Raw genomic sequence first — 144,179 nt, 5'->3', positions numbered from 1 at the left:
GAAAAGAAAAACGTGTTGTTTACTGCCAGGAGAAAGAATAATGGAATTTCTTGTCCTCTCTGATCTTTTTTAGTTCCTCTGTCATACTCTTACATTGTTTCTCCCTCTCTCTCTCTCTCTCTCTCTCTCTCTCTCTCTCTCTCCTCCTGCCTCTCTTTCCTGCCCTTTTATTGCCCGTGTGCATACCGTGTTGAGGATGTTTATTAACCATCAAGTCAAATTCATACATATTTGCTGCTACATAACAGCTCATCAGAGAATGTGAAAATGTGGGATGAGGCAGACGGACAGAATGGGGTCTTTCACAGGAACATTTTGAATTCTTCTGGTTGCTGCATACATTGAGAGGAAATACATTTGCAAGTTGTTTCCATCACGGTTCATAGCGGGTTACAGATGGACACAGAACTGAATCATAGAGCAGCGACGTTAAGGCCAGATGGCATGTATGGCATGCACCTGTATGTATTCGCAAAAGCAGAGTGTGTAGGAACACAATTACTTTATTCTATCAAATCGACTCTTCCTGCTCAAAAGCTTTAACTGATTGAGTGTCATATAAAATGTACAACTAGTAGACAGTGCTATATTGTAGTTGGGGAGACTTTTAATATCCGAATCTAACTTGATTCTCCCTCTGAATGCAAACGTTAATAATCAACATTTCATAACTGTTGGTTTCAAAGTTTATCTATTATTTATCTACTCACCCATATACAATAGATAGAGCACAGACACTTCCAAGTATTTACACTGACATCTCAAACAGATCAAACATTTTGAATGTAGTCGATCATTCTGCCAATAAAGTAACATTGCAGCATCAGTAAGTGAAGGAAAAAAATGAAAGTTCTTCTGTGCATCTCGTTGCCACGTTACACAGGAGAAGTGGAAAAGCCTTGGTGTAATTAGTTCTTTAGAATAGAGTGATAATGAATAGGACTGTCATGTAGGCTGCTCATTTGAGTCCAATAATGGCTCATATAATTAGAAACATTTCTCCTAATTTCTGCACTGTAATTAATCTTTTGGTTGAACAGACTGTGCACAAGGGCTTTAAAACCTCACGGGCTGGAACTAAGATCTTACTTCTTCTCAGACACATAAAATAAGGCCTGTGGAAATGTGTTTACAGTAAGAGGCGTAATGAATTACACAGCAATCCGCTTATTGAGAGGAAATCTTTTCAAATATACCCCCGCAGCCGAATTTCACATTTACCTCTCATGCTCGCATTTACCGACACAAGATTATAGGATTGAATACAATTGTAGCATCCACCAATATGTACTGTAAGTGTACAGAGACTGATGGAAAAATGAAATGCTCTTTACTAAAATTCCGCCATGCGGTCATACTATATATTTACTAGGGTTGTCAAGCAATTAAAAAAATGTCTCCAAAAAATTCAGGCTCTGTGATTATTTAATCTAAATTAATCGCATACTGATGACACTTTTATGCCTCTCAATAATATGAACAGCTGTATAGCCTTCAGTTTCTCTCTCTCTCTCTCTGTCTCTCTCTCTCTCTCACACGTAACTTTTGTCTCCTCCCCTTGAACAGAGAAAACGCCAGCTTTATTGTGGGGCTTAGCCAAAAATATTGACACACACACACCAAAGAGGGAAAAAAGGCAGGCATGGCTATATTGCTAATTAGCCACCCACTCAATCAATAATGCACAGACACAGCAGAGAATAACACAATATGTCTTCCTAACTTCATGCTTATTTGCCCCTGCTTCTTTCTTTACTCTTTAATCCTGTGCAGGCCGTGTCCACAAGCAACAGGTGCAGCTGCGCTATTATCTCACCCCTTCTGCACCGGGTCAAAGGGCATTAAAAGTGCGATTAATCCGCGTTAATGTTTTTAACGCATTATTTTTTCTGTGATTAATCAAACGAAATTGACGCTTTAGTTTGACAGCCCTAATAATTAATACATCTCAATGCTTTGTGGATCTATTATGGCTTAGGAAGTTAAGTTAAGTTAAGTTATCTTTATTTGTCAGTTGTACACGAGGCACATTGAAATTTGTCTTTTCGCATATCCCCTCTCAAGTTACCACACTTCGGAGGGGGTCAGAGCGCAGGGTCAGCCGCAGTACAGCGCCCCTGGAGCAGTTTTGGGGTTAAATGTCTTGCTCAAGGACACAATGGTAGAGATGGTGGGCACCGTAGACACAATACCAGCCTCTGCTAGTTTTACGACTCACACCCTCCTGTCCGGTGCCGGGGATCGAACCAGCGACCTCATGGTTACTGGTCGGCCACCTTACCTCTAGGCCATCCTACCACCCCAAGGAAGGCATCCATGAAACATCCAAATTAAATATCAGATGGTTTAAATAAAGTGAATTGGTTGCAGATTCATTTAGATTTTTTTCAGATGACAGATTGAGATGGGATTAAGACACAGCCTTTGCAGTTATTACAAATCATAGAAAGTCTGCAGTCCAATGTGACTAGTTTTGGTTTAGCTTCTTGTGAAAATTCTTGAGAAATTTCTAAATCTTTTGCCACAATAATGCAACAAAAACAACAAATTAAGGATACTGTCCAGAAGAGTCAGGAAAGTGGAGAAGAAGACCAACAGTCATTAGGGTTTCATGGGATACTGTTTCGCAACAGCAGACATATTGCTGCAGAAGGCCAAAGGTGCTGGCTGAAGGGTAAACAAGAGGTGGGGGGTGAAAGAAGAAAACTGAAAACTGAAAGATGGATTACACAGAATGGAAGATTAATATAACTAGCTGGATAATCTTAATTTTGGACTGCAAATACATATGGCTGCAGAGCAATTTAATGAAGAGTGGCTGAGTAATGCCTTAGATGCTCTGGAGTGAAGAAAAGCATCTGGAGTGTAATCAGGGGGATACGAAGCAACTCAGGCTGAGGTAATTGTGTGTAGGTTGAATAATTAAGTACGGGTCCTCTGTTTACAGAGGACCCGTAATTATTACTCTCCACCATACTTATTCTTACTTCTTCTGACTTCTTCCTCACATTTTCTAGCTGCTTCTCCTCCCACACCGTTTCACGCAGACATGCAAAAATTTCACACAACGTGCGCCCAGGGCTGCTTTTACCTGCCACTAGGCCCTGGGGCTGAGAGGTTTTGTAGGCCCCCCCGGGCGGCGGTCTTACAATACAGATGCGTTAAAGCCATGTTAGTCTACACCACAATATCTCTATTGATGAAATACAAAATCACATTAAGGTAACATGTACTTAAACCCCCTCCTGGTCTAGTGACTTTTAACAACCAAACACACATGGTTGGTTACTGTGTTTTTCCAAGTTATTGAAGAGACAGCGGTGGGGACCCAGGACCTTCTAGGGGGGTCCGGGGGCATGCCCCCCCGGAAGAAAAATTTGAACCTTTTAAAGTAAAATGCATCAATCTGGTGCACTTTGAGAAGAAAACTAAGGCTAAATCAACTGTGTCCTATGTGAGCTATTTTCTGAAATCATTTGGAGACACAGAAATACCAAAAAGCAGAAACAAAAATATACAGGTTTAAAAAATCCAGTCAGTCAGCATTCCAATTTTTTTTTTATAATCCCTTATCCCAAAGCTACTTCTCTCTTTGAATTCTTCGTTTTGTTTTTAATGGCTCATCTCAATATAGGCCCTTGATCTGCGTTGCCCCGAACAATGTTATTTAAACAAAAATAACAAAAAATTACTGGTGAATGATAGGCCCCTTGATCTTCGTAGGCCAAAAATAATGGGATTTTTTTCCTTTTTCTTTACTGGTTCATGATGGGCCCCTGATCTCTCTACGCCCCCCTAAGATCAGGGGCCTATCATGAGCCAGTCAATAATTTATTTAAATTACAATGTGCGGGGCCTTCTTAGATCAGGGGCCTATATTGAGACAGTTGTTTTTTTTAGAGGCCCCTGATCCTTGTAGGCCCTGGGGCTGCAGCCCAGGTAAGCCCGTGCATTAAGGCGGCCCTGCGTGCGCCCCAACCCCGCGGGGTGTGCTATTATACAGTTTTTTGAATTTCCGCTAGGGGGCGTTGTTATGAAGTCCCGACTGAAAGAACTTTGAGAGGCCACGCCCCGCACACCTTAACTCCAATTGACTTGAAATTTCTCACACAGGTGTATGTTAGGGTGCTCTACAAAAAAGCCTCTGGGACCATAAAAATTCTTCTGGGAATATTTCCCGCTAATTAGCATAAACTGAAAAACAGCGTGTTATCCACAACTTTCTGAAATTTGACTGTATCAACACCAAATTTCTCGTGAAGCCCCGGGGGACTACAATAAACATACCCGTAAAAGATTAGTAGGACAACTTGAAAAACATGGCCGCCATTGACCAAATAGTTTACGCAGGGGCGGGGCTTAATAACACGTTGGCCATAACTCCTTAACCATAGGTCCTATCATCATCAAACTTGCTGGGTATGTGCAGAAGTCATGTGGTAGCATGTCCCTCGAAGCTTATCGCGATTAACCCATAGGGGGCGCCACAGGGGTGGGGCCTATCCACAAATTGGCCATAACTCCTTAACCATAGGTCCTATCATCATCAAACTTGCTGGGTATGTGCAGAAGTCATGTGGTAGCATGTCCCTCGAAGCTTATCGCGATTAACCCATAGGGGGCGCCACAGGGGCGGGGCCTATCCACAAATTGGTCATAACTCCTTAACCATAGGTCCTATCATCATCAAACTTGCTGGGTATGTGCAGAAGTCATGTGGTAGCATGTCCCTTCACCACATTAGGCTCCTCCCCTTTACCAAAGTAGGCTCCTCCCCTTTACCACATTAAGCTCCTCCCCTTTACCAAATTAGGCCCCTCCCCTGTACCACATTAAGCTCCTCCCCTTTACCAAATTAGGCCCCTCCCCTTTACCAAAGTAGGCCCCTCCTCTTTACCAAATTAGGCTCCTCCCCTTTACCAAATTAGGCCCATCCCCTTTACCACATTAAGCTCCTCCCCTTTACCAAATTAGGCTCCTCCCCTGTACCACATTAGGCTCCTCCCCTTTACCAAATTAGGCTCCTCCCCTTTACCACATTAAGCTCCTCCCCTGTACCACATTAAGCTCCTCCCCTTTACCAAATTAGGCCCATCCCCTTTACCACATTAAGCTCCTCCCCTTTACCAAATTAGGTCCCTCCCCTCTACCAAATTAGGCCCCTCCCCTGTACCACATTAAGCTCCTCCCCTTTACCAAATTAGGTCCCTCCCCTTTACCACATTAAGCTCCTCCCCTTTACCAAATTAGGCCCCTCCCCTTTACCAAATTAGGCTCCTCCCCTTTACCAAATTAGGCCCCCCTCTTTACCAAATTAGGCTCCTCCCCTGTACCACATTAGGCTCCTCCCCTTTACCACATTAAGCTCCTCCCCTTTACCAAATTAGGTCCCTCCCCTCTACCAAATTAGGCCCCTCCCCTTTACCAAATTAGGCTCCTCCCCTGTACCACATTAAGCTCCTCCCCTTTACCAAATTAGGCCCCTCCCCTCTACCAAATTAGGCCCCTCCCCTTTACCAAATTAGGCTCCTCCCCTTTACCACATTAGGCACCTTCCCTTTACCAAATTAGGCTCCTCCCATTTACCAAATTAGGCTCCTCCCCTTTACCAAATTAGGCTCCCCCCTTTACCAAATTAGGGTCCCCCCCTTTACCACATTACGCTCCTCCCCTTTACCAAACTCCTTAACCATAGGTCCTATCATCATCAAACTTGCTGGGTATGTGCAGAAGTCATGTGGTAGCATGTCCCTCAAAGCTTATCGAGATTAACCCATAGGGGGCGCCGCTTGAGAGGCCACGCCCCGCACACCGTAAGTCCGATCGACTTGAAATTTCTCCCACAGGTGTATTTTAGGGTGCTCTACAAAAAATCTTGGATCATTAAAGTCAACCTGGAAATATTTTCGCTAATAAGCATGAACTGAAAAACAGGGTTTTATCCACAACTTTGTCAAGTTTTACTTTATCAACACCAAATGTCTCACGAAGCCCCGGGGGACTATGACGCACGTCTCCGGAAAATATTAGTAGGATAGCTTGGAAAACATGGCCGCCATTGACTAAAACGTTTATGCAGTGGCAGGGTTTAATAAGAAATTGGCCATAACTAATTGATCATAGGTCCTATCATCATGAAACTTGCAGGAAATGAGCAGAAGACATGTGGTAGCATGGCCCTCTAAGCTTGTCGAGATTAACCCATAGGGGCCCCCACAAATGCGAAAACCATCATTCAAAAATGCAATGTTTGACAGGCCACGCCCCTCGCCCCCCCTTCTTTCTTCCCTAACTTACATGACCTGAAATACAGTGAAGTCACATTCACTCTGTGGATTTCCAACCTATCATCACCAAATTGTATACACAGCATCAGGGGACGGCCACAACTCGGGACTGGAGTTCGGAAAGAAGCGGCGGTTCGTAGAAGCGTTCTGGCCCGGCCGACGGGCGGGGCGCCGCCGAAGCGGGGATTGGCGGCCTGCGCAGGGCTGCCCGTACTTTCAAAATCTCCGCGGGATTTTCTAGTTATTATTATGCACTGCAAAGGCTGAGACACAAATTGTATTGTATCACACAAGATGAAAGGTTTGCATTCATGCCAGAATGTCCTCCACGTAGACTTTTCTTTAATTTCTTTACAACTGTGCAACTTAAAAAAAAAAGGTGGGTCGTTACATCTCAGATGGCTCTAAACCCTCACTGTAAATCATGTGGGGTAGGTGTCTATGTTGGCTTGCCCTTTGGCAAAGCCAAACCACATGCTGAAGAAGCAGATTATGAACATACTACAAACGGTTGACAAACAAAAAGAACAAAAACCTCATGTACTACTCAACTTCTCTGTTTATGTCACATTGCTTTAACTTTCATCTTTGGCCACTGGCCAGAACATGGTGCTTTGCTAGAAGCTCACTGCAACATAAAACCTCAACATCAGTGAGAAACAATACCAGAAAAAGAAAAGATAAAAATAATATGCAAATAATATGCATGATTTCAAATTAAGATGCACAACGTCTATATGCCAATGCACTTATATACCCCCGTACTTACGTAGCCGCACTGCGCTGTTGTCAAGGGTTCTGAAATGCATTGTTAATAGGGAAAAAAATTATATGGGACTGGTGGCTTATCTAATGTTTGAAGCTTGAACAATGTGTCAGACTTGAGAGATTTGTGTCCACAGCATGACACACCATCACATACACAGCTGCTAGTTCATGTTCACACACGCACACACACGCACACGTCTTTACTGGATCATCACCTAGCGCAGGTATAAATGGAAAGGGAGGGATAAGAGACACTTTGGGTAAAATAAATGGTTGAACTGACTTTTGAATACATACAGTTTAGAGAGCAGCTCCCAAACACATGCCGCGCTCGCTCTGTGTCAGTACATTCCCTGCTTTCCTTTATATGCTGCTGCTGAAAGAAGCCAATCCCCCATATGACAATTAGAGATGCATCTTTCTCCAGAGCTGCAGAGCTGCTATCTCTAGAGGAGGAGAGGCATCCATCACTCTGAGACCATAATCGAGAGCAGCATGAGGGAAAATGATCTGTGGTAAAAGACAATGACATGTGACTTTGTAGTTTTATAAGCAGGTTTGTAGAGCAAAGTTTACCTCTGTTTGACTAGCTACAGTATGTTTGCTTTCTTTTAAAAAGTACTTCAAAATTAATTGAAAAAGAATTGCAGATTAGGATATTAAATGTTGAAGTAAATTATGAATGAACATATTCACTAAAGTCTCTGGGCGCACTCACACTAGGCAAGTTTGCCTGTTCCGTGCTGCAGGAAGATTCAGCACGATTCCCCCCTTCCCACTCCCCCCGCTGGCCCGAAGTCACACTGCTCGTGGCCTGGGCACGATTGCACCTTGCCTACGTCACCGTGCGCGTTTAGGATTTGGAGCGTAGTCTATTTGTAGATCACGGCATAGCTGGACAAGAGTTCTTCTGCTTCGTTCCTCTCACTGCATTTAAATCCATGCATTATATTACAGAGAAATAGGTCTCGTTAAAGAAAAAGAGCACCAAGCCCAACCCAGAGGACCCTGCATACATTTTTTTATTTTAAATTAATATTTTTATGGAAAATCCATGTGTCTTTCTTCTATAGCTTCTAATTCATCAGACCCAGTGTCTCCAAATTATTTGTTCACACACAATTCCTCATATTTAGCCTCTTAATTTTCCTCTCAAAGTGCACCAGATTCATAGCTTGGAAATCCAGACCCTGACATCTTGAACGATAGAGGGTCTGGCCACGATCAATAGTAATTTCCAACTCAAGGGGCGGCTCCTACTCGTCCATTTCAAATGCCACTGCACGCAGTTGGATAGCACTACAACCAATCAGAGCGATGCACAAGGTGACGTAAGCCCCGTTCGTTTAGCGAACAGCTGTTAAACTGTTAAATTAAACGTTTGCCGTGGTCGGTCGGCAAAACAGAACATTCCACTTACTTGCTAATGAAATATTTGAGTGCCATCTTCCAAATCGTAAAGGGTCGAGGCCAAAGCAGTCTCAAACTCGCACAACATATCCGCAGCCATCTTTGATGTTTACTATCACGGCTTCGACGTCGCATGCACGTCACTGTCGTCATCCGGTTACGTCCTCCCCAGAGTACCATACAAACGGCTCTGGCGCGCCCATATTAGACAGAACCAATTGAAACGTGAGCCCAGATTTCTGGTCTCTTTGAAAAAGTTTCTACGGAGAGTTTCCAGACCAACAGGCGCAGCAAATTTAATTTGCCAGCGCCTAGTGGCAGGTCTGGGAATGCCAGGCTACCAGATTCATGCATTTCACTTTAAAAAGGTGAAAGAAAATCTCCCAGGGGGGCATACCCCCGGAACCCCCGAGGAGGGTCTGGATCTCCACTGGCAACTATTTTCCTCCAGCAGGACATTGGAGGCACTACCAAAAAAAACACTTGGTGTGTGAATGACATTTAACCAGTCAATAATTTGGGCAAGTATGTCTGCCTATCCTTCTCACTCCGCTGCACACTTAGTCACTACTATCCATGCTTAAATGAAGCAGGATTAAAACACTGGATTAAGATGTTAAAATTTATTAAAAAAATGTGTTTAAAAATGCACAAAAATGTTTAGAATGTTTCAAAAATATGTTTGAATTTGTAATATAATTAAAAGATCTTTAAAGAAACACACAGGGATTTAGAAAAAAAAAAATTGTTGTTCCGCTGAAATTTGTTCTCTGAGGGGGGGCTCACTCTCTCACACTTTGAAAACCCCTGGGCTATACGACTGTTTGTGAATATTTTCACCCGGCCAAATTTCAATCATATATTCCACTTCCACATTAGAGCAACGAGAATCCTTAAGCTATTTTTTTTTTTAAATGTAGCCTTGACGTAATAGACAGTCTCATATTTGTGCAGCACGCTGTTTATTATTAATATAACGGCCCGTCATCAGACCATACGTACCGGATGGTTTTATACACATCGATCGCTCTATCAAGTAATCCAAGTCAGGACTTTTTGTATGGGCAAGTTCTAAGTGTCTTTATAAAGTGTATTGTTAAACCTTAGTGTAGGCTACTGTTTCCTTATCACCGGGCCGCAGAGTCCCGCTGTGTGTTGTTTTGGGTTCGTCTCAACCGCCATGCTTAAAAGGCAGTAGGCTATTGTGGCAGCTGACGGGAGGAAAAAGAAAAAAATCATCTGACGAACGTGAGTAAACACGAAAACCTTTTTGCTTTGCTTTCTGCGCTCACCTATTTAGCTCTCTCCCTCTTGTATTAGCCCTCTTTTATGTAGCTACAAGTCCAAGTGGTGGGCAATTCTGGTGCCGACTAGTAAGGCAGCGGACGTTAACGGACTATGTATCCTTAATAAATTCACGTCAGGAACGCCGCCTGTGCGCTTGCTTGTGCGCGTGTCATCTCATTAGCATCTGTACTTTGGCCACGGCACACCTCTCCCAAGTGTGCTGTGGCCAAGGGGCTGTTACGTGCTGGAATACGGATGGCGTGGTCACACTAGCCAAACGTTCTAGACTTTAGTATGCACATGAGCTCGGGCAAGGGGTCGCGGCCCTAGTGTGAGTGGCCTCTTACTGCAGGGGTACTGAGGCCACGCCCCCTACATGCACTGTGCATTCCTCCATCACATTAGGGGCAATTTACTCAATTTATTGAATGGGTGGGATCAGAAAGATGTGTTATATTTAACACAACATTCATATTTGTGTTGTTCAGTGAAATTATTGATTGTTCATAAAATAATCAAAACCTGATAAAGTTATACTTACAAATAAATCTGTTAAAATGTAATGTTTTTTTTTATTGTATTATTTTGCATGGATGTCTGCCTATGACCAAACATAGTGTTTATATTTTTAGATTTATGTTTGGACATGAAAAAGAATCATTTACATTACGGCCATTTAGTTAATTTCTATAATTCCCTATTTTGAATATTCCCAAAATTCCCGAGCGAATGTTCCCGTGGAAAGTTTCCGGAAATTTACCGGAAACTTTCCACCCCTTTGGAACCCTAGTTAGGAGCAGGTAAATTGGCTTGGAATCAATAGGCCACATGCTTGTTTTTCCTTGTCATGCATCTGTGCTTCTTCGATCAGAGCAATCAGTTTTTTTCTGTCTTAGTAAGCAACAGAGGGAAACGGAATGGAGCAGGTGTGTGTCAGTGTGTGTGTGTGTGGCAGAAGTACCCCATGCAATTTGGTCATTCGGAATAATTGGCTGCCCTAAGCTCTCATTAAAACCATCTCAATTTGAGGCCTTTGATCAGCCTATGGACCAAGCGTCAATAGTCCGGCGGACACATAGAAGGCAGAGTGCAGATCATTTCAGAAGAAACATCATTTGCGCTTTGTGGTCCCGAGCTGCATCATCATTGATTCAACTTTTGGCTTCTTGGTCCTCTTTCAGTCGAAGGAAATACTTTTCAGAAAGGAGGAAAATGTTGATCACCCCTATTTTGTATAATTTTAAAGTTTGTTTAAACAAAGAAGTTCAGAAGTAAGTCTACGTAGAGGCACATTCTGAAGTCCATTACTGTAAAATAAACCACTTTGGCAGCCTTCTGTTAGTGAGATTGTCCCGCATGCATTTTGTCAAACCCTCAGACTGACTTGACTGTTTACAGAACATGAGGCTGCTATATGTCTTCATTATACCCATCTACTGAAAGCAAACACACCAGGCTTTACATTTTAACTAATAATGACTACTTTTGCTTGATATTTGCACAAATGAACATACATGCTGCAGAGTAAATGAGTCACCATATTATGTATGAATGACAATTTTAATCCGTTCTTATATATAAACCGTAATAAGCTTTTGAAAACATTTCCTTAATTGTCAGTTGCAAGTGAGACACACTGTAACATGCTGATTCATGCACTGTTAGCGGAACTGATGCACAAACACAACCAGTCTGCTCAATCTGTTGGCTCTCGGCGGTTCTGTCTGCCTAGTCTCCACGTGAAAGTACCTCAGTGACGGACAGCGGCTCATTGAAGTAGCCTGCACTTTGTCTCTGACAGCATGCCATAAAAACCATTAAGCAATCCATTGGCTCAAAAATAAGTTGTCAACTGCAATAGCAGACTGTCATAGTGATGCCCTCAGGAAGAGAGTAGAAAACAAACCTGATATTTGCCATGGCCTCCCCTATCTTCAACTCTATCAACTTGAATAATACAAACTCAGTGACATACAGATACAATTAGCAAGTATTACAAACCACTACAGTACAATACATACAGTACATTGGAATAGAGTTGTTAATTATGAATTGTCTACAATAAACAGAAAAGCCTTATCAAAACACCTATAACTTTTTCATCAAGAGTTCAAATTTGATAGTTTGACACCCCTTATTTAACAATGGAGTGGAAGTTAATTTCTAAATGCGATATGGTGTCGCAAATCCACTTCATACTGTAGTAACATGGCTCTTCCTCGTGAGTGCAAAATAATACATTTGCAGCCTTCGATGTAGCTTCACTATTCATCAACATCATCATGAGAGAGATACACCTTTCCTAATTCATTTAATATGCTTGAAAATTAGCCTAATTTACTTGGCACAAAATGCACTCAAACAACCAATATCATCTGTTACTGTATCTTGTCATATCTCTCACTTAGCTGAGGCGCTCAGAGTAGGTAGGAGGATGTTGAGACGATATCAATAGACAAGGACTGCTCAGAAGCTTAATGGAAGGGTAACATTCACTGCGTTTCCTTCTCAATCAAACCCACACACTCTGATTGACCCATCTTTTTCACTACCTTGCATTTTTCTTTTAGTTCATTATTTTCCACCCAACATGTCTTATGGTCACAATCTGAACAAAATCTGCAAATAATCCAAACAAATTTCCTCTTGGATGGCAAAGAACAGTCCAACGAGCTTTATGAATAAGCATTATTTGTTATACAGTATATGATCACACAAAGGACATGGATGCACATGTAGTGAGTGAACAGCACATGTGGGTAGGTACATGCAAACAATGCTATAATTTCCTTGGCCAGAACCTATTTATGGCCCTCATACCTTGTGTAATTTCCCACTTCCAGTCCTTTCTCAAACTCGACTGTTGGGCATGTCATCAAACAATTGGCAGTATCCTATTTTGTTAAAAAAAGGCTTATAGCTATATGTTCGTCACATGTTCTCCTCGGGGGATTAATTCTTTGAAGACTGAACTACTAAATGAAAACCTCTTCCAGTTCTGCTCTCTCACTATCCCTCCTTTATTTCTGTTTTTCCCTTAGTGATGCAAACTGTCTAAAGATAAAAAACAAACACTGTAAAATCCCATAAATACTGTAAATCCTCAAACATATAATTATATATTTTATGTTTTAGATATTTTCTTACTCCGGGCTATTACTCATGGTTTGTCTTTATTTTTTCCCAAACTTTTTTTCCACATGAATTTAATTAATCAACATGTAAAACAAAACATTGAATACTTGTTATTCCCTCAACATCCCATTGCTCCCCCAGTTACTTAATATGCAGTCTTGAATGGCAGATGTAATCAAACACCCACACACCAATACTGCAGACAATTCAAAAGTCAATATAGGCCTACTGCAAATGTTTTTTTTATAAAATAATGAAAGCTGAAATATAAGATATTTGTTTTGAGTTGTTTGCATTTATTTTTTAAATAACTAAATTATTTTTATATTTTAACTATGAAGGACATTTACATTGTAAGACCATAACTATGTGATAAAGAACACATTAATATGAGAATTAGCTATTCAAAAGTTGAGCTCAGATGTTCTGCATTCAAACAGTTCACAGTTGTTTAGATAAACCTAAATGCATTTGTTGCTCTTTTAAATTAGAATTGCTGTGTTGCTTAAGCCTTCCTAACCTTAGCCATAACATCACCACAAAGAAATAAATGTATAGTAATTATGATATCAGACAGTATCCCAACATTAGTGTAGACAACAATTTGAGATCCTTTGGAGGGTTTCTGTCTTAGTATTAATCAGTGTTCACTGACATTGCTGACCTCCTAAGAAAGGCAGTATCTTTTTTGTCAAAGGACATAATGCACATTATACACTCACCAGCCACTTTATTAGGTACACCTGTTCAATGGCTTATAAAAACAAAAAGCTAATCAGCCAATCACATGGCAGCAATTTAATGCATTTAGACGTGGTCAAGACAATGTACTGAAGTCAAACCGAACATCAAAATGGGGAGGAAAGGGTTTTTTTGTGACTTTGAACATGGCGTGGTTGATGGTGCACGGCAGGATGGATCCATACTTTCATGTTGTTTACGCCAAATTCTGAACCTGCCATCTGAATGTCACAACTGAAATCGAGACTCATCAGACCAAGCATGATTTTTCAATCTTCTATTGTCCAATTTTGGTGATCCTGTGTGAATTGTAGCGTCAGTTCCCTGTTCTTAGCTGACAGGAGTGGCACCCGGTGGGGTCTTCTGTTGCTGTAGCGTGTTTTGCGTTCAGAAATGGTATTCTGCATACCCTGGTTGTAACGAGTGATTATTTGAGTTACTGCTGCCTTTCTATCATCTCGAACCACTATGCCCATCCTCCACTGACCTCTGACTTCAAAAGGCATTTTACGTCCACACAAATGCTGCATACTGGATATTTTTTCTTTTTCGGACCATTCTCTGTAAACCCTAGAGATGGTTTGGAGTGAAAATCCCAGTAGATAGGCAGTTTCTGAAATACTCATACCAGCCCTCCTGGCACCCTAAACATTGCCATGTCACTTAAAACCCCTTTCTTCCCCATTCTGTTGCTCGTTTTCAACCTCAATAAGTTATCCCGTCCAGGTCAACATGCCTAAATGCATTGAGATGCTGACATGTGATTGGCTGATTAGTTATATGTGTTAACAAGAAAATGAACCGCTGTACCTAATAAAGTGGCCGGTGAGTGTAGTTGTTTAAAGCTGATAAATGCATAGTTAGTGAGATCAGCTGGCATAAAGTCTGGTTGGTATTTTAAGCCGAGGTAATTACGGAATCCGAGAGTGCTATGTCAACACTTCCCTATGTGACAGGGCATTTCTCCTCTGTGATCCTGGGGGAAGGGGAACAGACAAGGCATTAGAGTTTTTGATAAGCTTTGTGCTCAATTTATTGCCCATTAATGAAGCCACACAGGTGTTTCTTCAACATGTTCTTTGAGCTATTGTGTGAAATGGCAAAAATCACTGGCTGAAATTTAACAAAAATTGTGCTGGAAAAAAGGGATATATTTAACTGACCCAACAATAATACCCCTACTGACCCCTGAGACATGGCAACAAACAGAAGGATCAATCTGTTACCATGTTCACCAATAAAGTCATGCACACACTATAAAAAAAAGCTTCCGTACTCATGGCTCCCCTGTTGGGAATACATCCAACAGAAATCAATTGTTCCCCAGCACACTACATACATTAAATGCAAGAGTTTTTTTCAGCCTAGAAAGATAGCTCTTCTACTCCGACACACATCCCACTTATCTGGCACAAAGATTGATGAGGTTCTTCCCACAGCATCTTTCAAATCACACTCATAAAAGGCAGAGGTTAATTAGGTGTGGGTGCACCTCGATGGCTGGACTGCTGCTGCCATCGTTGCAGCCCTATGCGGTACATTACACAAGGGCCCTACCTTCTCCTCATTTTAAAATGGGTTTCAATGTTTACAATTTAGATAAAATGATAAGACAAAAATATCGAGAAAAAAAACATGAGTGCCAAGCTAAGTGTTGTATTTGATTAGTTACTACATTTTATATTTTCTAAAATGTCATGTTTGTATGAATGTTAATATTCACTTTTATGAAGATGTTATAGAAAATATTTTATTCAAAAATAATTGTTTGTTTAGACCTCATTCTGTTCTATAGTGGTCCACTTATCCTCCGACCAACAGTGTGAGCAAACCTGTTTATAAAGGAAGAAAGATTGTAGTGGATCCCACATTAGAATTTAGCTTCGGGCTCGAGGTTTGTAAATGGCTTCTGCTGTCTCCATTTACCAACATAAGTTAACAATAGGTCCTGGGGTAAATGAAAGACAGACAGCTATATTATAATAAACCATTGTATTTGAGGTCCTTCCTTTGCTTTTTTGATGCCCGCCACCATTGTGTTCTTCCCTCATAATTTTTCTCAAGTAATGTCAACAGTCCTTTCTCTTTAAAATCTATCCATTATCAAAACACTCCCACCGCATTGCATGCTTACCCCCTTCACACCCACACACCCTATCCTACGCATTGGTGTGTATGTGTCAATATGTCTTCTTTGTGATTGTATTGTATTGTGTACTCAGCTCTTCCTTCACAAGAATATTTCTAGTCCTGTTGCCATGGTGGCTTGGCCAGTTGATTTGTTGAATATATCATTAATAGATTTTGGTATTTTCCATTAAACATTTTGTCAAATACAGTACTTTCAAAACTATTGTTGATATATCTCTTTAACTTGTATTCATCGTATCATTTGTTAAGGTCAATTAGGGTATATCAAATTTGAAGATGATTTGAGGTAAGCCATGTGGCACCTTAGAATGGAGAACAGTTTTTGTGCAAATCTTGGCACAGCTCATTCTTTTTCGGCCCATGCGAATAACTCGGCAGAGGCAGTCAAGTGTTCTCTTGCAGATAATCGGTCTTTGCAGCTTCAAGCTCTCCCCAATAACCATTATTTTGTGACAAGAGCAATGACTGAACTACTTTCACTTGCTGATAAACCAGTCAATTGCTTTTAAAAATTCAGAGAGACAGCGGCCATTGCCAAGACCCACAATTTATTTATTTTTTTAAATCAGTCTTGAGTTGTGATGTGTTTAAGTGTCAAAAATAGTGCAGTCGGATGAGGTTTTCCCCCTTGTAAGGAACTAGGAGACTTGACAAGAAATCTACTTTGGAATCTCTTCATAAACACATCCTCTGTCTACCTCTGTGACACGTCTGCGTCTCAAACTGCTGCGCCTCTCTGTTGTCGCAATTGTTGGCCACACATGCACTGCTGCTGCAGCACTGTATTTCTACATAACGTTTTCATTTAATAAGTCCCATTAATATTATACATATACAGTACATTGATAATATTGAGCTCTGACTGAAGTGTTTGTGCCTAATTGTATAATCTTTTTTTTCTCCACATTTGCACTTGTGGGAGCCTGAGGCTTTATTTTGAAAGACATACCAGGAAATGGTGAAACCATGTGAATGCTGCTGGTATGATGTCAATATGACTGTCAACAGATTATTCATCTTGTTTTAGCAGAGAGTATCGCGAAAAAAATAGGCGAGCTTCCTGAGGTGAAGGTGTGCGTCTCAGCTGATGCCTGTCCGACACCTGTCCGACCTCTGTCGGCAGTGCGTCAGTGGTGCTAATCTGTTAACACGGTCGCAGGAAAAAAAGGCAGACGCCAACTTGCGGGATGTGTGGCCTTCTTGCATCTTCAACAACAAAAGCTGTACTCCTTCTGGTCTGCCGGCACCTGACTGCTGTGCCGAAACTTCCTGATCTCCTCACCATAATGACTTTCTCCACAGATTCCTCAATGGGCCGCTGTCTTGAAAGACATTAAGAACCTCCTACGAAATTAGGTGACTAATTTAAAATAATCACAATGTAATAACCTGGATCCGTCCTCAAGCTAGAAGGGGTTCCTCTCAAACAGGATCAATTTAAACCCTCCACTAGTTTGACCATTATAAGATTGGGTCTGCATGGTGGATAACTTTCCCTTAGGAGTTCTTAATGCAAACTGATACCTGAATGATTATTGCCAAGACATCAATCTCTATTCAACTGCCTTCCAGGGAGTATAGCTAGGTAATAAGTTAGGGAAATTACCGCTTGTCAGCTGATGGTCATTCACTATGTATGCATGCTGTCAAATACATGTGCGGTCTTTGATTAAAGCTTGTGAAGGGTTTAATGGGCTTTAGCAAAGATAAAGGAGGGGTGAAGAGTGAGATGTAGAGTTTGGTTGTATATGGAGAATGTGAGAAGAAAAAGGTGGGTTTGAGGAGCCGCACTTTCCTGAAATACAGTTGATAGCTGTAGAAAAGACACTAGAAGGAAGGAAGTTTTGCTTTGTGGTTTCTCTTTGAATTATTTTTCGATTCCAGAAAGCTTTTTAAAGTTTTAGTTAATTTACTGCAAGTCTCAATTTTCATTATTTGATGCAGCAAAAAGGTCTATCCAAAAACAAGTATGATTGCTGTATACAAACATTTTCTAAAACCTGTGAGGTTTTAAGAAAAAGATAGCTATAATTGAAAAAGCATTTTTTTTAAATCTGAAATGTTAGCTTAGTTTGAAAAAAGCATGTAACATTACACAATAACTCCGTTCAATTCAAGTGTCACAGTAAGCGGTGGCAGTGAGCCAGCTCGCACAATACCAGGAGCCTGAAAGGGGAGCAGATAAATGGAATCCATCCTTCATTTTATTATTTACACCTGTTTCTTTAGTGAAAAACACCTGGGTCGTATTGGTCATCATCATTCAACTGGAGAATATGATGAGGTCAGTTAACAAATTACCCCAATGGTAGAATACTTTAAAACAGCCAACAAAATAAGAAACAATGGGCTACTAGAGAAGTAATGTTTTGCCCATGGCCAAATAGATCTCACTTCTACCGTAGGCTTGTGCCAGAGGTGATTCCAACATCAGGTTATATATCACATCTGCTTTTTGTAGTGATTAAGTTTTTTTCTGCAAAAACAAGATGTAGGTCTAACTTTTGCTGAATGTAGAATTGAATGATGGAAGGATGGAGAGAGGGAACACAATTACACCACCGCACAATAAGCTTGGAAACCTCATTACGTGAGGTCAGCTCAGCTAGGTAGAAATACACAAAAATGTTTTAGTTCAAACATTTTTGCAGCTTTTTGAGAATGATATAGCTTTTTCCAGCTAATGTTAACTTCCTCAAGGCCATATTAAGCAACAGCATGAGAGAAGAAGAGAGCGTCTGGTTCTCTGCTTTGTGTGATCAGCTTTTCTTTCATTTATAGGTGAAGATTTAGATAGATTTGTTTTACAATCTACATCTTTAAACAACTTCAACCAATATTTCACCTGTCTGTTTTCTGTTTGTATTTTTAAAATTGTATACAGTTGGGATATCACACACACGATGAAGGGAATTGAGTGTGTGAGTACCGTATCTTACATCAGCATTCAGGTGCTACACTTGTATAGAAGCCACATTCACTATGTGATCAACTATGGCATTTAGACATGTGCACCCCTTAAACAGGGCGCAGGAGGAAAATCTACAAACAAATGAGACGGAAAAAATGTTATAAATAAAGAATGAGCAATGGGATCAACGCGGAAGATATGAAACAAACTGAGAAGGTCATGAGCAGCACTCCAGTGGTCCAGCTAATTGCCAAAAAGGAGCAGCGAGACAAAACATCTTCAGTAAGGAGGTCCAATAAACAGCATGTGGGCGTCATACATCTCCAAAATAGCAATTACAAGTCAGAGCAGGAGAACTCTGACCATCCACAAAAACAAATGCTACAAATACAAAAATGCTACAAGTAAACTCTTGCCTTTTTCTTGCATTTTCATTTAAAGAAGAACCAATTAGGGCGCTGTGGACTGAGTCTATCACATTATGTAGGCTAGTCTATAATATCAGTGCCCAGAGGAAAAGGAATCGGACACCATTTAAGATTGTATTTGTTCTGCTAGTTCATGTAATATCAGGATAAATTGTTACAAAGAACAATTCAATCTTCATTTACGTATTCTGTCCATGAAATTCCATTCTCCAGTAGTAATGAATGAACGCGCTGTCAAGTCCGAATAAGAAAATGAAAGACTATGTACTTTCAGTTATTATAGTACCAACTGTGTCCTTATCAAGGAGGCACTAATTCTAAAAAGGTTCTCTTGTGTAAACATAATTCATGATTCCATGATTCCTTCCGTTCCTAAAAAGAATGCCAAATGACAAATACTTTTTTATCCAGCAACTATTTTGTTGATTGAAAGAAATGGCAGGACCCCCCCTGGTATCCTTCAAACCCACGCTGTTGATGGAAAGGAATGAAGTTAAAGGTCACATATTATGCTAAATGCACTTTTTAAATGTGTTCTAACATATCTATGGGTCCAAGGTGTGCCTAGAGACTGACAAAATATTTTAAAAAATAACAATCTCTCCTTTTCTCACTCTCCCCCTTTCTGAAACCCCCACCCCTCCCCCCAATATACTCCAGTCAGAATTCTCCCCTTTTCTGACCTCAAAAACTGGAAAGCCAGAAGCTTCCACTGTGCAGCCCACACCCCTATTTCTTATTGGTCCACGGCCCTGACAGACAGAGGGCGAGGCGTATCTGGCTTTGCTTCCGGACAGGGGGCGGGGGGAGCTCAAAGATTGTATATTTACGAGGGGAGCTGCAGCTCTTTTTAAAAAATAGGCCATTGTGAGATTAGCTGAACATCAGCATAGTACAATAAATTATCTGAAAGTTTTTTTCAGCAAACAATTAAAGAAAAACGTATTAGGGACCACTAAGACCATATGATATGGTGTATATAATAGAACCGAAATGTGTATAATATGGGAGCTTTAACGAAGGGGAAGAAGAGTTATGACAAAAAAGTGGCAGACAATAATCCAGATCCAGGCTCATAAAATGGGTTTGTTTCAAAAATATATAAAAAAAAAAATCAACACAATTCAATTCAAGTACACCAACACGTGTCGACCTTGAGCCTTCTTCAGGGTGCAGTGGATGTGTTATTTTGTTAGTTCCCATAACATGAAACATATGACTTTGGTTATCCCCTCACTTTTCCTGTAGCGCCACCAGCAGTTCTAAATCTTTAAAAAAATATCTCAACATATTTTAGACTGGCACAGTGCCATACAATTTGTTTCCCACTCACATCTTCATGATGAATCTTAGTCACTTTGCTAATTTTACTTAATGCTTAGATACATACAAAACTACTGTAATCACATCCCTATCAGCCTCAGCTGTACTTCAAGCATGGGCTAAATAGGGAATATTATCATTTTAACACACTAAACTGAGGTGGTGAAGACGACACATGTAAGCATGTAAGCACTGTCACTGTGTCACTGCTAACATGTTGGCATGTGAACCTTTGCATTTAGCAGAAAGCAACTCTGCCCAAGTGCAGCCAACAGTTATTTTCCTTTTGTCTTCTTGCTTTGTGTTTGCTGATGCTAACAGATTAGGCACTCCCTTATTGATCGATCTGTAGCAATAAGCCAACAATGCTTCCTGATTTAAGTAAACTGCTTCACAATGCGGATTTTAGGACAAAATGGAATGCAACTCACAAGGACACAGGATAACGCTCTGCAATCTGAGCATGTTCACAGTGTACAGTATGGATCTTTGGCACTGATAGGAATACAGACAGGCAACCAGGGAGACAAAGAGCAACCTGTGGGGCTAGAGGTCTGAGCCAAAGACAGAATGGATAATGCTCTTTCTCCCTCAAGGGCTTTGGTCATTACCATCTTGAGCAGGGCACTTATGATGGAAATCAGTGAGGTTTTTTAATGTTTCAACCAAATGGTTATCTCTCTGGTGGCGTACCATGGGAAAAAAATGGTTGTTTATCTGTTGATCCTTCTGATTCCTTTTTTCCAAATAATTCTGGGATAATTAGCAATATGTTGCTGCTTTGAGTACTGCTGGGATTTCTCTTTTAACCCAATCTCTGAGTTTTGAAGCAATAAACTCCCTACAGAAATCCATCCGTACAACAACTACTCAAACAACACCTATTTTGCAGTGTGATGGCAATGCGAGTGCCGTCTTTGTTTGTCTCAAAACAAACTTGGGCATTTTTAGTATTCCTTTCATCTGTGCGTCCCTCCCAAGGGTGTGAGCATTGACTTTGGCAGATCACGTTGACTGCAAGATAAATTATGGATTTATTTTGGTAAACTACAAATAAGCACTGGGTAAAAACTTGTATTGCCCTCCAACAGAGTTGAATATTGTAATTGGCACTGGAAGGTGTAAGAAAGGGTGAGTCAAGATGAGGCAGGGGTAGAGAGACTGGCCCCAAAAATAAAATTATCCAATTATTCATATTGGAGGCTTCTTAAGATTCACACTGATCAAAATGTGATCCTTGGGATTTCAAGTTTCAAAAATAACAATGGAAGATAGGATGAGAAAGTAAATGTGATCTGGATCTACACAGGAGAGAAAGTGCTTATTCATGCTGGAATGGCCACATATCTCCTTAGCAATCCAGTGTGACTTTGAAACATCTTTGCAGACAGTTGTTTTTCTTCTCAGCCTAACTAAAAGGACATTACAATCCAGGTCACAGCGCCCAACACAAAATGTTTCCAAAGTGTTTCCTAGCTCTGAGTCACAACTAACCTGACTAATCAAAAGATATATGAAAGTGTAGCTCCTTTTGAACCAGAGTCATTAGCAGCAGCAACCTTGGGGGACTCTGTGTCATTGCAAACAGCTACATTTAACCAGAATCCACACAAGTCTGACATTTGTGTGAAGTTTAACACTCACATTTTGGTGCATATCTCTGCAGCGTCTCCCTGATGCCTCCAGCTGGATAGTTTGCTACAATCTCAGCCTCATATTCAACAGGACTCAGATGCTCTGTCACTGGGAGATCTTGCCTCCAAGCCCTCCATCTATGGTGATAGGAACATGATCAGCATGGGAATCAAGAGACGCCAAGCATTTCCTTTACAGATTGAAGGTGCCTTATATGAGACTTTAGGCCTCAAGCAAAATAGGAAAGAAGGTTATCAAAAGTACAATACACAAAACGAAAATTTGATAATGATAAAGATGTTTTGTTTTAAAAAAAAGTACTTGGTTATATACCATGGTATGGGTTCAATTGATTGTGTGTGTGTGTGTGTGTGTGTGTGTGTGAACCTGGTGAAGAGTGTCTAGGCTGTGTTTTAATAATGGGGGGCATATCAATATATTGTGCAACTGGCACGACAGGAGTTATACAAATGACCAAAGCTGAAGGAGGAGAGTCATTTAAAAAATTAAATAAAGTTTAGCAGCAAAGTGTATAGTCAGCAAAGTGTATAGGCAGAACCTCTTACCTGAGAGAGTGCGGCGGGGCCTTTATCTTGCTTCTACTGCGTATAAGAGCGAGCAGCCGGCAGGTCTTCAAGTGGCAGGTAAATGCGCGCACCGAGGAACGCACATTCAAATGACGCCCACGCGAGCCGCGCACATACGCAGTGCGCAATGTGTTTGGAGAAAGTGATGTCGACACACCTGCTATTTTAGTGGTAAGATAATTCCTTGCAGAGTTGCATGTGATGCATACTCTGTTAATTTGTTACATAGTTAAAACAACAGTCAATAATCAATTGAACAATTATATCATTGTAAAGCACTTTGGAATTTGTTTCTTGTAAGATAGACTGTGCTATAAAAATAAAGTTTTCTCGTATTAATAGACTAGTCAAATGCAATACTGTGAGAATGAAACAGCATACCAAATCAGCAGCTGCTGCAGAAAATATGACGCTAATTTGTCTATTCACCTGTCTGTCTGCTTACCAGTCTGCCTGAAGCCACAGGTGAGCAAAGCTCCAGAGATGAGCCTATTCTGAACAAATTCTGATTCTCTGGGCCTAGCTGATAGTGAGCAGTAGCCTAAAACAAAGCACAGACACAAATTAACATCAGGGAGTATTTCACCCTTGGCATAGTTCAAACAAACACATGCATTGCCCTACGAGCACGCCAGTTGACCCAAACTTCCGTGCAAAGGCACCCAAAATGTCCCGTTACCAACAGATGGGTCTGGCTAACATGCTAAATGCTCACGCTGGATCATACAGCTATTGATTGTAATTGAAGTAGTCAAGTACAATTTACTACATGCGATGAGAAACTTACCTTCTCAACTTATTGTGTGTGTGTGTGTGTGTGTGTGTGTGTGTGTGTGTGTGTGTGTGTGTGTGTGTGTGTGTGTGTGTGTGTGTGTGTGTGTGTGTGTGTGTGTGTGTGTGTGTGTGTGTGTGTGTGTGTGTGTGTGTGTCAGATTCAGTCAAATTGCTGTGACCGCAGAGAGTAGCCAAATTTCCAGCATAAATACACGAGCTATTGAGTTGGACCTGGTGCAAAGTGTCAGATACAGAATGTCTAACAATGAGGATAGGCTACATATGGTTCGGTTCGAACAGGTGAGTAGGCTACAATAACAACAATACACTCACCTTGATACCACTAGTTGTCTCTGTGTAAAAACTGTGCAGGCTCTCTTGTAGTTTTGGTGTAGGCCGTATACTGCTGCTGAGCGTAGGCCTGCCTTGGTGGCGCTCTTTCCCGCTGTTTCAGGGGCCGTTTTTTTCAGTTTCTTCTTTTCTATTTTTTTTATGTCGCCTATCGTGACGGTATGAGCATGACTCCTGATCCTGTATATGTCCATGCTCCTGCTGCATCCGCTACAGTTTTTTTCTCACCTTTATTAATGCTGAAAAGGTGGTACCATTCAATAGGCTAGGGGAATTACTGTATAACATCCGTTGTATTTTGCCCACTAGGCCTATTGGCTGTTAAAGAAATGTGTTTCATAGTCAGGAGACCATTCGTAGACTATTTATTTAGACATGTGTTGAAGTAGGCTATTTAAAATAATGATTAACCTACATGTAATTTATTGTTTTAGTGACTCAATTATATTAGGGTTTGAGATATGATGATATACATGGAACATTAGCTTTAGTTGTTGAGTACAATTTAAATTTTACTTTGAAGACTGCACTCTGGCATATTGTATGGTACAAAGACAGAAGAAGTAATTTTACAAATAAAATATGTTATTTGAAAAGATACAGTAAGTTATGCATTTACATAAAGGCATCTAATTTGAGGAAAAAACACCCTTTGTACACAACACACACACACACGCGTCTACACTTTACCTTTACTCTTTTTTGTTCTAATTTTAATCCTGAAGCGGGTTTTTCCCCTCTTGCGTGTCACGTGTGTTACTCCATTGCAAGGACATTTTCCTGCATTATCCTTTCCTGCACCATGGTTTTGGTAAGTATGTCAACATATAGCACATGCTCATTTTCCTTCTTTGTAGGCTCCCACCGTCACACAGAGAAATAAAGTTGACCACTTTTACATTGTTTTTTTTTATTATTTCAAGAGCACCACTTTAAATATCACATTAGGTCAAAGCTTAAATCCATTAACTGCACAGATTATGAGGTGGCACCAATTTCATACCGAAGAGAGGAAAGGAGTTTGGAGTAGAGTAACGAGACAAGGTGAATAGCTAGTACATAGCTGGACGCAGGTTAGTAGTGAACATACCGGTAGTCTAAATAAGGACACTCGTATGCAGTGATTGTCAGCTCTAACTTGTCAAACGTAGATTATCCCTTTGCCAGCATATGATTAGGAATGCAATGCAATGATGGGTTTAAGTGCTACTGTGTAATTACTGACTGAGGACATAAAGGAAAAAACCTCACCTCCTGATGCAGGGAAAAAATGGAGGACTGCAAAGGCAGATAAAAGCCATGATGACAAGAGGAAAGGAAACAGAGAGACATGTGGAAGAGAGAATAGAAAGATGGAGGGATGGAGAACAGGTGACAAAAAAGAGAGGAGGAATGATGGATGGACAGGGTGAGATAGAGAGGGAGTGAGTGAGTGAATCGTCCAATTCAATGTTAGAATGGATTTCTCCATGTTAACAGAATATCTTGTCATGTCTCGTCCGTCCGAGGGCTGAAATCTAACAAATCCATCATCCATCATCACCTGCAGAAATGCAGATCAATACTGCCACAGCTGGTGACTCATGCCTAATTAAAACAGTCTGGCTTTTTGTGGGGGAAATTAAGTATTTCTGAGTGACTGAAAAGTCCATGCTGGGACCTGGGTTGAATAAGTGATGCTAAACAAAATTGCCAAGCTTCTTTTCCAGTGTTCAACATTGTGGAATGGTTCATTATATCCACACAGGAGTAGCCTAGGAACGTTTCTGAGATTATAAAGCCCTCTTGAAATCTTTAAGTCTTAAAATCATTTTTCAAGTGACTCAAATTTCCTTCATGTGAACCTTAGTTGACCAAACCTATATAGGCCTACAGGTATTCCAATACAACAGGATATTGACAATCTACTGCTTCCAGTACGGCTTGCCAGCTGTAAATGCTTCGTGACACCGTGTCAAGGACGCCAATACAGTTTCCAAAGCTGTACACATTGTGATGCTGATATATTATATTATATGTGTCTGAGAGGAGAACACTCCTTCTTCATTCAAGACATTGTTGAATCCATATACTGTAGGGGAAGGTGGGGTGATTTGTGCATTTTGGAAGTTGCAAAACCCCTTGTTTCTAGAAAACCGTGGAAGAAATTGGAAATGTGACCACATATTTAAGAAGAGCCGTCCATTTGACTCATCCTGTAAAGAAGGGAGACACAAGGAATAAGATATAAGCACGTTTAAGCTCAAAAAACTGTGTTTTGCCTTTCAAAGTAAAATTTCCATGATCAAGGTTTTTTGATTATTGTGTCTGAACAATTATAGACACGTTTGAAAACATTTGACACATGTTTTAGTGCTTTGGTATGCTACACTTTGAGTCTATATAGTTAGCACAATGTCAACCCTAAATTGCTGCATCATGCCTATTATCCAAAATTCTGGGGATGGGGTGATTTGTGCGCAAGGGCCTGGGTGAGTTATAAGTAAGTAAGTAAGTAAAATGTATTTATAAAAGCACATTTATGACAGTTTGCACTGTCCAAAGTGCTGTACATAGTGCATTCAGTAGGTAAACAATGAAGGTACAATAACAATAACCAAAATAAAAGACGTAAAGCCCATACATCCACATAAACACAGATAGTAGTGCAGAGGTAAGATAGTTAATGGGGAGGAAACACCAGGGTGTACATATGGGTTTTGAGCCTTGATTTAAAGGCAGAAATGTAGGGGGAATCACATTTGTCAGGTGGCAGTTGGTTCCACAAGCACGGAGCAACTAGTGCAAAGTACATTTCTGAGAGTTGTGCCAGTGGCATGGCTGTATACGCTGGTCACCAAAAGAAAGTGATTGTCTACAGTAGCTCAGAAGAGAGTGACATCTCAATTCCACTTAACGACACCACTGATGAGAGTTCAGATGGCCAGAAAGATGATGATGGTGACTTTGTCATTGTGACACAATGACGCACAAATCACCCCACTACGTGGGGTGATTTGTGCGACAAGACAACTTTTTTTCCGAAAGCTATATTTCTTAAACAGTTTATTCCAGATCCAAAGTTTTTATTGCCAGGGATGCACAACATCCTGAAATATATGTACATATTTGAGTTGGAGACATAACTGTCAAGGCCTCACTTTAAAATCACTTTGAGTAAAAAGTTGCACAAATCACCCCACCTTCCCCTATATTAAAAAAAATAAGAAATCATAAATGTTTACTTTTTGAATAGATTTTTGCAAATTATGAATCGATTAGAAATATCAGAATATACGTCGATTTTCTTTACCAGCCTTTATCATGACCTCACTGACACAATGTCAGCAAACACTGAGCAATAGAAGCTTTATAGGGCTGGTTATTGCAGGACTGTTGTACTGCAGCCCAGTGTGCCTGGGAATGACATTAATATTTGATTATTCCACACCTCATATATTTTAAGTCCAATGCCAGCATTCAGTGCCAATAGAGGAGGTGGTGTGCCCTTCAAATAGCAGGTGTTGTGGATATCAGGGTGATGGGTGAGCTTGTTCGTATTAGACTTTTGTGCTAGAGAGCAGAAATGATATACTATAGTTCTCCATGCATAGATATTGTAGATAGCTAGACTGTTACAGGGTGTTATATCATGGTGTTACGTTGGTGAATTGGATTGCACAACATTCCTTAGGAGTTCCTGACTATTTACTTTTGTTTTGAATAAATATTTTGTAGTGTTTTTTCGTGGGAAAAAAAACATGAAAAAAATAAATTATGAAGTAGAATATTCTCTTGGCTATCATTGACTTATAATACATCCTGTATGCACATTTCATTGAAGCATACATGTCAAATCAACATTATGTTGCGTCAGTGAATGTCATCAGCTCCAAAACAGTTGAGATTTGTTATTCTGTACATGACTCCACTGTGAGCCAATGTGTGAGAGGCAGAGGCATAACTAGCTTTGCAGGATTCTAAAAGCAGCTAATTAGAGCTATAAGATCATTGCCCAGTGGGGATTAAGCCAAGGTTAGGCCCCATCTGGCCCTGTTTCACACAGATAACAACTGTAATAGGCCTTCTGTCTACAATCAAGACCGCTATGACCTATGCTCAAGTCTTTAAGATTAAGTCTTTTTTTCCATAACACACAATGGCAATGCTTTATTTGGTGATGTATAGCTTCCATGTTTAAAGTACTGCCCAGGCTGTTTGATGTGCTCAAAGGAACGAAGCATGAGTTTCCAGAACGAGTTTGTGATTCTGAAAGAAAGGTTGAATGTTTCGGTTTAACATTCTACTTGTTCTTTATCTAAACCCTGTAAATAGTGTTTTATTCTAAACAGTGGTTTCAACCTCAGTTTATCACATTGTTACTGCATGGTAAAACGTGTCATGTTTAACAAAGAGCCTTCACTTTTATGAATTTCAAGGATCTCAAAAAAAAATTATCTTTTATCTGAAAATTACAGCAATGGTCTTTAAATTCCTGCCAGGCCAGGAGAGGTAAAACCAGCCAAACTGGCCATTTGAATGGCAGCTGGAATTATGGAGCACACACAATCACTGAGACAGTGTCCAAGTGACCGTGACAAATACGCAATCTGTAAAACATGAACAGCGGAGGTTTTTATGGTGGGTGCCTGAACAGGGAGGGTGAAAACACATTTGTGTTTTTGCCAGCAGAGACTTGAGAGATCTCACACAGCCAGATGGCTGGTGCTTGGGCTGTCTTGATTCGTCTATCCGGAGCAGCTAAAATAGATAATTACACATCGTGGTGCCAGAAACTGGCTGTTACGCATCAGATGAAGTGGATGAGTGTGACTGCCAACACATTAGTAGAAAACTAAAAGAGATATTTAGCTGAATGTGATAGCAACACTTTGCTAAGTGTTTTCAAGAACACATCATAATACACACATGTTGCCTATTAAAGGGGACATATTATGCAAAAACTCGGGTTTAAATGTGTATTTCCGAGGTCTACTAGAAAAGGTTTTAATGGTCTATTGTACAAAAAGCCCATAATGGCGCTTTTCCACCGCATGGTATCAGCTCGACTCGACTCGACTCGACTCAACTCGCATTTTTGGCTTTTCCACCGCAATTTCATGGTACCTGGTACCACGTAGCGGCTGCTTTTTTGGTATTGCCTCGCTCTAGGTTCCAAGCGAGCTGAGCCGATGCTAAAAGGTGACGTCGGCAGACGGCCGGCCACTGATTGGCCAGAGACTATTGTCTGGCCAATCAGTGGCCAGAGACTACCGGCTTCATTCTGTTGTTTATTCTCCCCAACTCTCCGGGACTTTTGAGTGTATTTACGCCGCGTGCAGCCTTCTCTGGCTCTCTTTCATTTGATTTGCATCACAGATCTGAATTTATTTTCCATATATTCGCTAAGCTCACCCAGTGTTGGTTGTTGGGGAAGTTACTTATCATACGAGAGGAGACATGTAGGGCAGCTAGCAGCTAGGCTAAGTAGCCAGCTGGGACAGACATGATAGCGAGCGATTACATTACAAGCCTCGGACTGAACTGATTACCTCAATAAAATATTCAGGCTGAGACACGGCTTACATTTGAAAACACGTATCCTGAAACAAGCACTAAACAGTCAACTTTATCATGCCCGTGTTTACGTGCATAGGGATGTACGTGACGCATCCCTTTCTTAAACATTTTTCATCCGTGTTTTTGGCGGTTGGTTCAGTTAATAGTGCAACAACTGCTCGCAATTTCTGCTCTGCTACTTTGCTCCGGAGTAGGCTTTCAGCCCCTTACGACGACCCCGCCCACGTTCAGCAGGTACTATTTGCGGTGGAAAACGACCCGTGCTGCTACCAAACCAAGTTGAGTCGAGTCGAGTTGAGTCGAGTCGAGCTACATTTGCGGTGGAAAAGCGCCATTAGTTTTCTACCAATGCCCATTTCTTCATTGCCTTTTCAGGCCTTTTTTGGCCTCTCCCTAAAAAATTTGGTTTTGACATCTACCCCCTTCCTATCTACATGGGCGTGCATGCACCGCCCTGCTCATTTACTCTATACCTACCTATATGGGCATGGCACACGCCCAGCTGTCAGTTTTGTTTACTTTTGGCCAATGTAGCATGGAGATCGATGTTACCATGTTTACCTTCATTTCTACAGCAAATATCAGCACACTTATCACTTCTAAACCAAAAGCTTTACAACTGAACCTGGTCAGGCAGGAGTCTGAGCTGTGAAAATTGCATCAAGATTTCTGGTTTCCCTGACATTATCCTCAGGTAAATACAGTTTAAATATGTCACAGTCAGTAACAGAATATGAGCTAAGTATTTATGAATAAACTCTCAACTTGTAACATACAACGTTTTATGTATGTCTCTACAGGTTAAACTGGGGAATGATCTACAACCCAGTGGAGTGAAAAAGCTTTGGTTGTGAAGTGAAGCCATGCTGTAAATGTACAGTAACGTGGCAGGAAAGGAATGTATCATGTCAAGATCCACTGGAAAGACATTATCTTTTGTAAAAAAAAAATATATAGAAACAATTACAGTCAGAGCTGCAAATTATCTGACACCCTTTCAATATCTAGTAGGTAATGTATCATTTGTATTGTGATCACTCATTTATAATAAAGTTTTACTGTTAAAACATGTATTGTGTTGCTTACTGTCACTGTTTGCTTCGTGTAGTAAAGGATTACTTGAAACTCACATTTTCATAGTCAGGATGTTGGACTAGTTTTCAGACCGATCTACATGCATTGACTTATACGTTTTTTAATTCAACCCTTTATCTCTCTGAAGATTTTTTCTTTGAAACAGTATCATTACATTTTAAAATGACCAAAACCATACTTAAAAATAAAGCAGTTTATTCATAGCCAGTGAAATGGAAATATAAAGTGTACATAATTCAAACAGAAGCAAAGCCATATTGTATGTAACTGTCCAGTTGTTGCTGGTGGGCCCTGAAGAAGACCACCTGTTCCACCCAGTGAACAGTCTCCTCTGATGGAACAGATAGTGTGACGGTCCTTGTGGGTCAACGCTCCGTCAGGTCACCCAGATAGCTGTAAAACATGGCACATTCAATGTTACATCATGTGTAGCCTACATACATGATACATCTGTAGTTATGGCAAAGCTACAAACTAATGAAAATATATTTTTTCTTCCATTATTAAATAAGATGTGCCACTAATAAGTTCAGTATAGCCCTTGCTCAAGAAGAAACGAGTTCTGAGTGATACTGTGTGCTTTTTGAAATATAATGGACAGGAAACAAACAGCAGCAGAGGCAACTTACAGGAGGCTATTCCTGTCTATTATATGACACTGGAGATGTAATAGGCCTACTGCTGCATGTACCACGACTGCTTGCATAACTACACACTGTCAACAACAAACAAATACTCTTCAGTTTCCAACACACCATACAGTTTCACCGTCCGTTTTCACACAGGGGCTGTCACGGACAGACTCACAGATCTAACCGTTAGCATAAAAGCTAACGGGCGCTAACGCTAACTACTTAACCCAGAGACATTCTCTCGTTTCAGTCGGCGTTGGTTATTATAGGAGGGATAAATTAAAGCACATTACACACATTGAACTCATAAACGGACAGATTTGTTTTTAAATAGGACTACTTACATTTCCAGAGGAGAGATGGTGTCTCTCTGTCTTCCAGGCACAATCTCCTCCACACTCCAGTATAACAGCAGATCACACTAGATTGCCAACCTTTGCTGGGCATAGCCAAACAAAAAATTAAGTAAATCCATTCAGCCCCGGTCTGCTTCGAGGCTGGGGTGTGATGGTAGCTTGAGGATGAGCTAACACTGCAGCTTGCTTCTCCTCTGTTGTTGCATGAGCGAGTGGAGGCTCAGCTGTGTGTGGTTACCAACGGGGCGTCTTGATTAGCCAATCAACTACCGAGTTTCTGGTAAGCTTTCCCGTGGGAGTATTTATGATAATGAAAACCGACCGGTTTCGTCACCAGTCTGTGTTTTTTGGAAGAAACCTTCAAATCCCCCTTTTTTCTAATAAAGCATCCCTGAAGAAACTGACACATTTGTTTTTTTGAAGCTTGTGTGTGCTGGTAGAGACCCCAATAACCTAAAAGGGTGCCCAAACACCTGCAATGTTTTGTTTTTCATAATATGTCCCCTTTAAATATTCATGACCATGACTTAATCTGAGTTTATGGCAATTAATAATAATATCAATGTATTCCAAGTATTGCTAAGTATAATTGTGATGTATAAAGGGCATCAAAACAGTTTATAAAATAATAATAAATATATAAAACATTTTGTTATTTAACATGTTATGTAGCCTACTGTGTGCCACATTGAAATAAGCTTAAATAGTTGCCAACATTTGCGGTGACTAATATTTCAAGGTTACAATTGGCAATTTCTCAACATCCAAACAACCAAAGGAATTATCTTGTATTTCTCATTATGCAGATCAGCAGTTGTCACAAACTTCAATAGCAAAGAAACATGTGAAATCCCTCGCCTTAGGCTGAAGAAAAAAGGATTGAGCTGTCAGTCAGCATATTAGGCTACAGCACTGGGGAATAATACTCTAATGGAAAACATGTCTATTAGAGGAAAACACCACTGGCCTCAACTGTTTTTCCTACCTCACAAGCTGGGGCTATTTTTCTTATTAAGAATTGTTCACTTGAGCTTCATCAGGCTGCAGGCCAGATAAGTGTCTCTCATTCTCTCTTCCCTATGTGGTCAAACAATTGAGCCTAATAAATAACTGTCTTTGTTATGACATTTCCAAGCCCCCTAAATGGATCCTATAGAGCCAAAATGAGCTGCAGGTCAGAAGGTGCGTGGGATAGGCTACTTTTTCCAGTGGGTGACAATACAAAGCTCAAACAATGACTTGCTAAAACAGAGTCTCATTAAAACTCAAAGCGTGATTGTCTTTGTTTATTATCAAAACAACAAAAGCACAGGCACACTACAGCTGGACAAGCTGAAAAGAGAACAGAGCAGTCTTCAGCACAACAGGTTAAAGTTTAGTTTCTGTCTCCGTTTCATTTATGACTGTGTGTCGTAGGTGAAGTCACCAGAGAGGGACAAACGGCTTCCAGATAGCCCTCATCCAGACATCTGTCTCGCCAGGTGTGATGCATAATGCCCCTTTTATTTGGTGCCACAGAGGAAATAACACAGCTAATTGATAAGGCCTTACGCGCCCCACACACATCCTACCTCTACTGCGCGTCTACCTCGCGTCTGCGTCTGACTTTTGGTCACAGACTGTGAAATCAACGTAGAGCGAGCACACATCCAACCTCAGACGCACTGCTGAGGCGCGTCGGAGGCACGTCTGCAGCGCCGCTCCCCTTCACCTCAGGAGGCTCGCCTATTTTTTTCTGAGAGCAGCGCGTCTCTCTCGCGTCTCTGTGCTTTAACTGATAGAGAAATACTCTGCTGACAGTCATACCAGCAGCATTCACTCTAGTTACACGTTTACCCGGTGTGTTTATTTCAAAATAAAACATCCCTCAGTCGTATACGCAAATAATCCCTTTATTTTACGATGTAATTGTGCAATCAAAATCCGAGGGATTCAAAACCTAATTTTCAATTAGTTCTGGCATTTCATTTTTGGATAAATGACACATATAGAGATCCAATATAGTGAAGAAATAAAAAAGATCATGATGAGCGCAACAGTTTTCCGTTGCTCTATCTGTGTCTACGGCCTTCTTCTTCCCCGACCACACCCCCCTCTCTCTCTCCCGTATAAATCAGTAAAGTGATTTTTTAAATACTCTGCTGAGAGTCATATTGACTTCATACTGGCAGCTTTCGCTGTAGTTTCACCATTTCCTGGTGTGTCCCCTTCAAAATAAAACTTCCAACCAGCAGCAGCAGCTGCTGAGACGTTGCATGTGTGTCCGAGAAAAGTCCGAGAGAGGCAGCAGTAAGGTAAGGCGACGCGCTCCAGAGGTAGACGCAGGATGTGTGTGGGGCGCGTTAGAGTTCATACGCTTCTTGCCTCACAATGGGCTTTGTTTTTTTGCCTTTCTCACCCATTACAGAAATGAGAAAACACTGCAAACATGCTATACAATAAAGTCTGAATCACTGAATGTAGGGATAATCTATTAATGCATGGCTGACCACAAGTTGTAGAGTTAGAAATTGCATTTTGATTAGAGACAAAGACACAATGAGAAAATTTTAGCATCTGAATTGGAGTTCTGTAATAATGAAAACTCTGAGTGAGCTCAGGTATAAATTACGTAATTGGTAAAGATGATACAAAAATATAATTTTATCGGTGCACTCACCTATCACTGCTTTATATCTGGGTGTCAACACTTTATCTCAATATTTGAGTACAATAGTTTTTATCAAATTACTTAATATAAAAAAAACTGGAACAAAATTCATCTTTGTCATGAATCTATACATTTACTTGACACAACAACTCTAATTCAAAGTACACTCAGCAGCACTTTTGCAGAGCTTTCATCAATTGATTAGTCCTGTTAAGTTATTTATCAAGCAATAATGGCGAAACATTATCGATCCTCTCAAATGTGAAGATTGGCTTTGTATCACTGTTAAAAGGTACTGATGGTCGGACAACACAACTAATCTGAGGACATCTCCTCGGAGTTTGGGAAATTGCGATCATCATTTATTCATGCATTGTTTTTTTTTAGTAGGTCTCAAAAGATGGTTATGCCGTTGTTCTCATTTGAGCTGACAGGAGTCCACAGCTGGCTATCATTAGATGTTATCTCCCTCAAGGTAAAATGTGTCTTGTTCCGGAATGAATTGAGAACCGTGCTGTGGACCTTCTCTCCTTTTCCAAAATGTATTGGTGACATTTCTAATTCATATACTTCGTTTCAGTCCTTCCCTGAGGCATTTCACTTTCTCTCTTTTATTGATATTTATGGTGTGATGCCGTCTGGGCGCAGGGGACTGTGACAGCTCACTCTCCAAAGCAGCACAATTGTTTGCTGCTGTGCGCAAAGCAATAATGTATTTGTCACCCACTGCCAAATGCCATACACTCCACCGTTCATCTTTTTGTGTTCCATTTTCTGTACAACAAAGCAAAAAATGTGTCCTACTTTCCAATGGCAGGAAGGGGTATAAACTGGGATCTGAGCTCAGTCATTGTTGGTGAAACTGCAAGCCATTGACAGAAACAATTGGCTCAGTGTTTTCATTCATGGAGAGCCATGCTGTAACTTTTAGAATGGTCTACAATGATCTTGAAAAGAAAAGCACACACAAGAAACATTAACATGTCAATATAACATGAGCCACAGTGAAACATGGGACAGTGTATTTCCTGCCCAGAAGTGCTTAAGTACACACCTGTTATTTATGTAAAGATTGGCTGATACAGAGCCGAGTGCACAGGCTAGCGTGTAAGGTTTATTCATGGGCCTGATCCGTTCCCAGCACAGCATGCGGCCAGCCATTGGTAACCAGTGACAGGAGTGTTGTTGCAGCAATGTTGGCATCTAGGACAGGGTAGGAAACAAGCCCTCAGAAAATAGAACTAATGTAAAAGTTGGTTTCAAAGTTATTTTGAAGCGAAAATGAAGGCAACACAAAACTAACCATTGCTTCACTACCAGGATGTAGATGTATGCCTGTCTTTGACTTTGTTGTACCTGTGTGCCACTGTGTTACCACATGCCAAAAAATTATTTATTGAGTAAGATACGGAACGAAACAATGCAAATAAAGGAAGGAATGAACCAACATTTTCTCCTTAAGAATGCAGAAATCTAACTTTTTTTTTGTTGGCATTTTCAAGCTTTATTTGAGAGTACAGAGTTGAAATGGGGAGACAGAGAGAGAGGGGGGATGACCTCAGTAAAGGTCCACGGGTCGGACTCGAACCCTCGACCACTGCAACGAAGGCCGTAGCCAATATGGTACACGCTCTATCCACTACGCCACCGGAGAGCCCCTATATCCTTTTAAGCAGCTTTAGGCTAAATATTACTGGGGACAGGAGCCTGCACCGACTTTCACAGCCTTTAAACATAATTCATCGGGTTGGAAGCAGATTCTATCTGAAATAAATCTATGAAACGTTGGATAGATTGAGTCGAAAGCTATTTATAGAGAGCTGTGTAAGAGGGGGCCTATTCTCTGTGTGGCATATTGCATTAGTCTCTAACAATAGTTGAAAGGGGTATATTTGCTGGAGCAGAAAGATTGTAACTTCCTCAATGATGACTTGAGAAAGGAACCGTGACATCATCCCAACCATTTAGATGAAGATCATAGTGCTGGGCCTTGTTAGAATATTTCTCCTTTTAAAAATGAAGCCCGCTGTCAACATTAACGCCTGTCTCGTCTTTTTTTGTCTCTGCGCTCCTAATCGGTGAATACATTAAATGTGAATGGCTGGATTTCGTGCAGATGCATCGATCTTCCAGGACATCGTATGCCTGTAATGACTGAGCCATTTTAATTGGATGGACCAAAAGCGAGAGCTCTGCCACCGTATCCTAATAGGTAGTTATTATATCTGATTTGTCACCCAGGGGATCTTACGTTGTGGTGCTTTGCAAAAATTAAAAGCTCCCTTTTTTCGGCTACTTCCACAGTGTACTCACTAAATGGAATAAATGTGATTGGTGAATCTAGGGGCTGAATCGTGTAAAACTATGGAAGTCCAACCTTATCTATTTTCAAGTCGAAACAAACTTCTGTTTTAATATAAAAAATTACTGAGTCTTGGTCTGGAAATACCGAATAACAGAAAACACTGAAGCAGTTTGGAAGATTATCAAAAGAACAACTCTCAAAGCACTTCCCTTCAAAACTAAATCAAACTTGTATCCATTTTTACTTCCATGTTTTTTCAGTCAGGGTGGCCATGACATTTTATTGGGCATACTATACAGTCAGAATTTTTCAGTGGAAAGTTTTACTGTTCTACTTTTTCTTTGTTGTCTTGGTGCTCATAGGATTTGAGTGGCATCTCCAAGTAAACCTTTCCATTTCCTTTTGAATTTCAGAAAACACAGCAGGGTCACCATTGCAAATTTTCCTTTTTTTTTCTTTTTAAAGTGCTGAAGAATTCCGAATACCGCACATAGTTGAGGGAAGTTTAAGTTTATTTTTATTTTCTTAAAACAAATACTTTTGTATTATCTGCCAACTACCATTAGCCATATAAAATATGCCTAGTACTCTAAGCTTGCATTTAAAATAATTTAAAAAAAAACATCTGCCGTAGGTTTACAGTATACTATACAGTATATTGTGTAGACCCTTCACTTCAACCAGGACATGCACGTAAAGTTTACATTTACGTTATTTTGTACTGGATCTTTAATTTTGGAATTGTGTCAGTACTTGCATGGAGCGGAAACATAGACTTTCTGTTGTTGAAAACGGAGGAAGCTTAAGGAGAGTTTCAGTGATGTGCTGATTATTGTTGTTACACTCTGCTTGTAATGTTGTCAGTAGGAGCCATATTGATGGCCTATTTGTACTGCATAGCTGTACTTGCTAATGACAAATAGCACAATAGGTTTATGGAAGGGTAGCATTAACATTGGACAGTTTTTTTGGGCAGCCTCAGAAAATCAAGTTGAGATCAGTGAGGAAATGAGTTCCAGTCAGATATAACGAGATGGGTCCATGTCTCCTAATATGATAAGCATTGCTATTCAGAGCAGAAATGGTTAGTTATTCATCCCTGAACTGCATGGCAAGAAACACCACTTGTTTACTCATGATATGTATTTCATGTTCCCTCTGGTGCATTCAGAATAAAGAGGGGGGAGAGAAAACAAGGAGGCTGACAGGGAACAGAGAGCAGGTGTTTTAGAAAATGATTAAATATAGAGGAGAACACAGCAGAAATAAATGCCCTTACTGCCCACCCCGATTTTCTTTTAAACCTTGGCCACAAGTCCAATGCATAGATTAATGTTAATTTGATCATGGTAAGGATGAAATCACTTATATCTGCCGTCACATGCAAGGCAAGGCAATTTTATTTCTATAGCACATTTTTGGGAGAAGGGCCTCAGACCCCACTGGGAGATTTGGTTCCCACCGCATTGTGGCCGACAGCCTTTCAATGAAGGCCTGGGACACTGCAAGACTTTCTATTCCATTTGCTTGGTCAATATTGATTTTCAATACAAAATAAATAAGCCCTAAATTGAAAGCAATTCCCATTTATTTGTTCTGAGGAGATGACGGATCCACTGACAACTTGTAGACCTATTGAATGGATTCAGTTATGTTTGAATGGATGGAAATATGGCAGGGCTTTCTATAGCTGCCATTTAGGACACAGAGGTGTGTCCTTTTGTATTTGTTTTTGCAGTATACCTATTTTGATACAAAATACAATTAACATTTTTACATTTCAAATTTGAAGCTACACAGAAAGGGTTTTAAAAGGCATACACCATGTTTAATTCAGAACCATTTGACAAAAGCCAAGACAAATTAAAACAGTGGAAAATGTGCCGTCATGGAACCAAACAAGAAAGCACAACATTATTAACAGATATTGTTTGCATCCAGAAAACCCTGGATACAAAAGGGAACACTCTTTCAGTGGATAGCCGGCTAGCAGACATGTGGTAATACATGAGTGACCCACAAGTGCTACCAACAGCTGTAGCTAAATAACTTGCTGTTAAGGCAACAAGCCAACGTGTTCAGAGGTCGAAAGAACGTTTGGTACTTTTACATGATTCAAGTAGCGGTTTAATTATGTGTGCTATATATTACAGAAGTGCAAAAATATAGCTTTGGATGTTGTATTGTAAAGGTTAAGTATGACAAAATAAAGTAAAATATAGGGACCAATGCAGAATCCAATATCCTATTTCAATGTCATGGGACTCTCCTTCTTCAAATAATTGGATTTAAACTATAATGTAGAACAGCGCTGAGGTAATTTGTAAGGATTTGAGCTGACATTAGTTTTGGATTTTTAAAACGCTGTATTACAGGTTCTGGAACCAACTTGACTAATGAGCTCTACGCATGAGAAAGTAACTCATTTTTCTGCTTGCACCTCTCCGCCCTGAGCTGCTGACCCTGTTCCGATGCTCGGGGAGTTGAGTGTCTCTTAATCTCAACAGCACTCACCTCGCCAACCTAACACAGGCCCCCTGTGCTCTCCACAGAGCCACGCAAGATAATAACTGGACCTCCATGTTGGCATGCTCCAGTGTTCTCTCCACCATTTAAAATCACTAGTGGCCTCCTTGGCAGCGGTTAACAGGTACCCACATAAAGAACCGGCTGTTTCCAAATCTATCCAGTCAGACTCTCTCCTGCCTCCTTTGTTGCTATCACATATTGGCTTTGAGGCTTCACGTTTTGAAATCCTTCGCCAGACTTAAATTTGATTTTTTTCTGTTACTTTGCCCAGAGAGTCTATTTTAGATTGGTTAGGCTTTTGGAGCATTTATATAATGGGGAAGCTGTTCTGTGTGACTGGGCAAGCCCATAAATGGAGCAGGCAGTGGAGATGGTGAATAAGGACATTTCTGATGGTAGTAAGTGTAAATGCTATAAATGCTTGAACTTTGGAAACAAATGTGAACATGGCACTTGGCAATTTCTCCAAAAATGCTGTCACTGTAGAAATGTTCCATACAAGTCAATATCAATATTTATCATGATAAATGACAAATGATCATTTATTTCAAGTTTAAAGGCAAAGTCTTTCTCCAGAAAATTAAAGTTGAGGAACCAGATGGTTAATTGTTGTTTAAACTGATAGCTGATGTTGAGTTAACTCTCTTTTTGGAATTTCATTTCTTACTTTCTACCTTTTCTTAAAGGCGACATTGTTTCAAATGATGAGACAGGTTTGTGGTGTGCCCATCCTAGCTTGCTTAAAAATATCTTCAAACTTCTGACGTTTAGTGACATTTCTTCTTGTCAACCAGCCCTAATGGAACAAAATGTGCAAATAGATATTTATAAACAACGGATGCATATTTGTCCCAGTAGCATGGCCCACCTAGAGTAAAGGTGGCAATGTTGTTGTGTCAGTCTGCAAGTCTGTCAAACACTGGTGTAAAATCAGTTGCCCTACAAACTACTGATGGTGGCATGTGATTTAGTCCTTAAAAATAATCTAATTTCCTTGAGAAAACATGACTGCTTGTGCTGGTGCGGGTGTGTTTATGCGGTCGCAGTATTTTGCCGGTGCTCTCAGCTTGCAGCTGCCATAGTTGCTCATGGGCGCTCACTTTACCGACACTGGCACTGTCATTAAGAAGGAATTTCCGAATTCTCTATATTGGACCATTTAAAGTTGATAAGCTTTCTCTAAATCCTCAAAAATCTAAATTAATGCTGTTTCGGCTTGCTCATATACTTTGATACACTACTAACTCTTTAACTACCAGTAGTGGGGGCAATACATATGAACAGGCGGCCAATCCTCAGCAGTAGTGAACATATTAGTGTGGTGAATGAAAATGAAGTTTTGACTAAAACATAAAGCACATAATAAAGGTACACGTAAACAGTTGCAGTGCTGTGACATTACATAATTAACATGATTTATTAAGCAATACAAGACTATACTTATCAGTGTGATACTTTATTTGTTTTCCAGCCATGCGGTAGCACAATTAATTATAGTGCATCCTCTATTTATCCTACAGTGTTACACAAATAGTCATAGCCTTGTAGCATAGCTAACAGGGTCTGATCACAACATCTAAAACCTCACTCTAAATGTATCATACAATAATGCACACAGTAATTGTTACACACACACACACACACACACACAAACACAAGTTTGCATAGACATTGCTGACTTAAGATATTTAAAGGTGATTTTGCACCAAGTCGATGAAGCATGCTAGATTCTATTCCCTCAGGGCACTTTAATTAACACATTAAATATTACAACATGGTGCAATATTAATAACTCGCATATAGTGCTGCCCCCTCTCCTTTCTTTGTGTTGATGTGTGTGTGTGTGTGTGTGTGTGTGTGTGTGTGTCTGTTTGTGTTCATAAATAAACTGCTTTTGAGGATTTTCTTTTGGTTTGAACTAATGAGATGTTTGGAACTTGGTAAATGCATTCACAGCCAACTGCCAAAAGTGCTGCTGAAATGGCATCTGATTTTAGTTTGTTAATTTTTGTTTGGCACTTGTGAAGTTTGGCGTTCTGTCCGGGGGATGGAATAATAGATGCTTCTGGAAAACATTCAGTGGAATAACAATACGTTTCAGTATCTAAGGCCTTCAAACAGCGCTAAAGCACGACTGAGCTGTCATGCGCTGATTGGCTTTGTTGATCCGGCATTAGCAGAAAAGATACCCAAGCTGTTGACAGCAGAGACAGCCAAGTATGATGCGTCAACATATCTATAATTATTCCGGGTCATCAAAGAAATAAAAATAGACAGAAGTTTAGAGTGCAACTTGAGAAATGAATGTGTACTTTCACTGTACTTAGGTTATACTTTCAGTCCGATCACATTTGAAGAAAACAGCCTTTATTAAGGATTTTTGTGTTTAAAATGCATTGAATTGCATTTTGGTATGAGATGTGCTACACCGATAAACTTTCCTTTTGTATCCTTTATTCAAATTAATTTACCTCCTTTAACATTTTCAGTTTCTGTTTCATCACTGCTGAAATGTACAATCCTCTGACAAGACCACAAGACAAGACCTTCATTTGACAAACTGTCATGCGTTGCTATTATTGGTCTTTTCTATTCTGTTGTGGTTCCTCTTTGTCTTGACTTCTAATGTGTTTTTCTGAGATACACTATGTGTCCTTATAGGATACAAGTGGTGGTGAGGGAGGAGAGGAAACAAGCATATAAAAAAACACAGAAATTAAAAAAATGCTCCATGAAGTTAGCTTGCTCCATGCAAGAGGACTACATTTTGTGGTCTGTAGATAATCACAACAAAAAATATCACTCATGAATATTTACAAAATAAAATGTTCTCTGGTTGTATTTGTTTATCATATGTCTCAAATTAACAACAATGCCCCCAATAGTATTGCAATGTGAAATAGCAGAAATAATGAAACTTACAATAATGAACCTAAATCTTGAAGCAGAATTAAAATACATAGGTACCCTGGGGGATTTTTTTCACATTATAGAGTTTCTTACCAACATGCTGAGGGAGATATTTAATGCATTTCCTTCCTCATAAAACGTTCTGCAAATCAGATGATTTGAATATCCGTTAAACCTCCTTTGTTTTCCATGAATGTGTATGTCTTCACCAGACTGCTCTTGCTCCGGCAGGGGCGCAGAGAGACAAAGCAAGCAAACTTAGTTTATCCTTGGTAGTGAACGGTTACTACTAACTATGTAGCTCTTATATTGTGTCTCAGGTTGCTGTTAGTGAGTGTGACCATTAAGTTGGATAGTTCAGCTACTTTACTGGTTCATGCATATACAGTTAGATACAAATGGTTTGAACAACATTTTCAGCCGATGTACAGTATATGTAGCCTGGCTCCGCCCGCCCGCCTACTTCCGGCCAAATTTAATTTTCCCTTCAGTAGTCAGTCTGGGTGTACAGTGCATTTCCCAGTTTTACCGGAGAATCTACAATCGTCCAATCAGCGAACAGAGCGAGTGGCTGATAACGATGACGTCGAAGTCGCGCTCCAGTTTCAGTTGAATGCTGCGTTCCTTTATACTCGGAAGAAGGAGATTTCCGACTTGGTAGTTCCGAGTTCCGACCTGTGTTCCAGTGCATCTGCTCGTGAAAGTATGGACGCCTAAAACCTTTCTCGTCCAAATAACTAAACGTTAGGCTCTAGCAAGTTACTGTTGCCAGGTACCGGTAGATTCATAGACTACAATATGTAGTGAAGTCGGAAATTTACGAGTTCCCTGTCCAACTGGAACGCACGGCCAGAAGCCAGCTCATGACACACGTGACGACCAAACGTGATGTGATTGGTTGGCTAATCCAGAGTGGCACTGGGCAGATCCAATAGTTTTAAACTTCGACAGACACCCGCCTCCAAGTGAATGAACGTTTGCCAATTACAGCACTTCCAGACCTTCTGTACAAATGAAATGAAGTACGATGGTCTGGTTGGACCAGGCTACAGTATATGGACAGCTAATATCATTTTGACCCATCATTGCAAAGATAAAGTGGGTTATTATGTGTATATTAATCATCAGGATACTCAAAGAAGGACATATTGTGTCATCAGAGAGCAGACATGTGCGCTGTGCAGTTTAATTAAATTTCAGTTTAACATTTACCACTTCAAAAAAGGTCAGGAAAATGTAATTTAAAGTTGTTTCAGAAGTCCACCGATCAAAAGACGGATACACAACTCAGAAGCTCTGTTTTAAAATTGCCACTGTTAGCCCTTCAGTTAAACGTATTGGTACTGCATAATATTAACAAGCTTGCTGCATCTTCTTTGTGACTTTCGTTGGAACAGCAGAACCTCAAGTAATATTTGACTTGGTTTAGTTCACAAAAAAAAAGAGATTACACCTAAATGTCCTTTTACTAATCTCATCAACTGCGACAGTGGCTCCGGGACACAGCTGAAGCTGGATGAGCCTATTGTGTACAAAGGCTTGTACCATTGTCTGCTCCACAATGCCTGGCAGTGTGCATCATTCTGCTGTGTCGCTGAGAAAATAATCCCGGCCACTGGCAACAATGGCGACACACACGGCTGATCTGATTGCAGTGCAGCGGCGCTCGCTTTCATCTGTAATGCTGGAAAACAGATCATGAAGCTAAAGAGCTCTTATCTTAGAGATGTAGGCTGACAGCCAACACAGGATCACTGCACTTCCTCCATTTTGCTTTCCCCTCTCGTAGCTCTCAATCTTTTATTTCCTCTTCTGCACCTCTCGCCCAACGCCTCCCTTACTTCACCACCTGTGTCTACACATGCTCCTTGTAGGGCTGCATGATAGATTGTTGAAAGAAATCGTGATCTTGATTCATGTATCTGCTATCTAATTTATATTTGATGATGATTCTCTCGATCATATTATTTCCCATAGGCATTAAAGTCACACTGAATGTTCTTTGCTTGGGAACAATACCAGCTGCTATATCAATGACACTTAGCTACCCGATGTAATGGAAAACAAGCTATTAATGCATCACTCACACAAACAACTCAATAGATAGCCCAAGAATGTTGATGTTTAGTCTCATGTTTTTAACCAAGAATCTTTTAATACAGTGGCGGGTTGTCCAAACGTACTGCTGGGTGCTAGGTTTTAATAATTTATATTATGTTTTCTAAAGCTGTTACTTTACATTCTAATTCTTTCGGGTACCTTAAGTGTTAGAAAATGTTTTTGTTGAAAAGAGAGAATCGTGATAAATTCTTGAGGAAAATTGTGCTTCCTCATTTTCCTCCCTACTGTCATCTTATTTAAGGCATTGCCTTTCTTTCAACACTCTTTATCACCTCTCCTTTACACTTCCATCCACACCACTGGTCACACGTTTCTTATTTTATCCGTCTCTTCATGGCTTGCTCAGGCCAAATCTTAACAGCCACATGCAGCATGCCCCCCCCCCCCCCCCCCCCCCATCGCCTGATCTTGAGAAGATAGCTGATCCCACTGATGCTATTTAAAGCCTGTCATGCATACTCTCCCTCCTCTTCCCTTCCATGGAGAGCTGGCAGCTACAAAGAGGGACATAAAACATACATTTCTCCCTCACAACCAGACTTTCTAATCCTGATTGTGACTTTGAAAACTGGATATAATTATCTGGATTGTCAGGGGAGCAGCAAGTCTGACAGAAATAGCATATTCCTTTTCCATATGCTGTTGCCAAGAAGATAATTTAATGTCAGAGGACTTGAAGCAGGTAGACAACAAGTTTTATTTATATATATTCTTTTTTCACAGTTGATGTAGATTATTATTATTATTATTATTATTATTATTATTATTATTATTATTATTATTATTATTATTATTATTATTATTATTATTATTATTATTATTATTATTATTATTATTATTATTATTATTATTATTATTATTAACTAAATTCAATGTCAACTAAATTCATTCTCTCTTTATTCTTTCCACTGTCATTAAATGCTTGCATCAAAGTTTGATTGACAGTATGTGTCTGATTTCATGCTTCATTACCTGTTAGTACATAAAGTGTACACATTTATTTTAACACTTTACAATGATGATATAGTGGGCAGCCGATGCTTGTTGTTTGTCAGATTGTACGTCTTGCCTTATTTCTTTAGCTGTTGGTTCCTACCTGATTACCTCTTCTTTACTTATCTCCTGACCTTAATGTTTTGCCTGTCTGCCTTTCATTCATGTCACATTGTTGCCAACATTCATTTTAACGGTCCGTTGGTGGCTAAAGTCCAGTGGTAACCTGTAATAAAATACAATAGGTACTGATATATACAGTAATATACTACTAGACTGTATACTAAGTGATTTTGAACACAGCCCACAACAAGTCATTATAAAGTAAATGTCAATACTAGAGTTTTTGGTCTAGGATTTAACCACAAAGGATGGTATTCACCAATCAGTAGCCAATTATATGGACAACCTATATAGGTGAGAACGGGGAATGTGAGCCATCGGGTAATGTGAGACACCCCCTGTATCTAGGCAATGGAACACATTTTTCCCCTTGGCCATGAAAGAGAGGACCTCATGGTGATGTTGTAAGCATGTTTTCTTTCACAACATGTCTTTTTTGCATATAAAAGTTAATTTTCTTGTCAACTTAATCGATTGTTGTGCCAAAGCAAATTGATTCAAGTTTAAAAACTTCTATCATAAATGTTGATGAACTACCAACATATGAAACCATGTGATGATGATAACTGAAGATTAGCCTGATTTGCTGAGAGGGGTAGTTTTTACTCAAACTGTGGCAGTGGGGTAAAGTGAGACAAATGCTGTGGGGTAAAGTGAGACAGTGTCTGTGCCCTCTTTTAATTAATCCATTATATTTGAGGTAGCAAGGAGACTAGTTTGAATAAGACAAAAGACAATGTGGGCTGGAGGTGGGGGTTGATGGTTGAAGGGGTGTCAGCAAGGGCATGGTTTGGCACGTATGTATCTGGGGGACAGGAGAGTGACCTTTAACACCAATAGACTAGACTCTAAGTAATATGTCTTTATTCAATGAATGATCCCAATAAAACAAATGCAGAAAAATATTAATCAAAGACTGATGGAAAATGACAGCTTGGTCTAGTCCTGTGTTCTGAGTCCCAGGCTGTTCTAGCTGGTTCTGATTGTTCTTTAGCCTGGCTCCGCCCACCTACCTACTTCCGCTCAAATTTCATTTTCCCTTCAGTAGTCAGTCTGGGGCTGCGATGAATTTCTCAGCTCCAGCTCAGGAACATTTCCGGCCGTCCAATCAGCGAACAGAGCGAGTGGCTGAGTGTGAAGTCAGAAATTTCCGAGTTCCCTGTACAACTGGAACGCAAAGTCAGAAGCTGGCTCATGACCAAACGTGATGCGATTGGTTGGCTAATCCAGAGTGGCACTGACACAGATCCAATAGTTTTAAACTTCAACAGACACCTGCCTCCAAGTCAGTGAACGTTTGCCAATTACAGCAGTTCCAGACCTTCTGTACAAATGAAATTAAGTACGATAGCCTGGTTGGACCAGGCTAATTGTTCTTTGCTCTGACCCCCAGACACTAGCAAGCTCTAAGGGTCCTGTGTTCTGACCCCCATACTGTGTTTTAATCTAACTGGTTACATCTGTCATTTGAATGTTAATTATTGAATATGAATTATATGGTGTATTTGATCAGAGTTACTTTCAAGTGTTTAGAACATTTTTTTTTTAATTGACCAAACCCCATGATTCTGTTACTCGTCTGACATTAGTTTTGGAATATTTGGTTTTCAAGTTAGCTGTCAGGATTCTAACTGTTACATTTGTTCTTATGGTAGTTTCAGAGTGGACAAAGTGGATCAGTTTACCCCCTTGATTTCTCTGGTCTGTCTCAGTTTACCCCACAGCTGGGGTAAACTGAGACACAAGACAACTTTTTTTTAAAACAATCATATTTTCACTGCCCTTTGTCATGAATACATTCTGCTAATGCCCTTTTCTAGGAAACATCCTGAATTAATGGGAAATGTGTAAATTTGACTGATAAATCATTTTAGCTCCCTTAGAGGGAAGCAAATACAAAAACCGTTCTCCTAGCCTGGTGCTACCAGACCATCGTACTTAATTTCATTTGTACAGAAGGTCTGGAAGTGCTGTAATTGGCAAACGTTCACTCACTTGAAGGCGGGTGTCTGTTGAAGTTTAAAACTGTTGGATCTGCCCAGTGCCACTCTGGATTAGCCAACCAATCGCATAACGTTTGGTCGTCACGTGGGTCATGAGCCGGCTTCTGGCAGTGCGTTCCAGTTGTACTGGAAACTCGGAAATTTCCGACTTCACTATGGATCTACAGGCAACCTGGCAACGGTAACTTGCTTGAGCCTAATGTTTAGTTATTTGGATGAGAAAGGTTTTAGGCGTCCATACTTTCGCGAGCAGATGCACTGGAACACAGACAGGTCGGAACTCGGGACTACCAAGTCGGAAATCTCCTTCTTCCGAGTATAAAGGAACGCAGCATTCAACTGAAACTGGAGCGCGACTTCGACGTCATCGTTCTCAGCCACTCGTTTTGTTCGCTGATTGGACAGGCAGAAATCTGCCTGAGCAGAATCCCACTAATACGCCCCGTCCCCAGACTGACTACTGAAGGGAAAATTAAATTTGGCCGGAAGTAGGTAGGCGGGCGGAGCCAGGCTACCGTTCTCCCCTACATACACTTTTTGCCACAATATACAATATATCAGTGAAGTAGTTTATTGATAGTTTGCTTTGAGCGTGATCCCATTTTTCTACCTGAGGTGGAGCTGATCAGTCATCCACTCATCTGTAAAGCATTCATCTCAAATTAACAATAAATGTAATATGTGTAATGTATATATTTTTTTAAATCTTTTACCGCCAGAGCAAAAGCTGTTGAGAACTGAGAACAAACACAAGTCTTACGCGCTGTACAGAATGTCTCGTTTATTGGTTGTGGTCATACATTTTCAAAATGACTATATGCTTTGTATCTAAAGACTCTCAGATGAATTGAATTGTCTCTAAAGGCAGACGTAGTAACACCTGTAATACAGCACAACTCTCACCATGGATGTTTGCAAACAACATTCAATTTAAGATCAGAAAGAAAATTGATAGACTATGTTCATAACTAATATATATATATATATATATATATATATATATATATATATATATATATATATATATATATATATATATATATATATATATATATATATATATATATATATTATATATTTATCCAACATAGTATTAATTCATTTTTATTTTTTTTTGATTCATGGTGAGAATCACTCTGTTTTACAGGAATTCAGTTACACTGCAGAGTAGACTTTTCATTTGATCATGTTTAAACACCTGTGGAGGAACAGCAGACACTATCAACACATTTGTGCTTATCCTTTTTTTTGCAATTTTTCTTTTTTCTTTTAAATATCACTTTTTGACATACTCTTTTTCACAAGGAACAGACCAAGTTAAATCTGTTATAAGGTTTTGTATATCAACATGCTCACAATGTTTCTGAACCATTTTTTCTTTTTCGTCTTAGTATCAGAACAACAACAATCAAAACAGACACCCTTTTTTTTACATTTTTGAACAGTATGTGCCAGATCTACCATGGTGGTATCAAAGTAATATGGATTCCTTTTGTGGTTCGCAGTGCACACTCGTTGAAAGGCAGGTGACTTGAGAAAAGAAAACCGCAGACTGTAGTCGGGCACTCCAAAACAACATAAATGAACAAACTCTTCCTTTTCATACGTCACATTTGACTTAAAACAAGGTTGCAAGGTCATTTATCATTTAACAATAAGATTAACATTATCTGTTGTTGTTTACAAGCCAAACAAATCATCAGAACATCCTTGCATGTGCTCTTAAGGTGATATCTGGTCACCTTGATCAATAATCTTTCTCCCTTATGTCGGACACATATTTGTGTCTGTGTTGTGCGTGCATGTAAGATATGTTTCTCTTTTTCAAATACTTTCGCATCTGTATTTTTTTTATACATTGTGCAAAAACAGCTGTAGTCTACTCTACAAGGCCACCGGGTGTCTTAGTAATCATTTTCACTCTTGTGTCTGTTAAACAACAGTTTCTAGTCAAGATTTCTGACAAATCTGTTGTTGTTGAAAATGTTCCCAGTTAGTTTTCTGTGACTGATCAACCTTATTGTTGTTGAAAAGTAATCAAATCGAACAATTTACTTCTTTTAAATTGCAGGCTAGCAAACATAATTCCTAATATCAACTGGCTTTCTTGCTTTAAACTGAATCATGTTTGCACATGTTAATTCTGTTTAGTTTGTTTGGATTTGCCAGATAGAAATTGTACCAACCCGAAAAAAAAAATGTTATGGGTAGAATAACAATCTTGTTTCAGTGTCAGCATGCTGCATAAAATGCTAAAAAATTAACCAGAGGATTTTTTTTTTTAATTCAGCTATTTCTTTCTGTATTTGTAGCTGCAGGGAAAGCAGCATACAACTTTTAATCATTAGATTAGATTCATTTTGTCCTACTAGTCTGTGTGACCCTATTGTATGAAATCCAACCCCCCAAAAATAAATATATATTTTTTTTTAAAGTGAAGATGTATACTTTGGCTTAGACCAGAAATCCGAGCCTTGAAGGATTTAATGTGCAGGCAGTTTTGCTTTGTATCGGCTCTTTTCTCCAACACTCAGGAACTTACATTTCTGACTCTTGGCATTAACTTGAAGGTATTAACATCCACAATAGATAACGAGTTGGTATCTATGCAGAAGAATTGGTCTCATTCAATACTGGGTTGTAAATCCTTTCTTTGTAGTCTGTTTTGCCATGCCTATACTGCAGCTGTCACATCTTAAGGTTTTTTTTTCCTTCAGTCTGGTATTGAGCAGAAAGAAAAGTTGGATTGAGGTGAATTGACTGACTTGATAAATCAACAGCGTAACCAGGATTTGGCTATAACAACTGCTTTTGTTGCCTTGCACATATGTTCAGAATAATTTTCCGGCTGCATTGTCCTATAATTGGGAGGAAAATGGCTTTTGAATCATACAGTATTCTCCCATTGTGGATGTCAACACTCTCATACACTTTGGTAGAGAAAAGTCAGCACTTTCACCTCAGTCAGTGTTTCCTTTTCAAATCCAATGTTCTGGAGTACAGATCCCAAACAACAACAAACAGTATATCTGTCCTAACACCTTTCTGACTAGCACCACACAGTAACAAAGCTGCAGGGGCACAGTTGAACAGTTTCTACATTTTTGAGCTTTGAAAAAACATTTCTTTCTTGCTACTTCTTTTATTTGTTTTTTTCAAGGCCTGAACACATATTTTCTGATCTATTGACTCCAATTTATCATGGCGGAAAATCTTTCTGTGACTTTCTCTGCTATACTGTCAGACAGATGTGCTGACAGTCTGTTTATGACACCGTTGTCATGAAAAGCCAGTAGCCTATCATTTGTTATAGTGGTAAATGTATTAAATGTTATAGGTGTGTGAGTGTGTTATATTTCACCACTCTAAATGATAAAACAAGAATGGCTGTATTACATTAGCGTCAGTCTACTGCATCCCTAAGAACAGTGTGGCAGCCACACCATGGCTTTGTACTGTATGTTATCTATAGAGAGTATAATACATTATTCTGGTTAGGATTGATTTATGGTGTTTATTTACATATGTAGTCTGGATTAACATATTTCAACTTCAACTGAAAAGATAAATGACTTTAAAATGAAAATGTAATATTACAGCAACGTAGAAAAATAAGTCATATTCATTGTATTGACATGAGGAGAATGGTTGGTTTCTAGCACCTATTGCAACCATATCACTGTATACTATGATAACCAAAGCAGACATACGGGCACGGAATAAACCTAGAACCGTCTCAATATCCATGGACCACTTCTTTCACTGGAAATACACTACATGGGCAACATAAGGTAATTTTTATATATTTATTTGAAATGTAAAGGCCTCTAAATAGAAAAATAAATAAGATTAGAACATACAGTATATTTTTATTGTCCATTTAACATACCAGGGGATTATTTATTTTTTACATAAACTGATCTTTGTCTAAATTTATACTATGCATATTATACTCTTCTCTTTTATGTGCTTTCAGTTCAACTTTATAGTTTGTGCTTTTTAAAATCTCTGATTGTGTATAAAGCCCACTCCTCTGCACTTTCATAAACCTAGAATAATAAATAATGAGAGTTTTAATAATTTTCCTCTGTGAAAATGCTTTCCATTTTCTCTTCCTTTTACCACTAACAATGTCATTCTAAACGTCCATCTTTGCTAAATGATTCTTCAATATTTATACATGTCTTACTCTGAACTACAGCTTTCAACACAACTGTCTATCACACTATAAACTCCTTGAAATGTATCCCTAGCTTTTTTATCCCTCAAAGCTAGTTTTAATAATATATTTTTTTAAGCTAGATTTTCTTGTACCGGTAAAAGATTTTAACATCTTGAACCTTTAATTCTCACTGCATGATGCATTTTTTTCCTTTGCTGTTTTGATTGTTGTACCATTCAATCAATATACAATATGTAAAATCCTTTTCATACATGCTCTCTCTTTTTTTTTTTTTACATATATCTCTCCTAAAACAGAGATTGTAATGTCAGTAATATTCCTGTGTAAATAAACAGATAATGATTGTGTTAAATTTAAATAATCTTTTGCATTTTACCATCACAACTCAAAGTGTATATTTTACGTTTACAACATCACTGAATGTCTGTGTGCTTTTGCCATTTGCATCGGTATATTTCATTTGGACGCTGAAAAAAATTCTAAATCATTCTGTCAGTAACATTTCACCCAGCAATACCTCAAATGATAAACAATCAAACGGACATTAAATTGTGTTCTTGAATTGCGCTCTTTTAAAATAGTGGTGTGTCATCCTTGTTTCTGTATCCACATTACAATTCCTCCAATCGACTGCGACAGAGCCAGGACTATGGAATATGAATATTTTTTGACTTGATTCTTGAACAGCTTGTCTTTGTCAGTAACACAGGGGCTCCATTAATAACTGTAAACGAGAACCACATCTATCAGCTCCATCGCCAGACCCTACCATCAATAACTATTGATTACCGTGTCAACAGCCAGAGTGGAACGCATCCGTCTGTGTTGAAGGGGTTGGCCTGTCTTGCAGTCCTTCTGTCTCTATATTCACTGCAGGTGGTGTATTGATTAGAAATGGTTTAAATGACCTCGCGATTGATCCCTTTTGTGCATTAATATGTGGGAATGAGTGTTCTGTTCATTTTGGTTATGTAATTTGCCAAAATGCCTATGAAGAACAATACGTGTGTGTGTATGTACTGTGTCTACTGCCTCTGTATCGGTGGGTAAATCAGGACTTTTTAACCCCTCTGTGTTTCCCACTGTTTGACAATCATAGGAAATTGTTCACTCTTTAAGATATCCTTTTACACAGTAACCTGAGTATTGCTCCACATCCAGCAAACACGGCAAACAAAGAACAAACAAAATCTATTAAATGCAGGTCAGTTACATTCCGTTGGGGCTTGTGTGCATTATCTGTTTTTCCTAGAAGAAAATTAATTGTGGCGCTGATGTAACTGAACCTCGTCCTACCTCAGAAGTTGCCCTTAAAGTTGCCTTAAAGTAAAGTGATACACCTAGCTGTATACGCATCTCTGGCAGCAGATAGCTCTCGGTGGATGTAGCCTATAGTCAGAGAACTGTCGGGACAGCATGAATTATTAATGGTTCCTGATGCAGATTTATCTGTGACCTCCAGGCCACCTGGATGTGAACGACACACACACACACACACACACACACACACACACACACACACACACACACACACACACATACTAAATCAGTGTTTGTCTTTGTGGTTTTTCAGTGTAATGATGACAGATGACAGGGTGTGGAGTCCAGTAATACCCCTCAGTAACCACCAAGTGTAGCCAGGCCTTCTGTTGGTTGATGGCTTCTTTGCCGGGATGTCTTTTGCCCACGTCCATTGTTCCTCAGGGATAAATTAAGCTCAGAAGCATTCAGCAAGGTACATCACATACTTACACTACATACAGTGGTCCTAACTACATACATACACACACATACACACACATACATACATACGTCAATAGGGGAACTACAGTGTCTGTTTTTAATGGATCCTACTAGTTTCTGTGTGCTCTTTCAAACTCCTGGCATCAAGGTGAAGTTTCTCCTTTAAAAATGGATTCCAAATGAGTTGAGTGTTATATCCCCTCTTTTTTGTTGCAAAAGTCAAGATCGAAAAAACATGTAAACTGATCCTTGGCCTTGTGTGTGTTTCTTCCCACCTCGGTCTCCTGTTGACTCAGAGGCGGTGCTTGCGCAGTAGGTCGGCCTGCCACATGTACTTCCTCTCGGGGAACCTCTCGGGGATCTTGATCTTGCGGAAGTCTTGAATGCACTTGTCCAGCTCCTCCTCCACCGTCAGCTTCTCTTTGGCCGGCCTCTTCTTGCCGGTGGTGCTGGTGTCGCGTGAGCTGGCGGTGAGCGTGCGCAGCAGGTCGCTCTTCCGCCGCTGCTCCGACTGCTGCAGCATGGCGACGGGGCCCTTTTTGGACGGCCGGTCCAGGGTTTGGACGTTGGCGTGCGGGTGCGACGACTGGCGGCTGCTGCTGCTGACCGGGCCGCAGATGACCGTGCCCTGGGGAGAGCCGGCTTCCGATTGGCTCTCGGAGCTGGAGGTGGAGAGATCGTTGAAAGAGGTGCCGCTCTCGCCCTCACCCTCGCCTTTGTGGTTCTTGCAGCAGCAGTCGCACGGAGGGGAGGACCAACGTGATGGACCACCTGGAAAAGGAAAAAACAGAGAGGGAGTGCTAACATTAGAGTCTGCATTAGCAATTTTTTTTTTCCCACAAAGGGACTGAAGAGACGATGATACAAAGAGAGCCACACATTAGTCGAGACAGGAGGAGAAATGGCAAAGTAAGAACCACTGAAGACACACAAAGGAGAGAAGTCAGCTAATGTCAGAGAGCTATCACCTTAAACAAAGTGACACAGCGTTAGGGATGGCTGGCTTTCTTCCAGTGTAATCACTGAAGTGAGCTGGCTGCGCGTGTGACAAGCCTGTATTGTTCAAAGAACTACCTCCGGAAGATCCATGCCGTCACGTCAAACCAATTGAATGGTTTAAACCGCAAACTATAAATACAAAGAGTTACAAAGGGGCAATTGAACTTGTACTCAATCAATGCACCGAGAGCCACTGCAGAACAAATGTAAGAATCCCTGGCAGTATTGGTACAGAAAAACAATGTAGAAAACTGGAGTCTGACCATTTCAAGATGAATTTAGATCAAACTGTACAAGCAGTGTTGGACCAATGCTAGATGTTGTTTCGATTGTTTAGTTATTTGCACGTCAAGACCTTTTTTTGTTTCATATCGTTACAGAAGCCTTTGCATCTGCATAGTGTTGAAACAAGAATCCAGTAACCTAGATATCTATACATGTATGGAGTTTTAGATGTCTCGTTATCTGCACATCACAAAATCAGTGATTACTTGATGTACGTTAGCAGTATTTAAAAATAAAAAAAATAATCTATGGAGACCTGTCTTTCCTTGAAACCTCGGGAATATTAAGCATTAAGGCCAGGACACACCAGTCCGACTACCCGAAAATGGAGACTGCCGATTCAGGGAGCTCCAGTCTTCCCGTCGCGGCCGAAAAAGTGCAAAGAACACACCAAACCGACTGCTGACTTTCCGTACGCTCTGCGCTTGCGCAGGACGTAATGTCTCCGTAACAGCAGGCGGCGCTAATCTGTATTGTGGCCCGAAAAAATACGGAAGCCGGAAATGATGGGACGGCTCTCTAGACCATAAATATAGATAGAAATACGTATTTATATTTATGGACCATAAAGAGCACAATTTTTAGCAGAGAGTGTCGAGCATGGTGTCGAGCAGTCAACAAGGGTTGATGCATGTGAGTACTCGCTGAACGAAACAAACACATTAAAACGATGGCTAACTATTGTTAGCTGTTTGTGCTACCCGCCTCACTTCCTGGGCTTCCCTGATTCGCTAGCCCTCCACAAATCAAATTGCTCCAACTGAAAGACTGCCCGCGCCGATTGAACATGTTCAATCGGCTCAAAAGAAGCCCGACGACATCTACGACGACCGATTTCACGGCACACACCAAACAGATTTGTGTCCCCGCCCCCTCCCGACTCTACGACGGCGATTATCGGGCCGGTGTGTCCTGGCCTTTAGGCTACTCTGTAAATGTTTTGAAATTGCTTGGAATAGTCGTACTGCTCAGAGAGAAAGAGTCTATTTTTGACTACCTTTGTCTCAATAATTGTATAAGGACACTCGAGTACAATTGCTTTTAGCCAACCACAGAGCTTACACTGTCCAGTTCCAAATATCTAGGCGAAAGCAGTGATTCGCAATACTGGCTGAAGGGAATCACTTGCCCGGTCTGACCTCTGTGTTGAGTGTACAGTATAGACCGAAAGAAACAAGAGGAACCAGAGAGCAGCACCACACCTCTCACTGCAGGAAGCAGCCATTCATTTTTCATGCTATCCTCCTGAATAATTGAATGGGGTATCTGATGCTGATGGACTCCTTTCTGTTCAGTGAGGGGATGGATCAAAACCCTTAAGGCAAATATACACATGCATCCCCCACCCCCGACCCCCATCCCCTCACCTCTGATTTTAATGCCCCGCCCCTCACCACACACACACACACACACACACACACACACACACACACACACACACACACACACACACACACACACACACACACACACACACACACACACACACACACAACACACACAAAAGCAAAGGCTTCCTCATTATGTTCAATGATGCCATCTTTTCTTTTCATGTGCTGCTGAGCATTTCACTTCAAAGAGAGTACGACACTATTGATAAATCTGCTTAAAAGAAATACTGCTCTTACCTCTCCTACTGTTAGTCTAAACAGCTGGAGGACTAAATATACATCTCGTATGTACAGAACTAAATAAACCCCCATGAACATGAACACACACACACATACGGGGCTGCTTATTGTAAATAAAATAAACATCACCTATACAAGGCAGTGACAGAAATGGAACGCAATACCCTTTGTCACCCATAGCAGCTCTAGGATCCCTATAATCTGATTGCCATTTAAAGCTTTCATATGAACATAATCTAAAGAAACACACACGATTAGAGATTGTATGCAGATTGTATTGTTTGGGGCTTAGTATTAATATCCACATAGCTCTTCATACTGTGAGTCTTAACATTGGAATGCTGCTTTAATTCTTGCAAATGGCTGTTAACCTCTTTACCAGAAAAGGAATCTGATTTATCATTTTGTTACCAGTTGGATTTCCTGTCAAACCATTAGCTTCATGACAAATTGGGTGGCGAAAAATTCAATTTAGAGCGCCACTTACAGGGACTTTAAAATGTGAGCGTTGATAACTGAGATTTGCTAAGTAAGTAATTGAGTGGTGTCTCCACCCTCATCTCTACACAGCGATATTGTGATTGAGTTCCCAAAAGGATATATCAGTGTGTGCAGTGTTGATGCTTCGTAGCACATCAAGGGCATATTGGTGGCAAAACCAATTTCCTCCACTAATTGAAGTGAAAATAATAGAATAAATGTGTTGAAATGCATTTTCTCATCGGTATTTACACATTATAGTTGTGTTTTCTTCAATGTACTGTAGGTGGAAATGTATTCACTGTTTGTGTTTTTTTCATCTTAATTTTCTACCATTTACTCTAATTTCTGTCCATCTGTATTCCTCTCGCATGTCGGAACACTAAAGTTGTGGTAAGGTACTTTGTTTTCTTCTTGTCTGAATCACACCATAATTCCTCTACATTAAAGGAAATTAAAAAAGGAACAGTTTGATCAACTGATCCTAGTCCAGTACCAGGATCCCTAAAGATCAGGATGTGTGCGTGTATAACTTTATAAAAACACCAATTTCTTTTTGCGATTTAATAAACAATGAATTAGTTTCCAGAGTTGGTCCGATCAATAACTAGGGGTCAAAACGTTCTCCTGCGGACCATTTTGCATTACTGTGGATGAATGATGCATTTGGCTGTGTGCTGCGGGGCATCCAAATTTACACTGATGTAGGTGCCACAATTAAAGGTCAAGGTTTCAGGGTCTAAAGGCTATAGCTTCAAGATAAACTGTTTGATTCTAATTATACTGGTGATGAATGAGGCATTCTGTTGCTGAGGTGGCCAAAAGGATGCCTGCATTTGTCACTGTAGGTGGACACTTTTAATTGAAAGTTGGCGTGCTCTCCTGCACCCCGGGGCCATTTCAACTGCAGGAACTGATAAACTTCCCTATGAAATCCACTTGGACAATATGTTATCTACGGACTGTAGCTCTATAAGCCAATGTTTTTTTTTGGTGGTTGCACTATTTATCAGGTAGCATGTATGTACACATCTTACTGTTCTGAGAAAAAAAACAAGCCTTAAAACATAGTTGATGATTAATAAAGGACCAACCAATGATATAAAGGAGGTATTCTACCTCTCTAAATGACAGGTTAGACAGTTTCTCTGACAGGCAGGCAACTCGCCACTCACTCAAAAAGTAACCTGCGTATGTTTATACCAGTCAGGAGATGTCTCAGGGAGGGGGCGTCCCAACTTCCTGTCAATCACGCCCACGTTCATGTCAGCATTTTTGGAGAGATGTACAATAAGTTACAGAAGGCAAGGTGGAAGTGCAGTTGCTGTCTGTCTCTGGATTTTAACTAATGCTATTCTTGGGACTTATGGTACCTTTTAAAGTAATTGAACAACTTGAGGCTTAAATTAGAATAGGTGTCAGATTTTTTATTGTCAAATTATAGTTTAGTTATATTCTTTAATTGAGATATCAGTTTTAAATAGTGCCACTTGCAAAACACACATATTTTCAGTTAATGGTAGGATGTAGTAGTAAATAGTTCATCATCAAATGTCAGGAAAAACCCTTAAGATAATTGGTATTTTTTCATTGGGTCCTCTAAATAATTTATCCACACATTTTCATAATTGCCATCCATTAAATACCAACTTGCCAGAAAACAACACGGGTGACGCTAAACTGTACAAACAAGAGCACTGCAGCTAAACATATCTTATGGTGACATCACACAACCTCACAAACTACTATCTATTCAAACAGGACTGCACATAGCAATGTACTGTATGCTGGAGCAGAGTCCAATGGATCTCCTGCATTGTTTAATACAAAAAAACAGTAGCCTCAAGGTAAAAGTGGGTTTGTGGTTGCGAGGCAAATGGTTCAAACCTTAAGCCTCAGTATAAAAGTGGGCAACCGAGTGTATCAAGAGAGCTTGCCCCTCCAGCCATAAGCAAGGGACTTAATCCCCAAACTGCTCCAGGGACCAGCAGAAAAAGACTGGTTGGATGGAGTTGATCCCAGGTGAGATTGTGTTCAACCTTGTAAAGCAAAGCAGAGTGAAGGGGATTTCTTGCTCAGCAAACCATAGGGTACCTTGGATAAACAAGGATTCCCTTATAACATGTGATAAGTATGGTCTAAAGATATATTTACACCCCTTGACTTTGTTGTTGCAGATAACATTCATTTACCCTTGTGATTCTTATGTGGCCTCATTGCGTTGCCAAATTACAAATCGGGTAGCATGAGAGGAAGAGGAAAAAAACATATTTATAAAAACGTGATTTTTTGTGAATGTTATTTAGTGTGTTCTCAGTTGTCCGTGTGTTCCTACGCATAAATCAACATGTGTGTCAATTATATCTATGTGTATGCCCATGTCATGGCTAACTATTCATGTGAGAAGGTCAGACTTTCCTTCAGGGCAGAGTGCATGCTTGTGTGGATTTGTGTGTGTAAGTGAGCATGGGAATGCATATATGTTCATGCACAGGCTTGTAATAACATATGATGCGTCAAAGGCCTGATGTATGTAGGTCAGTTTGTGTGCCTCGCTGCAGCCTCCTTTCCACCACATACATGGTACATGTTATAGTAAGGCGTGTGTGTGTGTGTGAGAGAGAGGCATGCATCAGCAGATTGTGTGTGTGCAAGCCTGTGGTCATCCCTCAGTGTCTAAATGACATTGGCCTTGGATGTATTTTCTGTATGCCGTTGGGCAGAAAGAGGGAGGCTGATGTCAGGTGGGGTTCCCATTCGTGTCATCAGTGGTGTCAAACTGTCGGCCGTGCCTCTGGCCAGCATCACTCAGTACACACACCCTGGCTTTGTGTGTTTGTGTGTGTGTGTGTGTGTGTGTTGGGGTATACTGTATGAGCAGCAGTTGCTTTGTGATGTCATGTTGTTTCTTTTTCAGGGAGGTGGGCAGTCTGAATTAAGTCTAATGATATGCTTTTAGATGAGCACGCACGCACGCACACACACACACACACGTACAATACACACATTCACACTTATTTGTATCCATTTCTAGAAACCATCAGTAAATTTAGGCTATAAAAGTAACATATCCAATTGTGTAGCGAGTTAGATTTTGTCTCAGAATTATAATATGGATTTATGTATTCTAAAACAAAACCTAGACGCGATATGTCTCAAAAAAGGTGGTGCGGATCCAAAAATCAAGTGAAATGATATTCCAATGTCCAACAACAACCTGTGTGACACGATTCAAATCAAATCAAATCAAATCAAATCAAATCAAATGTATTTATATAGCCCAATATCACAAATAGCAATTTGCCTCAGTGGGCTTTACAATCAAACACAATAAAAACATACACAGTGAAACAATCCATAAAAGATAAAAATGTCCATAGTGAGAATGTAGGTTGATTTCGATAAGATGTCCATAGACTTCTGAAGCTGCCAGACAAAGGGCCACACCGTCCCTCATCCTTCAAGTCACCATCACTCTTCATGATGTAACCTAGCGAATAGACGGTCAACTGTTTATGACGAACGGGACCCGCAGTAGGAGGGAGCAGGATCCAGGGTGTCCAATCAGCACACAGGACCTGCATGCGAAGAGAGGACGGAGGGAGGAGCTATGGCTCGGAAGTTTGGGAGATTCCAATCTTTTGTTCACAGAATATTGCATGGTAAGTCTAATGAGGCTTGAAATTGTATCATTATGTTTCTGGGGAAAAAAGAAAAGATTATGTTCTTCTCTTTGAGGTTCAAAAACGAGGGAAAAGCTACAACTTCTGTAGAATGATTTGGTCTCACAAACCAGTTGGTCTGACACCTGAATGAGTATATAAACACCTGCACAACATTCATTTTGGCGGGTACAGACTTCTCTGTTCTGCTCTTGTTTTCTCATGCTCCTTCTCGACATTTAATACTTTTCTTATTCCTTCTCCATTTTGTTCTTGCACTTTTCACCTTTCTGTCTCCCTCCCCCATGCGTCCCTCCCTTCACCATTGCTGGCCTAATGCCTGTATCGATGGGTTGCCGCATCAGTGGGAGAGTATGGATGATTGCCCTCTGATTGATTTCTGTCATACAGCCTCTCAGCACTGGGAGGCTGTTCACCGGAGATAAATGATGTTGGCACAACAAAAGCAAATAAACCTCTTCTATCTATCACTCCCTCTCCATCAGTTTATTTTTCAGCACCCCCCAAGTCCCGCCTCAACTGCATCTCTTACTGCCTCTATCCCATAGTATTCCCTCTTTCTCACCCAGATTTAGGTTTCCGCTTTCTCTCCATATCGATAAGACATTTATTTAAATGTCTCTAAATATTTCTGTCCTTACATTAACCTTTATCAGACTCTGGACCATAAGTAAAGAAAACAAAGTTTGCCTTTAAAGGTGCATCTCAGCTATTCTGGAGAATGTTTGTTGTCAAAATCACTTTTTGTCAAATGTGCATATATCCTCACGATCTGCTACCTGTCCTGTGTGCGCACTGAGAAAAAAATAAGGTGTTAAAACAAATGGGCATTTTGCTAGCTGGGCCCCCTAGGTTTACATACACTTTGTTAACATAGCAACATAGCTGTGTATAACACTAAGACAAATCAGCACACACACATTATTGACAGGTAGTGGATCGTGAGGAGGTTTTGCTCACATTCAAACATCAAACTAACATTCTCAAGAATCGCTGACTCCACCTTTAACGCGCCTCACTGTGACTAAAGGTGTAATGTATATATGCTTCTGTCCAAATGATAATTGTCTGTACAAATAGGCACCTGCCCAGAGCTATTCTATCAATACATAAAGGGTATGTAAATGATTTCAATACCAAAATGTACATGGTCTTGATATCAAGAATGCTATGTCCATGTTTTATCTCTTCTGGATAAGAATGGATGAGACTAGGTTTACATGAGGTCTGAGTAAAAGGATACTGTATCAACTTCATACCACAAGGACAACATATAAACACAAGGCTTTTTGTGTTTATACTGCATATCAGTCAAACTTTGCATACAGTTGCTACTGTATTTACAATCAGAAACGAGTTGCTTTGATTGGTTACCTTACTAAAATGCAACATTGAATTACAAATGGAATTCAATCCGCATCCACTATTACTGCAATCCCAGGGAACGTCTATAGATCAGATGAGTGTTCAGTCTACTCTAACTAACACAAAGTGAGAGAGAGAAAGAAAGGCTTTGTTCTTCTCTTTGAGGATCAAACTGATGTGTAGAACCGTAGAGAATCAATCTATAAAATAAAAAAAAACTACAATGAGACGCCGGCTGTACCCTGTGTGATGTTTCTGGGCATATGAGTCTATTTTCTATTTTCAGGGCTGATATCACTGCCATAATGGATTTGATTTTTGTTCAATAACTCGGACAAATGCTGTTCAGGTCCACAAAGACAAGTCTTATTTTCATTGTTATCGGAGCAGCTCCCAGCGCGCCTCCCCCACAATCAGATGTCACCATAGAGGTTAAATGTCATGAAGAAAATGTGATAATGTTTTTATCTATATAGTTGTTGTTTTTTCATCAAATGCCCTCCTCCATTTTTAGGCCAAAAGAACAGCAGCTAAAGTTGGCAGTGATTCACTGTCTTCCCAAGTCACTTTGTAAGTGTGAGCCTGCAGGAGCCTGCTTTTCATCTCAGCCGTCTGCTGAATCTGGCGCTGTGGGAAGTAACTCGGTTAGTCAGCTATTGATTAAACTGTCCCTGGACCCTGGGAATGACTTCTGGACTAAGATGTCAGCTGTCAAACGAAAACTCAGCATATTCACCATGCAAGAGGTGTGTGTATCCCTGTAAGCACGTTGCCCCGGTGTGTGCTGTATTTGCAGGCTTGGCATAATTGATGAGAAGAATGAAGCATTTTTCTATTCCTGCCCCCCATCCCCTCTCTCTCTCCCTCTCTCTCTCTCTCTCTCTCTCTCTCTCTCTCTCTATCTTCCATATCTAGCTCTTGATGCGGCATAATTAGTCCCTCGCAAGGCGGCATGTAACGATGTTTGTGACGGCTCAGCTTCTTAAACAGGCCACTTCTTCAATGCAAGCATTTTCTCACCAATGTGTTTAAGGAACTACTCTATGTTTCTGCACTCACGCTTGTTTTGTCTTGTGTGTCCGTGGGGTGGGAAAACCTCTCTCTTCCATCACACACAGGTGTTACATTTAGCCTCGAGATTGACAATACGCGCTGACATGAATTTCCGTTTCTAGCGGTACGTTTTCTTTCTCTCTCCCCCTCTTTCTGTCCCTCATTGTTTCTGTCTATTGACTTCCTGCCTTCTCCCTCTCGCCTGGAGCCGGTTCTGTATATTCTCCTGTCTACTATAATATCAGTAACAGTATATGTCAAAAAGATATGTGTAAAACCCATTGCATGCATAATTCACCATATGTTGCAAAAGCAAACTGGCAGGCCTTTTCCTCTGAGATTGAAATAGGTACCTTGGCTCAACTTCTGAGAACACTTTTGTTCTAATTTCAAGTTGAATGTTCTGAAGAGACCGAAAGATCTAGAGAAGTATAGGGGAAAGTATGGTGGGAAGTTCTAGATGTATTTGAACATAGCGGGAAATGGCCAATTAATGTCTAACACCATGCAGTGCCCTGTGACATGCACTAACACTAATTGTAACAGTGGGGACTTGGTTAGTTTCAAACACTTTGGAGTATAACTTTGCTGATGCATAGCCCAGCCAAACTTTCCTGCCAAGGAACAAACCTTCTGATTACTAATCAAGCCTCCTCTCGAAATGTTCAAAAAGTTCCCATTTAAGCGAAGATTTTCTTTGACAGACGCAGGCCTCTTTTAGCATTCATTAATGCTACTGCAAATTATCAATTTCAAAGCACCATATCCAGACTATCTGGTCTGTGTCTGGCAGCTCACGCTGAACCCCGGGCCCCATCACTGCTCAAACTCTTCCTGTTTATGTTTACCACTTTCTTTTGATAATCCTGCTTATATGAATACATTTTAGAGAAGAAAAATTCTAATTTAAAACTAACATCTGTATATGTTGTATATATGAATGAGTAGCTCCACAAGGTAACACAGCCAGTAAAAAATGTGGCCTACAGATTGTTATTGCATATACTAGCCATATGTATTGATCGCCAGCAGTATAAATCTCATATTAAGCTTGCAGCCCATTTGTTATATTATACCCAGGTCACATTCTATTCAGAGCTATCCATCAATTCACACAGCTGCTATTTCTAGATAACTATTTCACCTTTGACCTATTCATTGATTGACACTCCATGAATCCATCTTCTCTTTCATATGGATTCTTCTATTTTAAAACAATGCATTTTTAGGATATAAGTCGGGACAGCAAACTATTGTACTTTTTGGATAAAAAAAATCCTAAATTCTAAAAGAGGAAATATCAACAACAATAACAACTTAAAAAGAAATAGCAGGAATAAGCAGCAGAAGTGTACCTGCATATGGAGATTTGGTTTGCACTGATTTCAAATGGTCCCATGTGAATGTACCCTATATGGGCTATGGTGGGTGATTAATGAGAGCTTTTGAGCAGTTGATTTATGAACACTGAGAAGAATATAGTGCTCTTTAATCTGAAATCAACCAGGCGGGCAGTCTGAAAAAAAAGTTGGTTCTTAAGTGCCAGCGGAAGAAGGAAATATAGCACACACATACAGTAGGACTCTGGGTTGACAATACATTAATTATCTTAACTGTGCAGTCGGGGGGTTGGTAGACATACTGAACAGGTTAGAGACAGAGAAGAACAAAATAACTTCAATTGTACAGTTTAAAGTGTCAAACAAGCCTTATTTTGGTAGGACATACAATGAAATATAACATTATTTCATAAATATCTGATCCCCTGAAAATGGTTGATGTATATAGGCTACAGTATGTATTTGGGTGTTGGTAGAAGAAAAAAAAGACAGAACAATGAAGTTTAAGCCTATAAACAATGTTAACATTTGCATAATGTGTGAGGACATACAGTATGCACGCCAGGGCCGCTGCTACGCTTTTGGGTGCCCTAAGCAGAAATTGTCAGTGATGATGCCCCCCCCCCCCCCCACCCCCCCCCCCCAAAAAAAAAACACCCAGAAGCTCGCGTCCGCAGGGCGCGAGCAAAATTCTTTTGCCCTTGCAAGATCTCTGCGACTGCTTTTTGGCACATTTGCCAGCATTTACTAACAGAAAGAACAGCTTAACTTGTGAGAAAACTGCCTTTGCAAAGGAATTGAGTGATAGGATCATAGACTGATTATGAGATAATGGGCCCCTGGGCTTACACTCTTAAAGGGCCCCCCACTTGTCCCTATCCAGTCAGGTACACTGAATTTTCTACACGGATACATACAATTAATGGCAAAAACATATTAAGGTAGTCAGTGTTTCCCACAGGATTTTGGGGTATTGTTGGAGGGACCCTGTACCTTGTTGGGGGGTGGGTGGAATTTTTTTTACCTTTTTAAAGTAAAATGCATCAATCTGGTGCACTTTGTGAGGAAATTTTAGAGACTAGAGAGATATCAAATCCTGAGATGCAGAAGGAACATTATTTTTCAGATTTTTCTTAAACAGGTAGCACTCTTTACTCTGCAACTGTAAAAACAGTAGATTGGTCTGCAGACCCATGTTCTATGATGGAGGGGCCCATTTCAACAGATAAAGGGTGGATATGAACAATTTAGAATTCACACATAGAAAGTTTATTTGTGTATGTGTGAGGGGGCCTTCAACCCCCTTAGACAGAGCTACTAATGCTGTTGTTTTTAACTTGCTTTTGTATTTCTCCCCTACTAGTTGAGGGGCCCATGATGATTTCTATCTTGTTACATTTTAATGAGTATTTATATTTAGGCTATTCCTTTTTGGACACTGTTATTGACATCAGTGACTGAGCTCTTTGACTATGCAACATGAAAAGTTACTATCAGTATCTCTGGCTAAGGGCCCCCCTGAGCCCTTGGGCCCCTGGGCCTGTGCCCGGTGTGCCTGTGCAGTAATCCACCCCTGGATAGGTTACACAATTAAGAAAAAACAACGATGGGCCTGTTCATAACTAATTTATATATTTTTTGTAATGTAATGATTATCATGAACTTTAAAAAATAAACTATTTTGGGGGGCCCCCGGACCATCTCTTTTTCCTTTTAATTAAAAAAAAAAAAAAAAAAAAAATATATAATTTTTTTTTTTTGGGGTGCCCCCCCCAGGAACTTGGTGCCCTACGCAGTCTGCGTACTCTGCGTATAGGGAGCGGCGGCCCTGATGCACGCACACGAGTAATGCAGTAACAGTGCACAGTGCATATTGCTCCTGACAAACAGAACTGCTCTGGCGCGGTGTCCGTCGATGAATTATCTCCGATGTCAGCACCAACAAACAGGCTGTAATGGGCAAACAATTGCACGCGCATTATCACTGGCCCGCAGAGTGCTGCTCATCCAGCCACTATCTCCGTCCCTCCGTCGCACACGGTCGCTCATTATCCATTTGTTTCAAACACACCCACGAGGTTGGGAAGGGTTACTTTCAAATTGTAATTGCTTACACAGGTTACTGAATGTTTCCTCGCGACTGTGATCACCCTGGCTCTGTGATGATGGTTTCTGGATGACTCTTGCTTGCAAACTCTGCAAAACTGAGGTTAAATGGCGCTTAATTTCATTTGAATGCCACCATTATCCTGCCAAGCCAGAACCAGCATCCATTTTTCATCTCTTAAAAAGATGAATTTAATAATTTCCTTGGAATCATTATAGCAACATGTGTCTCTTTTTCCTCTTCTTTTCCTTTCCCCATCTGGTCACTTTCACTTTAATCTTTGCTCAGTTTCCATCCTCTTGTTCCATCCATTCTCAATCAAACTGCGCATCCTGTCTTCCTGACCTGTCGTTCGACCCCTCTTGCCCCTTTCTGCCCACATAATATAGTGCCTTTTAAGGACTTCTCTGTGTGTCTCTCTCTTTTCTATATTCAACATTCTGACACTTTTATTTATTGACATTGAGAAAGTCGGTAAAGTTAGCATCAGGGGGCTAAATACACTGTGTTGAAGGGAAATCTTATCTGAGCATTAATAATAATAATACCGTGTTCAGTTTATTAAATCACACTTCAATTCTGTAGTAATGTAACAATGTTTTACTACTCTTCAGAATCTAATAACTCAGTTGCATACTTTTAAAGGTTGAACTTACTTCGGGAAGTAATGGGTAATGATAAAGGACAACGGTTGTTGCTGATGCTTAGCTTCAACCATCAATTGTACTGGTAACATTGTGCTGCCAGTGGCATCTTTGTTGCATCCATACATATCAGGTAAAAGTTTGTTTTTGACAAACTTGCTATTTTTATGTCGCCTTCGGCTGGATACAGCTCAACAGGAGTTTATGAACAGTCAATCACAGCCCCCGATGTGACCACCTGAATTACACAATTCATGGTACTGGCACTGATTTCCCATGAGGAGACTGTAAGACCGACACTTCTAAAGTGCTTGTGCAGCGAAAGTGTTGTCCGTTTCAGGGGATAGAATACCTGTGTGTTTGCATGCCCGAGGTAACTTTGAGGAGTTGTGGAACAATGCAGGCTGATATCTGAAATTTCATACAGTAAATAATCAGTTCAGAAAGAAAACAAAACACTTGCCTCACACCTCTGAATCGAAAAAATTCAAAAGACCAAAGTCCTGAGTTGAAAACAAGATATTACAGATTCCGACAGAATCAATGGCGTATGTCCGGGCCTGGATGGTTGGAGTGATGAAAGCATTGACTAAAAAGTAGATGAATCAAAAGATTAAGCGAGGCTGTTGTTGGCTCTGAAAGGTATACAGACTGAAAGGCCTCTGATCAATACAACCTTATCGCGCTGTTAAATCCTCTGGCGTCCTGGCAGCTTTTTCCCTCTTTTTATCACTGATTCCATCACGCTCTCTTCTTTTCCTCAATCTGTTTTACTCTTTTTAAGCAGGCGACCACATGCTCCGCAATTTTTTCTTTTCTCTTCTTTATTGAGAGTAAGAGCTGATAGAGGAAAACATATGCGATGAGCTCTGAAGAGATTTGGGCTCTGAGGCCAGCAGGGATAATTTTCAATTTAGTAGTTGAGGCAGGGTTTTACCACTTCACCCATCTTACGGAATCATGAATCTCTCTTGTTTAGGCTTTTCCTCTGCGCAGCTGGCTGTTAAGAGTGCACACTTGTGTGAGGGTTTAACATCTCATCTGAACTCTGCTGTGAAAACAAAACACTACGTCAACTTTAGAACTGCCTCCCACTCTTGATATTGCACTCCAAGCAACCCACTCTATGTTAAGTGCCTGAGTCTGGGGCAGCATCTGTAAAATGGCTCATCGCAGTTGTCCCATTTTTACCTGGAGTATTCCCAGCAGGGTGGATTTAAAGAAAAAACGCACTGGAAAGGAAATGTGCAAGAAAAAAATGTGGTCGCTGAACCGAAAGGAAGAGCATATTCCCTCAGGGGGACGTGACATGCTTTAACATGACCTACTGTAAATCTCTATGTGTTGACACTCCCTCTTTCCCAGTCTCTCTAAACCTAGCATATTTTGCAGCCTCTTTCCCCTTTATTTTCTCATTTATTTTGCTGCTCTTTTCTTTCTGCCTCCCTGCCATTCATCCATTGTGTTGCAGGCATTTTGTTAAAACTAGGGACATTATTTTTCTCTCTGTGTGGTCCTTTGATTTGCCATCGATTGTCCTCTAGTGCCTCTCATAAGCACAGCAACGAGAGAGAAACAAAAAAGAAACAGCTTGAACAAACAAAATCGACAGTATGCAAGTGGAACAGTTTGTGTGTGAGTGTGAGCTTGTCTGTCCAGGCAGTTTCTCAGTTGGTGCAAAATGTGAACAAATAGGCGCTCAACATACAGTTTCAAACATCATCAGGCTATACAGGCCAACATCGGATGGTGTTAATATCAGTATGGGCAACGTCAAAGATGGACTGCTGTTTACCAACCATGGCAGAGCAAAAGCTGTTCAGCCTTGAAGACAAGCGCTTTGAAAAGAGAGTTGGGAGATTTTTTGGAGTGTTTTTTGGAGAACCACAACTTCTAGGCAGCTTCCCAGGGGCCTCATTAGGGATTGTGCTTGATGACTGGATGGGGGAATTGGGGCAAAGCTCTAAAGACACAAAGACACATTCTCAAAAACTTATGCACGTGAACACACACACATGCTGCTGACTCTCTCTCTCTCTCATGATTGAGTGCAAATGTTATTGGCAGTAAAGTGTTGTGTCAGGATCGCTTTGTACACCAAGGGCCATACCATGTGAATGGCAGAAACAAGTTTAGATACAAATTTTGAAGAAAAATAGTTGTGGATTGTGAGAAACATGTTTTACTGCAAAATCCAAAGGAGCAAATTGAAACTAAGTGGTTGTTGCAATGTTGTTATTTTGTCAATTTAGTTAATTAATTGCATGTGTTTTTGTGTCTTTGTTTGTGTGTGTGTGTGTGTGTGTGTGTGTGTGTGTGTGTGTGTGTGTGTGTGTGTGTGTGTGTGTGTGTGTTTGTGTTGGGTCATTAGCTACTACAGCTTTGGCTCATTGTGACTTTTAGAGCGTCTCCAGAATTGATCTCACGAAAAGTGGCATTAAGCCTGTAATTTTTACAAGCAGCTGGTGAGCACAATGTGTGTGTGTGTGTGTGTGTGTGTGTGTGTGTGTGTGTGTGTGTGTGTGTGTTTGTGTGTGTGTGTGTGTGTGTGTGTGTGTGTGTGTGTGTGTGTTTATATGTGTACATGTGTGCATATACTGGGCTCAGGCTGTGTTTCGACACCCTACATTTAGCTCTTCTACAGCTCACTGACGGAGCTCCATATGGCGTCTTTCAGTTTCTACCTCCGACGCCGATCACAACTTATGATTTATGCTCTTTTAATAGGCAGGCTCCCATGCATACAAACACAGGACACACAACAATACTGCTTGAAAATGATTTATCAATTGTTCCTCCTAAGGGATATCATTTTCATGGGGAGGTGTTTGCCTTGGTGTCTAAACAAAGGGACAAACAACCACATATCCATGTCTCAGCTGGTGAGGAAATCAGTTAAGAAAGCAAATACCTGCTATACTGTTAAAAAATGCAAATTTCCTGGAATAATTTAGGCCCAACACGCTAGAACATGGGTATTCAAGCCATTTTCCCATAAAAGACAGACACTGATAAATGCATAATTGTATTCTTATCACTTTTACAATATATTAATACTCATTATAGATTTGAAGTGTTGGTTTGTGTCATAGTAAACATTTGTTTCAACATGGTTGATTGGAACATATATCATATTTTTTTCTATTGGATGATGCAACTCATGACGCTGATGCCATGTGGTATTGAAATTAAACCTGCCTGTAAAAAGACACACATAATTATGCAAATGTATGCTGATATATATAGCCAGATATTTCAGGCACACGGTACAGTACACGGATACACACACATTGGCTTTGTCAGTTTCCCTCAGGTAAACCCCTACTGTTCAGTAACACACCGATTGAATCCTGTAACGAGCTCAGATGGCACAGTAGGAAGGTCTTTATTCCTTTCCCCCCCACCTGGAGTTAAAAGCTTTCACAGTATGTCATACTTCCCCTGGCAGCGGCGAAACACTCTTTGTGAGGAATGGCAGTCGTATTCACTGAAGGTGTCTATTTGCACGTGACATTGGCCTAAATGTGGGCCTTTCATTTTAATTTTGCCGGTTCACTGTAGAAGAACACAGGTGCTAACAATAACATTAACGATGATGGAATTAGATTTAGCTGCTAGGGCTTCAGCGTGTTGCGTTTCTGTCCATTTGTTCAGTGCAATTTCATCTAGTGCATAGACAAACCTGGGTGTAAGAAAGTCCAAAATATATATATATAGTCTGTCAGCTTTCAATATGTGTGAGAGCAAAAGTTGAGGCTTGCTAACGTTTCCTGAAAAATCTACAGCGTTAATGTTGATTGCCGGAGGCAGGTGTTGGTGGCTGTGTTTCCATGTGAACCCCATGTGTCCATGGGGTTCCTTGCCTGTGCCAGATGTCATCTCTCAAAAGCAACACTTGTGACACAGCAGGACAACACGAGTAATGGAAATCTCTCCCAATCACCCCCGTGTTCCTCCTTTACTTGCCATGATCCCAGAACCATATGTTGCTCTTTTTGTGTTGGATTGGCACCTGAGGACTCTTACATGGCCTCGTCTCTAAACGCAACTCTCCTTCTACCCCTATACACTCTTCAGTTATCCAGGGCTAGATACACCGCGTCCCTATGCTCATATTGGTAGCTTGTCTCGGCCATTATGACAGGGTGGAATCGACAAGCGGCGTAATGCTAAACAATGTGTCCCGCTGTTTCTCACTCTTTTCTCCAATTCTCTCTGCCTATTCCTCCGACCCTGCCCATTCTCTCTCTCTCTCTCTCTACTTCTCTTTCCGTCTCTCTCTATCTCCATCACCCTGTCTGTTTAAATTCACGGTATCCAAGGCAACAGACGTTCAATCTCAACACGGCAGTGAAATGAGCACTCCTTTAATTTGTCTTTATTACTGCGGCGTTGGTCTATTCTCTGTCTTCGTTCCATATTTCATACACACACACACACTCGGCACGTAATGGCGAGCATTGGTTTGCCAAACGTCTGTCTGCGCTCCATCAGCTTTAGAGGTAATCAATCGGGAGACCTGGTTCTCAATCAATGCCACTAATTTACCCGCAGCAGCCCGCACCGGTCTCAAACGATGCATTATTCACCGCGTGTCACGGCATGACATGCGGTGCGGCCGGCTTGATGAACCGTCCTTTAATGGACTTTGATGACGGATGTAAATGGAGGGAACATTATGCTGGAAAAATAGATAGAATAGACGATTGGATAAAAGAGAGGAAGAGAGAGCAGGCGAGGTCAGATGGCCAATTTAGCAAAATGAGAATGGTTCTATTAATTTTTTAAGCCACCAGAGATGGAGAGAGAGAGACAAGGTTTTTAGAGTCGCTCATCATTTCCACTTTATGCTCATCCTTCTTCTCAGTGTATGACAAGCGAATGAGTGTCATCATCATCAACATTATCATCAGCAGGTAGTTTTTGCAGAGTTCATTGAGGAGGCAAACACGAAAACTTAGAATGGCACCTTGCTGCTTGTAAATTCTCTGTCTTTTCTTTGCAATGCAGCACTTCACATACACCATTTGAATAAAGGCACCTTTCCGTTCCAAAGCCATGTGAATAGACTGTGCCTCTTGAACCGGTGTCACGTCTGAGCTTTTACGAATAGGTGCATCATGCATACAGAGCAAAACAAATAATAATTCCACAGCGGAGAATTATGAAGGGTTGACAATCTAACTTGAAGCCTGCAGTGAGCGGTCGCGCCAGATTATTCTCCTAAGCGGAGCCCCTAAAAGCAGTGACAATCAGTGATTTCTAGCACAGGGCAGAACTTCATAAAGCTTTGTCATGGTCGACCGAATACCAAAGTAAACAACAACAAAAAAAAGTGATGAATGAGAGTGAGGGAGAAATTCATAACGTTTATGAAAATACTGTTATCCTACAGGAGAATGTCAACCAGTTCTACGTCTTTTGAATAGGGTGTGGTCTGCAACAGAGAAAAAAACATTGCATATAATACATTGAACCCTTTCAACTCTTTAAATGAAGAAAAAAACAAACTAAAAAAGTGTTGTTTCAAAGTCAGAAATAGCACAAAAGTAAATAGAGGCTACGCACATTTCCGGTATAGGATACACAATTATGTTTTTTTTTCTGCTCCCCATTTACTCAATATTAGATTCTGTCAATCAACATTCAACCCTGAAACAGCATAAACCAGTCATTACAGATTGTACTCCATATGCTGAGAAAACTGCCAGCCAGAGGTAAATACATTTGCATGCATGGTTTCCTGTTTACCATGGAGGATTGTTGCAGCCAATAATGTAATAACTTCTGATAACGTAATAGCTTCTAATAGCGCTATACTTTTGATTTGTAATGTAATAAGAGACAATTATGTACTGTAGTAACGTGTCAACATCATAATACAATTTCTGAACCAATTTTATTGGCTCATTGTTACATTATTGGCAGGTTTTTAAAAATTGTTTAAAAATATACCTGGGGCTGATTATGTTATAATACTTATATCACTTTAGGTTTTATTCAATGGCTATAAAGTATCCCACTTCCATGACACTTTTACTTAATATGCACCGAGCTAGTAATGTGATAACAAAAATATATTATATTATTGGTACAGAAATGTTACTGCTACATGTCTGCTAAAAGAATCAATAAACAGAGCGATCCCGTTTGAACACAACAAGGACTTTGCAATAAGTACATTTATTCAAGGTCATAGTATTGCCCTTTTATCACCAGAATTACATTTATTTATGATTAATACCCGCACAAAGCTATATAAAGTAGCTCCTCTGTTTGCCTATACAGGCTATTTTTATTATGGATGCTGAAACTCCTGCTCGCATGTTGTCTTTTAATTAGGACATTTCCTGAGTTCAAGCCTTGGTAATCGGTCTATATTCCTGAAAAGCTCGTACTATGCTACAGACCAATTAAATTACGGCGTACAAATGGCCTTGAATGGCCCCTTGGTGCTCGACAGACTCTCTGTCAAAACTTGTCTGGCAGAGCAGAGGATGTTTACACATTAAGCATGGAAACATATGGCATTACACTGATACTGTACTCCTGTATTGGGGGGGGGGGGGGGTTGTAATCACAGCAAGCTGCATCCGCCCAGACTCAATCCGTAGCACTTGTAACCTACAATAGCCCTTACTGCAGTGCACTGGGGATTTTTTTTAAGCAGTAGCACTTCTTTTAATAGCATTGTGTTATGAAAATGCTGACAGAAGGTGATTCTCTGTCATTAAAGCATGTCTTAATTGAGCTCTAATCATCTTATCAAAATGTGACTGGCTAAATGTTGAGTCTGCATGTACTATACAGTAGGGCTGCTCGATTATGGCAAAAATTATAATCACAATTATTTTGATTGATATTATAGTCACGATTATTAAAGACGATTATTCACTGTAGGGATGCCCCAAAATTAAAATTCTGTAAATTCTTTCAACATTGCATAAATTAAACTCTCAAATGTGCTCCTCAAACATAGCCTACAACTAAAAAGCTACCCTAAATAAATAAACAGTGAAACCTTCCAATCTAAGAGTAAAATTAATATTTTACTAGGGATGTGATTGTGAAAAACTCATTTATTTGCACGTTGAGGTTGAGTTGCTGAAAAAAAACTGCACAGCAGCTGCCAACGTAATATTCAGACTTCAGAATTTGCATCAAAGCCCTAATGATCATAAAAACAAGAGGCTTTATTTAAACGATGTCCATGGTGGTTATTGTAATTTGTTCGGCTGTAGACTGAAACTAACGGAGGGAGGCGGATCACTGTATATTTTCTCTAGTCGCGCCGTCAGTTTGGCGACATGGCTCTGTGTATCCAGGCTCAAGAAATACAATCCGATCGCGGAAGCCTTCTACATCAACAAGGTTAACGGGCAGGATATCCCCGGTTAATTTTAGCCGTAAAGCCACAGGGCTTTTCTGTGCGGTGGCTCACACTGGCGAGGGGTCACTGTGAATGACACCGTTACCCACCGTCACGGAGTTTCAACTGGCAACTCGCTATTTCGCTCGCGCAAGGCTTTTGTGTTTCGATTTAACATCAGTCTTTAACTTTAAAACTTTTCAAACACGGCGTGCGACACAATAATCGTTTTATTACGATTATCTTGTTTTCATGATCGAGGGAAGCCAAAATCGTAATCGAAATTGAATTTCAATTAATCGCCCAGCCCTACTATACAGTATATATATATTATAATATTCTATGATGTTCATTCTACTTGTGAGTGTTTTTCTATACTTATATCAGCAATAACATCAGTGGCATAATTCCCAAAATCCCTTAATCTTGACCAGGTATTATGGAAAGGGGATTTGAGAGCCACAATGCAGAATAGGTAAACATGCATCTATACACAGCCAGGCATTCCAGGCTGATAGATTACATGGCTAACAGAGGACAGGCTGGGTGACATTGATGGACAGTCTGATATTACCTCTTGCCTCTACTCTCTCTCTCTCTCGCTCTCTCTCTCTCTCTATTTCTCTCTCTGTATCTCTCTATCTATCTCTCTCTCTCTCTCACACACACACACACACACACACACAAACACACACATCATTTCACTTCTATCTTTGCGAGCACAATCTTTGACACAATGCGTTCCCTGGCTCCTTACCCCAACCTTAACCATCACACCTAATTAACTAACACCAACGCTCACACTAACCCTAACCTAAACCTAATGCATATGTGGGGACCAGACAAAATGTCCTTACTTTCCAAAAATGTCCTCACTCCGATGGTTAAAAGCTTAAATTGGTCCTCACAAAGATCCCTGTACAATAATACAAACACACATACACACACACAAACGCTCACTGTGTCCCTATCAATCCTCCAGCTTCCTCTTTCTTCCTTGTTTTCTCAGTTCTGCCCTGACTTATTTTTCTGGTCTGTTCTCCCACTCTTTTCTATTCCATCCTTTATCATGTCCTCGTGGAGTCTTTATGTTGTCTCTCTTGTGTTTTCTGACTGCACTACACCCCAGTCACCTCTCCCTTTAAATCCCACTGCTGCTCCCCTCCGCTGTGTCCTTGTTTTGCCTCACAAACACACGGATTCCTATAATCATTTCACAGGGGCCAGCAACCACTACTTTGTGTGGAGGACACAGGGGAAAGGCAAACCAAAAATCGAAAAGCTATTCACACAAACACACATTCGCATACACAAAGGGGCATGTTTCTTCTTCAGTGCAGTAGATGATTAAATAGCTTATGACTTTTTAAGTTTGCACAGTCGTCTGAACTAAAACGAATCGAGCCTCACCTCTTCATCCCTGGCATTTTATACATTTTATAGAGCAACTCAAATTTATTTTGTTTTAAGAGGGCAACACACTATGTAAGTACAAGATTAAAAAGCACCTGTACATGTAATTGTTTTGTAACTCCGGATACAGTAGATCACGACACATCACTGGTGGTTCCCATCTGTTACCTGTATTAATTACTGCATTTGGCTTATTCTGTCTGTATGTTAACATTGGGTGAGGTTGCCATCTGCTGCTTTTTTCTTTGTAGTCTTCAGGCTATACCTTTTATTGATGCACTGTTTAATTGGTAACAATGATGACTCGTAAAAACCTCTTTCATTATTACTTAGATTATTTTTCAATAATGTTCACTGAGTTGTACGGACGGACACATTTATAAAAATTCAATTCAAAATGTGTGTAAGAAACTCACAACTGATGTGTGAAGTTTTGTTATCCTGGCCTTGCTTTTCTTCATGTGAGCTATGGGTTACATTAGAGTCCAGGCACACACAGTCTTCTAACAGCTTCGGCCCTGGGTCCAAACCTGAGCTTGAAGGTCTGCAGGCTGAATGGCGCCTTTGTCTGTCTCTGCTGTGAAGCATAGTGTCCACACTGACTTCCTATCTGTTGCCTGCCTGCCGGCCGATTAACCTGCGTGCACTTACTGTCACCACTTGTCTCTCTTTATGCCAGGAAGAGATATTTTGTCTCTTTCTTCCCTTTCTGTTACATTTTCTCTTCCACCCACAATACAAACTCTATCAACAAGAATATATCCTACTCTTATTCTACCGGTAATGGTGTTTTTTCTTCCATTGTGGTCTTTTTGTGTTTGCCTTTTGTTTCCCCTTTTACCTGTGACCTCATTCACTCTGTGACCTGGTTGTGCAGAAAATAAAGAGTATTTCACCCAGCGTGGGTTGGAGAAGTGGAAAATGGCACAGCACTCTCACACGACCTGGCTCCAGCCCGCTGTTTGATTACAACAATCAATTGAGAGAGACAGACAGAGAAAGAGAGAGAGAGAACTGTGTGTGTGTGTGTGTGTGTGTGTGTGTGTGTGTGTGTGTGTGTGTGTGTGTGTGTGTGTGTGTGTGTGTGTGTGTCCATGTATGTGTGTGTGGCCATGTGTACATGTGGGGGATTGTGGGTCAGACAAAGCAGAACAGACAATCACAGAGTACTGTCGAAGCACACTCCACTCCACTCCTGTGCTTAGCTGAAGAACACGTGGGATGAATATGAAAAAGAACAGCGGATTCTCCTGAAGGGTAGATAAGAAAGAGCAACAGGAACACATTATATTCCTCCTGGAATCACAGTTAGTCTCCCTGACTTTCTGCTATGCTCTGCTCTGCCTGGGGTTCCGCTATGTGTGGGTGGTTTGGGTTTGACGCCAACACGCTCCAGCGCTCTCTGACCACATATCATTGGTTCCCAGTGATGCATTACTGCCCCGCTCCGATAGCAGCTCAACTGTTCAAACACAAGTCAGGTAAACCATTCGGGAATTAAAATCAAGTCCAGTATTGGTGGGAAATGTTTGTAAGCTGTTGTAGTCTAATATGTGGGGGTTTTGTTTTAGAAAAAGGGAAGAGCATGAAAAATGAATGACTTATTACGCGCCCCACACACATCCTACCTCTACTGCGCGTCTACCTCGCGTCTGCGTCTGACTTTTGGTCACAGACTGTGAAATCAACGTAGAGCGAGCACACATCCAACCTCAGACGCACTGCTGAGGCGCGTCGGAGGCACGTCTGCAGCGACACTCCCCTTCACCTCAGGAGGCTCGCCTATTTTTTTCTGAGAGCAGCGCGTCTCTCTCGCGTCTCTGTGCTTTAACTGATAGAGAAATACTCTACTGACAGTCATACCAGCAGCATTCACTCTAGTTACACGTTTACCCGGTGTGTTTATTTCAAAATAAAACATCCCTCAGTCGTATACGCGAATAATCCCTTTATTTCACGATTTAATTGTGCAATCAAAATCCGAGGGATTTAAAACCTAATTTTCAATTAGTTCTGGCATTTCATTTTTGGATAAATGACACATATAGAGATCCAATATAGTGAAGAAATAAAAAAGATCATGATGAGCGCAACAGTTTTCCGTTGCTCTATCTGTGTCTACGGCCTTCTTCTTCCCCGACCACACCCCCCTCTCTCTCTCCCGTAAATCAGTAAAGTGATTTTTGAAATACTCTGCTGAGAGTCATTTTGACTTCATACTGGCAGCTTTCGCTGTAGTTTCACCATTTCCTGGTGTGTCCCCTTCAAAATAAAACTTCCAACCAGCGAAAATATGGCAAAAAAAAAGAAAAAAAATGGCAATGGGGCGCACGGATTACTGTCCAGACTCAATATAAATCATATGCATCATAGATGACATGAAAGAACTTCATTTTTAATGGGAATTATCTATGAAAACTCTATGTAGAAAGATAGGGCTTTTAGAAGCAGCGCTGCAGCAGCAGCTGCTGAGACGTTGCATGTGTGTCCGAGAAAAGTCCGAGAGAGGCAGCAGTAAGGTAAGGCGACGCGCTCCAGAGGTAGACGCAGGATGTGTGTGGGGCGCGTTATGTACTCTTCAGAATATGAATTTCACAAGTCATATCGGCCCTCTCACATCTCGGTAACAACCGTTGCCAAGTCCAGTTAACAGGGCTGCATATCAATTAGGATATTACCCAACGCTTCATTCAAAGGCTATCCTTAAGAAATGTACAAGATGGGATTGGTCTGAAATGCACTGATTTGACCAAATGACTTTGGGAAGCGTATAATGATGCAACCGGTTCCAGTTTCAGAGGTGGGATGAGATGAGTTGCACACGTCTGTATGCAATAGTTTGTCTGGAAGCAGCACCAGAATCCAAATGACTGGATAATGATTTGGGGAACAGAGAGATTGATCTGGTCTTCCATCACTGTAATGAGAGACTGTAAGACACCCCCACACACTCTTGATTGGGTTCCCTGAAGAAGACCTGTTAGCAAATGTTGGACAATTTCTCCTACTGACTATAACTAGAGATTTTAAAGGTCCCAGTGGAGGGCTGGCCACTTTAAACGACAAGCCCCCTTACATAATTTCCCTCCTGCACATTCCATCAGAATGGGGCACACACTTGCTGATGAGGCAAGAGATAGGGTTCTCACATCAAACAGATGGATCCACAGGGATACAGACCCAGCCTACAACCACAAATGTTAATCCCAAAGTGACCATACATAAACATAGATGGACTGGCTTGCTGATGATAACTAGGCAATTTTGGCTGGAATAAAACCCCTGCAAAATGATGATAAAGCGATAAAAAAAAGTTAATGGAGGATTTACACATCCTTGGATGAATAGTTTCTACCATCCTCCTTACGTCAAATGTCCTGCCAGCTTGTTTGAGGCCTAAGTTAAGGTGCCATAGAGAGGACTGGGTTTGGTCAGGTTTAAAGGAGTAGTTCTACATTTTGGGAAGTATAGGCTACTAATGGCACTTTTCCACTGTGTGGTATCAGCTCAACTCGACTCGAATCAACTCGCATTTTTGGCGTTTCCACCGCAAAAAAAATGGTACCTGGCACCTGGTAGCGGCTGTTTCTTTGGTATCGCCTCGCTCTTGGCTCCAAGCGAGCTGAGCCGATGCTAAAAGGTGACGTCGGCAGACTGCCGGCCACTGATGCGCCAGAGACTACCGTCTTCATTCTGTTTTATATTCTACCAAACTCTCCGGGACTTTTACTTTTGTATTTTGTCTCGCCGCGTGCAGCCTTCTCTGGCTCTCTTTCATTAGATTTGCATCACAGATCCGAAAAAACGTAATGAAATGTCCATATATTCGCTAAGCTCACCCAGTTGTGTTGGTTGTTGGGGATGTTACTTTAAGCATACTGTACATGACACAAGAGGAGACATGTAGGGCAGCTAGCACATAGCAGTTAGCCAGCTGGGACAGTAATGATAACAAGCCTCGGAATGCACTGATTACCTCAAAAGAAAATTCAGGCTGAGACACGGCTTGCATTTGAAAACTTGTATCCTAAAACAAGCACAAAACTTTATGATGCCCGTGTTAACGTGCATAGGGATGTACGTGATGGATCCCTACAGCTGACTGAGTGGCCGATTCACACATCGGGACACCAGTCCTCCCTTTTAATGGCCTGTCGCAATATTCTTCTACTTCTATTAGCAAACAGATACAAGGGGGGTATTTCTTAAACACTTTGCATCTGTATTTTTGGCGGTTGGTTCAGTTAATAGTCTACAACAACTGCTCGTAATTTCTGCTTTGCTACTTGGCTTCGGAGTCGGCTTTCAGCCCCTTTGTATGTCGACCCCGCCCACGTCCAGGAGGTACTATTTGCAGTGGAAAACGACCCGTGCTCCTACCAAACCAAGTTGAGCTAAGTTTGAGTCGAGCTACATGTGTGGTGGAAAAGCGCCATAACTCGTTTTCTGGCAGAGAGAGTTACATGAGAAGATCGATATGACTCTAATGTCTGTGTTATAAATATGAAGGATTACCTCAGCTAGCCGTGACTGAAAACCGGTGGACACTGCTAGCATGGCTTTGCCCAAAATGTGTCTACTGGGATCTCTTACATGTTACTGTATATCTTGTTTGTTTAAGCCAAAAGCTTGAAGTGTAAAAACCAAGCCCCAACCTCAGCGATTTTTACCGGCATCCAATAAGGAAGTGACCTACAACTGTAGTAACCAGAAAGTGCCACTGGGGGTGGGGCCAAGACGAGCAGTTTTTCTTTGACTCACTTGTTAGATAGGCCATTTTCAAAGTCGTATTAAACCTATTTACAGCCTGGGCCACAAAACCATTGTAGCCTGTATGTTTAGGTCATATCTCCATGACAACACTGAGGGGGGTGAATTTTTTTGGCCCACGCTAGTTTTTATTCTTTTGGAGGTTAAAATGTATTGCCGCGATCTCTTGAGTGACAGCTCTCCGCCCGTTGTCCCTCACTTTGCCTCGGAGGTATACGTCATCTATCTCCCTCCCCCCGACGTGACGTCGATTCCCCTTTTCGGCAAGAGGAGTGAGGCGGAGTAAAAATCTCACAAGATGGCGACGCGCACAAACCAAGATTATTGGATGCCGTGTGAATAACTGAGGTCAGCCCGGATGCTACATCCATATTATTTACTATCTATGGTAAAAACAACATTTTAGGAGTTTTTTTTATGTGCTGGCATGGAGATCAAACCACCAACCCTGCACTCCGGTGGACGACCACCGTACACGCTTCGCCACAGCCGCCCCAGCAATATATTTCATCTCTAAAGAAAAAGAAAGACGGATCATTTTCTTATTCCCTTCATGTGTGGAAAAAAAATACTGACTTTAAGGCTACTCAGATTAGAGGAAAACCGGCACAGAAATAATATGTGCCTTCAATAAATAATTATGTTAATACTCATGCTCATACAGTGCTTTGGACTGAATAAATATTATGTAATTGAGAGAGGACACGCATGAAACAGTACAGCAAACTGCATGTTTGTGTATGCACCCGTATCTGGCATTATGTTGGGCGTATTTGCAATGCAAATTGCTGTAGCTTTCAAAGGCCCCATTTGACATCAACAACTTAAAATTCCATTAGATACTTTGCGTCGTCAAAAGTAACTCACTTATACCAACTGGTGTAGCTTCTATACTGACATCTTTGCTACGAATATCTTGTGTTTCACTTTGAGTTGAGAGCCTCATAAGAGAGACATTGTATTATGTGTAAAATGTTTAAATTGTGTTTTTCTTTTTTACTACTGCACAATGGTTAAGACTGTGTATTCGCAATGTGCATCTTTCATTTAACTGAGTGAAATTTATTTTGCTGAACACAGCAGATTTGTTATCCAGACATATGATTAATGGAAGGTTATTTATATATTTCTCCAGTTGGGATCTGGTATGACTCTATTTATCACAAATCATTTTTCTTTCTGCTTTTCATATTGCTTTCTCAGATCCATCTTCACCACTGATTCATGGTCATGTTTATCACTCTATTTTTTCACAACCTTGCCCTTTTTAGATCAGCATTTGCCCCCCTGTCATCGTCACATTTTATCTGAACAAGCTACAACCATGACGCACTGTATTTCCACAGGCTGAGAATTCCATCGCTGTTTCAAAATGTTAAACAGTTACTCCATTCAAGACCAGGAGCATGGGCTGTGCTCTTCTTTAAACAGGATGGAACATACTGGTCATCTTGTTGTCTTTTCCTATAATGTATTCATTTTGGTTGTTGAATTCAAAAGAACACTTTTCAGACATTGTAAAGACATTCCCCAGCAGTGTGACATTACATACATTCTGAAGGAGTGTCCAAAAAACGATCCGAACAGATACTAAACTTGTTTCATGACAATATGTATTTTCAACTCAATATTTTATGGGTCGTAAAAGAGAAGGTAGTGCAAAAGCCAGAGAAAAGCAATCCAATTCTAATTTTAGATTACATTGTGGATTTACTAGAATGTAATGCATTAGTATAAAGGGCGGTTGGACAAACTGCTTTTCAAGAAGTGAACAAACAACCTTAATAAGCCTCCCTCTTCTCTATATGTGTTTTAACCCTGGTCCCTCCCTATCCTCTTGTCTCCTTTAATGTCCCATTCCCACTCCCCTTCATCACTCTACTACGCCTACGCAGCCCGCACCTATTACTGATTCCCCAATCCTGCAATGGATTATTTATTCAGAAAGAACTCTATAAATCAAAGCAACGCGAGAATGATGTGGTGCTTACTGACACAGAAATATGAACACGTGTGTAAGTGTGTGCAGGAAGAAATGTTGCTCTTTTTGGAACATGGTTACACCCATGCTGTTAGCAACCGTTATGAACTGACGTCCTCCCCCCGAGAAATATACCTTTATGTTATAAAAGCGTTTGAAGGCCGCAGATGAAAATTTCATATCTAGCACCACCTTCATACAACTGGGCAGATGTACAGTTTTATAATACAGTAATGAGTGCAAGGGTGTGTTCGAACGTATGTGACAGCTTAAGATATTTAAACTGCACATTAATAATTACTATAATGAAGCACAAGATGGAAAATGTAGAAGACGAGGGGAAAATGAAGAATGTAAAAATATTAACTATCAACGGTGTTTCTTTTAAACACTTAACCTTCATTTCCTCTGTGTCCTTTCCTTTGTATTAATTATATACCCAGATATGTGATTCTGTTCAAGCAGATGCAGTGAGTGTATGACACTTCATTTGGGTTAAAGGTTTCTGTACGGATATTGTGTGGTGTTCCCATAAAACACTATAAACTTCTTTGAAAATTGCTGTGACAGTTTTAAAAATGGTGTCTCAGGATAGTGCCCTTTTAATCTTCAGAACGAGTACACTAAATATGCCAAAGAGTGAGCCAGGTAACAGTTGATGAAAGTGCAGAATCTTATTAGTGTCAGGCTTTTTTTTTTTCTTTTTTTTTTCATTGCAACGTCTATGTCCCTGTGGCAATAGAGAGGTTTGCAGAATTGAGATGTGACTTGATATATGAGCTCCCTCCCCCCACACACACCTGTCTGCACAGACACAGATGGTTAAACAGAATAAGCGGCATATAAACTTCTAGACTTCTAGAGAAAGTGAGAAATGGGGGGAAATAGATGGCTGTCTTTCAAAGTGAGTTGAAGTCTAAATTAGAGAGATGGAAAAGGGAGTGACTTTGTCAGCCAAATGAGAACATGGCCATGTACATAATTGCAGCCATTACCATCATTACTCACATTCACTTGGCTCACATTGTGCCCACGTTCTTGCCAGCATGCACATTGCCCCTAAAATAGCCCCGTGTTTTAAATTATGCATGGTGATAGAAATAGACAAATTGCAGCAGGACAATCCCCTCCCCTCTCACTGGCATAGTGCTGCTATACAAAGTAAAGGAAAGGAAAAGTGTGTTTTTTTCTAAAGAACAATCAAGGTGGTATATACAAAAAAGTTATTTCATATTTTGAGACATTATAAGACCTTTATTAGAATGCATACGATGTTTTAATGGATGCACATTACAGGACCTACTCGTGATTTATTACAGGTAGAGGAGGTCAAGGCTTCCATCTTGGTTGGATGGGTTTTGGGAAATGGAGTGAAAAATGAATTTGTGAAGTAGAGTGATTCTATTTGTCAAAATGATATGATAAAGGGCTGCTTGATGTAGACCAAGTTGCCAGAACTATTTACATGTTTAATGGTTGTGTTTTTCTTACTGAACAGCTTTGGTGTAATTACCATAGAAGAGTATGCCTCTTCATGTCATTTGCTGTCATTAGTTTTGTAAATAAAGCACATAAAGGAGATGTCTTAAATAGCACATTTAATAAAGCTTAAAAACACAATATTTTGTGAAAGTCATTTTAGTTCCCTTGAATGCACAGATTCAGAAAGCCCCCAGCACAGGGGAAATAAGAACAGTTGAGACTTGGAACAATGTTTGTCTTTGAGCAGGCTGCAACAATGACTCAAACAGGAAACAATTTGCAACACAGTATCATTACTTTTCATTATCAGTTTATGTGGCAAAGTTGTGAGCAAACAGTAGCTCATTCACACATCCAGCAGAGATGGAGGAACATTAGCATTCATTTATAGTTGTGTTTCTGGCCACCCTGCACATTACAGTATTCAATCTCTCTTTAAACTCTGCATTGTTTCAATAGCTAGTATCTGACTGAGTCTTTTCATATGGCGGTTGTACTAATCAATATTGAACCACATTGTCGAGCAGCTAAGTTCCAGTAATATAGAATATGCTGCTACGTAAGCAGGCGTTATGCTTCACACCGTACACTGGATCAGTAGATTCTCATTATAATAGGATTTTGTCCACTTAAGCCTGTCTTTAACTGCTGCAATAACCATTTTTTTATCATAATAATTTGAATAAAATGTATGTCCATAAAATCATTCCAGCTAGAGTTTACCAGAAAATATACAGGAATTTCATGAATGAGGTTGGGCTCCAACATTTACCATGTCTGGAATAATCCTATTAAATAAGCTTAGTAGAGAAGCTGGCATTACTTGACTGAAATCTTAGAACTGTTGTTTACCAGTCAGCGTGTATGTGTATGTTGTCTGCTGTTGTATATGACTCACATTTTCTGAGCTATGCATTAAAAAACAGACATGATAGGCAGCAAGAAGGACCAGCCGTATACTGCTTGCACTAATTCACAAAATAAATGATATCATTAATACTAAAAGAGCATATCCGCACTGCCCCTCAACCCAGTGACTCATTCTAAAAGAGTCTGTACCGTAGGGTTCATTGTTTGTTTCATTATTTTTCATTATCAGCCTGTGCTGTTACGGCAGAGTGCCCTTCAAAGAGCACTCATTAACCCTTGTGTGGTGTTCATATTGTTGTTACACAGCCAGTGCTCGTGGGTCTGGTGGACCCACTGCATTTTAGGAGGTTTTAATTCAACACAATCAAACATTTTATTTTAAAATACTCAACAGATGTTTATTTCATCCTATTTGCAAGAAATATAAACAGCATATATGGTTAATATTTGCCCTTCACCTTTGTTAGATCCCATTTATGAATTAAAGTACCACTCGTTTTTTGTCTGTTTTTGAATAAAATGTAATAAAACAAGAAAAACAATTATAAAAAAGATATTAGGGGAATAAATTCAACAAATTTACAAATGAAGCAGGGTTTTTCACAACTTTTGATTTTAATTTATTTGAACTTAATTGGAAATTTAACCCATTCAGGTCAGTTTACACTACAAAACTAATGGGCTGGTCCTAGGGCTGGCTGCTGAAGGCTGGTCCAGTGTCTTCGTTTTGGAACTAGCTGATGCTCAATCCCATTCTCTTCTTCAAAGTCACTGTCAGACACTGAAATTTCAGAAATGTGATCCTCACTGTGAGCTCATCACTGCTTTATGCAGATGATGTGGTCCTGATGACATCATCGGTCTTTGACCTTCAGCTCTCACTGGATTGGTTCACAGCCAAGTGAAGCAGTTGGGATGAGGATCAGTACCTCTAAATCTGAGGCCATGGTTCTCAGTAGGACACCTATGGATTGTCTACTCCAGATAGGGAATGAGTCCTAACCCCAAGTGAAGGAGTTCAAGTACCTTGGAGTCTTGTTTGCGAGGGAGGGGACAATGGAGCCTCAGTTTGGCCGGAGAATCAGAGCAGTGGGGATGGTATTGCACTTGCTTTATCGCAACGTTGTGACATAAAGAGAGCTGAGTTGGAAGGCAAAGCTCTCGATCTACAGATCGATCTTGGTTCGTACTCTCACCTATGGTCATGAGGCTTGGTCATGATCCAAAGAGCTAGACCGCAGGTACAAGTGGCCAAAATGGGTTTTCTCAGCATGGTGTCTGGCATCTCCCTGAGAGATAGGGTGAGCAGCTCAGTCATCCTGAGAGATTTTGTAGTACAGACGCTACTCCTACGTGTAAAAAGGAGCAAGTTGAGGTGGTTCGGGCATCTGGTAAGGATGCTCCCAGTTCCCGTCACATCCAGCTGGAAGGAGGCCTCGGGGAAGACCCAGGACTAGGTGGAGAGATTATATCTCCACCCTGACCTGGGAACACCTCTGGATCCCCCAGTCTGAGCTAGTTACTGTGGCCCGGGAAGGAGAAGTTTGGGGTCCCCTGCTCAAGCTGCTGGCCCGAGACCCGACCCCTGATAAGCAGTTTATGATGAGTAATGATCATGAGAGAGTGAGTGATCCTCACATTCTGAACCCTCTAACTCTACATCATCTTTAAAAGCTTCTCTCTCTTCCAAAACCTACAATTTCTACACTTGTATTAGCCCTGGGTCCAGTAGACCCGAACATCCTGAATGTAATATAAATGTGTAGGGGGGGTGTACAGCGTGTGTTGACCAAATTTTTTTTCTGATATATGTTCTTCCCAGTAAATGAGCCAAGGCCAATGAGTCTCAGTTTGAAATTATAATTAATAGTATCAGTTTTCTTTTGATAAAAAAGAAAATGGGTCCCACAGACCCGAACACCACACAAGGGTTAAGAGAGCAAATAACGTTAAGTTCACTTCAGCAGCAATAGGCCTGAAAGCCGGATAGATGGAGAGGAAGAAGGAGAGAGGTTTTCATATTCACTCAAAACAGAATGTGTAAGTTACTTAAGGCAGAGGGAGAAGAAGAAGAAAGGGAGAGGATGAGAAAAAAATGAAAAAAAGGAGGTAGAAAAAAGGATCAAATGAGATGGGGAAAAAATACATGAGGGAAAGTGGGGCAGAGCTCCCCACCCCAGACTTTAACACACCATTGAAATTGTTATTTTACAGAGGTGGCTTGGAGGCAGACTGAGCACAGATGTTATGTTTGCATATAAACCGTAGCACTAGTTTAATTTATCCATGTTATTTCTTTCCCCCTTTAGATCTATTCATGTGCTTTGACCAGTAGATAGTTTTGTGATTCGAGCCACAGTTCACTCTACTCTTTGCTGCCGTATTTTCACTGCAGGAGGCGATACACAACAGGGACTCATGCCCTCTTTCTTGTGGTCATGCACACACACACACACACACACACACACACACACACACACACACACACACACACACACACACACACACACACACACACAATGATTATGGTGTGTATTTGTTCTCTTCAAATGGCAATGCAATCCTCAGATACTGACTCCCACACATCCTGCTCAACCACATCAAACTGCCCACTGCACAACAGCCCCAGTAATCTATTGTACCTCTTTCAGGTGATGGTAGTGCAGTTGCATTTCTGCATGCTGTGTAATCTTAGTCCCTCTGCAGAAATTAATTTCCAATAAATCATTGTGAAATCATAGGGCTCCTGTATATCCGAAGGTTGGAAGTTTAAGCCTTCGAAATGTGTTTTTCTGCAATACACATGTGTGACTGGAAGGATGATGGGTACACACCTTGTGAAGAACTTTGAATACATGCACTATGTCAATGTTACCCATTTACCATTTATAAAAGAAGTATTTTAGATTTCTATGAATACAGTCCAGTAGTTCATGGCCTGTTGTATTCATTTAACACCATGCATCCATTTCCTTTACACATTTTTTCCAATTCAGGGCTGCAGAGAGCAAGGTTGGTCAAATAAGAAGTTAGACTCTCAACAATCCATGATAAATTGAACAAAGAGTGACACAAAACTTCCAGTGAGTCCCTGCTGCTTACAAAACAACTTAAAAGTTAACTATGAGTCAACTCTTCGAGAGGTGTAGTGGAGTATGTAATGGTGAATGGTGCAGGTTATGAATATGGCCCGAGATTCCTGCCTACACCAACTCCTTACAAAATAAAAGAATGCAAAGACGGAGACTTCATTCGTGGACTGTATTCTTTACTCGAAGGGATAGAGAAGCACACGCTCTTCTTCTACATGTTTCACACTAGACTCTACAACAAACAAAGGGAGGCGCCACCTAGTGGCGCCACAGGTATAAAACCGACTGTTACAAGTAACGGGGGTAAATATGCAAAATTATGCACACAAAACTACAGATCAGACATGCGGGAATCAAGATTCTAACTGCGGGTGGCCTTTTAAAAATTGATTGAATGTTGGCAAAATGATCTTATCAACATCAGTAGGGGGATTTTTAAACAAAATGACAGCATTCACATTTTTTGGTTTCTAGGATAAATTAGCTTTCAAAACCTTATCATCCGAATAAAAGGCAAACAGGACCTCCATGTCTGTATGTTTGTGTGTGTGTGTGTGTGTGTGTGTGTGTGTGTGTGTGTGTGTGTGTGTGTGTGTGTGTGTGTGTGTGTGTGTGTGTGTGTGTGTGTGTGTCTTAGGCCATTTATCAGGAAGCAGGCAAGCCCCCAGATCAATGATGAACACATTTAGGAAATGCAATAAACTATGCCTTCACTGGGCTCCAATGTGAAAATTGATTCTCATAAGGCAACTATACTGCTGGTTGTAATGATGTTTTCACTGCAGAAAAGAAGTACATGGTGTGTGGTGTGTGTGTGTGTGTGTGTGTGTGTGTGTGTGTGTGTGTGTGTGTGTGTGTGTGTGTGTGCGTGTGTGTGTGTGTGTGTGTGTTTGTGTGTGTTTGTGCATGTGTGTGTGTCCATCGATTGGCTGCATAAGACTGAGTAAACCTGCCAATGTGATCCTGTGTCCCCTGAGCCGTTCTTCTTGCTTACCTCTCCACAGCCCTGTCTAGAAACCAGGCCATGAGCTCGTCTGTAGCCCCACCGCACCCCGTAGTATACGGCCACAGACAACAGCCGTCACTGCTGCTTACAACCTCCTCCTTGACCCCAATACGCTGCCTCTCAAGAAGCTATCAGCAGACCTGGAGAAGCGAGGTTGCGGTGATGGCAAGTGTTCAGATGTCACACCTGCAGGTATGCTATGCCGGGGGGCGACACGATGAGCCATGCTGGGCCTATTTTTCTATCTCTCTCTCTCTCTCCTTATTTCTATCGCTCCCAGATTTTAGCCATTTTTAGATCAGTCTATCTCTCCCAGATTTTAGCCATTTTTATACCAGTCTGTTTTTTTTCTTGATGACTAACCAATGAGAGGGGCTTATTTTAGCAGGCACTTGACCTTCCTAATTTCCCGTTTTCTGGGGGATGCAATTAGTGAGGAGAGGAACGAAGCAACAGCTAAGCATAACAAGAACACCATTCAAACAGCTGCCAACCAGTAATAAGCTAGATATTGTTTATGTTATTGGAACGGTGCTCCTTTGTAATTGGCTGGCCATTCTTAGAATATTACAGGGAAATTGGAAGATTGGCTAAAATACAAAGGGAGCGTAATGCGATTGTTCATAGTAATGTTCTTTGTTTGTTGTGCCAACTGGCACATAAAGCATACATTTAGATGCTGCTGAATGTATGTTTATGTGCACACAAAAAAACAACTCAGCAGTCCTTTATCTGGCTGCTCATAGCAAACACACAGAGAATAATACTCTCCTGAAAACCTTATGGTGTGTATAAGCAGGCATACAAGGGTCAGTTGAAAGGTGTGAATAAATAAACTGTGAGACCTGAGTGTCTTGGCTTGTGTTGTACCTGAGGACTCAGCTGTGGAGGGGCTGACTTCTGTTGAATGCATTAGCATAGAAAAAAATCAAGATTCCACATATTTTGCTGTCAAAACAGCCACATCTAACTTCCACTAACAAACAATTTAGACCACACATCATCGAAAAGCCATCATTGGCCTTAAAAAAAACGTTGTGCATGTCAAAAACATGAACAGCGAGGGACTGGGAATTGAGAAAATGAAGTGGGGAATGTGTGACAGAGGAGGGACACTGGTGGGGCAGTGAGCGTGTCTGACATTTCTCTCGCTGGTATTTAGCTGGTGTGAGGAGGACCTAGAAAGAATGGAATCAAATATGTCTCAGTTTCTCTCCCTCTCTAACATTTGTTTGGGGCATCTTCGCGATGACTTGTCTGGAGCGATTAGAGCTTGCAGGGAGGGGCTGAGGACATTTCATAGTGTGGCAGTGGCTCAGACACAGAGCAAGACAGAGAGGAAGACAAAAGAGACAGCTCAAGTGATGGCAGAAACAATTCTACTAAAGGGCTTGTCATGATGAAGTACACATCTTGTGTCGCTGCAGGGGGGGTGACACCGGCCTGTAAAATGTGCATGCCTGCTATTGTTAGAGAGTACATGTTGCAGGGAAAATACCTGAAAAGTACTGTGCCTGTTTGACCCACTGCAGTTGTCATGGTATGGTGCCTTCATACGTTCTGTAATGTGTCCTTTTGTCTTTGGTAATATTTCGATTACAGAGAGAAATCTAGTAGCTACACACCGTTCACAAGTTCATCTTTGTGTTAGTACAGAACAATATGAACTTTCAATTGATAAATTATTTTATTATTAAATAGTATTGCAGCAACTAGGAATGAGCTTCCATGAACTTGAGCCCTGAGAGCCCTTTTATAGTGTGGGCCAATATCTAAAAACCTTACACTTCTCGTATTGTAAAAAGTATAAGGTGTCAAACTTCAAACCTCCAGTTTGTAACACAGACTCTATTTTATCCATTTGTAGACTCCAGGCGCGAGCCCAGATAACCCTGTTGATATTCTGTCAGACTTAATAAATCTACCTCCAGAGCACCCCAAAAAAACAATTATAGCACAGGCCTCTCAGGCTGAAAGGTCCTAAGCATGACGAGTAAACACATTTTGAAGTGTGAAATCAGTAGAGTTTCCCCCTTAGGAAACCAGACATGTTGTCCACCAGAGAAGCCGATTCCAATTTCAGCCATGGCCCCCCTTTTTCTCCATTGCTGCAGTCATTTCTTCTGTGCTACCCATGCGTTAGTGAATCCACAAATGTGTTCTGCTGTATCTGCATCTACAGTAAACTGATTACACAACAATTTTGTGCCTCGGCGAGACCATTCATCACAGCTGGACAGCAAATACTGAGAGTAATCCAAGGCCGGGGTGGCTTATTCTCTATGACCACAGTCCACAAAAGGTTTCGGGTTACAGTCGAAATCGAATAAATGTATAATTGCCTTGGAAGCCAGAATCATAAAGTCACAATTGGGGCTCTCAAAATGCATCAACTTGACAACAAGCTAACTAAATATAAATCCAATAATGAGCCATTCATGCTGTGATGCACTTTTGCTTGTTTATTATTGCAGTTGATGCAAAGCTGTCTGATTCTATCATCTTAGCCAAGCGCTGACAGTGATCAATGGGGTACGGCTTGAACCTTGCTTCAGCTTATGAACCCTTGCATCTAAATTAACCTCACCCTCTTCTCCTGTGTTATACCCAACTTCTCTCTTTGCCTGTATATGTGTTGTATCAGCAGGGTAAATATGCCGTCGGTGATTGTGAGATTAAAGGTCATCTGAAGTCCTTGCAGAGTCGGAGTGGGGGCGGAGGAGGGGATTAAATGTCATTCACAGTCTGGGCATTGCAAGCCAGCGCGTGGCCGGAGGGGAAGGGCATAAGGTCTGATGAAAACAAATCCATCACTTTGCCGTCCGCGCAATAAGCCAGAGGGCTGAAGGCCTGCAGGGGTGCAGTAGAAGAGCTTTGGGTTGCAGAAGGAGAGGGATGCACAGGGATAAAAGGAAGTGTGTGTGTGTGTGTGTGTGTGTGTGTGTGTGTGTGTGTGTGTGTGTGTGTGTGTGTGTGTGTGTGTGTGGGATGAAGATGGGCTGAGCAACGCTAAACTGGCCAGAGAAGGCAGTATAGGCTGAGGATGTCTAAAGCCAGGGATGAGGAGGGATGGAGATTATCACAGCCAGGGTCATCTTCATCTTCTTCTGACTCTGATCAGAATGTTCTATGATTCACATTCTGGGATAAGCAGACAGAAAAAACGCAGCACCAATTCAAACTCACACATTGTCATCGTGGTAACATTTGCAGGCGAGTTGCCGTTCTGAAAAGATGGAATACTCAATGGCTTAGTGTCCGCAAAAAAATTAAAACTTGTTCTATTACGGCACTCATCACAGTACACAGCAACAGGTTAAAGCGGAAGCTTGTTATCTTGATCACATATAGTATGTTCACATTACAACAGTCATAGTATGTATTTTTGTCAGAGATCTAAGGGTAGGGAACACAATCACTCAAACATTGCTTCAACACATTTTTGCTCAATGCTTTCGACCCAGGTTTTTTTGTTTGGACACACTGTACAGCTCGATTGGGCCACTCAGTGCGTTTCCATGGCACAACTAGATTGGATTAAGACATACTGTAAACCGAACTAGACAGTATACATGGCCTTTCAGGAATCGGATAAATGTCCGATGCATGGCTGTCTCCACTATGCTAGGTGGCGCAGTAGCCCTTTCAACAAGTGGTTATAGAGCCACGTCCGGTTCCCTTCCGTCAACAACCCTACTATCTGTTTACGTCGTCTCCTTCCACTTCCATATGAAATCCCTAGCAGGGATTCTCGAGCAAGCGCAGAACGCAAACTCTGGTATGCGATGTCTGATCCCTGTATACATGCAGAGAGAATGCAGACTATGAACGAGTTATCTAGGTGTTCTTATCCAACTTCGCTTGTCCGTTAATGTGCCGATTTGTGTGCGAAGTAGATCGGATAAAGGTGTTTACGTTACATTAAAAGTCCTGTTGAAGTCGTATTCGTTTATTTACCCGAGTCTGCATGTAAACGCACTGACTGTCTCTGAGTGGTTTAAAACACACTATATAACTCAACCAAAGATTGGAAAAATCACAATTGTTTCTTGAAAACAATGGCTCAAACCAGTGCAAAGTGGTTCTTCCAGGGATTATGTGCAGAATGGGACTGTGTAGTTGTTCTTGATCATGACACTAAAATCTTACAAATTCTTCTTCGGATGTGACTCACGGATGTAGAGACGGGTTACAATGCATTACAAGTTTGATTTAGTGTGTGTAGGTTACTGTAGAACCCTTCGAGCGCTGACCCTGCCAGAGGGCGTCTGGCGAACTTCACAAGAGTCATCATCAAGGTATTACATTATCGTTGTTATCGGCATGTGACTCATTCAATTTACATCCCTTTAACCATCTCTCTTGTGTCTCTCTGCGTTTGCTAGATGAAGCAGACACACTTTAGAAATCATAATAAAATGTGTGTTGGCCAGACATGAAGGATACAAGGGCTGTACGGCTTATGCAATAGGAGCACATGAAGGAATATAATACACACGCAGCATTTAAAGGAGCAGTGTGTAAAATGGAACCTTTGTCACAAGGTAACACCAAAACACACATTATTACACACTGCACCTTTAATGCTGTCAGACAAGCACACAGACCTTGATAATATGTTTACCTCACCTAGTTTGCATTATTGTGGTTTTACACCACTTCATTTTGGAATACAAACAAACAGAAAACAACATCCATGTTCCTCTCCTAGATGTAGGCTATACTTTCACTTTAAAACACACTAAAACCCACCACAAAACTCTTAGTCAATCTAGTGGATAGGGGCTTCATTCTCATATCTGATTCAAAAAGAATGCTGACATCAAGTCCCAAGAAGTCCACCCAGACAGTGTAATTGCAAATCGTTCAAGCTTGAGACACACCTAAAAAGGCGTGCCGGGGCCCTCGGCCTAGAGTACACACCATTCTCTCTGACTCTCTTTCTCTAGTGAAAGAGATAGGCTGTCCTCTGAGACCAGTATAATGGACATCTCACTGCAGCTTCTAATGGGCTAATGGAATGAATGAAAGAAGGAAAGAATGGAGACTAGCATCCACTTTGACTGGTGTGGATGAATAAAAAAATAAAAAAGGGAATACAGTAGTGGTTCTGCTGAGAAAGGGATGAAAGTGAGGGGTTCACAAGATTGGAAGAATTGGAAACCTTGAGAGGAAAACTATTTGGGTTTAGAGGAAGTGACGAGGGCAAGACGTTCAAAACCTTCAACGCTTTGGAGTGAAAAGGAAGTTCAAATGTGCAGCAGTGCATCAGACAGGTTGGTACTAGTAAGAGAGTGAGAGGGACAAGGGAAGTAAGGGAGAGGGATCGAAAGGAAATCAGTAATTATAAAGATAGAAAGAGGGCGGGTGAGGCAAAAGAGAGATGGAGGAAGGAGACTGAGTGTAGGATGTTGGGGCGTTGAGTGAAATTGTGAGACCGCTAAGAGGTTGAGCAGAAAAGGCATTTAGAGTTCTAATCAGATTGCTATTGAATGTGCAGAAATTAGACTCTGCTGGCCCCGAAGCTGTCTGGGCTGTATAGTACCAGACAAACTCAGCATCCAGCAACCAAGTACAGTTGGATCTGTGTCAGCCAGACTATGCGGTGGCTAAGAAGACCCCATTAATCATGTGTGTGTGTGTAATGCTATGTGAGTGCGAGCAAGAATTGGAATTTGGGGGAATGCATGAGGAATCATCAGGTGAATCTATGCTCTGTGTGTGTGTGTGTGAGTGTGTGTGCGTGTGTGTTTGTGTGCTTATCCCTGTGAGCCTCTGTGTTATTTTTTATTCCTCTGCTCAATGTGTGTTGTGAGATAAAAGCGCTGCTGGCGAGATGAGCGGATTATATAAATTAGTTTAGCGTATTTGTAATGCCTGTGTTAAAAAGGAGATAAGATACTAGTTGGGAATTACATTGTTTCTTAAATATGCGGGAAATAGCTATAGCAACATGGAATTGAATGTGTTAATTGCTCAGTGTTATTAATATTTCAAAAGCAAGTCCTGTGCATAATGTTTTTTGTGAAATACTTAGCGGTGCTACGAGGAACTTTTTAATATAGCCTATATATATTATTTTTGAAATGTTTATGCTTTATTGACAGTGCAGAGAGACAGAGGTGAAATGGGGCTGAGAGGGGAGTGACATGCAGATGACGACCGCGGGCGGGAATCGAACCCGGGTCTGCTGCTGGGCCCGGCCTGGGGGGGGGGACGCCCTACCAACTGAGCTAAGGGCGCCCCCACTGACACAGTCTAATTTTTCCTCTGATGACCATAAATAACATGTAACAGCAAACCAGACCATCAGTGCAAAGAATGCTAGTTTTAAATAGTTATTGTTAATGCTTTTGTCATGGGTACGCGCACCCAGGATCACTAGTTGGGGTAGTAAATACACTACCGCTTTTATCCAAAGGGGGTGAAGAATTAACAAAAACGGAAAGTTACTCGGAGCACCTTTAATGAATCATTGTATATTTTGTAGTTATTTTAAATAGGTGGACATCTTGCATTCAAGCTAGCTATAGTCGATTAAAATTGTTTGTACTCTGCCAGTTGCAGGCGATGTAATTATTTTGCTGGCTCTGTGTTTTCCCTGGCTGCACAATTTCCAGTCTAACCCCCCCCCCCCCCCCCCCCCCTCCCCCTCATGTCCTATCTGTCTGAACCCCCAGTCCAGGGTGGGCCGCATGGCAATGGGAATTATTTTCAACACAATTCACTGTCAGGGCAAATTGGTGCAGTGGTGTGAACTTGAGCATCGTGGGTGATGGAGAAGGAGAAAGGATAATGAGGAGACAGACGCAGTGGGGGAAGACAAGGCAGAGGAAGACAGTCAGAGAGGAGAGATGGGGGTAACTGAGAGTTGGAGAAAGGAAACAAAATTGACATGGAGAGAAAAATGGACGAAACATAGGAGTGGCTGTGGAGGGAAGGATAAAGAATATAGGGATAGATGGGAAGCAAAAGCAAAAAAGTTAACCGAAGTGAGAAAAAAAATGACTGATGACGTGTGAGGTTGCAGCTTTGAGCATTGCTTCTTGTTAGCAGGATCAACTTGGTAGTCCTAACCACTGAGGACAGGACGATATGTTTACTATCATCTACTGATGAAGTAATGTTCTTCTATGCTTCTATGCAGCTACATTTGTGTGTGTGTGTGTGTGTGTGTGTGTGTGTGTGTGTGTGTGTGTGTGTGTGTGTGTGTGTGTGTGTGTGTGTGTGTGTGTGTGTGTGTGTGTGTGTGTGTGTGCGTGTATAACAGTAGATGGTGTGGAAAGAAGAGGCGGTGTGCCGTTCCTCAGCATGCGTGCGAATATGTAAATAGAAATACGAAATACATCCTACTGATGAGATCCCAGGCACATTATATCCTTCCCTGTCTTTATTAGTTCTCTCTCTCTCTCTCTCTTTCTCTCTTTCCCCCTCTTTCTTCTCCTATGTGAGAGTAACCTGACTACTTTGATGTGCGTCAGAGTCAGACTCCGAGGGGAAAAAAAAACAACTTCAACTCCTTCCTAAGGCTCCCAAACGGTGGAGGAACCGTTTGAAGAGAGAAGGCAAACTTGCCTAATGGTGTGTGGGTGTGAGTGGAAGGGAAGAGAAGCACAGACCCTGGCAATGAAAGCGAAATAATTTTTGATGTGTAATATAAATGGTGTAAAATTCACAATGTAATTGTATTGCTCATCTGAAACACATTTAAATTTAGGGTTTTGCTTGAGGTTCAGACCGGCAAATATGCAGCAGCAAATGCCCCATAATATATGTTTACTGCGCACAAGTATTAGGCGCCCACACCTCCCATACAGGCATTCTGACACACCAAGACGCGGAAACAAAGGGTTGGGTTTGAATGGTTAGACACTCACACTACGAAAAAGAGAGACGGCGTTTGAATGTTTCAGCACCACGGAGAGAGACTGATTGAATATTTCAGCACCACAGAGAGAGACAGAGTGCGCGAGATCAAGGAGCTGAGCCCACATTCCAGACTACAAAGCCATTTCAAAAGGGGCTTTAGAGAATGTGCCATACTGTATATATTTTCACAGTGGTAAACAATGACGATTTGAAATCAGCCACGTCATCGGTGACATAACACTTCCCATAGGCCTTGAATTAATCCCATTAGATAGTCTCTACAGGTCTGAAAGTAGAATAAAACCTCAACTGATGTCAACAAAAGGGGGCACGTTTCTTAATTGATTTCATGAGAGGCAATTTGCAATAAAAGGAATAGATTTTCGGATAACTTGAACCCCCCCTTTCAATTATTCTTTGTTTTTCCCAAATGATGGGTAAATTGAACAAATAATTGATATCATAAATCATATGACAGATGTCCACAGTGTGTGTGCCATAACTGTGAGTAACGAATAGCATTAAAAAAAAAATTCTTTAAAATTAAATTCAAAAGTTACGCAGTGCACTCTATTTCTTACAGACATAAGCCTTCCATAGAAGCATCTGAAATCTTTGTGTTTATGTAACCTTGCACTCCTGTTCTTATATCCAGTATAATCTCTTAATATTATTCGGACTGTGACATTTAGAAAACGGCTATTATTCTACTTTATAGTCATGGTCTCATTTCAAATGAGACGGCATGGACCGTACAAAGTACAAAGCCAACACAAAAAAAAAAACTGTCACTTTCCAAACAAGATAGTGTTTCCAGGAAATATCATTGACTCAAGAACAGCATTAAAGTATTTGTGCTCCCAGAAGTGTGGTATTATTATCATAGCCATATCCGTTTATAAGGTCTACCAAACAATGGATATGAGTCATCCTACTATGATGACTGAATATAAATCCAAGGAAGATAAGGATAATTGTCTGAACTTGGCCCATTATTAAATATTTTCTTTACAGTGAAGCAGCATGCCAGCATTCCAAAGAACACTGAAGCATGCTCTACATAATCTGCAACCGTGTCAATCAAATTGAAACTGTAAGCCCTTGCAACCCACCTTGGTACCTCACCATGTCAACCCTAACATAAAAAGACCAAGCATCCAGAACATAAGATTCCCAGTGCTTCTTCCACCACTGATAAAAACTGAATGTGTTGGTCAATACAGGCAGATTAGTAGGTCCAACTGTCTAATTTTCCAGTACGTGGTTCATTTGCAAATGTGTTGTTAATTTGTGCCTGTTGACTCAAAAAGCAAATTCTTGAATTTCAAAAGTTCCCTTCGTTAAGAGCGAAAGCAAACATATTCCAAGGCATGCAACATATCAGATTGAGCCCCAAAGCCTCAAACTGGCTTTCAAGTTCAACTCTTTGAACATTCATAATTCTGAGATGTACTGTATAGCTCTGCTGTAGCTGAAACAAACAAAGCTTTACTGTCTGAGTAAAAGTGGAGTTGACTGGTCTTAGACTGCAGACATCATCTTAGAAATATGGGGTTTAACATGTCAATGAGCAGCATAGGTTTTTTATCAATGCACCATTGTTCCATTAATCCCTGGGTGGGTGGTCATCCAAACGCCCAGCCAAGAGGCATTTTTAGTTTGTTTTTTACCTGGCGGTGTAGATGGTTGATTGCACCCATGGTGCCCTTGAGCATAGTGCATAGCCCCCAATTTACACCTGTGAAGATTATCTGGAAGAGGTTGTTGTTGTGGAGAGTTCCCCCAGGTTTGGATATGAATGCATGAAGCATGTTTGAGGATTAAAATTAAGATTTATTCCCTGATTAATTGAAGGTTAGTGATTATTAAGGCACATCAGCTTGGCTCACTCTTCACTGTTCTAGAGAGAGAGAGGATTCACCATCCAGCCACAAAGGCTATCAGTGCCCTCTTGCTTAAAATAAATGTGAACTCTCTCTCTCTCTCTCTCTCTCTCTCTCTCTCGCTCTCTCTCTCTCTCTCTCTCTCTCTCTCTGTCAGTGTGTGTCTCTCTCTCTCCTTCTTCTTGAGTGCAGTCTAATTAATTAATGGCATGCGACTGTAAAATTGCTTCCACTCGAGTTCTCTATTGTGTGTAATGCCAAGTCTCTGAAGCAATTATATTTTCTGTGCTATTGTCAGAGAAAGGACTGAGCATGGTCCTACTTGATATAGCCATTACATTAACTTCTGCCTTTTGTGTATTCTATTTCTTGCTAAGATTCATCTTCACTGCTTTCAGATTGCTTTGCTCAAATAATAGCTTTTTGGCCACGTGGGACATTCAACAAGCAAAACTGCATTGAATTATTATCACCTGATGAAACTGAGGTCCAACATTAATCCTGCTTTTAGCTCTATTTCAGTCTCTTCCAACTCCTGCAGCGCATATTTAGCTTGTTAGCTGCTTAGTGCACTACACCAGCAAGTGGTAAACTTTGTTTCTCGTGCTGTTTGTTGCCGACCAGGTGGCTTACAGTGGATTAATCAGAGGTTTTCTGCTGGAAAAACAGCTGCCTATTGCTTATATGGAAGCAGTAATGAGAGCCGGGAGAGTCAATCAAAACACTAACAGTGCGGGACGTAATACCAAATCATGAGCTTGAACACTTAAAAGCTGCAGTATGTGCAGTGGGAAGTGCAGAGTCAGGCATTCATTTTTTGTGATTTCCACACTTTAGAGTGACAGCCTCAAATGAGGCGTGCAGGACTGCAGGCTGACTCAATTATAGCCAAATAGCCAAATCTGTGATCTTCTTCAATCCAACAATGCATGACAATCTGGAAATGCTTTTCATGGTTTGTTAAAAGCCTCTGGAGGGAATGGAAAAAAATAGAATAAAAGAAGGCATCCCATATCAAAGCCTTAAGTCCATCCTCAGTTAGATATGTATTTATATTCAGCTATAATTAACATCATGCAACATGCCTGTCAAGAGTCGAATGGAGAAGATAATATATGATACAAAACCGTGTATAAATTTCATGCTAAGCCTGACCGAATGAAGCTTTGAGCTTCTGTGAGACAATTTAAAATCACGATGACAGGGTGACAGCGTGGTTAGACTGCCCTTTAAAGATACAATCTCATATTCTGTCTTACTAGCCTTCATCAAGTGTTGCTAGAAAGTAAACTCTCTCTTTTTTATGAGACAACTCTGGAGAGAATGGCCAGGCAATTGCAGGAAATGTCTATGTCTTGGCCATTATAGACGTGTCCATTAGTGGCAGTGGCTAGTGTAATTGCATGCTTTTATGCAAATCAAGTTCAACCATCTTTGTGGTTTGGCGTACAATCACCCAATACAGAGGTGAGGACACATGCAGTCATTACAGCCTGCATTTTGATGACATAGATTGACTGAGGCAAGAGGCTAACAGCTATACAGCACTTTGGATTCACGAGAAATAATTCATGGGACAAGCATTGAATGTAATGGCCAATTTATTCAGTAGCAAAAAGTTGTGTGAGGGAATGTGTAGAGAGGAAAAATATGGAAATATATGAGAGCAGTCAGAGTGCAAAAACTAGCTTTCCATTTTTTTTACCTTAAACATGATCCACCTGTATGTTTTAGGATAAGGTATTGCACTATTTCTTCGAGGACTACCCAATCACATATCCACTCTCAATCCAATATCTGTCCCTTTCTCAGAATATCTCTTACGCTCCGTTTCCCCACAGAGCACATTGCAATTGATTTACAAAAAAAAAAAAAAAAAACACAGGCTGTCCTTGTCACACAGTGTGTCTCAGTGCTTTCCTGCAAAGCCTCTCCCATCTCCAACCCCTCTGCACAACTCTCTCAGCTCTTGTCTCCAACCACTGTTCACTTCTCTGAGGCAATGTTCTTTATCCTCCTCCCAACTACCCAGACCTGCCACCTGCAAGCTGTCTGCCTTATGCCCTCAGACTTTTCCGGACAACATTGTTCACCTGTTGTGTAGGACACACTCCCAATATACAGTATGTGTGTGTGTGTGTGTGTGTGTGTGTGTGTGTGTGTGTGTGTGTGTGTGTGTGTGTGTGTGTGTGTGTGTGTGTGTGTGTGTGTGTGTGTGTGTGTGTGTGTGTGTGTGTGTGTGTGTGTGTGTGTGTGTGTGTGTGTTGGTGTTGATATAGTTGATAGTTGCTAGTATTTCCTGTTAGGTCTTTTTTGGCTTCTGTCAAACCTGGACCATTATGCCTCCTTGCCTATACTTGCCTTCCAATTCCTCCCTATAAGCCGTTATACAATTAAATCCTTAACATGTCACCAGTCTGCCTATTGTGGTGTTGGCGCTTGAACCATTCTTCTGCTGCCTGAACTTTACATCTTAACATTCCTTTTCAAATAAATATTGAAGGACCTGAACCTATCACTATGGCAGTTCGCTGATAAATCGATACAATCTGCATTTTCTTTTTTGCAAAACTATGTATTAAATGCCTGTATTCCACTTTATTATGACGAGAAAACTTTTAAATAGTATTGTTGTTATAGGGATGCATGGGCGGTGAATTGGCTTGAGGGTTAAAATATGAACATATGTAAGGACTTCCCATGCCAAGTATGTGCTGTCGTTCTCCTTTATGGTTTAATGTGATAAAGGCAGTTTCTGTGTTTCAAAGACATCCACTGCTTTCCTGACACTTGATTTATCAACGATCAGCACGAGTCCCTGCCGTTAACCTTCTGCAGCAGATGTTCACATTGGGCTCAGTATTAAAGAATCACATGTTCATGGTCGACTGGAGCTCATTTCCTGCATCCTTCATTTTCTAGTGCTTTTTATGACATTATCAGATGTTGCCTATTTTAATTCTGTCGTCAAAACAGCTGAAGCTAAATATTTTGAGGCACCGCCAGTATATAGAGGGAGTAGGTGTAATTCTGTAATGACTGAATGAACACAAACCTTCCATTAAGATCCCTTTAATCATGGGGCATTCATGTCAGAATTGACGTTTAACAACTGTTTTTTTCTCACAGTCTGCTTACTTACACACCAGGTGATCTCTCTTTCTTCTCATTTCAATTCTTGGTCTCCCAGGGCGGGTGTTGCAAAATCAGGATGAAATATCCACACTTTCTATCTCTTTCACTGCGATGCTATGGAGCTTGACGTCCCCAGAGCACACTGAGACAAACATAAATTGAATTCAGTAGAGAATTCCATTTGGGACCAGACACTTCCTGGAGCCATCAGAAGATGGTTTCATCAGAACAATCACCACTTCAAAGGCCCCCACCCTGAAAGAGACCGTCAAAAAAAAAGATTTTTCAGGCAAACCTAGAGGTCATCATAGCTCTCTGAAAGCTTTTTACACTGAACACTTATTTTCGATGCGTTCAGACGGCCTTAAAATAGAGACAAGACTCACTGTTCGCTCTTTTCATCTTCCCTTGTCACGTTGTCCTACCGGACCTCTGATCATGTGTCATAGCCTCTGTGAATAACAGACATTTGAAATCTCCAAATGGACTTTGAGGGTCCTGACGTGATGAAGTTGTAATCTTCACTCTTTGGGGACACTCTGTGAATCTCTGGGTTTCAGATGATATTTCACAGGTGTGAAGGTCATGTCCCTACCTGGTTGCCTGACAGTTGCCATCTGCCAACAACTCTGCGGCTTACATAACAATTCCCTGCTGGTCCTTATACTATACTGCATATACTCCATGTCTCTATGTGAAATGTGACGTTCTCATGTTGCGACGAGGTAACTAAAATATCTCAATAAATAGAAATGTCCTGTAATATTTGGACAAATAGCATGTTTTCTACATAATAGACTGCACTTTAATGGGGCTTTTCTAAGAAGAGAAAGGGCTTTCATTGCGCTCTCATTCACCAGTTTGCATTTACACTCTGATGGCTGTGTGCCACTGTGCAGGCCTAACCATTGGAAGCTATTTGTGGTCCTGTATCTCGATCAAGGACACAATGCCATGTGGAAAGGGAGAGCCAGGGATCGATCCACAAAGCCTTGTGATTAAGGAGCGACCTGGTCCTCCTGAGCCACAGCACTTATATTATACAGAAAAGGAAAAACCATAGAAAATGTTTTTACTTTGATTTTTACCTAACATTGCTTCTATCTCTCTGTATTTGTGTTTCTGCATTTCTGTCTGCCTCTCTAAAATAATTCACATTGCACATGCCAATTATTTTGTGTATCTTTTGCATGCATGTGCAAAAAAAAGATGTGGTGCCAGTGTGAGCCGTGGAGTGGCGGAGTCTCCGGAGGCACTGCCAGCCAATAGCTTCCCTGTCAGAGTGCTGCCTTATCAGATGATCCATGAGTGCAGGAAGCAGCAGTGAGAGCCTGTTCGTTGAGTAGAAATATTATTTGATAATACCAAATCAGATCCCATCTTTTTCTAATGCATTGATCTGGCAGTTTATGATTGCGATGATGCATTGGGTGAACTTCCAGATGAGATACAGGTTGGCATGGACAGATGTGTGTGTGTGAACTGGAAAAAGAAAACCTAAAGGGTGGAAAAGAATGTGTCGTTATTTCCACAACTGTGGTTTTGAGAAATGTTTTTTTTTTTTTTTTTTTTTTTTTTAGATGCACTTGAAACGAAAGCCAAGATATCATTTTCTTTAGACTTGAGCAATGTTGCTGGGTGACTGCTCAAATGCCGAACTGACTACACAGCTAAGCAATTACAACCACTTTAAAAACAAAAAAACAATACAACATATTTAAGTTGGAAAAATCTACCATGACCTGATTTGTATGATACTTTTGATCTGAAATGACATAATGATTTCTCAAAAAGACTAGCATGCTGTCAACCAAATATACGTACTTGTCAGCAGCATGAAGCAATTTTTGACAACTAGCATAGGGGGGAAAAACTGAAAACAGAAACAAAACTCTAAGGTGCAGTTAGCTTGGACTAAGTGGCCCATGTTTACTATCACAGCAGTCTGAATGAAATAACACCACTCCAAGCTTCAGCTAATCAAAACTAAACTATCTGAATCATTAATGAAATATATTATTAGATGAAGTGTCTCCAGGCATTTGATAATAAAGTATCAAAGTATCCATAACCTGCAGCCTGTCCTTCAGTTTCAAAATTCTTCCCCTACTTATATCAAAGTCATTATATCCTGCCACAGAAGTGTTCCTTCCTGCACCACCTCACTTCCCCAAAATGAAGTTGAACTGACTTGCATTCATCATCGGCTAACCAAGTTGATCGCAGGAAGTCCTCCGCTCATCGTGAATGCACACAGTCATCACTTTAGTTGGCTGCTAGCTGTATGCAGTATATGAGAGGCATCCATTCACATTAGCACCCCACACACTCTCACCACATCACTCACACTCTCTCTGGGCTCCTCCATATTGATAATGGATTCCTGTCTTACCGTAAGCATTAGGGCGTGTGTGTGTCTGTCTATATTCCCAATATTTCCAAATGTCCTGCCCCATTTCCTGCACGGTTGGATGGCAGCGTCAAGTCTTTTGATTTCGATATCTGTGTGTCACTATGACTCTTCCGGTGGTCCTTCAGAGTCTGACACACAGACATGAACTACAGATGTAGTACATCCAAACAGAGAGGGCTATCAGACCACAGAAACAATCTATGGTCAGTCATTGTGTGTGTGTGGTACAGTCAGATGTACGCCCAAAAACACGCAGGCTGACAATTTCATCCTGTGATCGAAGTTTACAGTGGGAGGCATTTCTATCCGTGTTAGCCGGAAGAGCGGAAGAAATCACTGCCACAGAGACGTAATGGAAGAAACAGCCACACAAAGTGAAACAATCCTTGCCATCATTGACTTGCCTGCAAAAAAGATAACATATACCAGAATGAAATCCACAAAGAAAACCGACATAAAAACTAAACCAGGACAGAGCTGCCATCCATAAGGGACCTCCACACCCAGCTGTGTGAGAAGAACGCAAACAGGTTTATCGGAAACCCCCATCACAACAGAAACAAAGCAAAGATCTCTCCAAAGACCCTGAGAGCCAAGAATTACATTGCCAATAACTGCTTCAGTAATTGTATTACAAATAAAAGAAAAAATATTGAACTGAAACTACAGTATAAAGGCAACATCGTCAGAGGCAAAGCTTAAAGCCCTCCAGTGCTTTTCATACAATATACTATGTTGAGAAGTGTCTGTATCCTTGCAGATACGTTAAATACATTCTGACTAGGTAATAAGGTCCACCGAGGCTGCCGCCGTGCATTGCAGCTGGAATGAAGTTAAGACCTTGATTAAACAACCAATTTCAACCTTCAAAGATCACATTTATGCAGAATAAAAGATACCATCTCATTTAATCTATACATTATTCTTTGTTGCCAAAACCTGGCACCTACATTACCCACAATACAATGAGGTACTGAGTACTTTTCAACTGGAAACAGAGTTTGGTGTACAAAATCAGCACGCTTCCCCTTTAACGAGCGTCATCCGCTTGTGAGGCTACGTTTGTGTAGCACGTGTTGGATATGCAGCTAAGCAAATGTCATAGTGAATGTATTGGATATCTCCTCCAAAATTGAGCTACACATTGTATGCTATGTTTCTGAAGACATGTGGTTGATCCTGCACAGGAAGGCATTCATGGTGGGACTACTGTACAATGTGACACACAAGTATAATTCAGTTCACTTCACATGATGGTGGAGGGGGGGTGTCACCCTTCAGAACAGGGTGAGGAGCTGAGTTATCCAAAAGGACTTTGGATGATAGCTATGTGATTGTGATGCCAGTTAGACGTATGTAGATATTCTGGGCACATCCAACTGATAGCAGGACCAGAACATGCTGGAGGGATATACATGTCCCATCTGGCCTGGGAACACCAGGTTCCCTTGGGAACGGATGGAGGATGTGGGTGGAAAAAATGGAATCAGGGCTAGTTTGCTTCTGTTACACCGGATGGATGGAAGGATGGATGGATCAATTGAGATGCATTCTATGTCTCTCTCTCTCTCGCTCTCTCTCTCTCTGTCTCTCTCTCTCTCTGTACGTGTGTGTGTGTGTGTGTGTGTGTGTGTGTGTGTGTGTGTGTGTGTGTGTGTGTGTGTGTGTGTGTGTGTGTGTGTGTGTGTGTGTGTGTGTGTGTTTGTGTCTGGGTGTCTAGCTGTCTGAGAGAGAGAGTGCGAGAGGGAGAGAGAAGGAAAAGATACATAGTATAAAAGAGTATGAGTGTGCACCTATGCATATGGATGGTCTTTCGTACTTTAAACACCCAAGCCACCAGGGACAAAGCATACCTTATATGGCATCATTACCTCACGACCAGTGACAAGTCAAAAGTTGAAAGGTCAAAGGTAGGCATAGGTCACTTCTGTATGGGGTTTTATGGCTTGTAAATGATTGCTTAGGGGGAAATGTAGCAGGAAATCTACTGGGGGAAGTTGTAGAGACATTACAACCTTTTGCTTTGTCCAATGCAGGCATAGTGTACACCAGCTATTGGATGAAGGAGGCTGAGATCACACTGGGGTCACTAGATTATAAGGTAAAATCCATTTCACTCTACCAAAACAATAGATCCATGTAGCACAAACCAAAGCTGATTAAGTGTGTTGCATAGGAAGGTGCCTAAGGGTGAGAAAATATCTAAATACAATTCAATAAAATACACTTTTAAAGTTGCAGAGGGACCTAATAAATTGTTTAAAATGTGACCCCTACCCTCATACTATTGCACCTCCTTATTGAGTATAAAATAACAAGGTACCTTCATCCTTCTTTGGCTGACCTTTAGAGGTGTATTGTTTGGTCTTGTAGGTCAAAATATATGGCTGGTTACTCCGAGTATTTATGTTATATATGTGGAATGTAAGAACAGCAAACGCTCCAGAAGTGTGTCCCGGTTGACGGTAACTTTATACGTACATTGCTCTAACTTGCCGTGAGTCTCTCCATTTATCTACAATGGAGAAATTATATGAGAATGTAGTCATGCACCAAAGAACCAATAGGAGTAGAGAAAATGAGCCAATAGTGGAGAGTGAGAGAGAGGCAGAAAATCATTTTCAACAGAATAAAAAAAGACCATCACTGTTTTGTTTTTTTACTCCTCAGGCGCTTGCAGAGAAAAAAAAAGATAGGGACACAGAAAAAAAAAAACGAACATGAAGATAAAGACAGAGAATTCAAAGCAATTGAAAGTACTCTTTAAGAAATGAGATGTTGAAGGTCTCGCAGGGACAAAAAAAAGCAGAGAAATAATGACAAAGACATTAAGGGACAAAGGCCTGGAGCAGTTAAAAACAGCCCTCACCAAAAACACCATATAGAGAAAGGGTTGATAAGAAAAAGGTCTATAAAGTGAAACAGAATACTGATAGCAGTGAAGGCAGCAAAAGAGTTGCCAGCCAGAGATTGTTTACGGCAGACAGAAGGCTGAGCTCACGGCACAACACCTCTTATGCTTTAAATGCACCGGAGAAAACTAGAAAAATATCTGATCTGCACACCTGGCAGAGAATCAACTGCTCAGAGGAGCATGCGATTCAAAACGGGAAGGTAAGACTAAGAGACCCTAGAAGAAAAATCTCTAGTTTAACAAAACACGCTCGTGGCAATTGGCATACATACTTGACACCCACGCGTAGATTTCTATCCAAAACATATCTCTGGGTTGCCAGTGAGCCAAATCTCAGCATCTATTTGTGTTATTGCAAACCCGTTTGTTATGCAACCATGATATATTTGTTAACACTCAGCTGCCTCCACTGCCCGTAGCTTTTTAAAATGGTGAGTATTGAAAAGCTTTGCTGCACCAACAGGCAGAGAGATACACAGATACTATCGATAGAGATTAAGCTATGCCCCATGTTAGATATGTCCTGTTAGTGTGTGTGTGTGTGTGTGTGTGTGTGTGTGTGTGTGTGTGTGTGTGTGTGTGTGTGTGTGTGTGTGTGTGTGTGTGTGAGAAATGTTAATTCCACCTCTGCTCGCTTTTGCTCCTCTCTTCTTGCTTTCACCATAAGATTCTGTTCTCCTCTCTGCTTTTCCAAAATGTCTCACTCGTGGCGCATGATGTGCCATTTGGTGATGATAATGTATAACACTCTCAATGCCCAACGTCACTTAACGATAAGCAAAAAGGCCCATGCGGTGTATCTTGCTGCGGAACCTGATTGTGAAGTGTTACAGCGAGAGAACAAACTACACGATTCAAAAAGCAAACAAGTCCTCCAATGCCCTTGAGCAGTTTTAAAAGACGAGCCAAGAAAACTTTGCTTTCAAAATCAAACTGACTTTCGACAAACAAGCTCTGAATATTTATTCCGAATCTTCAGTTTTTGACTCACTGCGACTACAACTCAATATGCATATGTTTATTTGACTTTGACCGTTTTTGAGCTTATTTTCGGTTTGTTTACCTGCGCAATCTGGCGCGTCTCTTTCTCTCTCTCTAACTGTACACTCGTTTGTTGAATATAAATAAGTAAAGCATATAGGTAATTGCGTATAGATGAGGGGGGATTTTAAAATAGAGAAAGATGCATGAAAAAGCAGTGAAGACGGCGGGTGAGGTAAAGAGGATGCTTGATCTGAGGGTGAAGGGCAAAGTGTCGTTTGTTTATTGGGTGTTGCGTGAAAACAGGAGAGCGAAATCTGAAATGGTCCAGTGTCCTCTACTCCACCTCGCACATACACTCAAGAGCATACAAAAGCAACACACACACACACACACACACACACACACACACACACACACACACACACACACACACACACACACACACACACACACACACACACACACACACACACACACACAACGCACGCACACACACACACAGACACACAAAGTCCTTATCAAGATGAATGAGGTTTGCTCTTCGACGAGGACGTGTCATTATATTATGAGACAACTACATTATTGCTCTGATCCCTCCGTTTTTACAGCTTAAAGTATAGTGTGTATCCATGTACGTGTGTGTGTGCGCGCGTGTGTCTGCTTCTTGTATGTATGTGCACAAGAGAGAGAGAGAGAGAGAGAGAGAGAGAGAAAGAGAGAGAGAGAGAGAACCTTAGTGATTAAAGGGGGTTGTTGCACCTAAATGTCAGCCTGTAAAGGATTTAATTGGCTAAATGAGTTTCTGAGGTGATGGATGTTGATAATTGTCTTGCTCCATTTGCTCGTTTCACATCCCATCACCCACGAGCGTGTTCATGTACAAACGAGGCAACGTACCGCTCTCCAGGGCTCTCATATAGGCTTTCAGTGCATGGTACGGCTTGCATTATGCACGCAAACACAAACATGGGTGTAAGGATTCGAAAAAACTGTTGGTTTTGTGTTGGTACATTGGTTGGTAGAAGGACATACACCGCAGTGCTTCCTAATCCCTGTAAAGCTTTGGCCAGGTTAATCTTGTAGCAAACAATGTGTCTCCAGGCTGATCTTATCTGAATAATGTGTTATCTGAGTGTGTACATGTGTGTGTGTGTGTGTGTGTGTGTGTGTGTGTGTGTGTGTGTGTGTGTGTGTGTGTGTGTGTGTGTGTCTGTGTGTGTGTGTGTTTGTGTGTGTGTGTGTGTGTGTGTGTGTGTGTGTGTGTGTGTGTGTGTGTGTGTGTGTGTGTGTGTGTGTGTGTGTTTGTGTGTGTGTGTGTGTGTGTGCGTGTGTGTGTGTGTGTGTGTGTGTGTGTGTGTGTGTGTATATATGTTTGTGTGTACATGCACTGTCGAGTGCTCACACCCTAATGTGTTTGCTGTTGTCCTGTAAAACCAATTTACCAACAGACCCTCCTGTCTGCAGGCCATAATCACAGAGGTTCACAGCCAGGCAGCCAATCATTATCTACACACACAGCTGACACATGCTTGTGTGGTTAGGAGAGCATTATACAGGTAGGATGTGTACATAGGACCCCAGGTAGCAACCCATTACTTTGGCAAACGAACAGCGGGGCCTCCGGTGGCAGCTGTAGACTGCGCGGCTCTCTGTGAACAGCACTCAATAATTCATTGCAGACGTGAATGGTAAACAGGAGTCTGGGGCAAGATGGGATGATAACGGACTGTCATTTTCTGAGTAGTATCCATAACCGTAAACTCTTCAAATCCACTGAAAGTTTGATAAAGCACAGCCCCGATGACACCAACCAATCAGATGCTGACATTTCCTCATTAATTTGTTTTAGCTACATGTCGTAAACAAGGAATCACGGTTCTGTTTCCTCTGTTTTTTTTGCTCTTAAGTGTTTTCTACTCGTCTCTTGAGTGCATTGTTTCCGGTGAGCATTAGAAATGAACGAAGTGCCTATATTTTATAATGCTGTTGCATGTTTGCAGTGCACGTAATCTTTTCAGTTCTAAATGAATGCAATAGGTTAGTTTCCAAAATCCAAGTTGTAGAGCAGCTAACTTTCTGTGAATATTCTACTGGCACAGCTTGCATATTGTTGCCAAGGCATCTTCAAGGCAGCTGAGATACCGTGATTGAACTGAGAAATGTCAGCTATATAACCTCATTAAGGACTGCTGACTGCCGTTAACCCCTTTGCTGACTTTCAATTGATCAAATTGATTCTGCTTTTATTGGTTCCAACAGGATGTTTTATTAGGCCTAAGCAATCGCTGTTGGTATTGACCATTTTGTGTCATCATCGGATACATGACATTCCCAGTTTGCACAACTCCATCAAGAACGTCAACATCTACTTTTGTTATCTTATCAAAACTGGTTCCTGCACACACAAGGGTTGACTTGTATGAAGCCTTTTTTGTCTCAAATATGTAGCGGTGCGAAATATGACAAAATGTTAATTGGATTTGTAACTTACAAGTTTTTCGCAGTGTTATCAGTGGAGTACTCTTTATTTTGGAGTTGAATCACCATGTTCCTGTTTTGTCGTTACCCGTGACTGGTGTAGTGGAGCCTATAGCTTCACTACAACAGTGTCTGTGCTTTCAAGAGAACCAAAGGCTTGTGGTTTCAGGTAAAAACTTTGATTTCTCCTTGAACACTTAAATTTTTACGCCATGAGGTGGCTTGATCAGCAGCAGCTCAGTAATAGCGTGCGGTTCTTTTATGTTGTATGCTTGGTGTGTGAGCACTTTACCATGTATTCAGAAGAATAAAAAATAATACATACTATACTGTATATCCAACAAGGCAGAATGGGTAATAGTAGTTAACGCCCCTGCTATCCCTCCCGTTCCTGCTTTATGTTAATAGGCAAAAAGGGATTCCACGCAACAGTGACGTATATAGCAGATTTTTTTATGGAGACAGTTAGTGTGTTTAAGTGAGTGGTCTGATCTATAATATTAATTCTAATGAGGATAATTTTTCATCGGTTAGCTGTTTGTATTAGGTAACCTCCAAGTGTGTGGGGGGAGTGGAGGCATGTATGTGCCTGCATGGCATGCTAATGCCCGCGGTATATTTGCATGTGTGTTTTAATGGACAGGAAGCTTGACAGGCACTTAGGAATGAAATGATGATGACAGTATACTCTAGCAAGCAGCGCATTGACACAGAGGGATTAATCATAAAGGCACAGAATTGCAGGTTGGAATAATCATTTTGCTGGGGAATAATTCCAGTTACTACCATCAGGCTAAAGAATATGTTAAAACCGTAAACAGTCCCCTGTGACCTGCAAAAATCCTTGTTGTTTCTAGTAAACCTGCAATGACTAAGAATCAATCTCAAGTCTGAGCTGGCTAAGCTGTACGCAATGTAACAACCTCAGATCAATTACTCGATTAATCCGTCCTAACTGTTTCCAAGGCAAAAATGTTAAACAGAACGTGAAAAGATCTGATCAAATGTACTTTTGAGACCTTTATTTGTCCCTCAGTGAATCAATATTTAAAACAAATACATTTGAAACAAAGTGCGCTGTCTCCTTTACCGTAAAAAATAAGAAAAAAAACTCGATGCTATATTTTTATGAAACATAATGACACATTAGACTGTCATCACAAGTTACCGATGGCGAGTAAATTGCTCTAGAGTTAATTTCCTCTGGAGTTGCCACACCAGTGCCTCTGGCTTTCTTAATGGACATAAAGATTTCATTGCCACTTACAAATGAAATGCCACTGACACACTGCTCTGGAAAGCCATAAAGCACGGTGGAAGGATATTACAGCGCATGTGACCATATGCTCCATCAAATTTTGAAGTCCTGAAGTGTGCGACAATGTGTGGCTCAAATGATAAGGAATGACCCCGACACAGCATACACTGTAAAGTTTTATCAGGAAGTTTAAGTATTAATACAATCTGAATATTGAACTGTTTCATCAGTCACACTATATTCAGACTGAAGAAGATGAATGAAGTGGCAGGTAGAGGTAGGCAGTACATAAGCTTACTTAGCGAGGAACAAGAAATTAAATATGAAAATAAAATGTGTCGCAAGAACACTCACACATTTCAGGTTTTATTTTATTTGCTTTTTTTGGCATTTCATAATAGTTTTTGCCATGTTGACTTTTACAAACTCTATTGTTTCTGCTGTCAAGAGAGACTTATAATCAGAATATAGCAGTGGGTTGGTTTGCAGAAGGAACACAAACAATGGCACAACCAATGGACATATTGGCTTAAAGGCCTACTTCACCGGTTTGAATATGAAGGTGTATTGAATTCTGAGATCCTATGTAGTATAAATGTGCGAAAAAAATTGAAATCGGTTCATCCTAGCCTGAGAAAAGGCAGAAAGAGTGTTTTTTTAACCCTATATTTCTCTTTCTCGTGACATCACAGAAAGAGAAATATAGGGTTAAAAAAAACTTACTTTGTAAATATTACTGTGATGTCTTTTACTGTGACATATATATTCAAACCGGTGAAGTAGGCCTTTAAACCACCTGCCCTGCGACAAGCAGATGTTTTTTTTACATGAAACCTGCTCAAATGAAGATCAAAAACATTTTCATTTCAGCGGTATAGCCAGGCCAAATGTACCTCTTTTATTATGTGCACAAAAGACAAGGGAGTACAAGTGGTGCCAAATTTGACATAAAATATTAAAACCATGTTCTCAACTTGATTATACATGAATTAAATCCCTAACCGAGTGTAGGTGGCCTACTCAGGTTCGAATCATTTCTCAGAGAGAAAACAATATTTCGTATCAGAGCCGCAAACACACGTTCGGTATTGCAACTTATCTCAAACAGTATGGCGCTCCTTTGTATCGCATCCTCTGTTTGCGAAAGTTGACATAAACGACAGTAGCCCATTAATCTAAACTAGAACACACACTCCTGCGGTGAAAACAGCTGTTGGTAGGGAAAAGGGTGTCACAATTACTGATGTGATGGGAATTTCTTAGCATCCTTTTACATTGTGTTTATTTCCCCAGCCAATCTGGACCCCGTACATAGTGGAGCTATTAAAGCATTGATGCATTGCAGCAGCAGCAGCAGCAGCAGCAGCAGTCGGGTGGGTTGGAGCGTGCATGTGAAGAGGCTCTCTCCAGCTGCAGTTTTTTTCTGTCATTATGGCAACGCTCCACACCTCGTCGCACCGGAGAGCACTTATTCCAACACAACAGGGAGAAAGAGCATCAGCATTATATCAACTGTGCCTACACCGCCGCACACAGAACAGAGTATCAAGAGTCACAAAGGAGGAAGAAAATGGGGGCTGATAGACTGCAAGGAGAGGAGGGAGTTGCAGAGGGCTTGGGGGAGCTTGTTGTTGACGCTCAGGTGTTCACTCTGTTTTCTTTCCCCCTCTCTTTCCCTCTCTGTATCTTTCTCTCTCTCTCTCTCTCTCACTCTCTCACAGCTCTCCAGAGGCATGGGAAATCTACTCTACGTAGCTACACTAAGCCTACAGGGGGGGAAGAAGGTCAAGGGGAGGCTAGGCACACAAGAAAGACTATCTTCTCTCCATATGACCCACTTGGCCCTTCTCCATGATTGTCTTCTATACTGTCCTCTGCTTGTTTTCATACAAATCCACATGCACCTCCCACTGTGAGCTCTTTACACAAACTCAATCAAAAACCAACAAAGTAAAATAAAATTAATACATTTTTGCAGGACAGGGTTACTCTATATTAATGTCCTTGAAGATACCTTCTCCATCTTACTGACTTGCTTTATCCTATATTGTTACTTAGTTTCTATCAGCTTAGGTGAATATAAGCTCTATTTCAATGGGGAAAAGTGGGTTAATTTTCATTTACCCTGAACTACATTCAGGGTTTCACTTTCAATCACCGGCTCCTACCATCGCTATTACCCTCAGATCATATCTTTTTTCACTCCATCCCTTTCCATTCTCATGTCGTTGCTTTAAATTAGGTGCCCTTTTTGGACAAAGTGGATTGAATAGTTTGAACATTTCCAACTCAAGGATATATTCTCAGTCCAAAGCACTTTCTATATCTTTGGCGAGGAAGGGAAGGGGTCATCAATGTGTTTCAATGGCTTTACAACTCTCTGTATTCTTCAATCTTGACTCAGTCAAAAGTCTCTTCCTCGCCCACAGCTTGTACAAAATACAGCAGCTCCGGTTTCAACTGGGAGGCAAAAAAGGCAAGGTCATGCCAGTTTAATCTAGCCATATTGATTCTGCAAAGAAACGTATCACTATGTAACAAAAAGCATAGAAATATATAATTGTAAATCAAATATTTTTAAATTCTACTAATACTTAACTGTAGCTGGGAGCTCTGCAACTTGAAGCATACACATAAAAAGATTAGAAATGTGTATTTTCTCTACTTTTTATGAAACCTTCCTGCAATGTAGATAACTTGAAATTTAATTTTTGCTTTTATTTATCTGGCCTTGATTCTACTGCATTTGCTTTTTGTTTTTTTTTGACAGTGGTGATAAATATGGCAGTAGTTGAATTAACAAAGTACTGCTGGTTGTATTTGCATCCAGCTATTGTTCTTCATCAATAACTGACCCAGTAGAACCTGTGGCAGTATTAGTAGTGCTGCTAGTAAAAGCGGTAGCAACAACAGGAGTCATAGTGATGGATGCATTGGTAAGAGGGATAGCAGTCTTTATCTCTCTCTCTCTTTTCATACATCAAACAGAGTTCTCCACCTCCTTCCGCTGTCCTTCCTTTTTGTCTGAATGTGACTAATGTAGAGTTGAGGTGTGTGCTGGTGGACTCCCCTGTGGAGCTGAGGCCAGGGTAGCAGCTGTCCCTATCAAGACCTCCTCCGAGCTGTCACGGCCTGTCTGCTCCTCGGCTAATCACTTCCTACAGGCCTGCAGCATGGGACCGCCACTGCTAATGTTGTCAGCGATTGGGTCCGGAGGAGCTCGCAGGATGAGCGTGATGTAGTTTCATATGGTGATGAGTGTGTCCGTGTGTGTCTATGTGTGAGTGTCTGTGTGTGTGTGTGTGTGTGTGTGTGTGTTTGTGTGTTTTAGCCAGCGGCTTGATGGTGCAAATGCCTATGGTAGTGCAACCATGGGTCACGCATTAACAAACGCACACACGCACACACGCACACACACACACCCTAACCATAACCCCTTACTTCCCACCTGCCAAAGCGCATTTGCAACTCAAGGAGTCAGTGGTCTGTGCGTAAGCTAATGGCACAGTGTGTCACCCACCAGTACACATGGTTATAATGACACAGACTAAACTCTGGCATGTTCAGAGGAGGTAAAAAATAAAGCCTGGGGAAATGCATCCCGAGACAAAAAAATTCAGCATGTCCAATCCTGTGAGCAGACTTTAGAAATGTTCCCTCTTTTTTACTACACAGAGGATGTTGTCTTGTGCTGTGTGATAGTTATGTTGCGGTTGGCTGTGTCAGGCCTTGCAGTGAATACCACGGAACCAACTGTCAACAGTGATGATTAATTATCAGTCACTCCAGCCATGCAACAGATTGGTAAATACATTTACCTTGAGGGGTTTTAGAGGCCATCTGGATTTTGAATAGCCACAAACTGGAATATACTGATGGGTACAATAAGTGGAAGGTAGAATCCCAAGCAATAGGTAACAAGCAAAAAGAAGGATTGAAAGAGAGGTTCAGGCTTGTGGCAAAACAAGTTATGAAGCTTTGAGATGCAAAGATGTGTTAGTCAAATGGGGAACAGGAAGTGAGCTATTGCTGTGCCCTTAAGGAAAGCAAATTGGGTGTGCTTAATGTATGATAGCAAGGCAACTTAAATTAATTATATTGTAGTTTGGCAGATTTATTTAGAGAGCACCTTCAAATTGGGTCAGTTTATTCCAAAAAATAAAACTGACTAAAACTTTCTTCTCAGATGAACATTACGCCCATATACGTATGGTGGGCAAATGGGCCAAAACAGCCTCCACTCTTCTGGGAAATGCCTTCACAAGATTTTGGCATCTGGCTTCAGAGATTTGCTCCCATTCAGCCTCGAGAGCAGTAGTGAGGTTGGCCACTGATGTTAGGATAAGGCCTGGCTCACAGCAGCCTACCGATTAATCTTAAAGATGCACTGTGAAGTTAAGGTCAGGGCTATGTCAAAATGTTGTGCACCAAGCTGGGAAAATAATGTATTTGTGCACAGGGGAATGGGCATGTTGGATGTGTTAAAAGAACAAAAGTACACAAAAGAGATATGGACATACTTTTGACTTGGCTGCATTAGGCTCGCCAAGAAGAGGCATAATGAGTTGCTACCATTACTGAACAACTTGACCTCAAATATGGCCAATAGAGGGACAACAAATGGGGAACACAGATTCACTGGCAAATGTATTATACAGAGAAGCACACGCAGCCAGAGGCAGGCCGAATGCCTAAAATGTATAATGAGACAGCCATGGATGATGGTAAATAAACAATCATGGAGTTGGACAGGCACACAGACAGAGATATGAATGAGGAGAGAGAGGACAGGAGGCGTGACAGTGCAGTGAGGCATGTAAAGGCAACCGGTGGTGCCGCGCTGCTCCCTGCCCCTGTGGCGCTCAGAGCAACACACGCTGGGGAGAAGGGAGAGGGGGGAGTGGGGAGGGGGTGAGCGAGACAAGGGGGCGAGACGAGAGCGAAATACTGTGTATGATTGACTAGAGTAGAATGAGGTGACATGAAAGGAGAAGAGGGAGAGAGAGAAGAATGGGAAGGCGAGGGGTGGAAAGATGAGTGAGCCAAAAAAATGTGACAGGCAGACAAACTGTAGGAGAGACTGTAAGCTGCATGGCTACGTTATACCCTCTGGGTGACTGTGGAATTTGAGAAATATTTTGCATGATTTGGTCTGTGTGTGTATATAGGATACACTAACTAACCCCGAGGACACACAGCACTATAGGACTGCACTATGTCTTTTAACTATTGATTGTGAAGCCGTCATATGCATACATGCCTTACTCCTCCCTCTGTGTGAGTGTGTGTAGACATAGGCCAGGACACATCTGCCACAAGCTGAACATTTGTAAGCAAACAGGAAGCAGTTGTTGTTTGTCAGAGGGCAAGAGGAGGCCTGCAGAGGCAGCCCTTCAGATACATTGCCAGTGAGCAAGGTGTGTGTGTGTGTGTGTGTGTGTGTGTGTGTGTGTGTGTGTGTGTGTGTGTGTGTGTGTGTGTGTGTGTGTGTGTGTGTGTGTGTGTGTGTGTGTGTGTGTGTGTGTGTGTGTGTGTGTGTGTGTGTGTGTGTGTGTGTGTGTGTGTGTGTGTGTGTGTGTGTGTGTGTGTGTGTGTGTGTGTGTGTGTGTGTGTGTGTGTGTGTGTGTGTTGATTGTGTGTGTGTGTAGCAGCGGCCCCCACCACCACTTGATTTGGCTTGTTACAGTGCTACTTGTGGGGGTTATGCGAGCCAAGAGCCATCCAGTCATTGTAGAGGCTTCATGCAGGCCATTAATGCAGAGCTCATTTAGCCTAGACCCAGCCCAGCCAATCACTGTGTGTTTATTTATTTATTTTTTACTCCTCGTCGCTCTGTGACCATGTGATCATTTGTCTCTTATGCGATTTAAAGGGCTGGCGTTGGTTTTCCCTATATAGGTGACGGTGAATTCACAGCTCAGTGGTCCCCCACATCCCCGTCCCAGACATTACAGGGAGATCTCGCAAAAAGATGAATAAAAGCACATCTTGGCATGTGAACAATTTTACACATAACGATAGAATATTAATAAATACAATCTGAGCGAGGACTGTATCAAGCTTAGCTAAAGTTAAATCGGGACAACTATCTGCAAAGTTCTCTTTATTACAGATGCCTCCCTCTGGGTTTAATGTATGCTCTCGTCCTAGTTCCTGCTTTCAAATCAATAAGCCCACTATGGGTGTTTCTCTCTTTTAGCTCTAGCTCAATCACGTTCACCCTAACCCCTGTGAGCCAATCACCTTGTTCCCCTCAAAGGTTCAAAACTTTTTTTCTATATCATGAGCACATTTCGATAAATTAATGATTCTTTCTTTAAAGTGTGATTGAATTATCCTTGCCTAAAATCTGGTCACTTGGTCACTGGTGACAGCAAAGCCAAGCGTAAAACAGACCTGGGTTAGATGTCCCTCTTCTTCAAATGGAAAAAATGTTCCCTATGACTATCAACTAATCAAAGGGACCATATGAAACCTACACCTATACTCAGACCACTTGGCCAATAATGGAAAGTTCTCGGATATAAAACAGTTAACAGAAAAATAGGTCAATGTCACAACTCTTCTTTTTTTGCCTTGTAGTCTTTTGAAAGGGCAAACGAAAACCCTTATTTTCCTTGTGTATCTGTATGAAAGTGAGAACTCATACTCAACTCCTGTTATTTGTGAAGATCTTGACAGCATCCTTGACACATTGACCTCAGTACTGTTGGCAGCTCTTCCAGTTTTATTGGCAGCAATAGTCTACACACCGTGCATTGTTGTGTGGTGCATGTCACTTATGCAACTAGACTTGATTTCAGAAAAACACTGACTCAAGATTGCCAAAAATGTGTTAAAATGGTTTCATTGTATATTCATAAGAAAAACAGATTCCAGTAGTGTATTTGCACATATTCATCAAGCCATGGTGTACAACTTGCTACAAAAAGACATGCATTTCAAGGGGCTTGTGCGGGCAAAATAACATGTTTGAGAGCCATAAGGGGTATGATCGATCTCAATGTATCTGCACTGCTACTGATTCAGGGGTTATACTACAGAAAGCTTTGTCTTCTAACATCCAAGCTGTAATGGTACTAAGAACTTACACATTTCCAAAGTATCACTTACACTCTGTCTCTTATAGGGCAGCTTCATTGCAGCAGCTATCAGAGGAGTTTGTGATAAATTATGTATAAGATCAGAGATGATCAAGGCTTATTTTGTGTCCTCACAAAATCTCACCAAAAGTAGGATTCAAAACTGTGATGATCTCTTCCTCGTCACCTAGCTTGGTTGTTCTCTAGCTGCGAGTTATAGCAGCAAAGACGTAGAAGCAGAAGGAAAGCATTAGGGATATGGGAAAGCCAGAAGGAAAAGTTAAAAGGCTGGAATGGAATGAAAGCAGAGAGAGAGAGAGAGGTGGAGTAGAAAATTGCACCAAACTGAGAAAAAAGGCAGGCACGGACAAATCATTGCTCCCATGATTGCTTTGGCTTCAGATGGCAGTGAAATCTGGTGAAATCTTTGGAAATCTAAACTAGCCTGCAAGAGCCTGCTATATGCTGAAACGTGGTGTTATAGGTTAGAACATGAAGTAGTCTGTCAGATTACATCGCTCCCAGGGAGAGATAACGTAGCCTACTGAACGACAGAGCATTTGACATTGACAGAGTGTGGAAGTTTGACCCAGTGTGTGTGCTCTTTTTCACCCTGTCTTGCTCAACCTGTCTAAGTACAAAACAAACGAACAAAACAAAAACAGTGATGAAACATGTTCAGGATTTGTAGGTTACAGAAGCAGCACTTGTTACATTGTGTGTATCAGTCACCACAATGAAGTGTTCAGTCCACCCACACAAGCGCCGCCCATTTTACTGAAGTGCCCTTAGTGTATTTAGCCTGTCAGCTAAGGGGACTTCAACAATTGTCCATACAAGGGGCATTTGAGTGGCTACGGTGTCCCTGTGGTTTCAAATTGGGGCAGAGATGTAACTTTTTGTGTGTGTGTGTGTGTGTGTGTGTGTGTGTGTGTGTGTGTGTGTGTGTGTGTGTGTGTGTGTGTGTGTGTGTGTGTGTGTGTGTGTGTGTGTGTGTGTGTGTGTGTGTGTGTGTGTGTGTGTGTGTGTGTGTGTGTGTGTGTGTGTGTGTCGCAAGCGTGCATGCTGTCTAACAAAAAAAAAACAATGCCATCACTTACGGTAGAAGACGTATTCTGTGTAGCTGGACCAGATCTTGTCCTCCGTGTGCTGCGAGGCTGTGACCGACGAGTTGCAGGCCACCATTTGGAAGCCGCACTCCGACAGCATGTCAAAAGACCTCTCCAGATGCTTGAACTTGAGGTAATAGCGGGACGTGTACCGATCCGGGGTCCTGTCCGGGTCCCGGCTCTCGTTCAGGGTCTCCCCGAAAACTTCTTTGGCGAGAGCCACGCGACCGCAAATCATTATCCGAGGCACCCTCCTGAACTTGGCGTCGCTTTGACTCTCACGGCCCGTGGTGCACGAGCCCCGGTAGCCCACCGTGATGAAGCCGCTCTTTCTGTCCGCGGGCACGAGGGAGGACGGCGGACACTGCCGGTGGTCGCTGCCCTGGGAGCCGTCCTCATAGTCGCTGAAGAAGCATTCGTCCGCCGGGCTCTGCTTGATGTCGTCGGGGGTCAGCAGCCTCACCAGGTCGGGCAGCAGGAAGTACTCCGCCTCTTTCCTGAGCCTGCCTTTCTCCGGGAAGTGGTCCGGGAGCACGACTTGCTTGTCTCGCAGGTAGTCCAACACATAGCGGAACAGAAAGCCGTCTCGGTCGATGAAATAGCGGCCTTTGGGGTCCCTCGCCAAGTCGTTACATGCGTCCTTTTTGGAGGAGAACAGCTTACCGAGTAATGAATTCGGGGTACCCACCAAAGTTGAGTGGCGCGTGTAATACACCTGCCCCCCTACGTTTAATTCGACCACATCTGGGAAACTGTTCTGAACCGACGCTTGCTCTTTATTGGGGTTAGTCCTACAATTTCCACTCAGTGCCATGGTTTCCGTCATGGACGCAGAAAAGGCTGCACGCCTATATATTCCTAAAAAAAGGAAGAAAAAATATGGATCACACAGCTCAACTCACAACTATATGAAGCATTTTTGTTCTTTATCGATCCATTGCCCCTACTAGTCTTTAGCAGTTGTCGAGGGTGGATAGATGTCCAGGTCGTCCTTATGAGAATGTTTCATTTGAAAAAGACCAAGAGAGGTAAAAAATAAAAAAATAATCAGTGCTTAGAGAGGAGTCATGTATCCGAGGAGTTCATCAGGGGCTAATGTATGAGAGCATTACATGGGTTAGGCTGAAAGAAGTCTAAAGCACCAGAATGAAAAGGAAACTTGTCGTCTCGCTCGCTCCTTCGCCACTAGGAAGGAATAGTATCCAGCAAATACCAATCCGTCTGCATGCACCCACTCATATGCAGAACTAGAAAATCGCGAAAAAGACACAAACAAAACAAAGTCAAACAACTTCTTTAGGATATAGTCCTAACAGGAGATGTTCCTGATGTAGTGTTGTCACTTTGGCTCTCTCGTCAACTCCCTTCAGAATACAGCATATATTTCCTGGGGCTATCAGGAGACCAGAAGGAGGAGGCAGAAACTTCGCAGAGGTTGCACACGTAAAACCTCACAGTCCTGAAATGGGGTTTTATCCGGATAAGTCGCTTGCTCCGGACTGAATTAAACTGAATCCTCTCCCCGATGAAAAAAATGACACTACTTCTTTGCTGTCTCCGTGAGTCGTAAAAGAAGTGTGAGCAGTTGAGATCTTTTAATCCAGAGCAGCGGAGAGGACCGACCCGCTCCTGCTGCCGGCTGCTTTCACAGGGAGCTGTCCGCGGTGCTGAAACGAGCATTCTCTACGCCCCCCTCCTCCTTTACTCACCCTCCCTCCCTTCCACACTCTCGTACCGCCCCCCTTACCCTACAGAGCTGGGTGGTGTCTGCACGGCTGCTCTCCCCCCACACCCCCCTCCCCACACACACACACACACACACACACACACACACACACACACACACACGCACACACACGCGCGCGTGCTACTGAAGGCTTGTGGCGGAAAACAAAAGTATCACATCATTGTCAGCGGTTTTCATATTTCATATCCCCATGAACCACTGAACATAAATCAAATTTTATTGTCAGAAAAGCCCTTTATCCACACACAAACACAAACACAGACACACAGACACACACACACACACACACACACACACACACACACACACACACACACACACACACACACACACCGCACATCTGTCTGGTACGTCACCTATATACTGTGGAAACGTGGTTCTGTCAAAGGTTAGGAATAAACTGCATGCTCCTGTTTTTAAAATAAGGTTTTGGTCTTTCACAGCATGCGGCAGCGCACGCTCGTTGAGTCCATTTTTTTGTTGTTGCCATGATTATAATAAGCTAAACACTCACAAATGCTGCAGTTTGACCCCCAGCTTGAATCAATTTGCATGCCATTTAGTTTGAATTTGTAAACACAGGACAAATTTGCTGTTTCCACGACCCAGAACACTGTGCGTGTTATTCCATTTTCCATTTTTCCGTCTTACATTTTGACAGCAACATGTTTGCATTTTTGATTATTGAACCAAACTAATTAAAACCGAAAATAATACCTATATAAATGGTTGTTATACTGCCAGTGAGTTGTTACATTATGTGAGATTTTTGTATTGGGCTTCAGTAAAATGAACAACAGCGCCTCCCTCTGTTTGTATTGAGACATGCCCAAACTTTTATCTTTCAGCACCATGGACAGATCCCCACACAAACAAGTGATAGCTGTCAAGAGTGCATCCCATGAATCCATGTGCGTTTATGTGTGCATCTGTTATTTTTCTTCATTAGCATTTTTAGAGGGAACAAGGGCAGTTAAAAACAAACAGGAACATATGTTTGTATTGTTGTTTTCCTGCTACACCATGCCTCCCGACCACACTCAGAATAAAGACGCAAATAAAAAAATAAATTAGAGACAGACGCACGCTAATGATCGTGATGTATCAGGCTGAGGAAAGTATGCATTGAAATTATATAGAGTTTCATTTGTGGTCAATAAAAAAACAAGACAACCAGTGCAGTGCTTGTGTAATCTGCAGTCAAACACATACCATCAGCACATACTCTAGAGTCTAGCTGCAGGGCCAAGTCGGGACTTGCATTACATACAAATATTGGTTTGGGGGGATGGGGGTTATATGTACAAATTCGGATGTATCTCAGAAAGTGCACTTCACACTGAACATTATAATTGCATCCCTCTGCCTGAATGCTGCTTTTTATTTTGAATTGGCATTTCATCTGGCCAATTTGAACAGTCCTTGCCTCGAGCGAAAAATGCATTTCTTTCATCAATCCTTCACTACCTCTGAGGACACCATGCCACTGTTTCTCTCTTTAAAGTTTAATATTAGAATCACAGAGACATAGCCAAGGAGACAGTCCCTTTGCATCATATAGTTACAGGAATCAGTAGGAATGTGTTGCTCTTGCTCAGAGGCACTTATTAGTACAACTTGTACTAGCAAATCAGAACGCGATACCTAAACTCCTGTGCAGCCTATAGTCAAAAAGCTCTGCCTGTATGTAGAAGGAATTAAAAAACACACTCTATCCCTCTGTCCCACCTTTGCGCTTACTGTGACACTTAATCTAACCATGTTTTAAATCTGTAAATAGATGTGTTTTACAACAAAAAAGAGGGCATTTCAAAAATCTAAATCCAAATAACCTTTTTCAGGTTGATGTAGATGGGCACTCAGATGCCAATTGCAATGCTTACAGAAAAGGGCAGCGCTTTTCATGCCCTTATCTGCAATGGTGTGGGGACACAGATAAATAGGCAAGGCAGTAAAAAACTATTTTCTGTATATCTCAATGTGTGTGGTTATTCTAGAGCTGCTCTGTGTGACACCCACCAGCATGCACATTGCATCAGACCCTGCACAAACCACGATGACTCATTATGTATCTTGCACGCTGACTAACAAATTAGAACACCATTGAGATTAATACCCAGCATATTCCTTATCAAATTAGAAATATGAAGTATGAATCTTGCATCAACATGTCCGTGCAATTTGAGATGCTGTGGCTCTACAATGTGCCTGACTATTCCCAAATCGTCCGCCGTCCAATGAGACAGAGTTGACACTTTCGGAGAGAAGTGGGCCAAGAGAGTGAGTGATTTAACACAAAGTGAATAAAAGATGGATAGAAAGAGGGAGAAGAGAGAGAGAGAGTGTGTGAGGAGGTGTGCCTGGCTGGGACCTGAGCAGTCACCCAGAAGTAGGCCACGCTGGTATAGCTTCATCATAAATACTGTACATGTAGGCACCACACCACACCGCTCCCTGCTTCACTGCTATTTAAAGACAAATGATTGACCACCTGTTAGTTGAGTTAAACCTGTCTGGACTAACGCTATTCATTTAAACTATTTTTTCTATCCTTTGGGTTAAAGGCATGACAGCTTGCAAACACATGCAAGCAGGACCAAAGCAGACAAAACATTCCTTGTATTTTAAGCTCTCTTTCTGCATTTCAAGATATACAGTATCAACCCCATCTTGAAACAAATCTTAGTTAATCGTTATTTAATAGAACAACTCTAGGAGAGACATTTTGGATCTGAAGTTTTCAAATGATCAATCTATTTGTCCAATGGAACATTCTCCTGAAGCTAAAAGGTCAGGTATATTTCCATCAGACAGGACGTGAGACCCATTTTAGTTTCTTGGTGTCTTTTCCTGTTTCACATCTTTGGAAACTCATTTCAGTGTCATAATAGTCGATACAGGATATACAGTGAAATATTTATTCCACAAGCACGGCAGCAACATTCCTAATTTAGCTTGTTTTAAAAAAAAATTCAAAAGAGACTTAATTTTCCCTTACAAAATAAATCTAAATCTCACACAAGCGAGCAAAATCACGAGCAATTGACTTGACTTGACTTCAGATCAACTGGCGGCACAGTCGTTCCTCTTCCCGTGCGGCACAGAGAAAAATATTAAAGGGAACTTTTTCATGGCCAGTCACAGATGGTTGAATTGAACGGCATACGTCTTCCCACTTCCATCTCTCATTACAGCCACACTGAATGATGCCGGGCCTTAAATGGGAAATCTTCCGAGTACAGCATGGCAGACATTCAATGCATAAATTCAGTTGACTCAGGGAGTATTTACCAGAATGAGCTACTATGGTAAGCCTCAGCAATCCCTCATACTTGGACTTTTATCATGTGTTTTCTATCTAAACTTGGTCAGCAATTTATAATTTGCAAAAAAGTTTCAATGGGCAGAAAACTATGTATGTTAGTTTTGAATTTTGTGAGAATGAAGTACACAGCGGGAAAACCTTTGGGAAATGACAGCAGGTTCGTAAAATGAAACGGATGAAAAGAGACTAGATGAGACTAAGGCACACTAGGGTTTGGTGGTATAAGGTATATAGGGTAAGATGACCTGGAAGAGACATTGCTTGCTCAAGGCATTTAGTCTATTTGTTTTGAAATCATCAATGCTGCCAATGTGGAGCCATCAAGTATAGTCAGTCACTGACTGATTAGATGGTCTGAAGGCAAGCTGGAGGGGTTGTGTGTGTGTGTGTGTGTGTGTGTGTGTGTGTGTGTGTGTGTGTGTGTGTGTGTGTGTGTGTGTGTGTGTGTGTGTGTGTGTGTGTGTGTGTGCGTGCGCTTGTGGTTTTCAGTACAGAAAAGCTTTTGTGAGGAGAATAGAGATAAAAGGAGTGCCAGCATATAATGAGGTCCATGGCATTGTGCATAGTAGTCATCAGTTATGTCTGTATTGTGTTTATTTTTTAATTTCCATCAAAAACATCTTTGATTATTAGATTTAGATTCAAATCAAACCATTTACATACAATAGCCCTTACCTTGCTTTCACGGTGTAATGCAGTGAACTGATTAACTCTGTGCCTTTGTTGTACATGCCATTTGGCCAACTATACTCTATTCTTTCACCTATTTAGAATTGGCTGACCTACACACTTGTACAGAACACACTGAATGTCTTTATTGTTGTTCTATCAATTGCCCTTTGTGGACATAGGCTACATGGTTTGTACAGCTGATTACTACACAACTTACAGGCAGAGCTTTGTGAAAAAAAAGGTTTCCTTATGAATTTATTCAGTTTTTGTGTGCGACAGAAATAGCCGTCTGATGCTCAGTTACGGTGAGATCATGTCAGCATGCAGTGAGCCAGACTGAGCTCCTACTGTCCTACTGAGCAGGTGCATACCAACACTAGCGGCTACAAGCGCAGTGAATCATCAACCCTAAAAAAGCCTCTTCAAAGACCACCCGGCAAGGCTTTCAGACGATCAACTCATAATCATTAAGAATCTTCCTGCGTCTGCATTTCCAACATAAACATAAACTCCATGAAGTCCCTCAGGGAATCAGCAACACATCCCAACGGTCCATATGTGATATCAAAACAAGATATTTTTAGCTGATGTATAAAGCCTCTCACCACTTTTTCCTCAGATCTGCTTCATCAATCAAATTGCTTCACTTTGATCACCACATCTCAAATAATGGCATCCATATCTTCATCTACAAACATTTTCAATTAGAAAAGTTATTTCCTACATGGCTCAAAACCCAGATCAAATGCCAGCAGACTGACAAATTGGGGGAGGAGGGGGGGGGCACATTTCTAGTGAATGTTACTATGCGTTCATATTCTCTTGGCTACTGAGCAATGAAATTACAAAAGCTCTGGATTTGCGCCCATTTCGGCAGGTAAAAAAAGCCTGCTTGCTTTCTGTCACATTGCTGCTCTGCCCCTCAGTGTCCCCCCTCCTCATCAGTCTCATTCTGCACAGGCCCAGGCAGATTCCTATTCTGAACCAGGTCCACTTGCTCTCCCTGGAGATGGGGGCTATTTAACAGGAAGTTGACTAAACTGTGAGGGCTTTGGCAGAAGCAGCAGAGCGGTGTGGTGAGGGACTGACAAGCAGCTCCTGGAGCCAGGATAAGTACTAGCCTGCAAGACAACCACAGAGGAATCTGGGAAGTTTAACGTCTTAGCCTGTCTGTTGGCCAGCAACACAGCAGCAGTGCCTGTCATCCTGTCTCACTAACACTGACTCTGCAGGTGTGTGTGTGTGTGTGTGTGTGTGTGTGTGTGTGTGTGTGTGTGTGTGTGTGTGTGTGTGTGCGTGTGTGCGTGTGTGTGTGTGTGTGTGTGTGTGTGTGCTCTGCTGAAGGCATCAAGAAACAGGGGGTATCTTTGTGGCCAAGTCTAAAAAGAGCAGGGAAATTTTGGATCCAAAGCTATTTTGGATACAGCCAGCTGAGCCAATAGTTGCTTCTACTTGCGAAGCTGACAACAGGGGCGATGCTGGATGATGATGCAAAATTAAGCTTGGTAAAAAGTCTGTCTATTTTGTATTTTTTTTTAAAGATTTACTTGAAGCAGATTTGGAATTGATTATCAGGTCCAGTGTGTTACTTGCACTTACTCATGTTTATATTTTTTTTCATAGACTTGAATGCAAGGATCTAGAAATGCTTTCTACAATCCTCAGCTTTGTATTTGCTGATGCAGTGTTTCTGCTGGAGGCCCTTTCTTAGCTATGAGTGACCTCTCCAAGGCCTCGTATCATTGATCCAGACGAACTGATTATATGCTGTGGCTTGTATTGTGAGGAAATCAAAATGTGCAAAAGAAAATGCTGCTGAGACTATATCCCAGCATGCACTGGGTCAGAGGTGGGGAACCTTCAGGCTGCTACTCTATTACCGGGTCAACTGCTGAAAGCTGACGAGAATAACCATTTCAGAGGCCCTTGACTTCTTGCTTTTTTCAGGCATATAGTTGTGATATCAGTCTTGTGTGTGGGCACATAGTACTGAGAGTGAGGTAGGCCTATAGAAAAATATATCGAGTAAACCGAATAAATAAACCGAGTTCCTCTTCCGCCCTGCAACAGTTGTTTTAACAGGAACAAAAAAAATTGTGGGTTTTAGAAATAAAACAGAACTGATTAACCTGAAAAATAAATATTTATTTCCACGAAAACAAAGAGTTTTAAAAGCCTGAAAGGTACGTGTAAAAATGCCTATTTATGAAGGAAAAAAGACCATGGAGAAAGGTGTAAGAATCCGGATCTAAGCCTCAGTATTTATTTGAGTAAATTGACAAGGCATGTTCACAGGACAGGAAAGCAGGAAGAAGAGACGTCCTTCCCTAAAACACAGTATTATATTGTCTAACATGTCTACTGATTGGTTAAATCTTGTAGTCAGGCAGATTTCAGGGTCCTCCTCTTGTTTTCTCCTGGCCGAAACCAGAGATCATCGAAGTTGACCTCCCCAAGCCTTGAGAAGTTACCCAGACTTTGTTCTAACAGTTCCTCTGCCTTAGGAATGTTGCTATCTCATGGGACATCAGCTTCAGTTTTATGGCTAGTGTCTGACTATTGGTGTCCAAGCACCAAGGAAAAAGTGAGAACATTTATTCAAGTCAAATGTGACGAATATATCAATTGTTTAAATGATTATATACTGGTAAATGCCAATTAATGAGGGGGGGGCATAATATCATACAAATTAGAGTTATTTTTCCTAACAAGCCCAACCTTTCTCCTATTGTTCTTTTCCACTTTGTTGCAAGAGAATTAGCCCAAATGAGACACAATAACCTTGTACGCACACAAGTTTTTGTACGTATCTTATAGTAGCTGGTGTTTGATTCAATTTGAACCACATGGGACTCAGAAAGCAGTTGGCCAGGATCAAGTTGTGGGTGTAGTGAAGGGATGGGAGGGGGCGGCTGTTCTGACTGCTCCACGGCAAAGAGAAACAAAATTTGTTCAAAAAAAATAAATTAAAATTTTGATTTTGAGTATGTGTGAGCATGTTCTTACTCATTGTTGTGGTTTCCAGTTCAGGAAAAATGTCAAATAACCTCAGCAGAATAAAACACAGTTCATGTGCTTAAATGTGAGTGCAGTGCATTTAGGATTCATTTCAGATTTTGAAATCACATTAATATTGAAAGCGCTACAGCATTAATTGCACCTCATGTAACCCGTGCTATTTAATAGTATGATGCTTGTTTGTGTGTATGTTGGTAGACCACAACATCGGCTGTTCCCAACTCTAAAGCAACTTAGGGTAAATAGGTCAACCTGATTTGAATACATTTGGAATTCCAGTTAGAATTAAATGGACTCCTTATACAATCGAAACCAAAATATTGTCACAGAAATTCCTGAAAGAGAATCTACACTCGAACAAGGGTGAACCAATCAGTTCACATTGGCTGCCTTTATCCTGTTTTAAGAAGAATACATCCTGGAGGCAAAGGACTGAGACTAAGCAACTTAAAGGATTTTTGCCAAGAAAAGAGAGAGAGAGAGAGAGAGAGAAAGAGAGAGAGAGAGTCAGTTTACATCCATAACTGTCTCTCTCCTTCTCTGAGGCCACTCCTTGGCATTGCACAGCACGGTGGAGCTCTCAAAGCCTAAAGGGATCTTGACCCTGTTGATTTGGCAAACCATGCAGATGAGACGTTGCTAAGCACCCGCTCTCCCTCTGCCAGCGTGAAAGGCCATGTGGGAACACTATGAAAGGGTAGATGACTGTGCTAGCTAACTGCCAAAGTCGGCTCTCCTGCCGTGTGCGTTTCTGTCTCCATGAACGAATAGGAGAGTTAGTGTCTCTGTGTGTGTGTGTGTGTGTGTGTGTGTGTGTGTGTGTGTGTGTGTGTGTGTGTGTGTGTGTGTGTGTGTGTGTGTGTGTGTGTGTTTGTGTGTGTGTCACGCCACAACATCTCTCTCCCTCCCTCTCTTTCTCCCCCCAGTAGGCCTATTTTCCATGCTTTGCTCCCCGGCTCTTGGGATTAGAAAGTGGTTTCCACAGGTCCTCAATGTGTGACAAATCTCTTGATGGGGCCAAATCTCCAAAAGTCCCTAGAGCTGTAAAAACAACCTTTCAAGGAAGAAGTATCCAATTTTACTCGTCAGCTTATACCATCAACAATTTGCTGTAAATGATTTAAAGGATGCTCAGCATACTGTCAGTTTATGTTGCTGTAGTACAGGAATCATTTATGTCATCATTTGCTTCTTTAATGCAACTTTTCAGGGCATCCTTTCTATGAATTACATCATTGTCAAACTGTCTGTTGGATTGAATATACATTTTCTATACCGGAGATTGCAGGGAAATGTAATATGTATAATCCTGTCATCATTGAGTGTAATAGCAGAACAGAAGATATACATATGGATTTTAGAGTATTACGATTTCGACTATAAAAGTCTGATCTAAATGAAAAGCTAGTATCAAAAGGTTATTAGTTATATCCTAACAAACCCGTATTAACCAACTTGTAGCACAATGCTTTAATTGTTTATTATTCCTTCATAAAGACTACTCTCCTCTCACCACAGTTCCTCCAAAAGACGCGAACCCCCTCCTTATTTGTTTAAAAGCGCGTGATTTACCCTCTGGACTAACCTAAGTTTTACGTTTATAGAAAGTACAATATTCAATATATAACACCGTGTTTAAAGTTTCTATTTTATCAGAGCCCCCTCATCCTAGGATGAGGCCGACCTCCTCTAAACTATTAACCCTTTTAAATATTGCTTCAGAAAAATCCTTCTCCTGTGTTCACGGAAGATGTCAATTCACAAGTTATTGAGTATAAGTTATACGAAACTTAGTTTGTAAACCACCCTTCGTAAAATAGAACAGATATACTATTTTCAGAATTTAAACATCTAGTTTAATCTGGGAAGGTATTTATAACCTATTCTTTTAGTTTTAAAGATTAGGTGTATCAACATATTCTCTCCTTACAGAGAGGTAAGTTGTATGAGGTTGTGTGTGTCTTAAATCAGTAATGTGCCGTCGTGTAGAATCAAATTGTACTCACCTCCCCGAGGACGAAACCATCTCTTAGAAGAAAAAACCCTATATCTAAAGTCCTTCTGTTCCAGTTATAAACTAATTCACAACTGAGGCTTTACAACATTTAAGGGATTTTATTTACAAAATACAAGAGAGTATAGGTATAATACATAAAATGGACAATAAAGGAAAAGAAAAGAGGTTGTATGCCTATAACTCATTCAATAGAGTTGTTTTGACTTGATTCTCGTTTCTAAATTTGTTGTAGCTCGTGAAACAATACCAAAACACTTGCATGAGTGCCTGTAAGTATCATCTTAAGCGCTACGAAAACTTCATACAGTACAAGGAGTTAGACAGACATCTTTATGGCGCCTAGTAAAGAAAGGCATGTCCCGATGGCTATGGGTACCATTTTTCCAAAAATATCTGTCTATTTCCCTGCAACTCAGTCTGTTTTCCTATTTCTAAAAATTCTTGATCAAGTCCTTCTTAGTCTCAAGAGGTTCACAGATGTGTTTTTAAAAGACTTTGCCTCTAAGTACTTTGGAGTATTTTGGACTCACAAAGTTTTTCTAAGTTTTTCTTCTGCCTCCATGGTTGAAGGCAGATAGATTCTGCTGGAACAGAGAGTAACACACAAAAAGCGGCCCAAAAAAAGCCTTGTCCTGCTCAAAACTTGCTCTTATATAGTGAACTGAAAACCAATGAGACTTGTGAGAGGGAGGAGTGAAAAAGGCACAGCTGCACGGGGGAGCCCCGGTAGCCCCCTCCCTCTACTCCTTACTACTGTATGGCCATATAAGGTCCTTCCCCCTATTACTTCCTGTGACCCTATGGTCCTCCCCTTTCCTCTGGTCAGAGGAGCATTCACATTCTATTCTGTTTCATTAAACATTTCCTACTTTTACTTATGACAAAAAGAAATACAAATGTCACAATATATGCACAAGTAAAAAGTTACATCATGTTCAATTATCACTTCAAGAGTCTTCCATTATGATTACAAAAAATATGAATAACACTGAAACCATCTGAAAATTGCTAGTTTGGAAATATTATATATATTTTTTCATTTATTGCTTTCTTGTAGTTCCGCTTTCCAAAGAAATTGATCTCGGCATCAACTTTGATGGATGCCAAGATCAATCTTAATTGATCCTGGCATCAACAACTTCAGAATTTGTACTTGAGTTTAATCGTAAGATGTTGATTCTGCACTCTGCAAATAACATCAACAGCAGATGCTGTCATCTGGAAAAAATATTGACTCCCCCCCCCATTTGATCTGCAATAACAAAAAACTGCAGTGTTAACACACTGGGCCAAAACAAATTCATGTCCAGCTTGACTTATTATGCAGTTAATCGAATCATTATGGCCGAGCCTTGTAAAGCAAGTTAACTTAAGTTGACTTGAAGTTTCTAGTTGTTGTGAACAGCCTAGAATGGCTGGCATGGAGGATGTGGCCGTATACATCTGAAAAACAACGAAACACCCTTGACCAGAAATTTTGGAGTCTGGAACTGAATCCTGAATCTGTTTTGACATGTAGAACACTCATAGGTTGACTGGTGCTGTCCCTGATTTCAACCAGAGGTAGATAGAGCTAGGGCGGCAAAACACCACAATACAATAACAATTGTTTAATGTCAGTCCAAAATATTTTTGTAAGCTCAAGTGCACCCTTATATTATAATGTTGTATATGTTCTGGTATTACCAGTATCTTCACTATATTCCAGAATGAGCGTTGTTGACTATCATTTTGTCCAAAGTTGTCAATTATCCATGGCAATCTCCTTTTGGAACCAACACACTTCACAAGCTCTTCCCTTGCTGCTTGTTACTTCAGTGCAGAGGGAGGAGAGCTGCTTCAGAGAAAAGGACCCTGCATGCGAGCACCAGATGCCAACTCATTTTATGACCTTTGCAGCAGCAGTCATATCAATATGGTGGCAGGAAATTCAATAAAAAATATTTATTTAATCTCGCAAATGTTCTGAGGAAATGTGCACATCCAATTTGGCTAAAAATAGAGCTTCACATGTCCAATGTGTCACATGCTTTTTCCCCTTTTCTCCTTGTGCCCGGAGAGGTGGAGAAATCTTAATTGAGGGTTACAGTACTAGGTGGTAGGAGACGAGGCGTTTGCTGTAGTGAAGTACAATTTGGTGGTTTTTAATCCACTCATCCACCAAGGCAGTGACAGCAGGATTACTAGTAGATACTTTTCAAAAGAAGGCAATTATGACAGCATATGGCAATACACCGGCTTACATTCAATTAGCCTCTCTGGCAATTTTTCAATTTTCATTCATTTAGTGGATTACGAAAAAAAAGACATGTTCTTCAAGTTCAGAAACGATTAAAAGTCTAGAAGAAGATGAGAGGCAATGGAGGGCACTCAGTTCAGCTTATGATTAGCCATGGGTGTTTGCTGTAGGAATTCATGCTGCATAGCATACATCTAATTGATTTTGTTCATCATGAGGCAGAGAAATGATCCATGTCGGGCCTGCATAGCTGATTGGTTAATGGCTCCCACTTCACCTTTCATGTGTTTATAAGAGTTGCATTTGCCCGTCTTTCCTTCAGGATAAAAGACACTCGTGATAGAACTGTCTTGGAGCTATATCTTGGAACAAGTGATTTAACATAAAACACTGGAATCTGGTTGCCAGCATGGCCTTGAACAGGGGAAAAGAATGTGACAGATGGTCCCAAACTTTACTGGCAAGAACTTTTCTTCAGACAGTATCTCGTGCAACCTTGCTGAGGCAACTCGCTTTGCGCAGCACTCATCAAAATTATTCACTTTGTATGTTTGCCCTGAGACCAATAACACAATCAGTTCCCCCGTCAAAGTGGTTGAATGTGTCTCCGCTGAATTATAACTGTTTTCCTCCGTGCCTGTTTCAGATGTATTATTATTTTTTTCATATCTCATTCTGTCAAGATTTCTGTACCTCCAGGCTAGGAGCAGAGCCAAGTCTATATCATTTATTTCCTTTTCACACGGCAGCTGTTAATCTATGGCTAAAATTCAAACACTATGCCAGGGTTGGATTTTTTTGATTCACCACCATGGCTGGAAAAACTATCTAGTTCCCTTGGGTAGTACGCCAAGATAGTTGTTTTGACAGATGTGACAGAATTTCCTATTTTTCCAGGATCACAAATCATGTTGATCATTCTATATAACCATGTGTCTTTGTCATCCTTTATGTCATTGTCATTCTTTATTTACCATATGTCTTTGTCATCTGAGTTCATATCTGTTGTGTTGCTCCTGATGGCTATTTCTGTCATAATTTCTATTCCAATTTTTAAATACAAAAAAAAGATTAAACAGTAGCCCAGGGAACCAACAATGTTTTTTCTATATACATATATATATATGTGTGTGTGCTTTATGTTCCTCATATATACTCTTGCATTTATTACAGGTTATTTCCTTCCTCCCCATATTTCCTCTTGGCAGAGGTCACCAGCTTGTTATCCACCATTATCTGTCATCATCAAAGTGGATGGATTCCACCTGCTGTATTTGGTAGCGGTACAGATCTCTCCACTGCACAGGCATAGTGATTGATCTGCTCCTCTTCCTCCTAATGAAAGAGACTATAGTGCTTTGTTCTTGCTGGGGGGCTCAGGACTTGTCCAGTTAAATCACTTTTTATATGTCTCTATTTGTTGCTATTAGACCCATATTCTCAAAATATGGGTCAGGACACAGTAGGCTCTCATATCCACCTGTAGTGGTAGGCATAGCAGGCAATCATTTTGAGTTGTCAATGTCTCTTTACAACTTCGCTATGTTTTTATATTTGAATGTTTTGCCCTTTTTTCCTTCTTCTGTTTGTTTATCAATCAGTATAAAGAAGAACTGAATATTAATTATGAAGACATGTTTTCATACATTGACTGACCTTTAGGTGCTGCAGTTATTTGATGCTACTTTAATTATGTTGCATGTGCAGAACTTTACATTCACAAAAAAAACAGCCTGATTAGTTTATTTTTTATTTCTTTAATATTGTTGAAATTAACTATGGGCAATCCATAACATGAGTCCAAGATCTTCAAGTGGTTTGCAGATGATGTGTGCTTATTTAGGCCTACAATAGGCTATAAATTACCCAGAATTGATCTCAACCAGAAAGCTGATATATGGCTCATACAAATACGGTATTTATTTCTAGTTTATCCACATACTAGGCCAGGGGTGTCCAAACTACGGCCCGCGGGCCAACTGCGGCCCGCGGCCCGCTTTTTATTGGCCCGCGGCCGATTTTAAGACTATAATGTAATATGGCCCTTTAAAAAAAAAAAAAAAAAAACATTTTTTTTTTTTTTGCATTTCTTAGTTAACCCACTAGTGCAGGGGTGTCAAACACTGATTGATTGGCCTGTGGCACATTTTAAAAATATAATGTAATATGGCGCTTTTAATTTTTAAATAATTTAAATGCACTCATTATATTACAGAGAAATATGTCCCATAAAAGAAAAAGAGCCCATCCCAGAGGACCCTGCATAATATTTTATTTTAAATTAATATTATTATGGAAAATCTATGTCCTTCTCCAATAGCTTCTAATTCATCTGACACAGTGTCTCCATTTTTTTTTCATACAAAATTAATACTTAAAACTTAATTTCCCTCTCAAAGTGCACCAGATTCATGCATTTCACTTTAAAAACGTAAAAGAATCTCCCGGGGGGGCATACCCCCGGACCCCCCTAGGAGGGTCGAGACCTCGGCTGGATACTATTTTCACCCTGCTGGATATTGGACGCAAAGGCAGAAAACACTGGATGTATCATTGGCATATAAGCAAGAGGGGAAATGTGTCTGTTTAATGTGCAAGGAAAGTGTTACCGTGAAGAAGGATTACAATTTACGAAGACACTATGAAACTAAACATCAGAGCAGCTACATGTCCTGATAAATGTGTTATTTTTGCAAAGTGGCCCGGCCCTTCGTAGATTTTTCTGTATGTGGCCCTCAGTGAAAAAAGTTTGGACACCCCTGTACTAGGCCCATGCCATGCAGTAGCTGACTATTCCATCAGTCGTCTGTAGAGCGCGCTACGCTTTGCCATACGGCTTCCCGTCGGCTGCGTATCATACCGGAAGATTTACTTTTCTCTTGACACGTAGCAGCCGCAAACAAGTTGGCAAAGGTCTGGGTAGATCTGTCAAACATCACAGGTAAGCGTGAGCACTCACTGTGCTTTCATAGCCTAAGAATAAAGATAAAATAGGAAAGGTTTAATGTGATATTAAAGCCACCGCTGACATAAAGCAAACCAGGTATCTACAACTGTTATATAGCTTAGCATTAGCTAACCAACTAGCTGCCGAGATAACGGGTAGTCACCTAAAGACTAGCGCTACTACTTATTACTTTAAAGATGAGTTAATGCATCATATTATGAGGTTGTGACTTTCTAGTCAATTGCTAGTTAGTTCGGTTAATATTGAAGGACTAACAATAAATAAAGGTATGTTTCTTTTGTGTGTGAAGCTAGCTACGTTAGCTCACATTGTTGTGAAAATAACACTGATTACATTGTCCATACTAAGCGTTTAGTAAGTAATTATCTACAAATATAGTTAAATGGTTGGACAACAACCACCTCTATCACGTAGGTTAGTTGAGGTGTGTTGTTGTTTTGGGCACCGACCAAATGTTTACGAGATTACCATCAAGGTTCCTGTAGCATCAAGTCCTAAAAGTCATTTAATAAATTAATCTCATTTTGAAATAATTTACAAATGCCTTTTGCATTTTTTTAGCTGTGCATTTACCTTTATGAATACCTGCCTGAAATAGAATAATAGCAAAGACAAATTCAAACATCAGATCTACTTATTCGCTAGACGAAAATGTATCTCACAATCAACATTTGCTCAAATTGATACCTTTTTATGGTCGATTATCAACGTGTAATGTGATTTTCCCTGTCAATAGCCATGTGGACTGTTATTCAAAGAACATCATTGTTTAAGAGCTCCTAGGATTTTATTTTTTAGTGACATCCACTGACTGTACGGCCACCTCACTGATATATTCCTGTTTCTCGCTATGTGTTTGTAACAGAGAGAGATGTCAGGGTTTGACAATTTCAACACAGACTTTTACCAGTCCAGCTACAGTGTCGACGACCAAAACCAGGCCGGCTACGCTGAAAACCACAAGTAAGTGAAGAGAGCCCTGCTTACCTGACATTACCGTCTGTAGTCAGCCTGACATGGACTCCTAACCCCTCCCATAGACACTACACATTATTTATTATACAACAGTTACGTACAATATGATCCTTGAACACATCTTTATCGTTGACTAATCATTTGAAAATCTTTGATCATGCTCACATCTGCACAATCGTACAGCTCTTCTTTTTTTTATATAGATAATTGCCCATGTTACTCTTTTCATATTATTTTCTTTGTTAAATGTTGCAATAATATTCTCTGCTGGTAACACCTCCATCAACTGTATTACTCTTGTGTGTGCCATTTCAGCTCTTGAAGAATAACCGACCCCACATTTTGTTGCATGACTTTATACCTTATTTAAACAATTTGTTTTTACATTTTAAAGTCTATCCAATTTGGTATTCAAGCTGAGGAACAGAGGTTGTTTTGTTTAAACGACAAAGTTAAAATGTAACGGCAAGTAGTTTGCAATGTATGAATTCTTGAAGAAAATTCTACATACAGCCCAATTGAATCAACTAATTGACACAACACCCTTGGAAAACAACCCGCAATTTTGAGTAGAAACCAGGGCAGTTCAAGAATCATGATTTGAATGTAATAATGAGCTTTATTATAATGTGTTTCCATAGGCAATATGGTCAGTATGACTACTCCCAGCCCATGGCCTACTCTCCACCAGGGATGCAGCCCCAGCAGCCCTACACAGGACAAATCTTTCAGCCCGCACAGACCTACACTCCCTCCCCGGCACAATCCATGTATGGAAGCAGCTTCGATGACGAGCCACCACTGCTAGAAGGTAGGTGAACCACAACCTAAAATGATGACACAGTTAGTTTTCTGTGAGTGTATTCATATTGCTATTTTTTGACAATTGATATGTTGTGCGGATTTGCTTTGTTCACTCTGTTTCATATTAGCGCAAATTGAATACCATTTTTTTTGCTCACGTTATTTGGATCATTTGTTAGAGTAGTAATTAGTTGCACTATTGCCAGCTATTGAATGCGTTGGTTACATTTTTTTCTCTCAATATGAAATGATAGTGATCGTTGTGTTGACATCGATCGGTGTGCAGAATCACTTCTAGGACATGAACGCCTTGAAATCTGTTCTTAACGCATGAACATTTAAGTTTCATTTGCTTGTTGTGTTTGCTAGGAGTGAAAATCTCATCGCTGCAAGAATGGGAAGATGGATGGAAATCTGACTTTTACTCAATTTTGCAGTTATTTTTTCCCTCTACCTACACACTTGAGAAAGCTTTATGTTGGCATACGGGCTGTGCAGTTACACACAAACAAGCACTAAAATACAACACAAAAGAAACTTAAGTTGAGGGGATAATTGCAGCCATTTAATTATACAAAGCTGTTTTACAATGTTTTTTTTTTTAACCGTTGCAGTATAAAACTAAGACTCAAACGGCTGAACAATCGAGCCAGTTTAACCATTTTAAATAAACGTTCTCTATTCTGATATCCACTTGTACAAAATCGTCCCTTGCTGTTCCTATTTTGTCCATGCAGTTGTTATGGGTGGATCCAAATATTCAACTCCGTCTCATAGTCACAATTGGTTTCCCCCCTGTATCCATGCCCTGCACTCTTAAAGGTCCCCGATTATGCAAAATGCACAATCCTGAAACCTAAAAAAGATATGTGAAAATGGAGTACAAGCTCCAATTGCCACTTGATGTGTGAAGTGTGCTCTGCAATGGTTGGTAGATGCTCTTCACCTGTGAGGGAGGTTGAAGGATTGAGTCCTTAGATTTTCAGTCTCTATTATTGCATGCGTGAAGCTATTGCTAAATGCTCATTTAGAAGAAAGGACGTCTGAAAGAGGGAGTGAATACTAGTAACTGTGACTTTTATGATATTACATGCAAGTAGCTACTTGTGGAGAGCAACACTGCTGGTTATCAATAGCTTTCCATAGGATGTGCTCTCTAATGTACAGGCCTCCATTACTAAGTTGCATATGATTAGTGCTTAAATAAGTGACTGAATAATGAATAACTTGATTGAAATAAACGACCATTTAAAAAAAAAGCCTCTATGGTCCTTTGAAAATTGTGTTAGGTATTTGTTATTATTTTCTGACATTTTGTAAGTTAAACAATTGCGATTGTGATAAATGCAACAGACCATGAAAATACTGATTGCTCAGATCAAATTCACCACTCTTTTGACTAAAATGAGGGTGACCTAGAAAGATAAAAACACACCTCAGAGCTATTCTGAGAAGACATCACACTATCGTTCCATGTCTTTTCTTCCTACATCCTTGTGCAAAGTGCTGACTGAGAGGCCTGAGTGATTCTTGGAAGGGAGACGTATTTGTTTGCAACACTGAAGGCCTGGTGTTGTTTATATAGCAAACCAGTAGGACATTGCCTCCCTCACATGCTTCATTCTGTCATCATCAATATTCTCTTTAAAGTTGCAATGCAACTCTTTTTCACTTGTTTTGTGCCAGTCTTTCCAAAAGCAATTTTTGATCATACTTCTAGTATCCAAATATACAATCTGATGTTATGTCTATGTCAATCTTTTTATCTTAGAATTAGGAATCAACTTTGACCACATCTGGCAGAAAACTCTGACAGTTCTCCATCCAATGAAGGTAGCAGACGGCAGCATCATGAACGAGACAGACCTGGCTGGCCCCATGGTTTTCTGTTTGGCCTTCGGAGCCACACTTCTCCTGGTGAGTGATTTTGTTAACATTTAAAGGTGGAGTCAGCAGTTCTGGAGAATGTGTTTTGTCAAAATCCCCTTTTAGTCAAAATCATTGAATGTCTCGTCACGATCCGCTACCTGTCCGTCCTGTGTGCGTGCAAAAAAAAAAAAGGTGTTAAGTAAACAAAGGGGCCCTGCCGCAGCGAGGAGCATGCCCGTTTACAGAGCCTTAGCTTTGTATTAACACACTAACACTTTTTTTTCAGCACATACACAGTATGGACAGGATCACAAGGAGATATTCACAGATTTTTGACAAAAAAAACTGAATTGCTGACTCCACCTTTTTAAAGAATAAGATTAATTTGAAGTGGTAAAAACCTTCTACGCCTTATTATACAACTATAGTTAGTTATAGGGTTGTGAATATTTTGAAATCCCACCATTCGATTCCGATTCTTGAGTTCACGATTCGATACAAAATAGATTTTTCGATTTCAAAACGATTCCCAATACAAAATCGATTTCTGGATTCAGTTTAAAAGAGGATTTCAGGATCTACTCCGGTCCACTGTATGCTAAGAGCCGTTGTGGCAAATTATAGCATGAAATCAAATTTAAAGTCCATGTCTTATATATCTTCATTTAAGTCTATTTTAATATGAAGCTTGTAATGCATGTGATTTTTAAGGCAAGTCAACATTACCGGTGTCAGCAAAATATATAAAAAAATTAAAAATCATGAATCAATTTAAAATCACAGGAGATGGGAATCGCGTTTTTTTTTTACATGAATCGATTTTCACCACTCCTAGTTAGTTATATAGTTGTGTGACGATCTACAGTATATCTGACCATGAAGATATATCTGATTCTGACCCCCTCTCCACCTTTGCATTCACAGTCAGGTAAGATCCAGTTTGGCTATGTGTACGGTATCAGTGCAATCGGCTGCCTCGGCATATACTGCCTACTCAACCTAATGAGTATGACGGGCGTCTCATTCGGATGTGTGGCCAGCGTGCTGGGATACTGCCTCCTACCCATGATCCTCCTCTCCAGCTTTGGAGTCCTCCTCTCCTTACAGTGAGTAGCCTTAACATCCCACTTTTCTTTTTTGTTCGATACATATTTTAAATGCTCATTTGTTGCTTAATAAGCTCAGCTTGAGTCTGTTTATTTGATAAACCATACACCTTTTGCCATATGTTTGATACAAGTCTTATATGTATTATATCTACATTTAATTCAACTCTTTAAATGCTTCATTCACACAGGTAATGCTTAAAATATTCAAACTTCCTGCTTCCTCCCTCTCTCCTTTTCTTAGGGGCATGATTGGAATTATACTAACGTCATCAATCATTGGCTGGTGCAGTTTCTCGGCCTCAAAGATCTTCATCTCAGCGTTGGCCATGGATGGGCAGCAGTCGTTGGTTGCATACCCCTGCGCTCTCCTATACGGGGTCTTTGCACTAATTTCTGTCTTCTAAAAAAAAAAAAAAAAGGAAGGAAGAAAATCATTCAGTAACAGTTTAAAATAACCACCCTCCTGAGTTTCTGTAATTTCAGTCTGATTGGTACCAGTGTAATTATTGGCAAATTAAGCTGTCATTACAGGACAATGGGAGCTCCTGTCTAGCACCCAATTTTTTTTTCTTTTTTTTTTTTTTTTCTTTTTAAAAGCCTCCATCTTTTTACATTCTGACTTGACCTTCTCCAGGCTGAAGTGTGTGGTCTCACTCATGTCGTCTGTCCGCCTTGCGCCCTTCATACGTCTTAAAGGAGAGGACTGTCAAACAAACCTGGTGAAAAAGAACACTCACGTGGACCATGAGTATAGTCCTATGATATTTTTAAGGACATGAAGGGCAAGGGAAATGCATGATTAGTTCACACAGGGATTAACCCAAGGAGACCATTCATTTTTGAAACATGGGACAGGAATTTGTTTTTTCAACAAGGACCGATAAACAGCAAACCCTTGGAGCCAGTGGAAACGCTGCGTGTCAAGATATTTTAAACCATTTCTGGCAAGCGCCTATAGTGTTTAACAGCTGCAAGGCTAAAGGGAAACACCCCCTTTCCTTATGCACAAGACTACAGTAGTCCATGCTACTTCTCTACCCAGGAAGCCGATCATTTCTTTTTCTCCACCAGGACTAAGGGAGCCATGAATCTCATCATTTGCCCATCGCGGCACTGATCTGATCTTTGATGTAGAAACAAGCCACTGGGCCATATCCTTTTGTGTAATGTTTTATTATATATTCTCTTTTAGATTCATTTGAGTTTAAAATGCCTTTTCAAGAAGACAACAATAACGTTTGCACAAAATGCATTATTTCCATTTTTCAAAAAACCAAACCAATTTTGCTTGATAGATATTGGGAATTAATAGCGTGAGTGATGATGCTGTATATTTCTAGCCAAGACACGTCTCTGTAGGCTGTTGCTTTAGTTTGCATCATTTACATTTCTCAAAGCTTTTATTTCAGACTTGGTTCACTTTGTATTGCTTTGATGTGTCATCTGTTGTCCATGTCTTCTCATGCACATTAAAGTTCTCTTTGAAGATTAACCGCCTTGTGATATTAAAAAGGTGCAATGCATGGTCAAGCAGATAATTGTCAGAAGTGGTAACCTCTGCTAAAGAGAAGCTGGTGGAGGTGGGGTGTGTGTTACATAATTACAGTTTTCAACAGCCTGCGGGGATAGTATTCCTGCTGGCTGCTAGATCAAAGAGGATGATCTGCATGCTTTGATCCTACACTATTTGTCACTTGTATTATTGCTAAGGTATTGAAGACCGCATCCATGGTTCTTTTTTAAAAGGTTTGTAATTATATCAAAAGTGCAGTCATTTCTCTGTGGACATGTTTGCACATCCAGCAATAGATTTTGACAATGCGAGAACAGCAGCGTTAACCACACATCCCCTCTCCTGCTAAAGAACATGTCCACTCCTTTAATCATCAGCTGCTCATTTTCTGAAAGGCTTTTCTTCCTCTTGCATGTGTTCAGGATGGGCGAGCAGCTCATGGCTTTTATATCATTCAGTTTACAGAGTAGTTATTAACATGGACAGACTATACTATATTGAGAGACTATACAGCTACTACAGATTTATACACTTTAACCTGACTGCAGTTATGGCTTAAAACCACTTTACAACAGTATTTTTCAGTTTTGATAATTTAAGTGTTGATATTTTTAGGTAACCTATGATGCAAAATGCACCTTTTTTATTGTTTTTCCAACATGTCAGAACATCACAACCGAATCCATTCGGTTGTTTGTTACCAACCGAACTTAGCACTGCCTCCACCTTTGATAAACACAACCCAAGATACCCCTGGCTGAAACTGGCATTTAGATTTTGATCAGACTGGGCTTAAAGACACAGACTCTAAAATGGAACGTTTCAGACAGGCTGAACAGGAAATCCACAATAGCACTGACAAATATAAAGTTTTTTTTCAAACAGTTTCTTGTCGAAACCCAAATCTTAGCATCAGGTGATCCGCTTCTAAACCAAATGTACAAAAGTCCTGTTACTCAAAATCACGGACCAGAAGAAATTATTGTTGTAAGTTTGTCTTGTCTCCTTGACAAGTGAAACCACAGACCCTCCAGTTCAGTTGTGTTAGGCAGAATATAAAATAATGCTAAACTCTGTGTAGTGTGTTATGGACTGGGAGTATGGTACACTTAAAGTGAAAGCACTATTGGTTTTACTTTCTAATTTTAACTAACCTTTGAAATGCAAGGACCCACGTAATCCAAACAGACGGTTGACAAGACGAAAATATAGACTTTTATGGTAATTTTTTCTCTCCGCTTTGGGTTTTCTTTTCACTTACATACACATACTCATGGGGGCTCCTTAAGTGGACGATAACCCACTTAGGAGGAATGAATAATTCAGACTTAAAAAAAGGCATGTTTTTTCTATACATATGAACCCAAGTTCAAGGAGATAGGCTACTTTGCATTTCAAACCTAACAGGACCCGGCCGCTCTTACACGGCCAAATGTTTGTATATGTATCTTCTGTATGTACAGTTTAGTCCGTTTTCTATATCAGTTTTAAAGAGATGGTAAAAATCAATCATTTTGTATGTGTGAAACTGTTCAGCGTCCCACTCTCATTGGGTTTCTCTCTAAATAAAACATTTCTTGCACACGTCATGGGATTGCTTTTTCAACTAATTTCATGCTCGCACACTCGGGCGACCGTCTCGAGTGCTTGAAATTCTTTTACAGCTCTGTGTGTCTTCTCAGGTCTGGGGATCTCAGGAGCACTTGCAGCAGGCATTGTGCGGTCTTGAGAGAAGCGAGCAGGATGTTGACATTCACGCACCATCCGTGTATGTGGCCACAGTATCTGGTTTCAGTCAGAGCTCAATATCTTGCATCTGGATTCACTCACAGGGCCCATCTCAAATTCTCAACATTTCCTGCTCAAAGAATGACTTCATTCCAAACAATTTCCGGTTTTTCCTGTCAATATTCAACCCTCCTTGACATCTGAGCGTCCTATCCCAGGTGCCCCCCAATGTTTCAGCAGGTGCTGCTGAATCAAGAAAACGTTTGTAACGTACAGTCAAGTGCGAAAGTTTGTGAACCCCTTGAACATTTTGGAATTTTATTTATTGTAACCATCATTAATTCATTTTTATCAATACCAGTATTTTTTATATGAAATAACAGATGTTTGTTTATCAATTCAACATTTTTCTTTTCCAGAAATCAATTGTTAAAACAGATAAAACAAATTATTTGACGAATGTTGTATGTGCAAAAGTTTGTGAACCCTGAGCTGCATTGCTTAAATGGA

General features: G+C 40.8%; 2 protein-coding genes across 2 annotated transcripts; one reads left to right on the top strand and one right to left on the bottom strand.

Annotated features, from left to right (window-relative positions):
* Window positions 1-53,282: 53,282 nt before the first annotated feature.
* On the bottom strand, window positions 53,283-120,511 carry kctd16b (potassium channel tetramerization domain containing 16b; the record flags this gene model as incomplete). The annotated part of the gene is made up of 2 exons (XM_080040366.1): window positions 53,283-53,761; window positions 119,677-120,511. 2 exons carry the CDS (start codon window positions 120,509-120,511, stop codon window positions 53,283-53,285), a joined length of 1,314 nt encoding a protein of 437 aa, XP_079896492.1.
* A 15,033-nt stretch (window positions 120,512-135,544) lies between these two features.
* Window positions 135,545-143,477, top strand: yipf5 (Yip1 domain family, member 5). Its single transcript, XM_080040507.1, has 6 exons — window positions 135,545-135,644; window positions 136,537-136,634; window positions 137,288-137,457; window positions 139,222-139,367; window positions 140,244-140,425; window positions 140,670-143,477. The coding sequence occupies exons 2-6, from the start codon at window positions 136,543-136,545 to the stop codon at window positions 140,830-140,832; spliced, it is 753 nt and encodes a 250-aa protein (XP_079896633.1). The 5' UTR covers window positions 135,545-135,644; window positions 136,537-136,542; the 3' UTR covers window positions 140,833-143,477.
* Window positions 143,478-144,179: the final 702 nt, after the last annotated feature.

The sequence above is a fragment of the Ammodytes marinus genome (assembly GCF_949987685.1).
Source record: "Ammodytes marinus genome assembly, chromosome: 14".
NCBI lineage: Eukaryota > Metazoa > Chordata > Actinopteri > Uranoscopiformes > Ammodytidae > Ammodytes > Ammodytes marinus.
The sequence above is the reverse complement of the archived record's forward strand: the minus strand, read 5'-3'. Positions and strand labels throughout refer to the sequence as shown.

Coding starts and splice junctions, on each gene's coding strand:
- yipf5 (XM_080040507.1), top strand. CDS start 136,543: ATGTCAGGGTTTGACAATTTCAACACAGACTTTTACCAGTCCAGCTAC. Junction 137,458..139,221: donor CGAGCCACCACTGCTAGAAG/GTAGGTGAACCA, acceptor TTTTTATCTTAG/AATTAGGAATCAACTTTGAC. Junction 140,426..140,669: donor GGAGTCCTCCTCTCCTTACA/GTGAGTAGCCTT, acceptor TCCTTTTCTTAG/GGGCATGATTGGAATTATAC.